Below are 144,179 nucleotides of genomic sequence, written 5' to 3'. Positions count from 1 at the left end.
TTATCTGTAAATCTGTATCTGTAATAATCTGTAGTAATCTGTAATCGTCTTTATTTAAAATCTGTTTTACTTTGACAGTTACTGTAGACTAGGTAAAATCATAGACTAAAAAGGTGTATCAGTTTAATAGTATTTTATTAAAACCCACAACCATTTATTCAATTAAATATATATATAAATTATAGTTGAATAAAATATGGGGAAAAGAAGAAGGACATATAACACAGCGCCATCTAGTCCCACGGTGAGCAGAGCTTGTGCTATGGGTACTAGACAACTGATATAAATACTTAGTTTTTTTTTTAAATATAATATTGCTTACATTGTTTCTAAATTATTTTACTACTGTATTATCTATGTCATAAAGTTCTATTTTCAATCCTTCCTCCAGAACCTTAGCAGTATGAAACCAGTCAAATTTATTCGCGGAATCAGATGCCCGTTACCATCAGCTTGCTCTAACTAAAACGAGGAGGCTGCGCTACTGCATCTGTGGTGTCACTGTCTTAGCTGTAGCTAGTAAGTATATAGTACTAGTATTAAACCTCTTTCAACCAACTTTAAGAACAGGATGTTTACATATTCATAATTTTTTATTTTATTTGGGATACAAACAGTTTCACAATGTATGTAGTATATATTTAAGTACATAGATATGAATTAATAATAGTAAAACCAATACAGATATCCATAGGTTAATACTTATGTTATGTTACTCCTATTATTATATACATTACTAGCTATTACGGCAAACGTTGTTTTGCCTTAAAATAAAATAAAAAATTAGGGGTGGACTAACATTTAGGGGGATGAAAAATAGATGTTGGCCGATTCTTAGACCTACTCAATACGCTCACAAAATTTCATTAGAATCGGTCAAGCCGTTTCGGAGGAGTATGGGAACGAAAACTGTGACACGAGAATTATATATAAGATATTATATTATATATAAGATATTATATTATATATAAGATTTATTACTGGTTTCTAACTAATATGTCTAATAGGGTTTTCTTAAATTTAAAGTATGACAAATCAAATATATCTATATCAGGAAATTTGGTGTAATAATATACCTAGAATACACCCAGATCGATACAAACAAGTATATTCATGAATACAAATATTTGCACTCTGCAAGGAATCGAACCAGCGACCACCGAAAGTAAAGCGGATTGCTAAACCACTAGACCGTAGTTTGCGAGTATGGATGGATGTTTGTTATTCTGTTACGCAAAAACTACAGAACGGATTTTGATGAAACTTTACTTTACTTTAGTAATATAGTTTATACATCAGAATAACATATAGGCTAGGCTATAAATTACAAGCGGGTGAAACTGCGGCCACAACTAGTATGAAGTAAATGAACAAATAATAAAAAAACTTGAATGTAGGAGTTATTTTATAAATACCGAAACATTATAACATAATTTGAGATATATCAATTATATAAATAGGTCTTAAAATATGTATAGGTAAAAAAAACATAATAAATAATTTTTTTTTTAACTTTTGTTAATTGTTTTAAGGAAAAGGAAAACATTTAGACTGTTACTGAGCTCTGTCATCAGAACAACTTAGTTCCTGTTGCTGTAATGAGTGTGTTTTTATATATTTTTAATTATATACATACTATCTGTGCCCGCGGTTTTACTCGCAAGAAATTTATAGCCTGTTATTCTGATGTATAAGTTATATTACTGTAAAGTTTCATCCAAATCGGTTCAGTAGTTTTTGCGTGAAAGAGTAACAAACGTCCATCCGTACTCCCAAATTTCCGCACTTATACATTAGTAAGATTTCACTTTTGTATTTCACTATATGTACACTGCGAATTGACCCCATACAAGAAAACACACAAGCGACGCCGAGGTATGACACTAGTACATTAATAAAGTATTAAATAGTTAAAGTGTTCATACTAAGTGACAAATTACTACTAAATTAGATAACTGTAGGTGTAAATTGGAGTCATGAATCAACAATACAATTGGATGCTGTCATGCAACATGTACATATCTGTATAAGTTTGTTACATTATATTGAACTTTTAGTAAGAACTAGCTGTACATCCGACTTCGTCCGCGTGGAATTTAACAAAAAGTTAATTAGAGAATTTTTCTAAAATAAAAGTAGCCTATGTTACTCCTTATTACATCAGCTACCTGCCAGTAAAAGTCTCGTCAAAATCGGTCCAACCATTTCAGAGATTAGCCGGAACGAACAGGCAGACAGATAAAAATTGTAAAGAATGTTATCTTGGTGTATGTACCGTATTTATATTCATATGCATGTAGTAAAAAACGGTTATTTCAATATTACACACAGACATCAAATTTTATTTATACGTATAGATAAGTACACGTACTACATACAAGATATCGCTGTGTTAAAAGTAGATGGCGATATTGTTTCGTTTTATTACTTAGTATATATGTATGACATTTTGATCCATCCCGCGTCCAATTCAAACGGGGATCGAAATTACAACGGCCTGAGCCGAGATTCGAACCCCTAGCGGTGCCCTCAGACTGCCGCTGCCGCTCTATAAGTCCTTCCTTTGCCAGGACGCTTTGCATGGAGTTCCATCTACACTCGTCTCGTATCGTCCAGTGAAGCTGGAAAGGCCAGCTGCGGCCAACAACATTAGTGTAGTCGGAAAAAAAATCCGATCAAAGTCCCGTCCGATTCAAACGGGGATCTATATTATAACGGCCTGAGCCGAGATTCGAACCCCTAGCGGTGCCCTCAGACTACCGCTGCCGCTCTATAAGTCCTTCCTTTGCCAGGTCGCTTTGCATGGAGTTCCATCTGCACTCGTCTCGTATCGTCCAGTGAAGCTGGAAAGGCCAGCTGCGGCCAACGGCATTAGTGTAGTCCGACAAAAAAATCCGATCAATCTCCCGTCCAATTCAAACGGGGATCGATATTACAGCGGCCTGAGCGAGATTCGAACCCCTAGCCGTGCCCTCAGACTGCCGTCGTATCCGGCAGGCGGGATATGCCCTTCACCGCTCTATAAGCGTGCGCGTGGTGATGACACTCCCAACCAAAGGAAGGAGTTCCCAACAAAAAGAAGGAGAATCCTTTGGTTGGTAGTACCATCAGCACGTGCCGCCTATCGTCCGGTGAAGCTGTAAAGGCCAGCTGCGGCCAACAGTGTTAGAGTAATCTAAAAAAAAGAATAAACACATTGTTACACCAGACCCAAATGTAATCACTTCTCTCCATCCTGAGGTGACCTGGAAGACATCTTTTTAGCGATAAGGCTGCCCATTGTTACCTCTTGGTCTTGTTTATTATTGTGTTTTTTTATCATTTTATACATAATTGTGGACGTGTGGTGTGACAAGAATGGATAAGATAAAGAATGAATACATTAGAGGAAGTATGAAAGTGGCGCCGGTGTCGGAGAGGTTGAAGAGTAATCGTCTATCATGGTATGGATATGTAATGCGTAGGAATGAGGATAATATTTTAAGGAAGGTGTTACATATGAATGTGGGTTATAAGGGCAGATGAAGGCCGAAAAGAGATGGATGGACTGTGTGAAAGATGATATGGTAAGGAAGGAAGTAAATAACGCGATGCACTTCGAACAGAGATGAATGGAAGAGAAAAACATATTACGCCGACCACAAATAAATGGGATAAGGAAGAAGCAGATGATGATGATGTGTATGTAATTGTATTTACTGTGAGAGGAACAATAAAGAGTTTCATTCATCGATCACCCGTCCAGTTCAAACGGGGATCAAAATTACAACGACCTGAGCCGAGGTTCAAACCCCTAGCTGATATGAGATCTGAGGGCACCCCTCAGAACTCATATCCGTTAAATGTTTGCATGCTGTGAGGAATCGAACCCGCAGCCATCAGAGGCGAGTCGGTGTGTTAAACCGCTAGACCACCGAGGACGTATTTGAGTGAAAAAAGTAATTAATTGAACAAACAAGATATAAATACGAATTAATCGTGTTCCCATCGATGTCGTCTATTCTCGTATCAAATCAATAAGTTTTCATTAAGAAAGCAAACAGATTTAATGATTGGATGGTGTAATGAAACAGGCTGTAATTTAATTAAAGTGTGTTACATAGATATAGGTACTTTATTCTGTGTAATAGCAATGACACAGAAAAAATAATAGAAATAGAAATAATCTTTATTCAAATAAACTCAAACCCTGGAACTTTACTTTATTTTTCTAAAATAAAAGTAGCCTAAGTTACTTCTTATTACATCAGCTACCTGCAAAAAACCCCGTCACAATCGGTCCAGCCATTACAGAGATTAGCCGGAAAAAACAGACAGACAGAGAAAAATTGTAAAAAATGTTATTATGGTGTATGTACCGTATTATATTCATATGCATGTAGTAAAGAACGGTTATTTCAATATTACAAACAGACACTCCAATTTTATTTATATGTATAGATAAATACACATTAACTGGGATTAGGTGTGCGACAATCGACATAGAAACCTCTACGCTCTTAATCTTTCTACAATCAGACAATATTGTCAGCGCTATGAATTTTAAGTTAGATTTTTTCTACAAAAACATTATTGTTAGACACGTTTATATCTTTTAAATTGCTGAAGACTTAGAATCCGTTGATTTTAACGCAATTTCTGCAATAGATAGAGTGATTCAAGAGGAAGATTTATATGTATATGTATAATAATACATGCGTCTTATAGTGTAGAACAAACCGAGGAATTTAAATAGTTGTAATACGTTCATGGGAAGTGAATGCTTTAGTTTTGTTAGGTGTATATGTATTACGGCCTCCTCACCGATTACGATTTTATAATAGTTTAGTTGTCCAATATAGATGGACAGTATTGTAAAAAATTAAGGAAAGATACAATTCTGCTGCAAACTTACATATTATTTATTATTTAACACATCAACTCACATATCATCTCAACACAAAAGAACCCCACCACAATTCATCATCATCATCATCGCAGCCCGGAAGACGTCCACTGCTGGACATAGCCCCCCCCCCCCAAAGATCTCCACGACGATCGGTCCTGCGCTGCTCGCCCACCACAATTAGTTTATTTAAAATAAAATTCAAAGATTTCTTTTCTAAAACATAAAACTGTACAATGCGATTTATATTGAATTGAACATTTGCATAAGAGGCTGTCTGGCGCCGACTACAATCATATTAAGCTTCTACCAACATTTTTATACTTCATTTCAAGTAAAGTAATGTATAATAATAAAAAAGAAAGATTTAATACAGTGTTTCGTGGTGCAGATATACTACCTTCATTTAAAAGTAAAATCTCATGAGTTCTAATTTTGCTGAAATTAAAAAACTATCTATTTAATTTAGCTTTTTCATAATTAATAAATATTCTGATAAATTTCGTAACAATATGATATTAGAATCTAATTCTATTATTGTAATGAAAGTTAATCTTTTAATATATAAAATTCTCGTGTCACAATGTTAGCTACCATTACCATACTCCTCTGAAACTTCTTGAACGTTTTTATCAATTTTTATATGTATATTCATTAAGTCTGAGAATCGGCTAGTATATATTTTTCGTACCCCTAAGTGATAAGGGTTGTCCACACCTAACATTTTCTATTTATTTTGGGACATAATTTTAATTTTATTTTTTTTAGGATTTAGTATTGAAAAATAAATCAACCCTGAATTTTTGCCCTTCTAGCATCGACCCGACTAGTTTTCAATAGCAATTTTAATTTATATGGCAAAACGACGTTTGATAGTGGCACTGCTATTGCTGAGGGCACAGCTTTAGATTTATAAAAGTTGTATCTCTTTGTAAGCTCTTCTCTAATGTTTATGATATATATATACATTCCTTACCACAACAAATAATATTTTGTTTTATCTCTCTCTTTTTATTTGTTTGTTCTTGTAAATCTCTGAAGCAGCTGTACCGATTTTAATAGGATTTTCACTCATAGGTAATGTTATATGGAGTAACTTACGCTACTCTTAGTTTAGTAATTTTAACTATACGCATAGTATAGACGTCCCGAAACAGCTAGTAATATCCAGAACACATCATAATAATGTAACTGTTTAAGACTAAAAATATTGCATTTTATAATAACTGGTTCAGTTATGGTATAATCTCGTTATCGCATTCACTACGAAGTTGTTCATTGTGATATTGTGCGTCGGACAAACATACAGAAAGATCGTTTATCAACTTATAGTGTAATATACGAAAATGTGTAAGTATATCTTTTTTATATTTCAGTACCTTTTTTATATAAGAGATAGGATGTCTGTTGTATACGATATATAAGTATACGTACATATGTATCTGTATATGCTTGAAATATTATAAATTTATATATAAAATAGTCTGTCTTGCATAGATATCATGTATAGAGTCGACTGTTTCGTCATCAGGGATTCCGTCAGATTATATATCATTTCAGTTAAACATTGAAATACAATTGCTATATTTACAATTTCTTCTTGCAGGGACACCAATATTCTTCCTATCCATATTAATAAACATAAACTGCCATATTATAAACAAGAGAGAAGCACTAGACGACGTAAGTCTAGAACCCCACACTGTGACGCTACAGAAGCAAGCAAACATTTTAGGTTATATACAAAACTTCAAGAACATCATGAGCGAATACGTGAATTCACAGTACAAACTAACAACGAACGAAATGGACAAAGTTGGTGTGATTCTCGAAGAATTTCTGCAAAAACTAGCAAATGATCTCAAAGATGTTATAGAAAAGGATGGTGATTGGGAAGCAAAGGAGATAGAAGATGGAATGGACGATGAGAAATTTGTTGAAATAAAGAATAAAATCATGGAAGAGTTTCAAGATATACAAGTGGACGCTGCAGATGAAATGGTTTATAGGCTACGGAAGAATTTATATGAGACCCGACAGAAGTTGGATGGAGTTATTAGAGATTCAGTTAGAGCTGTAGAAGAGTTTTCTTCTAGTGAATGAATTTTGAAGTTCATTTGTGTGAATTAAGGGAACGTATTCATGCTATATATGCCATTTTGTGTTAATAATGTTACCAAACGGTAATTTTAAAGTATATTAAATTGGTTTATATGTGTTGCTGCTAGTGCTTTAAGATTTTATCTCGACTCAATTCATGATCATTTGGTAGTATTTATACACAGAAATATCGACTTAAAAGTGTAAAGTTGTATAACATCAGCAGGTTCTTGCTCATTATTGTCTAAAATAGCATTTAGTATTATTGACAGATTAAAAAAAAATCTCATAAATGACTAACTCAATATGCTTACGTTTCCAAAAGATAACAGAAAGTACATTACTTGTATAAGAAAGAAATATGTACAAATAAAATTATAAATAAATATACCTAGATGAAATAGTTCAGAGTTCAGACTTAGAAATGGATAAATAAATTTCCAAACACTTAGTTTACTTAAAGCCGACTGCGTTGTGTGGAGTGTTTGGAGATGTATTCGCATATACATTCATTAAACTACAAAGAAAACCAATGTTTGTTCAGTGCGAGGAATCAAACCCACCACTATCTGAAGTGAAGCCGCTAGAAAACCACTAAACCACTGAGACTCTTGTATATTTTTTAAAGGGTAAATATTATATGGTGCACCCGTTTGTGCTAACGGTACACGCTGGCAGAGCACCAGTAGAGGATGTTAGGATATGTATGAAGTTAAGCCATATTATCTAATTCAGTTCCTTGACTAAAAAAAAAAACAAAATAGTCAAAACAATATAATTTAATGTATAACTTGATATAGAAATAATGATATAAATATTCGTGTGGCGAGTTTATTCAGAACGAAAAACGTTTTTGGTATGCGTATTTCATCGAGTATATGAGCATTGAGGTATAATAAATTATAATATATTAGAGAAGACAGTAGCTGCATCGTATATCCCATTCAGTTGCGGCACAAACACAACAATTTATTAATAACGTATAAAAGTGTAGTCACGAATTATTTTCATGAATAAATATGTGCTTAGAAGATGGTACCTTATATGTATATGTTAAAAAAGTAAAAGACTTCAAGAAATGCAAACAAATTTAATTATTTTAACATTTTTCATTTGTCTACAGCCAAGAAAACATGAGGATTCTGATTTTGATCTGTATATACATATATATATATATTTCTCTGTGTATCTGTAAGAATACATGTATTTTTTGTAAACTATAGCAATATAATGTGATATTCGAGACAGTCGTTTGTTTAGGTACCTTTATCTTAATTAATACTGCCACTAGAAATTTGTTTTGCAAACTGTTGGTCTGAAGGGTCAGATATTCCATTGAAATTACAGGGTATGACTGTTAAAGTATATAGGTATCATATTTTCTTTTGTATATTATATTTGTAATTCAATGTATTGATTTTATTGTTGCTATATCGGTCGCATTTATTATTTTGTGTTCTATGTTTAAATACATGAGTTTATTCTATATACACCATAAACTTATTTGCTATTTCATTTTTATTCATATTATGCTTATAAAAACAAATGTATGCAACGTCTTCTCTATTATGTTAACAGATATTACCTCAATGTTTGAAGGTAAAATTTCAGTTCGTATTAAATTTATATGATATCGGCACGTAAATTTTCTGGTACATCGTCTATGGTGTCGTAGCAAACGCAGAATTTGGCAACTGGACTAATAATTGGTAATGGAACTGGTCCGGGACTGGTCTGGACTTCTTCAACCACTGTTGAGCTGCTAGAACTGGCTGCTTGAGCTGAGAAAGAAAAATCGATCGATAAATATTATAATAATAATAATCCTGGAATTATTGAAATTATTATAATAATAATAATCCTGGACAATTCACACAGCGCCTTCGAGTTCCAAAAACTTCTGATATGGGTACTAGATAACTGATAGAAATAAATAAATATTTTTTTTGTAAATACATACAACAAACAAAATACTAAGACCAATAAAAACTATCATACTGATGAATATAAATGTTTGCACCGTGTAAGGAATCGAATTGGAAGTGAGGCAGTGTACTAAACACCTAAACCAGCGAGGTCGTCTTGAATTATAGCTGAACTGAACTTGAATCTATTTCAAGTTCAGTTCAGCTATAATTCAAGACGGAATTAAAAGTATCCTAACTTTTAATATAGTATATAATCTGATAGACTTTTTAGAAAAAAAAAACTGACTGAACTAGGTGACTAGCTTTTGTTTCTACTCGGTAAGGCTATATACTACTTACTTAAGTACATATACAACACTATTCTTTCCCAACAACATTATTCTTCCCCAACATGATGTGGTCTACTACCTATTCACACTTAAAAGACCCAATGTTGTAAGAGGCAGGAAAAATCTATTAGCTGCTCGCATAAGGAGTTCTACTACTTACATTCTATAAGCCACACGTCGGAACCTAAGTGGTCCCGAACAGTGCGGTTTCAGATAAGCTTCTTCCCGCGTACACTTAGATTGTGGAATGAATTTCCTGCCAAGGTTTTCCCACGAGACTTCAGCATAGGGTTTTTCAAGAAGGGTATATTAAGGTTTCTTAAGGATCGGCAACGCGCACGTGATACCCCTGGTGTTTCAGGCGTTCATAGGCTACGGTAACCATTTACCATCAGATGGGCCGTATGCTTGATTGCCACCATCGTAGTATAAAAAAAATACATATAATGTATTTAGAGGTACATCATCATACAAAGTTTTACATGGAGATCGCACTATTGGGGTCTTTAACTTAAGGTCCAAGTCACACAAAGGTGCACACCTACATGGGCAACTTTACGTAGAAATACAGACAAATTAATTTAAGTCGTATAGTGAATGAAAGAAATAAATATCATCAAACCTGAAGCAGATGAAGAGCTTGAAGCACTGTTGCTGGTGGCAATTGAAGAGGCTGAAGATTGAGCACTAGAAGCACTCTCACTAGATGTGATCACGGTAGGTTCTAAAATGTTAATAGAAACAATATAAATACATGAAGAACAATTGAACGCGGTAATAGTAAAAGAAAAGGAATGCATAAGTATGAAATCAATGCTAATTAATAGATGAAGAAATCATTCACCGGAACAGTTTAAGAATACGCTAATACGAATAAACAGAAATTAATAAACATTTAATCCCCAAGCTAAGCAGAGCTTGTGTTATGAGCACTAGGCAACAGCTATAAATCTTAAATACATTTTCTTTGTAAATACATACATTATATTTATAGAAACACTAAGCCCTATACAAACAATCATACTCATGAATACAAATATTTGTACCATGCGAGGAATCGAACTCGCGTCTAGCGCCAGTAAAGCGGTGTGCTAAACCGATAAACTACTAGTACAATTATACTATGTATAATTTACATAGAAAACAGTCAGATCAATACAGACAATCATACTAAATGCAACCGAAGAAAAAAATGTATTTATATTATGCCTTCTTTGATCCAGAGTCTCTACTATGATTGGAATGAAGACATACATGGAGTCGATTTCACTATAATTATTAGAATTAGTAGAAAAATAAAATATACCTGGTAAGTAGATTGGTGTAATTACTTCCACTGGTTGTATTACGGGTGCTGGTTGGATTACTATAGGTTCAATGGGTTCAACAGGCAATGTTACAATAGGTTCAGGTATAATTGGAGGAGGCGCAATAACAATTGTTTCAGAAATGGGTTGAATTGGCTCTGGTTGGATGACAACCGTCTCGACTGGAGCGGGAGCAGTTTCCACAGTAATAATTTCAGATGGACCTGCTTCTACCACTACTTCAGTTGAAGCTGCTGCAATTGGTGCAGGTAGTATTGGAATTGGATTAATAATTGCTGGTGGTATTTGATCAATTATTGGCACTGGAGCGGGTGCGATTGCGATTGCTTGAGCTACTGCTTCACTGGAAGCAGAGGCAATTACAGGTTCAGGTAGAATTGTAATCGGATTGATAATAGCTGGTTGTATTTCCTCAATCACTGGCACGGGAGCGGGTGCAACTGAAATTGCCTGAGCTACTGCTTCACTGGAAGCAGATGAAATTACAGGTTCAGGTAGAATAGTAATCGGATTGATTACAGCTGGTTGTATTTGCTCAATCACTGGCACTGGAGCGGGTGCAACTGAAATTGCCTGGGCTACTGCCTCACTTGAAGCTGTTGCAATTATTGGTTGGGGTACAATTGGAATTGGATTGATTATTCCAGATTCTATTTCCTCAATTACTGGTGCTGGTAATCTTTCTATCGTAATAGTTCTTCCTGGAGCTGATTCAATTACAATTTCCTGTGAACCAGCAGAAATCGGTATATGATTGACCACTGCAGGCTGTATTTCTTCAATTACAGCTGGTCTTATTTGTGGTCCAACAGGAACTGGTGCTGGTAGGACTGGTCCTGGCAGGATCGGTGTTGGCAAGGGCACGGGTTGGATTGGTAACGGCTGAATTGGCACTGGTTGGATTGGTGCTGGCTGGATTGGAATTGGCTGAACAGGTCCTATTGGTTGAATTGGCTGTTGTGGATACTGCCAAGGTGCACCGGGTAGTGGAGTCCATTGTCCAGGTAAGTGGCCTGGTTGCCATCCGGCTGGGGGTGCTGCGTTTGGCCATTGGTATCCTGGATGCCAGTAGTTCCACGGTCCTTGTGGAATTTGGGATCCTGGTTAAAGTAGAAAATATTTTTAGAAAATATCCTAAAGTTTTATTTGCATTTTTATTTTATGTAATTGGAAAGACAAAAAACTGACGGTTCGCCTGATGGTAAGCGGTAACAGTCGCCTATATTCATGAACAGTACTAAAAAGAATAACTTTTCGTATTTATAATGATGAATGACTTTAGGATTACCGCATCTTTTGTATTAGTCTAAGTTTTGGTGAAATTTATGCTCCTAACATTCTAATGGTCATCTTGATAGATCAGCGTATATTGTCAGAATCTATATCACCATTCCATTATCCCCCATCAGTCATCAGTTAATCAAGAGTATTGCAGACTAAGTGAAATTGAACGACAAACCTTGTACGGAGTTGCTTCCTTGGTTTTGGCTAATTTGTTGCTGTTGCCAACTATTTTGTACTGCGTTGCCATTTACTGTAAATTAAAATTATATTCTTACTTCATTTTAGATATATATAATCAATATTAATCAATTTACACCCATTCCGTTAAAAGACCTAGTTATTTAATTAATTGTCGCCAATTGATTGAATTGTCTGGATTTGTACCTTATTAGTCTGTAACTTTTGATTCCTGTAATATATCTAGTGCAATAAATAGTATACTAGCAATATATAAATTGACGACGAAAAAATTGACGACCTCGGTGGTTTAGCGGTCTAGTACACCGTTTTACGATCGATGGTCGCGGGTTCGATTCCTCGCTCGGCACAAACATTTGTATTCATGAGTATGATTGTCTGTATCGGTCTGGGTCTCTTCTATGTAAATACATATATATTGTATGTATTTACAAAAAAATCTATGTATATGTATCAGTTGTCTAGTACCTATAACACAAGCTTTAGCTAGCTTAACTTGGATTTAGATGGCGCTGTGTGATTTGTCCTGAGATTATTATTATTATATTATAAATAAATTAAAACAGCAATAATTAAGTAAACTTAATATTATACTTGTAAAGTACATATTTATGAATCTACCGTTAAATTAATATGGCCCAGTTGACAATTATGTTTAAGAATATATAGATGTTCATAAACACCACAACCAAACGAGAAGCACTGAATCACTGGCAAGTAATGCCAGGATTAACATATTCAATAGCCCTAATATCGGGCTACTCGAACAAATACTCCAATAGACTACTGCTATTGAGTAAAAACAACATATGCATGATGACTAGGGCCCTCACAGGACACTGCAAATTAAACAAGCATATGGCTAAACTAGGCCTATGCACGACAAGAATCTGCAGATTCTGCCAAACTGAAGAGGAAACGCCGCTCCACATCCTATGTGGTTGTAGCCCACTTATGCATAAACGAAATATCTCCTTTGGAAAGTTTACACTCTTTCCCGAGGAGAAAAAAACCATCGCTCCTAAGAATATCCTTCAATTCTTGTCTCTGACGGGTCTTGGTAGCGAACTTTGAAAAGGGGCGAGCACAATAGATCTATGTAGGTCGCAATGTTAAAGGTGCTACAAACACCTGACAATAGCCCAAAGAACCCAATAAAAAAAAACACCTTGTTGCTGTACGGCTCCCTGGTTCTGGCTACTTTGTTGCTGTTGCCAACTATTTTGTACACCGTTGCCATTTGCTGGAAAAGAAAATGATATTTTTAATTCTATGTATATTCTTTCATCTCTTATGTACCTTAATTGTTGTCTTTAAATTAAATGCAAATATTTTATTCCTACATATAGTAATAATAAAGTAATAAAAATGTATTATATAAATTAAATACAATTGGAGTGTCTGTTTGTAATATTGAAATAACCGTTTTTTACTACACGTATATATATACGGTACATATACTAAAATAACATTTTTTATAATTTTTGTCTGTCTGTCTGTCGGTCTGTTTGTTCCGGCTAATCTCTGAAATGGCTGGACCGATTTTGACATCACTTTTTTTTGGCAGATAGCTGATGTAATAAGGAGGAACTTAGGTTACTTTTATTTTAGAAAAATAAAGTTAAATTCCACGCGAACGAAGTCGCGGGAACAGCTAGTCTTATATTATTTCTACGAATCTACCTCTACGTTGTTTTTATGGGTCAGCCAGAAAAATTGGTAAAAATAGGTGTATGTTATTCATACGTGCCTTGTTGCTGTACAGCTCCCTGGTTCTGACTGCTTTGTTGCTGTTGCCAACTATTCTGTACTCCGTTGCCATTTGCTGAAAATTAAAATGATATTTTTATATCTATGTATCTAATTTCATCTCTATGTACTTTAATTATTATCTATTACTTAAATTAATGAAACATATGTTAAGGTTGCACCAGGCATCGTGTGCGAGGATGCACACATTGTCAGGATGGTCGATTGTTAGGGTTCACATCGATATTGTCGAAAAATCTGATACTTTATATTAAAAGAAGGTAGTTTCATTATTACTCGGTATCGTTAAACTAGTTGCATATAGCCCCCACTTATATCTTCTCTGTATAAAAGGGGTTTTTTGTAGGCCGCGGCATTCGGTCTTTGAGCGCAGAATGTGCTGGTTGTATTTTAATTGCTAAAGTGAATTGTGTTAGAGACATAGTTAAATTAATGTTATATAGTTGTTATTTTATTATAATACATACTTTTACTAGTACATAGAGTTGATATATCTAATACATATTCGTATATATTTTTATGAATCTACCGCTACGTGGATGTACTCAGTTGAGAAGAATGGGTAAGAATATGTCGATGTTATTCATACATACCTTGTTGTTGTACGGCTCCCTGGTTCTGGCTACTTTGTTGCTGTTGCCAACTATTTTGTACTCCGTTGCCATTTGCTGGAAATTAAAATTATGTTTTCATCAAATATTAAAAAACAAACAGAACTGTGAGTTGTTTAGGTTTTTTAAAATGTAGAACACAAAAAATACTTATTCTCTTATTATAATTTTTTGCGTTTAATTAATAGACGAAGAAATCATTCACGGGAACAGTTTTAGAAAGAGTTAATACTCTAATACGAATAAACAGAAATTAATATGCATTTAATCCCCAAGCTAAGCAGGCAGAGCTTGTGTTATGAGCACTAGGCAACAGCTATAAATACTCAAATACATTTTCTTTTTAAATACATACATTATATTTATAGAAAACACTAAGCCCGATACACTTATTACTATTTTTGCGTTTAAAGCACCATAACTTTATGAATTGCGATACTCCTAGAAACTGTACCACATCTCAGAAATAACAGAACATATGCATTTAGAAGTACTACTCGCTACATTTGTAAGATTGTGTAGTGCATATAAGAACCTATTTAAGTCTTTATAAATGTTTTTGAACTGATTATTCCTTTTTAATTTATTGGCAATATAAATACCCAAAAAAATGTAGTATTAATTTGAAGCATGTTATGACCTAAATAATTAATTATCACTATAGCAGTTTTATTCGAATTTCCATTAAATGTGATCATATTTGTTATTGTAAATTAATATTTAATGAAATAAACTTGATATAATAATATTGGTAAAACATAAATTATAGATCTAACTCGACTTTGTTTTAATATGGATCAGGTGAGAAGAATGAGTAAGAATGTTATTGTTGCTTAAAGGCCGACAACGCCCTTGCTATTCCCCTGGTGTTGCGGGTGCTCATGGGCGGCTGTAATCACTTGCCATCAGGTGAGCCGCAAGCTCGTTTGTCCCCTGTGCTTTAAAAAAAATGTTAGTTTCTATCTCCTACAATAATATGGATACAACTTTTTTTTATTATGAATATTAGACACATGCTCAAGATTTTTGTCCAAGTCACTGTTCATAGACCACCATCTTGCGCACACTTTCGAAGAACCCGAAGTGATAAGAGGTAATTTTGGTGATTTCATTTAATGAAACAAAAATTGCGAACATATCCAAATGCTCATATATGATGTGTTGAACTCAACAACAAACCAAATATATCAAGGTGTTCCGTTGTATAACCGTGTGAATGTTATTCATACATACCTTGTTGTTGTACGGCTCCCTGATTCTGGCTGCTCTGTTGTTGTTGCCAACTATTTTGTACCCCGTTGCCATTACCTAGAAATTAAAATGAAGTTTTCATTTATTCTTAATTAATTAACTAGTAGTAATCTCTTATATTATTTGTTCTCTATTCAATACATAGAAACAAATATAATTAAAATATTTAATTAAATTAAATTTACATAACCTATATTACTATAGTATATTTATATAACCATACGCTTTGGTATTATAGGTCAACTGAAAAGAACGTGCAAGATCAATGAAATATACATAATTTTTATTCAAATAAACTTAATATAAGAACTTTTGTCTGTTAATGTACGGTAGATTAAAAAATAGAAAATACATTAATATAAAAAATTTGACGTTCATAAGCGGCTAAAATGGCCTATGAATAAATAATTTTTGATTAGATTTGATTTGATTTGATTATAATATATGTAATATATTTGATTGTACCGTTCGTTATTCATACATACCTTGTTGTTGTACAATTCCTTGGTTCTGGCTGCTTTGTTGCTGTTGAACACTATTTTGTGCTCCATTGCCATTTGCTGGAAAAAAAAAATATGTTTTCATTTATTTTTAATAGACTCTATTAATCAATTAATTCATAGTAATCTAGTTACATTAATTGTTATTTATTGAATAAATTGAAACAAACATTAGTATAATATCTCTGATCAACGCGTCGGTTGACTGGTAGAGAATGCCATCAGGCATTAAGTCCGCCATGTATACATTTTTGTGTGCAAAAGAATAAATAAATAAATATAATATTTATCGGAATAAACTTGACATAATCATATTGCTATATTATATATATTTTTATGACCATACGTCATACCTACTTTGGTAACATGACTCAACTATATATAGTCAGGTAGATGAAATATAAATAATATTTATTCAAATAAACTTAATATAAGTACTTTTGAACATTTAATTGACTTTTTTGACTGTTAATGAACGTTAGAATAATAAATAGACGGTTGGAAAAAATATGAATACTAAAAAATTGTCGTTCATAAGCGGCTAAAATGCCCTACATGAATAAATAATTTTTGATTAGATTTGATTATAATATATGTAATATTTTTGATTGTATCGTTCATTATTCATACATACCTTGTTGTTGTACGATTCCCTGGTTCTGGCTGCTTTGTTGTTGTTGAACACTATTTTGTGCTCCGTTGCCATTTGCTGGAAAAAAAAATATGTTTTCATTTATTTTTAATAGATTCTATTAATTAATTAATTCATAGTAATCTATTTATATTAATTGTTGTTTATTGAATAAATTGAAACAAACATTAGTATAATATCTCTGATCAACGCGTCGGTTGACTGGTAGAGAATGCCATCAGGCATTAAGTCCGCCATGTATACATTTTTGTGTTCAAAAGAATAAATAAATAAATAAATATAATATTTATCGGAATAAACTTGACATAATCATATTGCTATATTATATATATTTTTATGACCATACATCATACCTACTTTGGTAACATGACTCAACTATATATAGTCAGGTAGATGAAATATAAATAATATTTATTCAAATAAACTTAATATAAGTACTTTTGAACATTTATTTGACTTTTTTGACTGTTAATGAACGTTAGAATAATAAATAGACGGTTGGAAAAAATATGAATACTAAAAAATTGTCGTTCATAAGCGGCTAAAATGCCCTACATGAATAAATAATTTTTGATTAGATTTGATTATAATATATGTAATATTTTTGATTGTATCGTTCATTATTCATACATACCTTGTTGTTGTACGACTCCTTGATTCTGGCTGCTTTGTTGCCGTTGAACACTATTTTGTACTCCGTTGCCATTTGCTGGAAATAAAATTGATATTTTTAATTCTATGTATTTTATTCCATGTACATATATTTTTATTTTAAATGTTTCATTTATCATATATCAAAACACAAAAAGCCTTTTCCCATAAATGGCATATTAGTTAATTAATTGTGGTTTATTTATATCAAGCATACGGCTTATCTGATGGTAAATGGTTACCGTAGCTTATGGACGCCTGGAACACCAGGGGTGTCATGTGCTCTATGCATGTGCCGACCGTAAAGACCCGATTCTTAATATATCCTTCTTAAAAAACTCCATGCCGTTATATCTAGAGAAAAGTGTTTTTTTTCTTTTTCCCACGCAAAATGCACTACAGATACACAATAATACACGTCCACAGCCGCAGTGGAATGACGAGGGCACTATAGCTGTATGAGATGTTAATACTGGTATAGTCTATTGATTAAACCTATACTACTATTAAAAAGCTGAAGAGTTTGTTTGAAAGCTGTCTGTTTGAACGCGCTAGTCTCAGCAACTATTGGTTCGAATTGAAAAATTCTTTTTGTGTTCCTTTATGTCCATTTGTCGAGGAAGGCTTTAGCTATATAACATTACGCTACGAACAATAAAAGCGGAGCTGCAATGAAAATTATTGTAAAAGGTAGGGAAATGAAACGTAGAGGAATTGCGCGGGTCAGTTCCTTAAAAATAAATGTTTTCATACATTACCTGGCTGAATGGAGTTGCTTCCTTGGTTCTGACTACTTTGTTGGTGTTGCCAGCTATTTTGTATTCCGAGTCCATTTGCTAGAAATTATAACATATATATATATATATTTTTCAATCAATATAGTTTGTTAATACAATATATTTATTCGATTATATTTTATTGTAACTTTATTTAATTATACAAATTTAATGGACATAACGTACAGGTATAAAGATTTTTGAAGAAACGGTGTTTTAATGTAAAATTTTTTTCCCATATATATTTCAGTTTTGTGGGTGTCATATAACAATAATACATACAGCGCCATCTAGTCCCAAGTTAAACAGTTATTGTGTTACTAGACAACTGATAGATATACATACATACCTTTTGTATTTGTAATTACATACATGTTATATGTATACTAGCTTTTACCCGCGGTTTCACTCGCGTTAAATTATCCCCTTAGGGGTGGAATTTATCAAAATCCTTTCTTAGCTGATGTCTACATCATAAAATCTACCTGCATGCCAAATTTAAGCCCAATCCGTCCAGTGGTTTGGGCTGTGTGTTGATAGATCACTATGTCAGTCAGTCACCTTTGGGTTATATATGTTTAGATAGATATTATCCAGACCGATACAAACAGTCATCTAGTCTCATGATATGCTTATCTTGGGATTAGATGACTGATGACTTACTGATCTTGTGTTACGGGTGCTAGACAACTGATATAAATACTTAGATACACTTTTATTTGTAAATATATACACAATGTACATAGTGTAGTAAGTAATGTTTGAATATACATAATATACATTCAGACCGATACAGACATTTATAAGTATGAATTCATAAGATTAATAATATATTTGACAATTTTGAAATTCTGCCCGTAAAACTTCAAGTAAAAATTTTGTTGCCATTGGTTGTTCCACTTCTCCGTCGAAGCGAAACTTCTACTCCGCAGCATCCCAGTTCTGGATTGAAAAGATCGATGTTATTTATTCATACCTTGAAGGGAGTTGGTTCCTTGACTCTGGCTGTTTTGTTGGTTTTGCCAGTTATTCTGAATTCCTTTGCCTGAATAGAAAATGAAAAATCAAAGCTGACTTAAAATTCACCTAAATATTTTGTATCGTTACAGTAGATCACATTATTAATATAATTTAATGGGTTGTTAAAATAATTTTAATCTCTAGAGGTCGAGCCCTTCGACCCTCTGATGCTCCATAATTGACCCGAGAATTAGTTTTTAAAACCCTTGAAAAACTACAATTTTCTACCGCCATCTTGGATTTTATTTTAACTCGAAATGCAGCCACCTTCGACCCTCTATGAACAACCGCTTTAACGTAATCAATCTGGATAGAAATTGGCAAAGTTACGCCGCCATCTTGTTCCGCCATCTTAGATGTATTTCCCCATCATTACGATCTTCCGTTATTCCTGGATAACAACTATGTCTATCATTGAGCGAGTCACTTTAAATTCAAGACGTAAATCACTTATATTATAGATAAGGTTAAATTCTGGTACTCTATTCTGCCAGATTTGAATTTAAAAATTAATCTGTATTATTGTAAACATGTTATATTAATTTGAAAAGAAAGCTGAGTTTATTGTCAGTTCTTCTCATCTCGAAATCATTCCGTCCTGACGGTAGATTTGACATATCATAAGAGTCTGTAATAGACATGAATAAAGATATTTTGAATTTGAATACCCTCTCTCGATGTTTCGACTACGAGGCTCTAACCGTGGTCATGAGCTGACTAGAGTACAAGCAAATCAATGTATGTAAATGATTAATTGTTCAACGAAACAATAAAGAAACAATATGAGATGGTAATACAGGTATGAGAATTGTTAGCGGTATGATCTATAATCATATGCTAGGGCTTTATTTATATGCCAGTTTAGGTTGTATATAAGTAGTTTATTAAAATAAAAATAAATTTCGAACACATATAGTTGTATAGAAACGGTATAAAAAAAATTTTTATTAGAAGTACAATAGTTGAAGAATGTTTGTAGAAGAAGTTGTTTTTGTAGATAGTTTTCCCGCGCAAACGCAACGTGCCACAGATTCACAAATATTGCACGGCGCGCAGCCGCAGTAGGATGGCGAGCGCGTCATGGCAGTATGTGAGATGTTAGTACTAAGCATGAGTATTAACAAGTATTAACACTTGTCTATTGATGAAATTAAAAATGTTATTCATACATTACCTGGCTGAATGGAGTTGCTTCCTTGGTTCTGACTACTTTGTTGGTGTTGCCAGCTATTTTGAATTCCGTCGCCTTTTGCTGGAAATTAATAATATGCGAATATCATAAGTGGTGAAGAAGTACTGCAAAGGTTTAAAGAAAAGGTACAGATCATAAATATTATTGAGAATAGGCGGGGGAAAATGTTAGGGCTCTTGATAGGATACGACGCGTTAATAATACAAGTAAAATATTTACTAGAAAACTATGTTCTGACGGTCGGTGGTGGGATTTTTAAAAGCAAAGAAAGTCCATTTAAATTATTTATTTAATTCTAATTTACAATTATGAATCATAATTGATTCGACTAAATTAACCTGTTCGCGCTCATGACTAAAACTAGAGTGACCGTCCACCTGTCTTCTCTTGTTCTCGTACTCTTGGATGCCGCTCATTTGAGTCAGCAACTGTTGGAAAGTATTGGGATATACTTTCCAAGAACAATCGCTGTATCCATGCCGATTGTGTAACTACAGGTAGGTAGTTATATGCACCTAGGGTATTTGTACCCGGAAAGTTTTTGAGTATGTGTGGATAGTTGTTTGTTACTGTTTCACGCAAAAGCAACTGAACTAATTTTGATGATATTACAGTAATATAGCTTATACATCAGAATAACGTGTAGGCTACAAATCGAAGCGAAGCTGTGGGGATCAGCTAGTGAATAATATTATAGAAAAAGACATATAGAAGGAAAGAGGGGAAGGGGAAGACCAAGACACAGCTATATCAGCAGATTAAGGAAAAAGTTGGAGTCGAATCCAATCAACAACTATAAAGACCTTCTGTCTTTTCTCCTCCACCCAAAGGTTGTCTGGAAGAGATTGGCATAAGCGATTAACCGTACCTTTTGTACCCATATTCTAAATATTGTTTCCTTTTGTATAAGTTTATGTTTTTTTTTTGTTATTATGGTGCAATAAAGAATAATAAATAAATAAATAAAGATTGTTAGAAAATCATTGAAAGTGGCAAAGTTCCACCGACAAGATCGCTTAAATTAAGAATGTATTCAGACCTCAAAACAGTTGATATGAATGTTACACCAAACTTACCATTTTGTATGGAGTTACTTCCTTGGTTCTGGGAACTCTGTTGATTTTGCCAATTGTTATCTACGTTTGCTACGAACAAAAAAGTAATATTTAATTATTCATTTTCCTACTAGGTCTCTTCCGTGACTTCGTATGCTTTTTTCAGTTAAAAGCACGGGCGTAGCCGGCCGTAGGCTAACTGAACTCACCGTCTTACACCGATTATTTTATTCATATAAAACGTTTACACCCAATATTATATATACTATAATATATATGTATATATACTAGCAGTTGTTGTGGCTACTTGCAATAAAATGACATTGTGACTATAAATTGAGATGTAAGCTATCCTATCTTTCAAGTTGGATCTTATTGCACACAATGTGCAAATCAAATTTGTAATCGGTTCAGTAGTTTAGGAGTCCATCGCGGACAGACAACGTGACACGTAATTTTTATATATAAAGATTATACGACTTTTATATATATTTTTTGTTATTATATCTGTATGACACATATGTTTTTGTGTCGACTGTCGAATATGAGCTTTCTTATGGATATTAGATAACTTAGTACTTAGATAAATTATTTTTTTAGGTTTGGTTAGGTACGTTACAGGTCAGAGAGCCGGGGTGAGTAAGCCCCCACCTATTCCCATGGTAGCTACCCCATGGTCAAAATATAGCATAATGTACACCCAACAATGCTCAACACTAAACTCTGAACTACCAAAGCGCCCTCTGATACTAAGTAAAAAGTATAAAATATTGGTGTTGATTTGTTCAACTAAATTAAACTTATTTCGATTTCTTATAAGTTATATGTATAATATTCTATCCGTGAAAACCTATAAGTGGCCGTTCTCATTTAATTATGTTTGTAAATAGCCTTGGTTTTCCGAAAATAAATAAATAAGAAACTAAAAAAAATATATAGTAAATATATAGTATCTATATTAAATGCTATTGACCGTAACAGAATGCCAGCAACCGGTGCCCCGCCAGGGTATACCCTCAGCTCGAGCATCACACCACCATTGCAGTCATCTCTTATATCGTCATCATAAACAGTACTATCTCTTAATACTATATTCTACCATTATGTTATGCCACTATTCATTAATAGCATACTATACTTACCACGCGGAGCAGCGTTAGCAGTTAGGATCTGAAATAAAAATTCTAAATTAAAATTTCGACAATTTGTATTTATTTGTATTGAAACGCAAGAACTGCCTCCCAGCTGATTAAGTGACGTAGAGATTGCCCTATTTTTTTTATAACCACCGATTTTAGACGATCCGTCACTTTTGCTTTGTACAGTGTTAAAAAGCGTACGCTTACTTTTATGTTTTACTTAACAGTAAGTACTTTAAGACTAGGAAGCTAATATCTTCCTAGTGTTAAAGTAAAAGATAAACATACAAGTAATTGTATATATATATATCAATTAACACTAATCACTTGTATATTTATCTGAATAGAATAGAATAGAAAATCATTTATTCAAATAAACTTAATTTAAGCACTTTTGAATAGTCATAACAATTTGTTTTTTATCTACCACTCGTTCGGAAAGCTGTCTCATCACAAGAAGAACGAGCAAGATCTTTTAAATTAACTCTATATTTATCTTTAATTTTAACTCTTCAGTTGTCTCATTAGAAAGACCTTTTTCGTATAGGTTCTTTTTAGCTATAGAGGTTTGGTTTGCAAACATTTGGTTCGTGTTTTTATTAATTTGTTTTCTAGAATAGAATAGAAAATCATTTATTTAAATAATAAGTATTATAAACTCTTTAGTATTAAAAAAATATATGATGTGTCTTTTGACGTAGATTGTCATCTATGAATTCAATAAACTTGTTACTACTAACTATAAATCGTTATTTTAATTTATAAAAATAAGTTTATTAAATATATATGTATAAGTTGTAATGTGTAAGCATTTTTATTGAGTGTATGGTTAAATTTTAGTGTAAATTAGTTAATAGTGATATTATTTACAATATTTGTGTTAGAAAAGGCAATACAATGGATTTCACGAGAAATGGTAAGTTTTCCATTTAAATACAGTCTTATGATTAATTTATATTTAATTAATTACGAAAACTGGAAACGAGAGTGATAAAAATGGTACGAAATATAACCTAGATTATTTAATTTGATATATATATATATATATTATAGATAAAAAAAATGTGATGACTATTCACATTTTTTTTATCTATAAAAGTGTTTAAATAATAATAATAAAGAAATTCATTATTACAATATTCTTATTGAATATTTACTCATCATCATTGCCTTGCCTTTATCCCATTATTTGTGGTCGGCGCAGTATGTCATTCTCTTCCACTGATCTCTATCGGTCGTCATATCTAAACATACTCTACTTTTATTCATATCATCTTTCACACAATCTATCCATCTTTTCTTAGGGCGTCCCCTCCCTTTATTGAATATTTACTATACAACTTAAAAGCTAAAACATACTGGTAACACTGAATGTGACTCTCAGCATTTATACTGTAGTATAACTAAGTGATACCACAGCGCTGATGTTAAGTGTGGCCACCACACACGAGACAGCGTACGTACAGATAACAAAATAACTTCCTGCCAAGGTTTTCCCACGAGACTACAGCATAGGGTTTTTCAAGAAGGGTATATTAAGGTTTCTTAAGGGTCGGCAACGCGCATGTGATACCCCTGTTGTTTCAGACGTTCATAGGCTACGGTAACCATTTACCATCAGATGGGCCGTATGCTTCATTGCCACCATCGTAGTATATAAAAAAAAGAAAATAAAACGTTACGTTAAGACCATTACAAATAGGTATGTAAATTAATGTAAAGATAAACTTTATTTGAATAAAGACTTATTCTATTCTGTTCTAGAATAATTGATTTCAATTTGATTTACTTACGCTAAACGCGCACAAACAAACGAATTTCACAAAACCGCCCATGATGAGATCTTGGACCCACTAGATCCGTGTAACACCGACTATAACCAACAAAATGGAAGCCCAATTTATATACTATATAAATGTTCGTTAAACAAATACATATGACAATAAATTAACTCGGTATCAATTGTATAAAAGCAGTCTTTACTCAAGTGGCGTGTTGAATTTTGAAGGTGTACCAAATTCGGTTTATAACACTACTGAGTAGGTAAGTAGGTATATTAGTAAATTGGGGAGGGGAGAGTTGTACAGTAATAATAATAATAAAACTAACAAAGTACACAGATCTAGCAATAGAATTTAAAAAACAATGGAAAGCACACACCATCCACATAGTACCCATAGTTTTGTCATCCACAGGAATTATACCAAAAAGTTATAACAAACACCTAGACACATTGCATATCCCCTCCTCTACAATAGACCTATTACAAAAAGCCGTCATACTAAACACATGCCGAATTGTAAGAAAATTTCTTTCTTCATCACATAACTCATCCATGCTTGGCTAAGGCCCGCGTGTTTGAATATATTACCCCCGTCAAAAGGGAGATATAATATATATATATATATATATATATATATATATATATAATAATAAAACTCTTTATTGTGTATACATAAAATAATAAGAAAATACAGTAAATAGTAAAATAATTACAAAAGGCGGTCTTATCGCTAAATGCAATCTCTTACTGACAATCTAGAAGAGAGGACTATGTACTGTACATAGAATAGGGTAGGTGGCACACATAAGACACTATTATACTACTAAATATACATACTTACATTAGGGATAAATACATAAACCTACATATTGTAAGAAATGAGAAAAAAATAAAAACATGTACTATGAAGAGAGATAATGAGATCTTAGTCTATATTTAAATGATGCATGTGTTTGAGCTGATCGAATGGAGAGTGGTAGAGAGTTCCAGAGGCGAATGGCTTGGACAGTGAAGGAGTTGGAATAATATGTGGAGGAGTGAGCAGGCATCGTCAAACATAGGCTTCTGGTACTACGCAAAGCAGAACCGGGAGATTTAGTATGTAATTGGAACTTTATTTTTTGATATTCAGGGGTGGAGTGGTAATTCAGTAACAGGTCATAGGAACTAGTGGCTGCGTAGAGACTGCAACCAAAGAGGTAAACTGTACATCAGTCTTATCTATTTCTATAAATGTTACCGGAAAACGTAAAAGGAGGTTGCATGTCTTTCCATAGCAGTAATCAATATACGACCTTATTTTTATTAAAAGCGGGGATTACAAGAAGAGAAAGAAATAAAATCAAAACCAGTTTTTATTTGTCATGTAATAAACTATTTGACTAACTTTAAACGAAATTTGATACACTGATAATCTAGAACCTAGAATATGATATTCAAAGTTTATAAAAATGTTGCCCTTATACATTATCATTATCATAATCTATACATTTAATTTAATTTAAACAAATTATATCATTTACATAACTTAATTATACAACTACAACCTAAAATTAAAAAGCTTAAAAAATATAATATAATAACTAAAATATATTATTAAAAGGGGTCCCTTTAGGCAAAGTTCCGAAGATACTGGCAGCGTTCCCTCTTTGAATAGCTAGACTAATTCTTTGTCCAAGGTAGCTGCCAACTCTTCTATACAAATAAAATTCGACTGTCTGTTTGTTATATTGAAATAACCGTTTTATACTACATGCATATATGAATAGAAATACGGTACATACACCAAAATAACATTTTTTACAATTTCTGTCTGTCTGTTTGTTCTGTTTTTTACAACTTTTGTGGCTGGACCAATTTTGACGGGACTTTTTTTGGCAGGTAGCTGATGTAATAAGGAGTAACTTAGGTTACTTTTAAATTAGAAAAAAAATATTATTTTAGAAAAATAAAGTTAATTTCCTCGCGGACCAAGTCGCGGGAACAGCTAGTGATAAATATAATATATTGTTTCGATCAGATTTAAATTCACGACCTGTCGGCGCAAGTTGCGATAATAACCACTAAGTCACGACGTTCTCTCAAAATAAAACTAAAATAAACTCTGTTTGTGTTCAATATATTATAAAAGATGTTTGTACCTTTTGTTTCATTATTCAAAACTACACACGTTAAAACGTACACTTGTGCATACATATTAATAATGAAATTCAATGTAACTTACAATGAATTATATTATTTATTTCATTATAATCTGAACAATATTTATTGTTACAAAAATAACGATGAATATCACTTTAAAGTCAGCGTCACGAATAATATACATATATTTAAGTATATCATCATCTGCTTCTTCCTTATCCCATTTATTTGTGGTCGGCGTAATGTTTTTCTCTTCCATTCATCCCTGTTCGCAGTCATCTCGTTATTTACTCCCTTTTATGATATATTACAAGGCATAAAAGACATATAGGCACACACAGTTCACTCATCATTTTTCATTGAACCACATTTATATATAACACTTTCTGTATAACATTATCTCTCTTTTATATACTACTTTCATACTTACATTATATCATCTTTTACATACATATTTCATACTTACATACTTTTCTGATGTTTTCAGATTCATATAAGCATATGTTTATTATATCACTCACCAGTTGTCTATACATATACCTACTTTAGATGTACGCTCTAGGGGGAATATGTTGTTATTGTTAATAATGGGGACTATCCCATTGCTAGTAATGAACCATGTCAGGTTGACCTCCACGCGGTTCCCCCTGGAAACCATCGTAATAAATTCTTGGTGAATTTGTCACGATGGGCTAACTGATCTCTCGTTTTATCATCCTCCACTGGTGTCCCGCAACGAAAACCGTTTGCGCAGAGGTGTACACCATTTCATTATCATCGTCCATAAAAAAAACGTACGCTCTTTCACGCATGAGTCGGGTGTCATACAGGATAGAGTAATATACTCTACATATAGTATATAGTAATATACTATACACATATGTGTATAGGCATTTATAGAAGAGAACGAGAAAGACCTTAGCGTCTTTTTGTAACAATTATTTATCATTGCATAATGGCGGACATCTAACTATGGAGTAATTACATAACTATAGAGTTATTGGTAATAATTTTTAAATGTCTTTGGAAAATAAAATCTCGAAATCGAATAATAAATAACATTTTAAAAGAACGATTAGAAGGGTTCGGAAACACTGCTTTTAACGAAAAACAACTTATAAAGTAACCTTATTAAACCGTTGTCAATAAGCTTACTTTACAAGTAGATGGTCACTCTATTCTCCCATATTTGAATTTAAAGATAATTGTAATCTCATTATAAACATGTACTGTTTCAAAAGAATACGAGCTGAGTTTCTTGTCAGTTCTTCTCATCTCAAAATCATTCCTAACTGACGGTAGGTTTGACATATCATAAGAGTCTGTAATAGATTTCAATTTGTATTTTGAATTCGAATCAGCCAATTTAAACATGTAATACTGGTAGAACTCACTGTACCATGGGAAATAAATATGCCTAAAGTCCATGCAATGAACACAAATAAATATTACAAACTAACAAACGAATTGATGAAAACAGCTATGTGGTTAATTTACGAGTACATGCGGTCGAAGTGGGAGCGAGAGGTGTACTAGCGAAATGTCTCTACAATATTCTAAAAGATCTTAGCTTGTTTAAAATTACATTTGGATCTATATTAGAACATGTACCTTAAAATTGCACTAGCCCTGACAAATCTAATAGGAGTCTCTTACCAGATTTGGTCTGGTCGTGAAGAGAAACACGAACGGTATAGATGAGTGTGGACGTCGGTAAAGCGACCCCTTAAACCTACACCCGGGTCACAAGTCCCGGGAACTGCTCAGAGTTGCCATCTCAGCACCGCATTTTCTACCGCATATATCACGGGGAATGTTCTGAGGAATTGTTCGGATTAATACCAGCTGCTGAGTATTACCACCGTACCACCCGCCAGAAACTGAAATACCATCCTGATCATCTGGATGAATGGCGGTCTTCCACAGTGCGGTTTTCTAGAAACTTTTTGCCTCGCACAACCACATTGTGGAATCACCTTCCAGCAATGGTATTTCCGAACCGATACGATATTGAAACCTTCAAGAAAAGAGCTTATTCCTTTTTAAAAGGCCGACAACGTACTTGCAATTCTCCTGGTGTTGCGGGTGCTCATGGGCGGCGGTAATCACTTACCATCAGGTGAGCCGCATGCTCGTTTGTCCCCTGTGTTATAAAAAAAAACCCACACGCTGAGAAGTTCGTATCTATTCATTTATCTAGGCGGAATAAGTAATAGCTATCAAAATAATTTAGTTTATTTACTACAATCAAATACTTTTGAAAATTGGAGTTATAATTTTGTAGAATGAGTCTTTAATTTTTTCCTTTCATTCCAATGACTCATGCGCCAGCGACCACTTTCTTTTCTGCTCTACTCAAAGGTTGTCTGGAAAAGATCTCTTAAGCCGCGTTTTGTACCTACATGCTCTATTCTATTATCTTTTGTATTTTGTTAAGGTGCGATAAAGGGTCATAAATATATATTTATTATTTTGTGTAGTTAGTAACTACTCGCCCCGGCTTCGCACAGGTGTACATGTACTATATATATAAACCTTTCTCTTGAATCACTCTATCTATTAAAAAACCCGCTTCAAAATCCGGTGCGTAGTTTTAAAGATTTAAGCATACATAGAGACAGATAGCGACAGCGACTTTGTTTTATACTATGTAATGATATATATACTCTATATATGTTATAATTGTATCGGTAGTCTAGCGGACCATCTCACAGAGCCTACTTTGTACATTATTTCAGTTTAGGTTTTTTCCGTACTACTATGGTAGCAGACAAGAATGAACATGAATGTGGATGGTTATAAGGGTAGAGGACGACCGAAAAAGAGATGGATGGACTGTGTGAAAGATGATATGGTGAGACAGGGAGTAAATAACGAGATGACTGCGAACAGAGATGAATGAAAATGATACGCTGACCACAAATGAATGGGATAAAGAAGATGATAAGGTGGCAGACAAGCATACGACACATCTGAAGGTATATGATGCGATTAGGTAGTGAAATCACAGAATAAGAGGCATGATTGTCCTCTGGAATGACATACGGGTTTCACATTATTATATGGTATCGATAGTGCTGCTGTTCTTGATATGGGCTTACCAGGTCATCAGTTTGTTTGCCATTCTCGTTACTAAGTGTTTTACTGGATGGCATGGAATGTAATATTGATTATATGATATAATATTGATGATATAAGATATAGTCGACATCACAGAAGACCGAAGAGCTGGCAGCTACCTTGGACAAAGAATTAGTTTAGCTATTCAAAGAGGGAACGCTGCCAGTATCTTCGGAACTTTGCCTAAAGGGACCCCTTTTAATAATATATTTTAGTTATTATATTATATTTATTAAGCTTTTTAATTTTAGGTTCTTAGTTGTACATATTGATGGTAATATTGTCAATATAATATTGCGATTTTGCGCCATTTTACCTATTTTTTCGTGTTCATTATAAATTACAATATAGAATGGAGTCTTAAAAACAAAAGGATTGCAGTGATCGCCTTGCACAAAGCCTTTGGTCTTATTGCAGACACTTTAAAAGCTTGGTACTGATACCAATTCTATGTTCTCGTATATCGTAAGTACTATCAACAGATACAACAACACTGTTTGTCGAAGACCAGAAAAGATCAGTACAGTCGCATGCTGTTAGAAATACAATGGCTGTTAATGATGTTAAAGCCAGAATTCGTTGAAAAGAAGTAGTGAGAAATGAAGATCCCCGATATTTAGGACATGCCCTAAATCAATCTTTACAATTAAAGAGAGAGAGGTAAATACCTTTATTTGCCATAAAATTATTCGTGTTAAGACCCGGTTAATAATTTAAATAATGTATATTAAACACAAAAGTATAAATTAAATAAAGAGAGTGGATCGATCAAAACGCCTTCTGTCGTAATACGCAGGTGAAAGGCACAGAAACACCCTCTTTTCCAATAAAAAATATTTCACGATTGAAGAACACTTACAAAAAGCACAGACTTTTCAGCAGGAATAGAATAGAATAGAATAGAAAATCATTTAAACTTAATTTAAGCACTTTTGAATAGTCAACATTTTTTTAAGAATAAGCAAGAAACTTGTGTGCTCTAAACAATCCTTGTAAGTTCACGCTTATTCGGAAATAAAAATTCAAATAAAAAAAAATGTCTCATCATACTATTTATAAGAATAAGCAAGATCTAATAAGGCTTGTGTGTTGCTATATGTTTAGTTAATTCATTAATTAAGGTTGACTGGGTGAGAATGCTATAGCATTAAGTCAACCTTTTGTACCAATTTTAGTGGTCAATAAAGCAAATAAATAAATTATAATAATAAAAATAAAATATTAATTCTCTCTGGATAATTAGGTCTATTATAAGGATACTATATATATAATAATAAAATAAAATGTTGCCAGTAATTATTATCATTTAATCATATTACATTGTAACAGAATTACGGAGTAAACAAATTCCAAAAGTTGGAATAAGAAAAGTAAATCATTGATGTATTAAATATTATCATATTAGAGAAGACATGACATTTGCCAACGCACCATTAATCAGTTGTGGTGACTTCGCCGCATTTCACTTTGTTATTCGTCAGTCGCTTAATAGTAGGTACATACTTTGTTGATATAAATGTATCTACATATAATATGCAATCATATGCTAATGCATATGCAGTATCTTAATACATACTGCACAAATACATATTTTAAAAAGATAACTGCACTACTGAGAAATAAAGACAAGTGCTCACACATGTACTTTTGTAATGACAAAAAGAAGCAACTGCTAAATTACACTGTATTATTTTATTCTTTGCTTGCTGTATTATTTCATACATTGCTTTTTGTTTAAAGTACCGTACATTGAATGTCATATGCGGTACTGTTATTCTGTGGCGTCTTCTCTATTAGTTTCTAACAAAATATCTCAATGTTCTTAATGAAAATTAATTATAAATGCATAACTAAATCAATTTTAGAAGCAGATTATTCTACGGAGATTTCACTAGGACTTGGTCATCAGGTTCATTCCCTTGTTAGTAGACGACTACTGGAGACGGTGCTGTAAATAAAAAAAAACTTTAAGAAAAAAATCTCGCGAAACTACAGCATAAGGTTTTTCGAGAAGGGTATATTAAGGTTTCTCAATGATCGACGAACGCATGTGACACCTCTGGTGTTCCACGCGTCCATAGACTACGATAACCGTATACCATCTTGTTTGTTCGTATGCTTGTTTCCGCCATCAGAATATAAAAATTGGACAAAATACTGTTTTTATTATGTAATTCTCAGGGCATGTAGGATTGCCCACCTGCTGGTAAATGTTAACGGTCACATATATAAACTGTAGAGTATCAGATCATCACGTTAATGGTGATTTCCCATTCGTAAGGAGTACGATGCCATGGCTCTGTACCCTATAATTTTTCTGGCCGGTGTTCAAATAAAAACTTACCTTCAACCAATACATCTAACAAAGCAAGCTGCTTGGCGGACGATAAACGTAGATGAGACTGAGGACCTATATACCCATGCAGGCGACTTTGTAAATAACCTACCTCGGTAATATAAGACTCGTTATAAGAATCTAATCTAATAAAATCTAAAACTCAGTCCTCTCTACTTGTATAAACTATTCTGTATATCTTTATATTGTCGATATATTCATTTGTTTAAATCTGTTAATTTCAGTTAGTTAACTGTTCACTTATATAGCCAAAAGTTTTAGCTCTTTCCTAGCTCTCATCATTAGAAGCTCTTGTCTTTGATGTCTCTAATTTTTCATACACTACATATCCTGTAGCACTACCTTCTCTTCCACTAAGGGATCTGTCATTAAGATATATGTAAGATATAATAAGATATATACCTGATACCCTACGTGGTCTGTAGACAGGGTAACTTGGTGAAACAATCGATCCTGCTCTATTTAGACCATTATTTATAATCACAATCTTTTCACTTGGTTGTCCAATCACTGCATCTACTCCTACAGACCTTTGAGATGCTCTGGACACTCCATCCAAGGGACTTAATCCAAGTGGTCTACTAATACCATAACCTTGGGATAGCGAGTTCCAAAATGGGCTAACTGGAGTTACGAGAGCATTACGTGGAGCAACTGATTCCCATGATTGTAATCTAGCTGGTCTTGGGCGGAGTGGTGACAGCCAAGGGTTCCTTGGAAGCCAGCTATTCCATGACCCAGCTCCTGTAGAGACAGAATAATATACCTTCAGGACTGATCCAGATGAGGCAGTCAGAGGTATTGTTAACTGAGCGTGATGAACTGGCTATCGGAAGTAAGGTGGTAGTCTATTTTTAGACCATCGAGACCATAAATAATACTTGCCTAACTTCCATAACCAATGAAAAGCTGAAGAGGGTCCCTATTGGTACAATACCGAGGTAAAGTTTCTACAAAATCGTCTGCGTGCGAAGAATCCTTTAACATATATTTATAGGTATGTACGTTCCGAGGGAAATGTCCTAAATTTCGTTAGGTATAAATATTGCAAGTTGGTTTTAAATAAGCCGAGCGAAATGTGGGAAATTGCGCTCGGTATATTTGAACCTAACGTTCTATGGGACGAGCCTACCGCCATTTTCGATCAATTTTAGTTTGATATCGGAGTTTGTTTTACGGGAGATTCAGACATTTGCTCACCCAAAATGTTAGCAGAACTGGTGGCTTCACTAATTGCAATGGATTCTGATACTGGGCGTTGGATGTTGACAATATCTGAAAGATAGATACATAGATAGATAAGAATTTTATTTGTATACTAGAGGAACGATCAGACATTAATATATATATTTTTTTTAATTGTCGATGCAAAAAAGGGTGTTATGAGTTTGAGGTGTCTGTCAGTGATAGCGTAGCTTCATAACGATTTTTTACTTATAAAGGACGTGAGTTGACGTAATCAAGTATTGTACCGTGAGAGGAATCGACCCGGGCGACTATCAGAAATAAAGCGTTGTATTATATACGGGAAAGTTTGAATATGGTTTGTTACTCTTGCAAAAACTATTGAACCGATTTTGATGTAACTTTATAGTAATATGTATAAGCACATCAGAATACATATAGGCTATAAATTTCAGGCATGTGAAACCACGACCGTAGCTAGTTTTATATCTTCATCGAACTATAAAAAAAATATTGTGACAGTTTCAACAGATTTGTTTGTTTTACTAGATATTGCCAATAATAGCGTTGTTTGGTCAAAGTTTTGAAAATAAACTTCATAATTTTATTACTATGTGTTCAGGCTCAGTTATACTATATATGGCCCAAATATTATTTTTATATAGCAACCCTGCAACGTAGGGTTTTCAGCGGGCCAGAGACAATATGACAATCGTTATAAGTTAATAATCGAAATCTATCAACGATTGAATACGCATTATCACGCATCAATTGTAAACCATTTTCAAATAAATTAAAAACTAGCCTAAAATCTCCGACTTTAATTACACCATCAAGAACACTATGTTAAAAAATAAATTTATGTACTATTCTCTCTCGTAGTACTTTAGGAATGTTAGTTAGTAAAGGAAATTTATTATAATTTAGTAATATTGTAATATACTACTACCTCTGTTGGCTGCAAATAAACAAATAAATGTCATTAAAAAATAATAATGTACAATTAATTTCATGATAAGATAATTTGTCAGACATCTGTCCGTTCTTCGGAATATTTATTATTATTTATATTAATTGAACTTTTATATCTGAAGGTAAAGTTATAACATACGAGTACGTTTAACGGTAGGGAAAATATTATATTATACAAAATTTACGTTCATAAGCGACTAAAATGTACTACATGAATAAATTATTTTTTAATTTGAATTTGTATATATAAAATCATAATCAATGTTAATATTGTCTCTAACAATAATTATTACATTAATAATTTAAATGAACTCACCAACAACAGACGCGGGCCTAATTGGTCCCAAAGTAGGCCGCTGAACGTCAATGTCTGGAGGTATATTCAGAAATTAGGCAACAACTCAACAATATAACGAAAATTAAGTTTATAAGTGGCTATTGTATTCTATATTGAATAAAACAAAGTATTCTATGTACATAAAGTTATCTACAAATATAAGTAAGTCGTTTATTTGCATTACAGACAAGATAGTAAACAATTATTAAATTGTATCATTATTGTATTATATATTGTATCATAATTAAATGGTAATTTAACATTATGTTATACAAACTGACTCGTCAACTTCGTCTGCAATACACTGGACATTTATTTCGCACAATTTACAAAATTTCATTTTAAATTATAGCTTATATGTTATATAATTTATGCACATGCTTATAGCACATGTGTCATTCTGATGTATAAGCTATATTACTGTAAAGTTTCATCAAAATCCGTTCTATAGTTTTTGCGTGAAGGAGTAACAAACTTTTATCTATCCATCCATACTCAAAAACTTTTGCGTTTATAATATTAGTAAGATTATCATAGATAGCCTTGGTTCCGAATAAATGTTTATTTTATTATCTACTAGATATATCCTGTGGTATTACTTGTGTGGATAACACATAAATAGTAAGTGTATAATAGTATCTGCTTCTTGAAAATTCATGATAATTAGAATGAAATTCTATAACGAACTCACCGACAACACTCGAGGGCCTAAGAGATCCCCATCCAGGCCGATTTTGAATGTCAATGTCTGGAAATGTATTCAAATATAAATAAACATCATTACGATAAATTAACTGACATATGTTACCAAAATAAATCATTATTAGGGACTATCTATAAATTACATCACTCGAAGTTAGAAAGGGGTCCACAAAGAGTGACATTGTATAACAAAGATTTGGAGAAGATGCAAACTTCGTGTAAAAATCTAGAACTCGCCGAACCATCCCCAGTATTATGTCACATATTAGTTCCAAAACCAGAAATTTTAACTATTAAAATGTGACCAAGTTATGAAAATTGATGTGACAAACTAATCTATTTTTAGCCTCTTATTAATTTATTATTTTTTTACTACTACATCAATGGAATTGAACCCTGGTATTTATTTAAAATTTCGTAATTATTGTTTACTGAACTTACCAACAACACTACTGGGTCTAAGAGGTCTCAATGCAGGTCGTTGAATGTCAATATCTAGAAATACATTTACAAATTAGGCGTCATCTGAACAAGTTAATAAGAATCAATTACATCTTGCTTTTGTAAACTATATATATTTATATATAATATATGTGTTTTTAGTAAGATAGCTGATTTTATGCTAATTACATATAATTACGATATTGAACTCACCAACAACACTTGATGGCCTAAGAGATCCGAATCCAGGACGGCTTTGAATGTCAATGTCTGGAAATGTATTTAGAAATTAATAATGATAATTTATCTCAAATTTTATTAAATAATAATAAAAAAACTTAACAAAGTTTTCACAAAACAAAAACAATACGAGATAGCTCTGATATAAAAAAAATATTTTTTTATTAAGTTTTTAAGCATAGATAGTATTTAATAAAGTACCTTGTCCACCTACGAATAAACAAATAATTGTTAATAATTTAATATCATTATGTACACATTTCAAGTATCGTTTGAATAACCATTGACTACATTTAAGTACAAGTATTCTTTTAAAAGCTCCTACTAATCATTATTATAATAATGAACTCACCAACAACACTCGATGGCCTAAGAGGTCCCAATCCAGGTCTGCTTTGAATGTCAATGTCTGAAAAGGATTTTTTAAATTAATAAACTTCTTTAATGTAAATTGTAACTTTTAGTATTCTAAGCTTCTGAAGTTCAATATTAAACTTACCAACTAAATTTGATGGCCTAAGAGGTCCCAATCCAGGTCTGCTTTGAATGTCAATGTCTGAAAATGTATTCTAAAATTAATCAACGGTTTACTTAATCTACACTATTTTTTGTATACTAATTGTTTTGTTAATGCATAGTATATTTGTGACCGATTCTGATTGGTAGTGTCTAGAAATGTTTTTTAAATCGTTCACCAGTTTTTTCAATCTACATTGTAAATATTTCACTAGTCTACTCTTTTGGAACTCAATAATAAACTTACCAACTAAACTTGATGGCCTAAGAGGTCCCAATCCAGGTCTGTTCTGAATGTCAATGTCTGAAAATATATATTAAAATTAATAAGCTGTTTGTACAACCAGATTTGTAGTTTTCAGTATTTTACGTTTTTGAAGCTCAATAATAAACTTACCAACTGAACTTGATGGCCTAAGAGATCCCCATCCAGGTCGATTTTGAATGTCAATGTCTGAAAATGTATTCTTGAATTAATCAACAGTTTACTAAATCTGCACTGTAACCGTTTTAGTATACTAATTATTTTGTTAATGCACAGTACATTTGTAACCGAATGTGATTGTCAGTATCTAGAAATCGTTTTGAAATTGATCAACGGTTTTTTTCTGTCTGTATACATTGTAAATGTTTTGTAATTTACATTTTTGGAACTCAATAATAAACTTACCAACTAAATTTGATGGCCTAAGAGGTCCCAATCCAGGTCGACTTTGAATGTCAATGTCTGAAAATGTATTCTAAAATTAATCAACGGGTTACTTAATCTACATCGTAATGTTTTAGTATACAAATTATTATTATTGTATTTTTTACATTGCACAGAATAAAATATTTTTCTTTCTTTCTTTCTTCTTCTTCTTTGTTAATGGAAAGTAATACATTAGTGTCCGATTATGATTATCAGTGTCAGAAATGTTTTTCAAATTAAACAGCGTTGCTTCTAATCTTAATTGTGAATATTTTACTTGTCTACTCATTTGGAACCCAATAAGAAACTTACCAACTGAACTCAATGGCCTAAGAGATCCCCATCCAGGTCGATTTTGAATGTCAATATCTGAAAGTGTATTCTAAAATTACTTAAAGTCTTACTTAATCTATACTGTAACTGTTTTAGTATACTAATTCTTTTGGTAATGCATAGTACATTTGCGACCGATTTTGATTGTCAGTGTCAGAAATCTTTTTGAGATTAAATTGCGTTGCTTTCAATCTTCATTGTGATTATTTTACTTGTCTACTCATTTGGAACCCAATAAGAAACTTACCAACTGAACTCAATGGCCTAAGAGATCCCCATCCAGGTCGATTTTGAATGTCAATATCTGAAAGTGTATTCTAAAATTACTTAAAGTCTTACTTAATCTATACTGTAACTGTTTTAGTATACTAATTCTTTTGGTAATGCATAGTACATTTGCGACCGATTTTGATTGTCAGTGTCAGAAATCTTTTTGAGATTAAATTGCGTTGCTTTCAATCTTCATTGTGAATATTTTACTTGTTTACTCATTTGGAACCCAATAAGAAACTTACCAACTGAACTCGATGGCCTAAGAGAACCCCATCCAGGTCGGTTTTGAATGTCAATATCTGAAAGTGTATTCTTAAATTAATCAGTGGCTTATCAATTATATAAGTAAGTATACTATGCTTCTGATGCTAAATATTGTTATAAATGAATCCTAAAAATTATAGAATAATGCCTCATCAATATGATAGCTTTTAAATTCTACTTTTTTTGGCATTTTATTTTGTTAATGCATTGTACATTGTGACTGAGTTTCATTGTCAATGTCTCGAAATGTATTTTAAAATAATAAGAAGTATTTTCTATTCACATTGTTACTGGTGTACTAGTCTACGTTCTGTAACTCAAAAATAGACTTACCAACTAAATTCGATGACCTAAGAGGTCCCAATCCAGGACGACTTTGAATGTCAATGTCTGAAAATGAATTTTGACATTAATTAGCTATTTGTTTAATCTGAACTTTTAGTATTCTATGCTTGAGGAGTATAATAGTAAACTTATCAACTGATTTTGATGGACTATATTACTGTAAGATTTCATCAAAATCAATTCTTTCGTTTTTGCGTAAAAGAGTAACAAACATCCATACATCTATACATCCATACTCACCAAATATCGCGTTTATAATATTAGTAAGAATATAAATCATTCGTATGAAGGGCTCAAATAAATTTAGATAGGATATTGATTTTTTTTAATTATGAATATCTATATAATTCCATAGACAACTCACCGACAGCACTTGAGGGCCTAAGAGATCCCCATCCAGGCCGATTTTGAATGTCAATATCTGAAAATATATAGAGAAATTAGATTACAGCATTAATAAGTATCAACTCCATAACTAGCTTTAATAAGTACAGGTACAGGTATAGTACAAAAACTAATTATATAGCTGGTAAATTTAGTACTCATCCGTCATCATTACATGGAAAATTTTTAAGCGGTTATTATTAATTATTATTTTGTTTTTCACCGAATATTAGCACTTTCTGAAAAGTTAATAATAATAATGAAAACCTATAGTGAACTCACCAACAACACTTGTGGGTCTAAGAGGTCTCAGTGCAGGTCGCTGAATTTCAATGTCTAGAAATATATTAAAAGAATACCCATTAGTACAATAAGTTCAAAAGTCTACAAATTATTGATTTAATATTCAGTCGAAAAAATATTTTACAATGTAATTAAATTTACGGGAATGTACTGAGCATCAGCATATACTATTGATATAATGTCATTAATAATAATACTATTTTTTTAAACAAGTTTGTTTTTTAACAAAGATAAACGTATGTATTTTTTAATTATAATTCTATAGTAATAGGTATAATACACTACCTGGTCTGCCTACAAATAAATAAATAAAACATTATTAATTTATTGTCAGTAAGTACATATTTCAACTATAATATAAAATGCCATAGAATATATGCAGATCATAGTAAACAGTTTTTTAGTAATCGTTAAGTTCAGTATATATATTTAAGCTCTTACCAATAACACTCGTTGGCCTAAGGGATCCCAATGCAGGTTGTTGTTCAATGCCAATGTCTGAAAATACATTAAACAAATAATCAACTTTGAACAATATATATTAAAACTGTATTCAGCTCCTTTAAAGTTGAAAATCGTAATAAATACAGAAATTTTTTGTCCAGAATCACTATTTCAAATTAGTCGGATATTTAAAATTTGATTAAAATGATAGAAATTACTATTCGTTGTTAGAATATTAGAAATCTCAGCAATAATTGAGTATTAAGTTTACTACTTAATCATACTCATAAACAAGATTAAGAGATTCGAGTCAAGCCCGCTGAGTCTTTAGAGAGAGTCGAGAACGACTGTCCTCTTAATATAATTTACTTAAAATAATTATAATTAGAAGACTTTTTAATTATAATTCTACAATTAAAAAGTAAATTATCTTCTCTGTACAATCAAGTAAATAACTACTATTAATTTGTTCAATCATCAGTTGTATTAAAATCTTGAAAAACAATTTTCCGAAAAATTCGTAGTAATTTATACATTCAAAACTACTCACCAACGACACTTGAGGGTCTAAGAGATCCCCATCCAGGCCTGTTCTGAATGTCAATGTCTGGAAATATATTTAAAAAATAGTTAATACCTTATTCAACTAATTTGAAATTGAAATTATTCTACGCATCGCATAAAGCTAAAATATTATTTTTATTAAAAAAAAACTCGAATTAAAGCTTAAGTATTACACTAATATTCATTATATCTTTACAGACCAATGTTTATACATTATAATAATATGTATCATGTGATTAAAATGTTGAAAGCAATTAGAAATATAGATTTATCGAGACTACTAATAAACTTACCGACTAAATTCGAGGGTCTAAGAGGTCCCAATCCAGGTTGCTGAATGCCAATATCTGAAAATATATTTAGCAAGTAAATAACAACTCGAAATGGAATAAAATGCCTACCATTACAATTCCATAATATTATAATAAAAATCGGTCAAGATCGCTTGGAAGGCGTTGGATGCGAGCAGCGCAGGACCGATCGTCATGGAAATCTATAGGGGAGGTCTTTGTTCAGAAGTGGACGTATTCTGGGCTGAGATGATGATAATAATGAATATTATATAATAGACAAATTTTCTCTTTGAAATTAATAAATAATTAAATTTTAATTACCAACTAAATTCGAGGGTCTAAGAGGTCCCAATCCAGGTTGCTGAATGCCAATATCTGAAAATATTTTTGCAAGTAAATAACAGATCACAATAAAATATAATGTCTATAATTACGATTCAATATGCAAAAATTTCTCTTTGAAATGAAATGAATAATTATTTTTTTATTAAGACACTTTGCTACTACTCTATAAAGGATAATTGAATACTGATATTACATATCTGGAAAAAAAAATACAAACATTAGTAGTGAACTCACCAACAACACTCGAGGGCCTGAGAGATCCCCATCCAGGTCGGTTTTGAATATCAATGTCTGAAAATGTATTCTTAAATTAATCAACAGTTTGATAAGAATACTATTATGTATGTCTGTACATTAATATGTATAATGATAATTCATCTGCCACGACTGTGAGATAGGCTCAAAAACTAATAAACTGATTTGTATAGGCATTTGCATCCACCAATCTGAACTGAATTCTGAGTTTTATAACGTTTAAGTTTTATGTAAATTAGTTAAAATATCCGTAACTCTAGTAACTCTATAATATTATAATATACTACCTTTTCTCTCTACAATAAAATAAATAACTACGATTAGTTTGTTAACATTCAGTTGTATAAAAGATTATTAAATATTTATACTATATTATAAAAATCTAATAATCATTAAGTTTTAATGAACTTACCAACACTAGAGGGCCTAAGAGATCCCCATCCAGGACGGTTTTGAATGTCAATATCTGAAAAAGTATTTTAAAATTAATCAATATTTATTGCAATTGGTTTAGTAATTTATATTTCTAGCGATGACTTTAACTACAAATATTTATTTAATTGTAGAGAGAAAAGGTAATATTTCTCTCTACAATTACATAAATAACTACTGTTAGTTTGTTAATATTCAATTGTGTAATAAGATAGTTTATACTATATAAAAAAATCTAATAATCATTAACTTTTAGTGAACTTACCAACACTAGAGGGCCTCAGAGATCCCCATCCAGGACGGTTTTGAATGTCAATGTCTGAAAAAATAATTTACAATTAATCAACACTTTAATAAATTTACGTTGTAATTGATTTAGTAAATTATATTTCTAACGACGAACTAGAACTACAAATATTCATGTAAAGAGAAAAGGAGGTATATCTCTCTACAATTACATAAATAACTAATGTTAATATGTTTATCTTCAGTTGTATAAAAGATAATTTATTCATTTGTATAATAGATAATTTATACTATATAAAAAATCTAATAATCATTAACTTTTAGTGAACTTACCAACACTTGAGGGCCTAAGAGATCCCCATCCAGGACGGTTTTGAATGTCAATGTCTGAAAAAGTATTTTAAAATTAATCAACACTTTAATAATCTACATTGCAATTGGTTTAGTAATTTCCATAAATTTGACACGTTTATGTGAAAGAGTTTTTGAGTTATGAGGGGGTCAAAAGTGGCCCTCAATAAAAAAACGTATAATATTACGCACGGTGCTGTTAGCCAGTTCTATTACTTGAACTTGGCTTGACACGCTTCCGCCTGTCTAGATTTCTAACGATGAATCATAACTTCAAATTAGTCTTATAGTTTTCTCGATAGTACAAATTTTCGTATACAGTCTATACTTATTAAATTTATGATTGAAAAGATGAAATCTGCTTCAAATACATATTTACAGAGTTCTATAATTAACTTACCAACTAAATTAGTTAACTTACCAACTAAATTAGCGGGCCTGATAGGTCCTAATCCAGGTCGCTGAATGTCAATATCTGGAAACATATTCAGAAATTAGTGAACAAATCAATATAGTGATGAAATAATTTCAATTGTAATAATATCTGTAATTCAATATTACCTTGTCTGCCTACAAATGAACAAATAACAATTATTAATTTAAATTTATTTCAATCTTAAATTATTGTACGAATTTATATTAATTATCAATACTTCAATAAAATACTATTATAATTTATTAAATCAAACAATGAACTCACCAATAACACTGCTGGGCCTAAGAGATCCTAATCCAGATCGTTGTTCAATATCAATATCTGGAAATTAAACAACAACAATTAACAACAGTTGTATGTATTCATTCATTCAACTCTTGTCAAGCTGAATTTATAAAACTAAGATCATAAAAAAACATCGCAGATAAGTAATAAATGGGAATTATGATTTCTAGTTATTCGGATATTTTAAATTAGAGACACAGATGTTATTATTGTGTATTAGTACACTTTGGAATATTCCTAACAACAATAGTTACAATAATGAACTCACCAACAAGACTCCTGGGCCTAAGAGATCCCCATCCAGGCCTGTTTTGAATGTCGATGTCTGAAAATTTATTTAGTAATTTATCAACAGTATAATCAATCTATATTAACTAAAATGTTTTCTAAGTCTATGAAGTTGACATAGCCCTAATATTTTAATTTATAAAAATTACTGATATTATAAATTTTCGATATTAATTCATGTGTAATAGAAATGTTGTACAGAACTCAGTAATAAACCTACCAATTACAAATTCTTAAATTTTGAACTTCAATAACTATATCTAAAAAGTAGGCAACAGTTTGCCAACAAAAAACACAAAAAGAGTGCAATTATGATTCAATTAGAATATAATATATTTTATACTTATTACTACTAAAATCATAATTTTCACATTATGATTATTAACGATTAAACAATTAAGAAAAAATGAGCTTTATATTAATAAATCCATAATGTTAAAGTCCATTATCTCCTAAATAATAGAAGTTTAAACACAGTAGAGAACTTACCAATGTTGCTTGAGGGCCTAAGAGATCCCCATCCAGGGCGATTTTGAATGTCAACATCTAGAAAGATATTGATAAATTATGAAACAAATTTAAAGTGTTTGTATTAGTTTTTTAGTATTTAGTTTTCTTGTAGTGTAGACTACTTAGTTTTTGGAAATCGATGCAGCTTTATAAATTGTTCTGGGTTGTGTATATGTATTTACTACATGATCATGACTTGGGTTAGATTTAAAACCTCATCGACTTGGGTTAGATTTAAAACCTCATCTGATTGAGTGCTAATATAGACCAGTTTAACACAACACTGGTTTCCCTCGAGGCTGCTGACCCCAAACTTTCTTTACTCGAAAGTACTTTTCTTAGTCATTAATGGGGTCAACGTATAATCGTATAAATTTCGATTGAATATTGGTAATTGAAATGGAATGAAAACTTAGTAATAAATTAACAAATTCAATAGTGAACTCACCAACAACACTCGAGGGCCTAAGAGGTCCCAGTCCAGGTCGACTTTGAATTTCAATGTCTGAAAATGTATTCATAAATTAATGAACATCTCTCCATCATGATAAATTACTGCCAATTTAATTAAATAGTAATAGAAAACAATAATAATAAGAATACAAAACGCTTACTGCTACTAAAACACACTGATATAAAAGAATATATTTCTATAAAGTATATAAGCATAGAAAGTTATTAAAAAAGTACCTTGTCCACCTACAAATAAACAAATAACTATTATTAATTTAAGTAGTATAACACATTTCAAGAATCTTATAAATTGCCATTGACTATATTTACAAGTACTTTCCTAAGAAATCCGACGTTAAGTAGTTAGTCCTATTAATGTAAGTACAATATTGAACTCACCAACAACACTCGACGGTCTAAGAGGTCCCAATCCAGGTCTGTTTTGAATGTCAATGTCTGAAAATGTATTTTAAAATTAATCAACTACTCATTCAATCTGAATTGTAACTTTTAGTATTCTAAGCTTCTGAAGCTCAATAATAAACTTACCAACTAAATTTGATGGCCTAAGAGGTCCCAATCCAGGTCTGCTTTGAATGTCAATGTCTGCAAAGAATTTTTTAAATTAATCAGCTTCTTCAATGTGATTTGTAACTTTAAGTATTCTTAAAGTGACATTTCATATTGAAAAAGAAAGTTGGTAAGCTTTAGTAAAGCTTAGAAGTTTCTGAAGTTAAAATTGAAATTGAAGTTCAAAAATACTATACTATAGAGAAAAGTAGTGAATTTTCTTACGAAATAAACTGTAGTTACTTTCTATATACTTCCACACACAACCATTACATCGATTTGTGAGATCCATTTTTAATCATACAATGGTTAGTATGATTAAAAATGGATGGATATGAAAAATGATCCACACAGCGATATCTACAAAATGTACTTAAGTGTTTATATCAGTTGTCTAGTACCCATAACACAAGCTCTGCTTAGCTTGGGTAGATGGTTAATTGCCCTGAGATATTATTAGGTATATCATTTCGACACTCTTACAAACGTTTTGGTGACGATGAAGGCTGGACTGACGTCTCAGGAGCTCATACATCTTATCTTAACCATTACATAGTATAAAACAAAGCCGCTGTCGCTGTCGCTGACTGTCCGTCCCTATGTATACTTAAATCTTTACAACTACGCAACGGATTTTGAAGAGGTTTTTTTATAGACAGAGTGATTCAAGAGAAAGGTTTATATGTATAAATTATGTACACCCGGACGAAGCCGGGGCGAGTATCTAGTAATATTATAAATGCGAAAGTTTTTACGTATTGATGTTTATTATGGTTTTAGGCAAAAACTACTGAACGGATTTTGATGAAACTTTACAGTAATATAGCTTATGCCTCAAAATAACACATAGGCTATATTTTATATTGACTTTTAACGCTGGTGGGACCTCGGGCACAGATAGAAAAATTATATTTTTTACGGGTTTGGAGGGCAATCTTCTTTTACTCCCGTTTTCATCCGGTTTAACTGTGAAGGTCAGCTGCCTTCAAAACTACTACGATAATTAAAACATAATAATTTTATGATATACGTACCAACAACACTTGTAGGTCTAAGAGGTCGGTTGTTGATTTCAATTGATTCCGACACAGGGCGTGGAGTCTCAATAATTTCTAGAAAAAAACACGGTTAAATCAAATGGTTATAAGAACTAGTAGTCCTATGGTCGAAATTCAACCTAATTAATTTATAAGTTTGTATAGTATTAAAGTTCTATTGTCAAAAAATTTTAAATTTTGTAAAAAACTTTTGTAGAAAAAATTTTAAATACATAGCACTGACAATATTATCTGATTACACTAATAATGAGTGCGTAGCGATTTCTATGTTGATTGTCGCATGCCTCTTACTTGTTACACTGTAATTATTTATATTAAAAAAAAAACATCTATTGAAAAGAGCAACACACAAGTTTCTTGCTCATTCTTCTTGTGATGAATCTGCATTCCGAATGAGTGGTAGAATCAAAATAAAGTGCTTGTAATGAGTTTATTTGAATAAAGATTATTTCTATTTCTAAAAACTATTTTACAATAAAAAAGAGCATATATGGTAGTATATGGAACGTTCTTTTTGGTCTTTCAAGCCAAGAGTGAAAAGGCATTATATATTAAGCTTGCATCTAACAGCTAGCAGATAACATAGTAGTCAAACGCGCTTTAAAGTCGTAATAAAATTAAAAAACTACGTCGATACATTAGATAATATGTATATATTTGCATATTGTAAACAAAACATATAAACGTTGTCTTTATAAAATAACAGATAATCTTATATATAAAATTCTCGTGTCACAGTTTTCGTTCCCATACTCCTCCGAAACGGCTTGACCGATTCTCATGAAATTTTGTGAGCGTATTGAGTAGGTCTGAGAATCGGCCAACTTCTATTTTTCATACCCCTAAATGTTAGGGGTAGTCCACCCCTAAATTTATTTTTATTTTTTAGACAAAATTTTTAGTTTCTATTTTTTTATGATACAACATACAAAAATACCCCTATTTTTTTATAGCGTTAATAATTTATATGGCAAAACAACGTTTTCTGGGACAGCTAGTTTAATATATAATAATAACCCAGAACGTCATGTAGTCCCAAATTAGAGAGCTTGTTTTATGAGTACTAGACAACTGATACAAAACTTAGAAACATTTTATTTTAAATACACACATACACAAATAACACCTAGACCGATTCAAACAATTATAATAATAATCTCAGGACAATTCACACAGAGCCATCTAGACCCAAGTTAAGCTAGCTAGAGCTTGTGTTATGGGTACTAGATAACTGATATATATACATAGATATTTTTTTTTTGTCAATACATACACATTATACATAGAAAACACCCAGACCGATACAAACAATTATACTCATGAATACAAATGTTTGTGCCGTGCGAGGAATCGAACCCGCGACCATCGGTCGTAAAGCGGTGTACTTGACCGCTAGACCACCGAGGTCGTCGTTGTCGTATGTATGTATGTATTTACGAAAAAAAAATATCTATGTACTTGTATCAGTTATCTAGTACCCGTAACACTAGCTTTACATAGCTTAACTTGGGACTAGATGGCGCTATGTGAATTGTCCTGAGATTATTATTATTATTAAAGATAGATGATATGGTAGGAAAGGAAGTAAATAACGCGATGACTGCGAACAGGGATGACTGGAAGCGAAAAACATATTACGCCGACCACAAATAAATGGAATAAGGAAGAAGTAAATGATGATATTATTATACGATGCGAGGAATAGAAGCCGTGATAATCGGAATTATAGCGGTGTGCTAAACCACTGAACCACAAAACTGATCAATATTCCAATACATATAAATACATACCAATAATATTGGTTGGTCTAATAGGTCTGTTGTTGACTTCGACGTCTTCCGAAATTGGTTGTGGAACATCAATAATTTCTGGAACAGAAATCAAATAATCTATCAACAGAACTCTAGATTTATGTATGTATGTATATTATTATATATATATTGACGACCTCGGTGGTCTAGCGTTCTAGCACACCGCTTTACGACCGGTGGTCGCGGGTTCGATTCCTCGCACAGCACAAATATATGTATTCATGAGTATGATTGTTTGTATTGGTCTGGGTCCTAACCATTTTTTTTTTGGTCCTGGGTCCTAACCTAACCTAACCATAACACAAGCTTTAACTAGCTTAAGTTGGGTCTAGATGGCGATGTGTGAATTATCCTGAGATTATTATATCTAAATATATATAACTCAAAGGTGACTGACATAGTGATCTATCAACGCGCAGCCCAAACAACTGGACGGATCGGACTGAAATTTGGCATGCAGGTAGATGTTATGACGTAGGCATCCGCTAAGAAAGGATTTTGATTAATTCTACCCCCAAGGAGATAAAATAGGGGATGAACATTTGTATGAAACTTTGTCAATTTTAAACCGATCGGGCTGAGACTTTGCATGCATAAAGCACTACTATAACGTAGGCATCCCCATAGAAAGGATTTCGATAAATTTCACCCCTAAATAAATTAACGCGAGCGAAGTCGCGGGCAAAAGCTAGTTCTTATTTATTTTTATTTTATTTAACTTTAATGCACACAATATAATATATAGTACAGTACATTTGGCTGACTTAACACCATGCGGCATTTTCTACCAGTCAACCATTGGTGGTGCAGAGAATAACTGTTGGCGATGCATAATTAGTTATTATATATATTTATATGTATGAAGGTATCCACAGAATACCAGCGTCGTGGCACTGGTACTGGTGATATGTAAGTTTGTACGTACCAATAATATTGGTTGGCCTCAAAGGCCTGTTGTTGATTTCAATATTTTCAGATACTGGTTGTTGTACCTCAATTAGTTCTGGAAATTAAAGTATTATTAAGTTTAAAAAGTTTTAATAACTAAATAACCATTTGTGTATGTCTATATATTTATATATTTATGTATGTCTATTGATACTTATAGTTAATATCATTAAAACATTATTTTAATATCTCCTCTCTTCGTACACGTATGTATGTTTATTCTATTTAATACACGATCCTATAACATTTTCTAGGTTTGCTGGAAGAAATCTCTTTTTAGAGATAAGCTCGCCCTTCTACATTACATTTATTCTGTATAATTTTTTTTATTATGTGTGTGTACAATAAAGAATAAATAAATTAATGAAACTATTATTAACTAGCTGTGCCCGCGACTTCGTCCGCGTGGAATAGTGACTATGGATAGCGTATTTAATCATTTAAAACTTTTACAAACTTTGTATGTTAGATTTATTTAGATTTAATCAACAGTCTAAGAATAAGTTTACATCTTCTAGCTTTAAAAATTCCATATAACCTTTTATCTCCTCTTTCAACCCCTTACGACCCTTTTCGTATTAAACAGTAGCCTATGTCTTTTCTGAGGATCTAGACTAACTGTGTACCAAATTTCATTTAAATTACTTCAGTAGTTATAGCGTAAAAGCGCGACAGACAGACAGACAGTTACATTTACATTTATAATATTAGTCAGTAATAAAGATTTATTATTATGTAGTCAACAGTTTAAAAATAAGTTTCAAGCTTCTAGCTTTAAAAATGACGATTCCATACAACTTTTCATAAACCCTTTCAACCCCTTTTCGCGTTAAATAATAGCTAATACCCTTTCTCAGGGTCGGGACGACCTGTGTAGCAAATTTCATATAAATCGCTTCAGTAGTTTTGCCGTGAAAGCGGGATAGACAAATAGACAGACAATTACTTTGGAATGTATAAAATTAGTAAGGATTATGTAACATACCAATAACATTGGTGGGTCTTATAGGCCTGTTGCTGATTTCAACCGTGTCCGCTCTAGGTCCCTGAATATCAACGATTTCTGAAAAAAAAAACCATTTTTTTTATTTAATTCAAACTACTAATAGTCCATATTATGTATTATATATATATATATATATAATATAATTATATTCTATATAATATATAATCTAATATTATATACATACAGTCTACTAATAACATATTATAAATTCAAATTCAAATTCAAAATATCTTTATTCATGTAGGTCTATTACAGACTCTTATGATATGTCAAATCTACCGTCAGGACGGAATGATTTTGAGATGAGAAGAGCTGATAAGAAACTCAGCTCGTAAATATCTTACAGACTAACATACATATGAATGATATTAAAATTAATCCACACATATAAATGAAATCGGGGTTTCTGTTTGTAATATTGAAATAATCGTCTTTTACTACATGCATATGAATATAAATACGGTACATACACCCAAAATAACTTTTTTGTGTCTGTCTGTTTGTTTCGGCTAATCTCTAAAATGGCGGGACCGATTTTGACGGGACTTTTATTGGCAAGTAGTTCATGTAATAAGGAGTAACTTAGGCTTTTGTGTTTTAGAAAGTTTCTTTAGAAAAATGAAATTTATTTCCACGCGGAAGAAGTCAATTGTCTATGTGGTCACGGCACTGATGACGACAATCTGCCTCGGTAGCGCCGATACACCATACTATTCGGCCGGTAGTCCTCCTTCATGAATTTTATAAGATTATTTTTAAATTTGGAAATTTCATCTTTATAACGTATAAAGTTGTGCTAGTTTTTATTCAGAGTTTCCTTTTGGTACATTTACTTTACTCTTTGGAGTACTTTACTGGTGTTGACCGCAGCTGGCCTTTACAACTTCACCGAACGATAGAGTGCAAGAGCATGATGAGACTCCAGATGGCACTCCAAACTCGCGGGTCAAGCCGTCGTAAATTTGATCCCTGTTTAAATTGGACGGGAGACATTGCGCTAGTGTTAAGTGTTATCGCATCTCCAAAAAGACCTCGAGAAAGTGGCGCCTTTTCAATAGGGAGAGGTCAACAGGTCAGGCGTTCCCGCGGGTCAAGCCGTCGTGAATTTGATCCCTGTTTAAATTGGACGGGAGACATTGCGCTAGTGTTAAGTGTTATCGCATCTCCAAAAAGACCTCGAGAAAGTGGCGCCTTTTCAATAGGGAGAGGTCAACAGGTCAGGCGTTCCCGCGGGTCAAGCCGTCGTAAATTCGATCCCTGTTTAAATTGGACGGGAGACATTGCGCTAGTGTTAAGTGTTATCGCATCTCCAAAAAGACCTCGAGAAAGTGGCGCCTTTTCAATAGGGAGAGGTCAACAGGTCAGGCGTTCCCGCGGGTCAAGCCGTCGTGAATTCGATCCCTGTTTAAATTGGACGGGAGACATTGCGCTAGTGTTAGGTGTTGTCGCATCTCCAAAAAGACTCCGAGAAAGTGACGCCTTTTCAATAGGGAGAGGTCAACAGGTCAGGCGTTCCCGCGGGTCAAGCCGTCGTGAATTCGATCCCTGTTTAAATTGGACGGGAGACATTGCGCTAGTGTTAGGTGTTGTCGCATCTCCAAAAAGACCCCGAGAAAGTGGCGCCTTTTCAATAGGGAGAGGTCAACAGGTCAGGCGTTTGATTTGATTTGAAAAAACTTGTAGACTTACCAATAACGTTCGTGGGTCTCAGAGGCCGGTTGCTGATTTCAATGTTTTCAGACACTGGAGCCTGAATGTCGATATCTGAAAGAATTGTATTGAGTTTAGGCTGGATTTACTATTTTATTAACTACTATACTACTAAACATACTATCTAAATAACAGAGCCTGCGACGTTAGGCTCATACAGCTGTTTTATTTGGAAAACCGAATGTTAAAAAACAAACACGAATTTTTATGTCCCCTTAGAATATTTTTTCTTAAGTATTCTTCATGTATATGAAGAATACTTAAACAACATTTTTATTATACATATAATACTATATATTTATATATCTGTATGTATATCTATAATATATAAAACTGCAATACGGTGACTTACTGATTGACATAGTTGTTCTCCCAGAAACGGCTTGACCGATTTTTATGAAATTTTATATGCATATTCAGTAGGTCTGAGATTCGGCTACTATTTTTCATACCTCTAAATAATAAGGGTTGTCCACCCCTAAATACTTTTTTTTTATTTTTCGACATAGTATTTATTATGATTTAGCTTTAAAAGACATACAACCCAAAATGTTTGCCCCTCTACCATCAACCCCTATTTTTTAATAGCCTATTATTTTATATGGCAAAACAACATTTACCGGGACAGCATATACTTCTAGATAGATTTACACAGCGCCATCTAGTCTCAAGCTAAGCAGTTTATATTATGGATACTAGACAACTGATATAAATACATAAATATTTTTTTTGTAAATACATAGAAAACATCCAGACCGTTACAATCATGTATTCTATTTTTTGTCTTTTGTATCGTACCACAATCGAACTCGAGACCATCGGAAGTAAGGCAAAATTGCTAGATCTCTGAGTTAATAACATCAAAGTCAATGGTACATACCAACAACATTCCTGGGTCTAAGAGGTCTTAAAAGGCTGCTGATTTCAATCGCTTGCGAGATACCTGGAAAGTAACAAAATACTAATTAATATTATTATCTATCATAGTAATATTATTAAATGTCATAGAAGTACGATTAGCTGTCATAGAAGTACTATTAGCTGTCATAGAAGTACTATTAGCTGTCATAGAAGTACTATTAGCTATTATAGTAACACTATTAACTATCATAGTAATACTATTAGTGTTGGAAACTGTTTTATAAATCTTTTTTATTATTTAGTTTTTTATAATATTATATTGTTTATATGTTGTTTTATAAGTCAATTATACAATATTTTACAACTATATCGGTGCCGTTCTCTTTGCTCGTCGTCTTGTTGTCCATCATTCACAATTAGCTTTCATAGTCAACTATTGAACTTAAAGGTTAACTCCTGCCTGACTGTATGTATGTGAACTATCACTTTACCTCCAACCATATTAAGTGCTTTCGATATAATAATGATTAAAATAAATAAATAAATTATTCTTACCGTTCGGAACCGCATTTGCAGTCAAGCTCAGGGCCTGAAGAAAAAACGTGGGTAAAAAAATAGTAATATATTTTTACATATTTTAATATGTATATACATTCATTATAGATATAGTGAGTTTTATTCAATATTCGTAAATCGTGTTTTAGTAAAAATATGATTTCTTTTACCAGAATAGAACCTTACATAGGTTTTGAATAAAAAACGTTGTACATATTTTTCTAAAATAATAAAATAAGCTATAGATATAACGTTCACCTTAAGTGCAATTAACAATATATATATATATTTTTTCTTTCAATCTTATGGTCGTCCTTTCTTGATGGTTTCAATATCGTATTGGAAATACCATTGCTGGAAGGCGATTCCACAATGTGGTTGTGCGTGGCAAAAATTTTCTAAAAAACTTACGTTGATATATACATATATATATATATTTATATGTATAAGGGTATCCGCAGAATACCAGCGTCGTGGCACCTCGTCATGGCATATGCCGTGTTATATATTTTACTAGCTACTCGCCCCGGCGTCGCACGGGTGTACATGTATTATACATATAAATTTTTCTCTTGAATCACTATCTATTAAAAATTTAAGCAGACATAGGGACGGAATGACAGGGACAGCGACTTTGTTTTATACTATAAAATAATGTAATTGTAATGATAATAATGACGTGTATCAGATAAACATATTTTATTTCTTTCTAATGTTATTTTAAGTTAAAAAATAGATTATTTACATGTTTATTAATCGTATTTTAAAAAACAAGAACAAATTTTAAAGAAATAAAACATGTAATAATTATATTTACGTTCATGTAACGTATTTAAAAGTAATAGATTATTTTTTAAATTAAAAAACATATAATAATACTTACACTGAGCGCCAGGAGAACTACAATAGATGCTGGACCACTCATCTTGAATCAGACCCTTGCAACCTGGTGGAGTGACTCTGAATATGCTCCTCTAACTCAGGAATCGAATTTTTATACTCGAAAATTTTTACTAAACAAATAATTAATGATTAATTATATCATCTGAATAAACTATTATATTCTTTGTTATATTGATCGCAGTGTATAGAACGGAACACCTTGATATATTTGCTTTGTTGTTGAGTTCAACACATCATATATGAGCATTTGGATATGTTCGCAATTTTTGTTTCATTAAATGAAATCACCAAAATTACCTGTTATCACTTCGGGTTTTTCGAAAGTGTGCACAAGATGGTGGTCTATGAACAGTGAGTTGGACAAAAATCTTGAGCGTGTGTCTAATATTCGTAATAAAAAAAAAAGTATCCATATTATTGTAGGAGATAGAAATTAACATTTTTTTATAGCACAGGGGAGAAATGAGCATGCGTCTCACCCGATGGTAAGTGACTGTCGCCGTCCGTGAGCACCCGCAACACCAGGGGAATTGCAAGTGCGTTGACGAACTTTTAAGAAGGAATAAGCTCTTTTTCTGAAGGTTTCAATGTCGTATCGGTTTGGAAATACTATTGCTGGAAGGTGATTCCATAATGTGGTTATGCGTGGCAAAAAGTTTCTAGAAATCTGCACTGTGAAAGACCGCCATTCACCCAGATGATTAGGATGGTATTTAAGGTTCTGGTGGGTGGTACGATGGTGTAACTAAATAAAAACTTAGACGAGGAATCTTAGCTATAAAAAAAACAGCTTCAATAAAATCTTAAAATTTTTAAAGTGACTCAATTCGTCATGATATTTATGTGTAACAATATACGAAGCAACAGATTACAAATAAAAGTTACCAAGATTGTAAAGTTTAAAAATCGACTAACGTAGAAAAAATTTTAATGTTTCACAAATAAAAAAGACACTCAAAAATTCTCTGATTCTTGGAAATAAGTTGAAAATATCAAAATTTACAAAATTTACAAAATAATAATAATGACAAATGACAGTTCACACATCGCCATCTTGTCGTAAGATAAGCAGAGCTTGTGTTATGAGTATGTCGCGTAGCAAGCAGCACCAAAACGCAATATAAAGGGAGCGTTCTGATTGGACCGGATGAAAGACGACTGTATGCAACTGAAATGAGAATGTTGAGGTGGATGTGTGGTGTGACAAGAATGGATAAGATAAAGAATGAATACATTAGAGGAAGTATGAAAGTGGCACCGGTGTCAGAGAGGTTGAAGAGTAATCGTCTATCATGGTATGGACATGTAATGCGTAGGAACGAGGATAATATTTTAAGAAAGATGTTACAAATGAATGTGGATGGTTATAAGGGCAGAGGAAGGCCAAAAAAGAGATGGATGGACTGTGTGAAGGATGATATGGTAAGAAAGGAAGTAAATAACGCGATGACTGCGAACAGGGATGAATGGAAACGAAAAACATATTACGCCGACCCCAAATAAATGGGATAAGGATGAAGCAGATGATGATGTTCTGATTGGACCGCACACCCATCCAATTTAAATACGCACCGTAACGTACAGACTTCAAATATCAACCGATCGATCTAACGTACAATTTGTTCACTCATCCTAATTTCTAATTTATAATAGTATTTACCAATTAAATTCAAAAGATCAAGCAAAATCTATCATTTATTCACCCCGTAATCTGCTGAAGCCATCAACACCTACCATCTATCATTCGAGCCGCATCATCACGTACCTATATATCTTTTGTTGAATCATAGAAAAGACTCAGACTCAGACAAACTGTCTTACTGATGAATAAATATGTTTGTACCGTGGAAGGAATCGAACCCTCAACCATCGGAAGTAAAGCTGTATACTCAACCCGTAATTGTGTCATGGGAACCAGTGATGAATAAATTCAAAGTTCGGTAGTATCGGTTAAGTGTACAGTGATCTTTCATTGAACAATCTAATGATAGCATACAATAATATACGCAAGAATACATATTCATACATAGCCACCATTTCACCTCCTGATGATGCTGGAGCAAGCCATCGTAATTGCTAAATGAACACTACAGCTAGGTTCTAAGATCTTTATTTTCTTTATAAAACTATACAACGACACGATACATTTGACGACCTCGGTGGTCTAGCGGTCAAGCACACCGCTTTACGGCCGATGGTCGCGGGTTCGATTCCTCGCACGGCACAAACATTTGTATTCATGAGTATGATTGTTTGTACCGGTCTGGGTGTTTTCTATGTATAATATGTATGTATTTACAAAAAAAAAATATCTATGAATATGTATCAGTTATCTAGTACCCATAACACAAGCTCTAGCTAGCTTAACTTGGGTCTAGATGGCGCTGTGTGAATTGTCCTGAGATTATTATTATTATTATACAAGTATTAACTTAAAATTCATAGCGCTGATAATATTATCTGATTGAACAGAGATTGAGGGCCTTGTTAATGTAAATCTACTTAAAACAACATTTATTTAAAAGAGCAACACACAAGTTTCTTGATCATTCTACTTGTGTGAGTCTGCATTCCGAATAAGTGGTAGAATAAAAAAAATTTGACTATTCAAAAGTGCTTGTATTAATTTTATTTGAATAAAAATTATTTTTATTTTTATTTCTATGGCCTCGGTGGTCTAGCGGCTTAGCACATCGCTTTATTTCTAATGGTCGCGGGTTTGATTCCTCACGCGGTGTAAACATTTGTTTACATGAGTATAGTTGTTTGTATCGGTGGTGTATTCTATATAATATGTATGTATTTACAAAAAACAAATATCTATGTCATAATTTCATATCTTTGAGATCTTTCATATCATATCAATCTGGAACTTTGCCTCAAGGGACCCCTTTTAATAATATATTTTAGTTATTATATTATATTTTTTAAGCTTTTTAATTTTAGGTTGTAATTGTATAGTTAAGTTATGTAAATGATATAATTAGGTAATAACTCAAGTAATTAATTTAATTACTAGGCGTAACATGTATTACCATATATAGAATAGAATAGAAAATCATTTATTCAAATAAACTTACATTGAAGCACTTTTGAATAGTCATTACATTTTTTAATCTGCCGCTCGTTCGGAAAGCTGTCTCATCACAAGAAGAACGAGCAAGAAACTTGTGTGTTGCTCTTTTAAATAATTTTATTATTACTTTACATTTTTAAGTTTAAGTGTGTGAATACAAACCAACAATTAGCACTAATTCAATTAAATACTCGAATAGAAAAAATATTGAATATATAACCAACTGGTTAAACAATTAATAAGAGGAAATCAATCATAGTGATTAGAGCAGACCAGTCCCTACAAGCAGCACCCGTTCACGAGTATGACGGATGAGCCAGCCATCACTGCGCTCGACCATATTTTAGGGAGCTCAATGACCCGGCCCACCACGCCGTCATATGATTGCTTTACGCTTCAACATATCTGATGACCGGCTCCCTGCCAGCACCGGCCCACGCAGTAGCAAAGGACCTCCCATTAATATTGTTTATTAAATGTATCTATTTAAATAAATTTCATATCAGTTGTCCAGTACCCATAACAAAAGCTCTGCTTACCGTGGCAATAGATGGCGCTGTTTTAATTGTACAGGGTTATTTCTTTATATATATCAGTTGTCTAGTACCCGTAACACAAGCTCTGCTTACCGTGGGACTAGATGGCGCTGTGGTAATTGTCCAGGGTTATTTATTTATTTATATCAGTTGTCTAGTACCCGTAACACAAGCTCTGCTTACCGTGGGACTAGATGGCGCTGTGTTAATTGTCCAGGGTTATTTATTTATTTATATCAGTTGTCTAGTACCCGTAACACAAGCTCTGCTTACCGTGGGACTAGATGGCGCTGTGGTAATTGTCCAGGGTTATTTATTTATTTATATCAGTTGTCTAGTACCCATAACACAAGCTCTGCTTACCGTGGGACTAGATGGCGCTGTGGTAATTGTCCAGGGTCATTTATTTATTTATATCAGTTGTCTAGTACCCATAACACAAGCTCTGCTTACCGTGGGACTAGATGGCGCTGTGGTAATTGTCCAGGGTTATTTATTTATTTATATCAGTTGTCTAGTACCCATAACACAAGCTCTGCTTACCGTGGGACTAGATGGCGCTGTGGTAATTGTCCAGGGTTATTTATTTATTTATATCAGTTGTCTAGTACCCATAACACAAGCTCTGCTTACCGTGGGACTAGATGGCGCTGTGGTAATTGTCCAGGGTTATTTATTTATTTATATCAGTTGTCTAGTACCCATAACACAAGCTCTGCTTACCGTGGGACTAGATGGCGCTGTGGTAATTGTCCAGGGTTATTTATTTATTTATATCAGTTGTCTAGTACCCATAACACAAGCTCTGCTTACCGTGGGACTAGATGGCGCTGTGGTAATTGTCCAGGGTTATTTATTTATTTATATCAGTTGTCTAGTACCCATAACACAAGCTCTGCTTACCGTGGGACTAGATGGCGCTGTGGTAATTGTCCAGGGTTATTTATTTATTTATATCAGTTGTCTAGTACCCATAACACAAGCTCTGCTTACCGTGGGACTAGATGGCGCTGTGGTAATTGTCCAGGGTTATTTATTTATTTATATCAGTTGTCTAGTACCCATAACACAAGCTCTGCTTACCGTGGGACTAGATGGCGCTGTGGTAATTGTCCAGGGTTATTTATTTATTTATATCAGTTGTCTAGTACCCGTAATAACGATAGTTGAAAAAACTGCTGGCACCTACCGACACTGATATTGTTGTACTCCAGTCGGCTCATGAACACGGCTGTTAGAAAATAATCGACAAATTAAGAACCAATAATAAAGAAATAATGTTGGGGCACCAGATACGACACGACTAACTAATTAATAACATTATCGAAGGAAAAATAGATGGAAAGAGAGGAAGGGGAAAACCAAGACACAACTATATCAAGCAAGTTAAAGAAAAAGTTGGAGAAGTGTCGTATCAACAGCTAAAAGGACTGGTCTTCTATCAGTCCTTTTAGCTGTTGATATGTGGAAGGAGGCGGGAGCTCCACCGACAAGAGCACAGCTCTTAAATTATGAATGAATGAATGAAAATAAACAATTATCATAATATTTCGAGGAATTAAAAGGTATAAATATACAAATAGTAATATATACTAATATTATAAAGCTGAAGAGTTTGTTTGTTTGAACGCGCTAATCTCAGGAACTATTGGCTCGCTAATATGCTTTAACGGGGCACGCTGTTGAACGGTTGCTGTTAACGGTAACAAGTTACCTAAAGAATCAAAGTTAAACTCAAAACTCTTTATTCCTATTTATTTTCGACCAAAAATCTTCGTTTACTCCAACATTGATTTTACATCATTATATGTATATGTACTTCGTTAAGACGAAAAACAATTACTATAATTAATATAAATACTTAAATATACTTTTATTATATTACACATATTATACAATTACACAATACACATAGAAAACACCCAAATCGATACAATCATACTTATGAATACAAATTTATACCGTGCGAGGAATCGAACCCGCGACCATCACAAATAAAGCTGTGCTAAACCGATACACTACCATGGCATTAAGATTGTTTTTATGATTATAATAATAATAAAAATATTAAAACTCTTTATTGTGCATAAAAGAAACAAATAATTACAAAAAAAGAAATACAAAAAAAGAAATTATGCCAACAAAGGGCGGCCTTGTCGCTTAAATCAATCTCTTACAGACAACCAGGGAGATAGAAGCATTATCTTTATGATTATAGAATTCACATGTTGGTTAAACAGTTATAAATTCGATGCGGGTTGCATATGTTTTTCTAGTAAAATAAATCACAATTACAATATGTATAAATAGATAGTGTATATGTTTACATCAACTATACACTCTTTACTGTATATATTTACATAGTTCAACACCCGAGTGTAAGTTAAGTATTAATATGTATATAAACGAAAGAAATGTTGCAATAATATTTTTGTATAAACAATAATTACGTATTATATATTTGATGAGTAACAGATAAACAAAACATATAAATTATTCATATATAAATAAAAATTGTTTGTTTATTTGTACGTAAAGGTAAATCGAGATAATTGAAGGCGAAGAAAAAAGGTAGCAAAAACTATTTGCATATTGCTAACAGTATCTGCATTATGACTAGGCCCTTCACAAGATGCTACAAATTGAATAAACATTTGGGAAAACAAGGCTTGTGCACAATAAAATACTGTATATTTTGCCAAACTGAAGAGGAAACGCCAGTATCGCCACATCCTATGTGGTTGTAGCCCAGTTATGCATAAATGAAATATCTCCTCTGGAAAGTTTACACTCTATCCTGAGGAGATAAAAACCATCGCTACTAAGAATATGCTTCAATTTTTGTCCCTAACGGCTCTAGTAATGAACTGAAAAGGGGCGAGCATAATAGAGCTATGTAGGTCGCAGTGCTACAGGTCCAAGAACCTGACAATAGTCCAAATCCCCCAATAAAAATAAAAATATGAAAATTTTCCGCTAATTCCAGAGCAACATTTTTTTTTTAAACCCTATTTTCGTTTATATATTTTAGTGTTGGTAATTTTGTTTATTTGCGATTAAATGCCTAAATCAGAAAATTTTTGGACCTTGATATTCACTGGTTGTTTAAAATTTTTGCTTTGTGTTGTGAAATCTCTTTAGTTTAACTTTTTATATTTAAAAAAGTAATGTATTATAAAATTTTCATAGTTCGTTCCTCAGATTACTGTAAAAAGTGACATTATATTTTTCCTTTCTGAATTTATTAAAATATTTTATTTCTTAATATATTAGAATATAATTAGTAGATCGAACAGACAGTGTCATTCATCTATAAATCCACTCATCCTATGTAGCTGTTGTCCGGGACCTATTACATCTTTATCCACAAGATTATGGATTTATCCGATCCATCACACTTTGGTTGTTACGCGAGGCCCCTGCAAAAAAAATGCCATGTTCCACTCCCCAAGATCGCCACTGCATATACTAGTATTATAAAAAGGTTTGTATGTTTGTTTCTTTGGGGTAATATCCGGTTCCAATAAACCGATTTAAAAAAATAAACTATCCCCCAACAGTTGCACACATTTGTTGCACCGTGAAGATTTTGACGCCAGGAGACCTCTGCGTTTTTGGGAGGAGCTTGATGGCTATTTTAGTCTCGGCTCTACACGCACAACGGCCCTGATGCGAGCGGAAGGATTGCGGAAAATTAAGTCCAACTTATATTACCTTACATTGCATGCTACTGCCACTCCGCAACACATTACAAAACTGCAAAACAAAGTCTATCTTACTAATATTATAAACGCGAAAGTTTGTGTGTATGGATGAAGAAAGAAAGAAAGAAAGAAAAATATTTTATTCAGTCTTCTTCTTCTTCGTTTCAACGGCAACTAAATACATATATTTAAATATATTTTCCCCAGAAAGAAAGAAAGAAAGAAAGAAAGAAAGAAAGAAAGAAAGAAAGAGAATGAAAGAAAGAAAGAGAAAGAATGAAAGAAAGAAAAAAAGAAAGAAAAATATTTTATTCAGTGCAATGGATGTTTGTTACTCTTTCGCGCAAATACCACTGCACGGATTTTGATGAAACATTACAGTAATATAGCTCATACATGAGAATAACACATCATACTAATATAATAAACGCGAAAGTTTGTGAGTATGGATGGACGTTTGTTACTCTTTCACACAAAAACAACTGAACGGATTTTGATGAAATTTCACAGTAATATAGCTTATACACAAGCAATAACACATAGGCTATAATTAAAAAAATATATTTTAGAAATTCGGCGAAATATAATGATAAATGTCAAGTGACGCAGACGAAGTTGCGTGGGTGAACTAGTCTAGTATAAAGCAATATTTGTTTTATATATAAATATGTGTATTTACTTTAATATCTAAATAGAACTCTTTCAATTGTCTATAATCACCCATTAAGGTATGTACACTTGAATAAAGTGATAAATAATAAAATTGTATAATGCATATATATTGAAATGAGTTATTATTTTCATTGTGTATTTCACAATTGCAATGTAAGATGTACGTAATAGTTTTTTTATAATAGCGCAGTACGCCAAAGGAGAGCATTGTTTAAATCTTTACATCGATTTAAACAAATAATTTACTAATATTATAAATGCTAAAGTAACTCTGTCTGTCTGTCTCGCTTCCGCCAAACCACTGACACGATTTCAATAAAATTTGGTACACAGATAGTCTAGACCCTGACAAAGGACATAGGTTACTCTTTAATGCAAAACAAAGGTTGCAAGGGATTGAAAGGTTATACGGAAGTATCGTCATTTTACGCGGACGAAGTCACGGGCGCAGCTAGTTATTAAATAAATATAAAACGAAGTCTCTTCCGCTGTCTGTTCGCTTAGATCTTTTAAACTACTCAAATTGTAATGCAGTTTTGAGCAATAGACAGAGTGATTAAAAAGAAAGGTTTATATGTATAATACATGCATATTATAGAGGATCTCGATTGATTCATTTCTATAATAAAACCTCTGGACAATTCACAAAGCGTCATCCAGTTCCAAGATTAGCCGAGCTTGTAAACCATAATACAGTACTACACAACTAATAATAAAAGCTTAATTATTTTTCTAAATACAGATACAAGCAATATACTTTATTGTACAGTTATCAGCGTAACACATTTCAGTGACTACAACGCCATCTAGTTTCTGAGAGAGATAACCACCAAATTATATTTATTTCATTAATATGATTCATACCTGTAAGCTCGATGTAACATACATATAAATAGTAAAGATTCCATCCAATTATAATTATGATATAAAATGTACGTTCTAGAAATTTGATATAATCATGTTTAGTTTTGAGTACAAGATATAAGTTCTGATTTGACTATATCGGTTCTACCTACTTACTGTCATAAATTAGAATCACGATATTGTGTGCTCTGTTTAGTTCGGTTTCAAGTCTCAAAGAAGTTTATAGGCTTCGTGTATCGTTGCTTCTGCCGCTCCGTAACATTTGCCACCTACTATATTTCTTCTTCTTTTAATTTTATTCTACCAAATGAGGTCGGTTATTTTGCCAACTTCGTTTCCAACAACCAACAACCAGTTTTAACAACAACCAAAAATTCTGAGCAATGTTTATTTCAAAGAGCAACACTCATTTTTCCTGTTTTACTGATTCTTCTTACGATGAGTCTGCGTTCCGAATTGGTGGTACAATAAAAAAAATATGACTATTCAAAAGTTCTTATATTAAGTTTATTTCAATAAAAATTATTTCTATTTTATTGCCTTGTCCTCATCCTATTAATTGTTATAATTGAGCTTACTCCCCTTTTAAAGATCTTTTACGCAATCCATCCGGGTTTATTCCGTCGTCATTTTCCATTTCTTTTCGCCCCAATTAGATCAGATCGTGCCTTAAAAACTCACTGTTACATGCCATTCTTCATGCAGAAATATATCGCAGAAAGCAAGTTACTTGGCGCTAGAAAAGATATATATTTTGCTCAATCAAAATAAAGGACATCCAATTTAAAAAAGCCCAAATGAGAAACTTTTTAAAATTGATTAAATAAAATATGCTCTTGACTCATCTTTATTGAATTTAATATCCCGTTATTATGTTTTTCAATTCTTATTTGTTAACTTTCAACCACGGAAGTATAGAAAATAGTAATCTGTCATCATGAATGATACGTCAATTTCATTTGACCCACCATCTTAAAAGGCCGGCAACTTAGCTGCAGTTCCCTCAAGGTTGCCGAAATATTTTCGAAAAGGTTTAGAGCCTATAAAATATAAAAATAACTCTTTTGTGACTTGCAACTGTTTTTAACATGCGGAAAAATATTTACAAATTTCTCCGGAAGAATATCATACTTCTCACACGTAAGACTTGTAGAATCTCACACATCCCCTCGCCTTTCCGGTAATTTGTGATATGTGTAAGACTCTTATTCTCTAAATATTACGAAATGTATTTACGAGCCGTCGATGCCGGTAACATTCGCCTGTCATGTTTAGATTATTAGGATAGGCCCTGAGTCGTTTGTCAAGACGACTTAACAAAGATTTGCAGATTTTGCCAAATGGATTAGGAAACACTACTACACATCCAAGTGGTTGTAGCCCACTCGCGCATAAGAAAGAGCACACTCTGTTATGAGAAGATAAAAACCATCGCTCATAAGAAGATTCTTTACTTTTTATCCTCGATTTGTCGCGAGTCTTGTGAGCGAACTTTTGACACACAATTGATCTATGCAGGTTGCAGAGCTACGCCTCTCTTTAACACCTTTAAGAAGGAAGCGTGTCAGATGCGCATATCTTCGGAGCCATTTGTTCCTACTCCATGCTTCCCTCAAGGCGAGCATCTTGGCCCCAGGGGAAAGAGGCAGATGAAATTTGTGTATACCCCCTGTCTCTAGCCGGGAACTTTTGCGGTAGTTTAGTGAAGCGGTAGCGTCATAGTCTCGGTCCATCTCCACCGAAGGTTACCAACCCTGCTAGTCTCACAATGGTACAGAATACACACATTAATTCTAATTCAATAGTGACTAAGCTTCCGTATAAACCATCTGAATAAATAAAATTTAACAAGGACCTAACTAATATTAAAGATGTTTAAGATAGTTTGTTTGTCACGCTTTCACGTCTCAACGACTTAGCCAATTATTATGAAATTTAGCATCAAACATAGTATTTGAAATAGGTTAATTATAGGCAAAATTACTATTGTCTTTATCTCATCATGAAGTTTAAACGAAATAGTTTTTTGTGGAACAAAGCCGTATACAGCTATTCATTGGTTTATTCGAAAATAGATTTTTTACGGTTATTTTTTGGGTTTTGTGTTTAAAAATAATAATCACCGATATTTCAGTTACAATAAACAATGTTAACGTCGGTATAATGAGAACAATATTTCATTGTATTTGTCCACATGGAATTATTGAATTTTATTATTAATATGTGTGTACAAGTGTACAATTTTAACTGTGTAGTTTTGAACAATTGTACAAAACGCAACAAACACCTCATAATGTGTTTACTTAATGCAAATAAAATTAATTTATTTTTATAATAAATTTAAAAATTTTCCAATTAAGCTATTTGATTTGTAGAAGATGATATACATGTTCCATATAATATTATATGGAAGATGATACACATGTTCCATATAATTGTAACGCATATTATGTATGCAGATCTATTTTATAAGATTGATGTAAAAATACTAAATGACAGATCACTGTCTAAAATTATTAACCAGCTACTCGCCCCGACTTCGCCCGGGTGTACGTGTATTATACATAAAAACCTTCCTCTTGAATCATTCCTATCTATTAAAAAGAACCGGTTCAAAATCCGTTGCACAGTTTTAAAGATTTAAGCATACATCGGGATGAACAGACAGCGACAGCGACTTTGTTTTATACTATGTAGTGCTGATAATAATACTATAACTATATTATTATACTCCGTAAAGTCTGTGATAACTCCACGAGGCTTCTGCGTTTCTCAGAGGAGCTTGGCGGTGTACTTTAGTAGTCTTGGCTCCACACGAAAACAGCCCAGATGAGAGGCAAAATGCGGGGAATAGTCTCCATAATACAATACAATAATATTAGGTATATATATATATATATATTATATATATATATATATATACATATTAAATGCTATATTTTATAATACTACTATAAAACTGTACTTCATAATTACTAAATTCCTATTCGTTCCTATTTCATTAAGCTCCCTATACGATTGGGCGTAGTAATGGCCGGCTCGCTCGCAAACGGGTGCTGCTTGTAGGGAGTGATAAGTATGACTGTTTTAATTTGTTACTTAAGTAACTATTATATTTGTTTACTTATGTCAATATTAAATATGTAATATTGAACAGCGTTTATATAGAAAAGGAACACGGAAGTTTCTTATACGTTATTATTATCATGAATCTGCATTATGAGTAAGCTGTAGAAACAATAAAATATTAAATTTATTTGAACAAATTAAACCATTTATCACCCTTCAACCTTTAAACATAGCATACAAATCAAATTATGTATATATCTATATATACATAAACTTATTTGTATGCTTTTATTTGCGTTAAAGGGCACAATGCAATATTATATCTATACTAGGTGTCCCGGCAAATGTTGTTTTGCCTTAAAATAAAAATAAAAATAGGGGTGGACTGCCCCTAACATTTAGGGGGATGAAAATAGATGTTGGCCGATTCTCAGACCTACTCAATACGCTCACAAAATTTAATGAGAATCGGTCAAGCCGTTTCGGAGGAGTATGGAAACGAAAACTGTGACACGAGAATTTTATATATAAGATAAAAAAGTAAATGTACAATTACATTGGTCAGTTAACAAATTATATTATATGTAAGTACAAAAAACGTGTATGTAACGTAGTGTGTGCATCGCCCATACGCAAAAAAGGCAGCACCTCAGTATATAGTTTGCTCGAGCAGCAAACCACAGATATTTTAATATCTAAATTTTCACTCTCTAAATAAATAAATAAATTCTAATATCTAAATTCGCAATCTCACTGGATGTTAAGTGATGATGTGGTCTAATAGTGGCTATTCACTCTTGACTTGATAAACTCAATGTTGTAAGAAGCAGGAAACACTGACACTGGGACAGAGTTCCACTCTTTAAGTATTACCCAGACACAGAGAACGCATGAAGATGAAGTATAAACAACTTTGTTCAAATTCGTACCGGAAATATAACATTCAGCATTTTATACATAATTTCTTGGATATTTCTTTTTTTACGGACTACTCTAATGCTGGTGTCCGCAGCTGGCATTTATAGCTTCACCGGACGATAGAGGGCGTGTGCAGATGGCATCTGCGGAAAGACTTATGGAGCGGTTGAAAGCCATCTCCCGCCTGACGGATACGACTTTAGTCTGAAGGCCCCGCTAGGGGTTCGAACCTCGGCTCAGGCCGTCGTAATTTCGATCCCCGTTTGAATTGGACGGGGGATTATCGAAGGGGAGGAGATACACATACCGCGTACACTTAGATTGTGGAATGAACTGCCTGCCGAGGTTTTCTCGAGAGACTACAGCATGGGGTTTTTCAAGAAGGGTATATTAAGGTTTCTTAAGGGTCGGCAACGTGTATGTGACACCCCTGGTGTTTCAGGCGTCCATAGGCTACGGTAACCGTTTACCATCAGATGGGCCGTATGCTTGTTTGCCACCTAAGTGGTAAAAAAAAAATATTGGATACATTTACTACTGTTCTATGAATTTAAGCTTTTATACAGATTTTTTTTTCTATAAAAACTTAAATATTTTTATTCTATATTTAATTAATTTCAAACTAAGAATAGTTTAAAACAATTTTCAATGATACCTAAACAAGTTCTTTAACAAAAGGTTTTGACCCTCGAACATAATTTATTGCTATAATATATGTAGATCATATATATACACGTGTAAGTTCTATTTTTACCTAATCACTTCTCGATATGTATACATATATACACGAAAAATATGTTTGTACCTACAAAAAAACGAGAAATATTTTCCTACGCCTGCGCTAACGGTTTACGCTGGTGGGTACAAACAGAGGATGATAAGATGAACATGAGGTCAGGTCAGTTAGTCAGATAGTCCAAACTCGCCCGTAATTTATTACGATGGTTTTCAGGGGAAACCGTATGGAGGTCAACCTGATATGGTACATTGCTAACAATGGGGTTGTTAGTTCAAATTACTAACAAACCTCTTTACCCTAAATAAGAGGTCTTGATTATAATGGAATAGTGCACCCGCCTGCGCCAAAGGTTTACGCTTCCGGAGCACCAGTGGGAGGTGATAAGATGAACATGAGGTCAGGTCAGTTAGCACATCGTGGCAAAATCACCACTAATTTGTCAGGATAGTTTCCAGGGGAAAGGGTAGAATGTAAGGGGTATTGTCGATTATTTATCAAGGTATATATTTGTTCAAAGTCGCTGAATGTTGAAACCTTCAAGAAAAGGGCTTATATCTTCTTTTTAAGGACCCAGAGCTGGAGATCCGGCAACGCACCTTATGTTAATCTTATGGGGTTAGTTCTCAGCATGGGGTTTCTCAAGAGCATATTAGGGTTTCTTAAGGGTCGGCAGTGCGCACGTGACACTCCTGGTGTTTCAGGCGTCCATAGGCTACAGTAACTGTTTGTCATCAGATGGGACTTGGATACAGTTAATGCCAGTTATTTGAAAAGAATACGAGCTGAATTTCCTGTCAGTTCTTCTCATTTCGAAAGCATTCCAAACTGATGGTAGATATGACAAATCATACGAGTCTGTAATATGTAGATAAAACATAAAAATCACTATAGTATAAAATTCTTGTAGAGTCAGTTATGCTGTCACACAGACAGAGGTACCAAGTCCATATTAGTTTTTTTTTATTAAGGTATTTAGGCTATTACTCTGTCCTTTAGACCTATAGCACTGCGACCTACAGAGATCTATTGTGCTCGCCCTTTTTTAGAATTCGCTACTTAGATGCGTCAGTGACAAGAATTGAAGGATATTCTTAGGAGCGATGGTTTTAATATCCTCAGGATAGACTGTATAGGTTCCAAAGGAGATATTTCGTTTATGCATAAGTGAGCTACAACCATAGGATGTGTAGTGGCAATTCCTCTTCCATTTGGAAAAATCTGCAAATCGTTGTTTAGGCCTAAGTTTGCCATTTAATTTGCTGTGACCACTGCGGGCCCTAGTCATGATGCATATTGTTTTTTAGGACAAGCCTAAGTTTTCCAAGTGTATATTTAATATGCAGTGACTACTGCATGTCCTAGTCGTGATGCATATATTCTTTTTACACAATTGCATCAGTCAATTGGAGTATTACGAACCCGTTATTAGAGATTTTGAAGATACTACTCCTGGCATTTTCAGTATTACAAGTACACTACTGCGTTTCCTATTCCATTTTTAATAACTTGACTCTGAAAATCAGAATCGAACCCGCTTAAGTCCAAGACGAAACATTAAACCTCATGAACTGTACAAAACAGCATGTCGACCATACAAAATTCTTTGTCATCAATGAAACAATGACTCTGGTTTGTTCAGTTGAAATGATAGTCATTTATCATTTATATTAAAATGTTTGTATAATAATAGTACATAGTATAAAAATTCGGTTACAAACTTTGAGTGTACAGTTGGTTTTTACTTTGGACTTGAACGGGCCCATTGGGATCCAGGGATACAACATGTATAACGCTGTAATCATCCATTTGTTCGCTCTTAGCGTAAGTTAATACTATTTTTTTTCTAATAATCATAATCTCAGGACAATTCACACAGCGCCATCTACACCCAAGTTAAGCTAGCTAAAGCTTGTGTTACGGGTACTAGATACATACATAGATATTTATTTTTCGTAAATACATACATATTATACATAGAAAATACCCCGGTCGATACAAACAATCATACTCATGAATACAAATGTTTGTGCCGGGCGAGGAATCGAACCCGCGATCTTCGGAAATAAAGCGGTGTGCTAAACCGCCAGACCAACGAGGCCGTCAGACTATTAATATATCCATTTATAATATAATAGAATAGAATACTTAATAAAAACATTCGACTCTTACTTGGATTTTGACAAGGATGTCTACGTGCACTGCCTCTCAAGCAGTTTATTTATAAAGAGTAAGTAAAGAAGAAAAATATATATTTTTTCGGACTACTCTAATGCTGTTGGCCGCAGCTGACCTTTACAGCTTCACCGGACGTTAGGGGGCGAGTGCAGATGGCACTCCAAACCCGCGGAAGGACTTATGGAGCGGCTGAAGGCCAACTCCTACCTGACGGACACGACTTTAGTCTGAAAGCACCACTAGGGGTTCGAACCTCGGCTCAGGCCGTCGTAATATCGATCCCCGTTTGAATTGGACGGGGGATCGATCGGAGGGGGTAAGAAAAAAGAAATTCAGTTGAATTTCTTAATCTTCTTCTCAATTAAATCTATACTGAATTGTATAGTGTACCAAAATAATTTTTTTTTCAATTTTTGTCTGCCTGTTTTTTCGGGCTAATCTCTGAAATGGCTGAACCGATTTTGACGGGAATTTTCTTGGCAGGTAGCTGATGTAATAAGGCGTAACTTGGGCAACTTTTATTTTAGAAAAATAAAGAAATTCCTCGCTGACTAAGTCGCATAAACAGCTAGTACTAAATATTAAAATAGTTGTTTACAATTATAAGACAAACAAACTTACGGTAATGTGATGGTAAGAGACGACGAACACTCCGGATATGGCTACATACATAGTAAACCGAATGGTAAACTCTCAAATCTTTTCATTCCCGAGGACTAAGGCATCATTACACCTTACCTTACAATTTCACTGCCATCTCTTACCATTCAAACATAAAAACAATTAAGAATTAATCGGAATTGCAAACCAGCTGACTAAACCATTTATGCTAAATTTTTTTTATACTACAATGGTGCAAACAAGCATACGGCCAATCTGATGGCAAATGGTTACCGTAGCCTATGGACGCCTGAAACACCAGGGGTGTCATGTAAACGTTGCCGACCCTTAAGAAATCTTAATATACTTTCTTGAAAAACCCCATGAAAGTCTCTCGAGAAAACCTCGGCTGGGAGTTCATTCCACAATGTAAATGTACGCGGGAGGAAGCTCCTCTGAAACCGCACTGTCCGAGACCACGTCGCCTATATACACGAATAGCATCACAGATATCACGTCATGATGTAACATCTGTAATACTACGCCAGGGTTGTCATTTTACAGGAGTAAGGCATCATGTCTGCGCACCCTAGAATTTCACTGCTATGCCCTCTATCTCTCTTATCCTTCTAACAGATAGAATTTCCCTGCCATATCCTCTCTCTCTCTCATCTTTTTAACATATTCTGCATATCAAGCTGAGTGCTTCAAATTCTCTGGTTGAAGATTATCTACTGTCATAATTACTGATTCCGACCTTTCTTAACTCCTCCCTCAGACAGCAGTGGAGTCAAGAGTGGAATCATGATAAATTCGTTTTGTAAAATTGCATAAAGTGTCTTTACAGACTTTAATGTTAAATTCTTTTTTCTTCTAGGTCCTCGCTGCTGGAACAACTGGTGCAGGTAATAAAAAAAACTACATTAAAGCAACTCCCCTCCCCCCCTTCTGAGTTGAACTCTAATATACTTGTCAAAACGTGGGTAGATATATAATTTTCATTTTATGTTAATCTTAGACACCTATACAAAAAAAACATAGTAAATAAACTAGCTTTAAAAAAATCAATTGAGTTTCTTGCCAGTTCTTTTCAATTGACTCTGTAATATCAGTTCCCCTCCCGTCCAGTGTCAGATCAATAGATCTGAAACTGGACGGGAGGGGAACAAATATAAAATTATAATACAATAAATTTGTGGACGGCTCGTTTTAGGAAAAGAAAATACTAATAGAAAAGCTGAATAGAAAAAATATGTTTATTGCAAAAATTTCTAAATATCTAACTGACAAAAAAACCACAATCTCTCTTTTTAAAATATTGACATAAAAAAGAATTGTACATAAAACCTCAACAAAATTACTTTTGAATTTAAATTTGAATGGAATGCATATTTTTATGTAAAGTTACAAATTTGTTCCTGTAAGTCACAGATGAAAACTTTAAAATAACGGTTATTATATTATTCCCAGTGAACCAGTTACAAAATAGTTGGCAGAATCAACGCAGTTCCCAGTTACAAGTCAGCAACAGCCACCAGCAAGGTATTTTTTAAACATATTTACCTACTAACTAGCTAGCCTATGTGTCAATCTGATGTTTAAGCTATATTACTGTAAAGTTTTATCAAAATCCATCCAGTAGTTTTTGCGTGAAAGAGCAACAAACATCCGTCCATCCATACACACTTACAAACTTCCGCGTTTATCTTATTAATATTATAAATGTGACAGTTTGTTAGTATGTTTAGATGTATGTTACTCTTCTGATTTTGATGAAACTTTACAGTAATATAGCTTATACATCAGACTAACAAATAGGCTAAAAATGTCAAGCGGACGAAGCTGTGGGTATAGCTAGTAATATTATAGTAAGATATCTTATTTTTAGGTACCTAATTGGATTAGCAAACAAACTGAAGGATCAGCTTGTTTGCCAATCATGATGGTAAACGGTAATAGTATATACATCTACAGCACCATATACATTTTAATGAGAGTTCCAGTTAATTGTTGCATTTCACAATAAATTATTTTTTGTATATGTGATCTTAAGATATGTTTCTGTAATCATGTTTTCTAAATTACTTTTCCTGAAGTTAACTTTTTAAAAAGTTACGTTTTTTACTCAGGGATTTGGGCTATTGTTAAGTGCTTTAGACTTGCGACCTATATAGATCTATTGTCCTCACCCTTTTTCAAAATTTGCTACGTAGACTCGTCAGGGACAAGAATTGAAGGATATTCTTATTAGCGATGACCTTAGGCGCAAGTCAAGTTCGCGTGATTGATGGTATTTTTTTTTCTAGCATGGAACAATAACTTGGCCAACAAAAGTTGGCAGAACCAACACAACTTCCAACTTCAAGCGAGTAACAGCAATCAGCAATGTAAGTAAAGATTACACTACACATATAACATCAACTTACACATATTTCATGCTACAAGCAACACAATAATTATAGACTTTAAATAATAGACGTGACATAAAAATCATACACTTACATGTCCACCGCTACCGTCAAGGAAGAGGACTACTGGCTGTAGGTGGTGGTGTATCGGCGCTACCGTGGCAGATTACCGTCGACAGTGCCGTGAGCACACAGACAATTTATATTTATTTTTTCTATTAATAGTAATATCATTCACATGTATGTTAGTCTGTAAGGTATTTATAATATGGGCCATTAGTAGCCTGAATGAAATAAATAAATAAAATATCGCTAAATGTAGATTTTGTTCTGTTAATAATAATTCTCATTTCAATTTCTTATTTAATCTGTTACTAAAAATAAATGTTATATTCTCACTTGCAGCGTGGAACAACAATTTACAAAACAAAAATTGGCAGAACCAGAGGAACTCCCAGCTCCAAATCAGTAATAGCAACCAACAAGGTATATATAGCAATATTAAATATTTTTTATATATCTGTACATATTATAAAACAAAGTCCCACATTACTTTCAAGATATTGTCAAAAACTACTGATTGTATGTTCACGATATTCTAAAAACTATGAATCTAATAATATAAAAAACCCAAGCGAGGAGTTGCTGTTAACGAAAATTCTCATGTCTACTTTTTATATAATGTACTTATATTTGAGAATAAAAGTCATCTTCTTACTTCGTCTTCCTCTCAATTTTAGCGTGGAACAATAATGCACAAAACAGAAATTGGCAGAACCAAAACAATTTCCAGCTACAAGCCAGTAACAGCAACCAACAAGGTACGTACATTACAATTATAAATACTATTACCCACCAGTTCGTCTGCTTTTTTTATCTTTTAGATAGTTAATGTTCGTCTTCGGAACTATCTTCTTATCAAATTTCCTTAGATATATAAGCTCAGTACAGATGTTTATAGTTAACAATAGATGGACTTACTTCCATATTTAAAATATTTGTATTGATGGATCACTATTATTATATAATTCTACTCGCGATTTCACCTGCATACCCACAATTTACCAAGATAATAAGTACCTTATTTACCGTCTATATTCCTTTATATTCTCCATTAAAAACATCCATTAAAAAGAGCAACACACAAGTTTCTTGCTTATTCTTCTTGTGATGAATCTGCATTCGGAATGAGTGGTAGAATCAAAATATGATTATTCAAAAGTGCTTGTAATGAGTTTATTTGAATAAAGATTATTTTTATTTTCTTTCATTAAATATTCAAAATTTTCTAGTGTAATATTAACTTGTAACATCGTAAATTAAGCTCTATGAACAAAGTGGTCAATGAAAATTCTCATTTCACATCTTATATGAACTAACATTAAAAAAACTCTATTCTCATTTCTTTTTGTTCACTTATTTGTGTGATTATGTTTTATAAGATAAAGCGTGGAACAATAATCTACAGAACAGAAGTTGGCAGAACCAACGTAACTCCCAGTTACAAGTCAGTAACAGCAACCAGCAAGGTATGTGAGAATATTCATTAAATAATATATTTATTAATTCACATTTTACTACACATTCAGCTAAAGCATCATCGTAATTCTTCCAACCATTTTAACGTAAATTTTAACACACAAACAGTTAAACATACAAGTCAAGATTTTACTTAGACTTTATTTTATATAGATGGCAAACAAGCATAAGGCCGATCTGATGGTAAACGGTTACCGTAGTCTGTGGACGCCTGAAACACTAGGGATGTCACGTGCGCGTTGCCGGCCTAATATTTATTCATTTAAAATTAAAGAGCTACTCTGTTGTCAGTTCTATGATCTTCCGTCACTCTCTTTATATGTTGATACGACACTATTCCAACATTATTCTTAATCTGCTTGATATATCTTTTGATCTCGTCTTGCTTCTTTTTTCCCTTAAATGATAATGTTCATAAATTCATCGCACAGCATCATGTGTCCTAATCATCATCATCTGCTTCTTCCTTATCCCATTTATTTTGGGTCGGCGTAATATGTTTTTCTCTTTGTGTGTGTGTGTGTGTGTGTGTGTCAATCAAGTGTCCTAATATAATTAAAAAAATAATTATGTATAAATCTGTAGATATCATAAAGAAAAATCGCTGTCTTTGTCTGTCGTTTCCTTTGCATATTTCTTTTAGACTACCCAACGAATTTTTATACAACTCTCACTGTGTTCGAGAATTTTTTACGGATAACAACGATTCCACGATTTTCATCAAGAAATTATAAGAGTATAAAACATTATATCTTTGTCCTGAATAATGGTAACGTGTGAGTGATATTATAGTATTGATATTGTGGTGTAGTTCATGTATATAGGTTGCCATCTCCCATTAGGTGGGATCTTAGATTTTTTGCTATTCCTGTTCCTGTACAAATAGTTTTTTCTTTTCTAGCATGGAACAATAACGCAATAAATCGTAACTGGCAAAACCAACGTAGCGCTCAGTTCCAAGCAAGCAACAGCAACCAACAAGGTAACATTATTATTATAATGTTATAGTGGTTAAAACATTTTATTTTAATCAACTAGTATATGGTAAACGCACTGAAACTATTATAATTAATTGGTAAATTCACAATTGGCAAAGATTAGTTTCGTTATTCGCATAATAATTTAATAGCAAGCAATAATTTCGGAATTTGAGATTTTTATTATTTTAGATAAGCGTTATCTTAATAGATAGAGTGATTCAAGAGGAAAGTTTATATGTATAAAACATATACACCAGAACGAAGCAGGGGCGTGTAGCTAGTACACAATACGATTAAATCAGTCGTAGTGATTAGAGCAAGTCGAAACGTATGAACCTATTAAAAATGTAATTTATTGAAGTATAGTAAACCAATAAATTAAATATAAATGTATGTGCACTATTAAGTATATGTATGTGTATGTATATATGTATTAATGTGTGTATATGTTTATATTTATGTATATTTGAGTCATATATATTTATTTTTGTTTATTACGTGCGCCACCTACCCTGTTCTTATTTTTATTTCTCTATCCACCTAAAGGTAGTCTGGAAGAGATTGCTTAGCGATAAGACCGCCTTTTGTATCAGTGTATATTTTCCATTTTAATTGTTTTTTTGTTTTTGTTCTGTAATTGGTGGAATAAAGAGTATAAATAAAAAAATAAATAAATGAAATAAATTATTTCTAGTGTGGAACAACAGACTGCGAAATAGAAATTGGCAGAATCAATACAATTCCCAGGTTCAAGCCAATGCTATCAACCAGCAAGGTGAGTGGTTCGTTAAATAATGTATTTTTTTATTTACTGCATTGTGATGTGGCGTTCGTTATTTTTTAATTCTAATATTATATACTAGCTGTGTCCGCGATTTCATCCGTGAAATTTATAGCATATATATGTCATTCTGATGTATAAGTTATGTTATTGAAAAGATTCATCAAAATCCGTTTAGTAGTTTTTGCGTGAAAGAGTAATATACATACTCACGCACTTTTGCGTTTATAATATTATTAAGATTAAGATAGTTATACCATATAAATAAAAATTAAAAAAATTGTAATGTGTTGAATTGAAATTTTCTCTTTTTATTTTATTTTCTCTGTTTATTTCATTTAATTTTTATATAGTTTTTTATGAAACCAATCTAAAAAATCATAATTAGTCTGATATGTAAAACTCACTGATCAGTAATAGTAAATAATTATTTGGTAATTCTTTTGTGGACTCCCGCGATACAGGTTCGCCTAGTGCGGGGTCCAATGTATAATAAATTTTGTAATATTTGTACGTTTAAAAAAAAAATAAAAAAAAATGATTTTAATAAATAAATATGTATGAATGAATGGAAAACTCTTTATTGTTCCTCTCACAGAAAGAAATTAACAATTACATAAATTAATATGTACACCAAATATAAGAAAAAAAAACAACAATTACTATATAGAGGTAACAATGGGCGGCCTCATCGGTAAATAGCGATTTCTTCCAGCTTCCTTCTTATAGCGATTGTATGTTAGTCTACAACGTATTTATAATATTAAATAAATAATATTAATATAAAATTATCGAAACTAATTCATGTATTATAATTTTAGCCGTGAACAATGCTGTGCGTAATGTCAATTGGCAAAATATACAGAATCAAAACCAAGCCAGCATCATCAACAATCAAGGTAAGTTAGATGTCAAGGTAACTTTTAACCACTCACAACTATGTTAGGGAATTACGTTCCAGCAATGGTATTTCCGAACCGATACGATATTGAAGCCTTCAAGAAAAGAGTAAGGGCCGGCAATGTACTTGCAATTACCCTGGTGTTGCGGTTGCCCATGACCGGTAATCACTTACCATCAGGTGAACCGCAAGCTCATTTGCCTCCTATAATAATATGGTATAAAAAAGTAACAGTTTTTAAATTCACTGGCTGTGTCATTTAACAATCCATATTAATATTATAAATTTAAAAATGTGTCCGTCTGCCTGTATGTACGGCTGAAAGAATTATAAAATTGGTGTAAGCACTGACTATATTACGAAAACTAGACTGTATTTCTAAAACAAACGAAGTTGCGGGTAATAATAATTGATAGTAAATAACAGTATATAGATTGCAATAGATACAAGGCTTTAAAGACATTATCAAATTGAAATGCATTTTTATGTATTTTTAATGGTAAAGAAGCTAAATTAAGCAGTAACGGTCGCTAATATATCTATACATGAATATTCAGATAATAAAAAAATCATACTATCAGAGGTAGAAGCAGGTCATCTACCACTTGGTGAAACAATATTAAGGAGCAGACGGACCAAGACAACCTTACTACTCTGACAATACACAACAGAGTTGTCTGGCGCAGATGTACAGGGAGACCCGATCCCAGATAAACTGGGAACATGAGTAGGACAGAGAGAAACACAAAATCTAAATAAATATTTTATTTCATGTAATTAATTAGAGTGACAAACAATCTTAACCCACCTAATGATAAGAGTATATAATGGTGGTCCATATGAGCTGCGGTATGGATAACACGTTATCATTTATCGCTCGTGATACCACTCATGCGCTCCCATTACAAATAATTAGGATCTCATGCCTTTTGTACTGTAATTCAACTGCCTAATATCATCATAAATCAGAGACAACTTATAAAGCAGGTTGCTTGGCGTCTCAAATAGGTGAGATTGTAACACCCAAGTAACATTTTACAAATTCTACCTCAGTAGAAATAGTTTGTTATTTTGATAGTAATTAAATACATAATGTTTTATAGCAAACCTACAAAACATCGAATTGCTGAACGCACAACGGGCCCAAAACCAAGCGAATATTATCAACCGACCAGGTATGTTATTTCTTTATCTTTATGATCAAACTAGCTGATTCTAGTAGGCTATGTAACATTAAAGTTCAATTCATGTTATAATACAATCAGAAAATTTACGACGGCGTGAATCGAGGTTCTGTAGTTATATCCGTCAACAGGGGCGGGTCGGGAATTTGTGGGGCACTGGGCTAAATCTACTTAGGGGCCTAATCATATTATTCAATTAAAAAAATACACCGACCAAAAACAAGGGACCAGAAATTCTTCGTTATTTTCGATAGATGCACACTGGTATGGGTTGATTGATCTCAGGGTTGCCAACTTTATGATATAATGTTAAAAATATTCTAAATATTTTTTTATATTTTAAATATCGTTTCAATGGAGACTGAGGGCCCTTTATATCCTCGGAGCCCCGGGCTGCAGCCCAAAAAGCCCTTAGGTAGATCCGCCCCTGTTCGTCAAGCAGGAATTGGCCTTCAGATGCTCCATAAGTCCTGCCTCAAGTTTAGAATGCCTACTGTTCTGTCCATATTGTTCGATGAATCTTCAAAAGTCAGCTGCAGCCAACGCCATTAGAATAGTTCGAAAAAAAATTATTAAAACCGTACTTTAGAAATAGAAAAGAAAATAAGGAATATTTTGATACGAATAAAGATTTTATCTATCTATCTATTGTTTTTTTACAGAAATTGTCAATGTTAACCGACCCGTATTGGAAACTGTTGGAATTAATCGACCTGTCCCAGTATTGAACCCTATCAGACCCGCCAATGTTGTTGGTAAGTGCACCAAAGATATACTGTACAAACTACGGCTACCTCATTCTCACACTATTACAGCCGCCAAGCTTGCTTTACAAGTTGTGTTTCAGTTGTTTGGCATGAGATATTAGCTCTTTAGAATGTCAACGCGTGAGTTGTATAGCAATTTTGTGCTACCCTCCTTAGTCCCCTGTGTCACCTTTCTCGAGGGGACTTCTTTGTCCAGGGGACATCTTTGTCCAAGGGACATCTTTGTCCAGGGGACATCTTTGTCCAAGGGACATCTTTGTCCAGGGGACATCTTTGTCCAAGGGACATCTTTGTCCAAGGGACATCTTTGTCCAAGGGACATCTTTGTCCAGGAGACTTCTTTATCCAGGGGACAACTTTATCGCCTGGATTGATAACGCATAAGTGGTGTCATGCATTATTAATCCAGGGGACAAAAATATCATGCCTCTACTTGGATCTACACCCATGTTTCGTAATCAGGTCACCGAATAGTCAACACTAGGCTTTTAAGTTGTATCTGAGATCTAATAGTTACCTGATGATGCTTGTTTTAAAGACAAAACACGTGTCGCAATATGTAGTAGATTCAATAACGCTCGGAATTTGATCACCAATAGAGATCGTAACGGTTCCAGTAACAGTGGTTAAGTTTGTACACTGAATATTTGTGGTCTCACACAATGTAATGGTAGCGAAATTAAACAAAATAATATCCGGAATAGACCTAAAAATAATTAATTTGCCTTGTCCTAATCTAATTCTTGAATATCTATTTTTACAGATGTTGTTAACCGACCTGCAGTCGAAGCAATTGAAATTAACAGGCCAGTTAGACCAACCAACGTTGTAGGTGAGTACACCATTGAATTTGTAGCATCATTGGATATCATTGTATCACTGTAGCGTGATATATGAAGAGGTGAAGATACTTCATTAGTTTTCTATACTATTTAGATAGTGAGTATATAATAGGTGTAGTAATTGTACTAAATTAGTAAGTTTATTAGGTAGTTTTTTTTTTCGGACTACTCTATACTGTTGGTCGCAGTTGTCCTTTACAGCTTTATCGGACGATAGGGGGCGAGTGCAAATGGCAGTCCAAACCAAAGGAAGGACTTATGGAGCGACTGAAAGTCAACACCAGCCTAACGATTACGACTTTAGTCTGAGGGACTGCTAGGAGTTCGAAGCTCGGTTCAGGCCGTCGTAATTTCGATCCCCAGTTTATTTGGACGAGGTATCGACCGGAGGGGTTATTCAATAGTGTGCTACAGGACTGATTAGTAACGCAAAGACTTCGCGCGAAGTCGTAATGTGGGCTGACTTTACACTGAACTTAAATCTAAGGTATGAGGAGAAATAAACAAAATGGAAGGGTGCCGAGTGTTGATATCATTTTCTATAATTTGATTACTTATTTTGTGTGTGAGTTTTTTTTTATATTGATAGTACGGTTAAATAATTTCGTGATTTTACAGACATCGTGGAAACTAATCGGCCTGTTAGACCTACTGCTAACGTCGTTGGTGAGTACAACCTTTATTTATCTACTAGCTGTGCCGGCAAACGTTAGGGTATGAAACATAGATAGTAACTGATTCTCTGACCTACTGAATATATATATAAAATTTCATAAGAAATCTGTCAAACCGTTTTGGAGGAGTATGGTAACTAACATTGTGAACGAGAATTTTATACATATTATAAAATTAAACAGAAATACAAAAGGCGGCCAATTGGCAGCAGCTGAATAGATAGGCTTTTGCATTTTGAAGTCGGTTAAAAATAAGACATATGTGTATTTGTTTTCAGATATTATTAACAACCGGCCGTCAGTGGAAGCTATTGAAATTAATAGACCAATTAGACCCACCAATGTTGTTGGTGAGTATACTATTGAATTTTATGAAGTTCACTCCAGATTAGACATCCCTCACACTTTAAACATTGTACATGGTTATACTTTACCAACTCCGTCTCTTATTACATTCTTGACCTGTGGCGGCGTGGTGGGCTGGGTCATTGGGCTCCCTAAAATATAGTTCAGCGCAGTGATGGTTGCCTTATACATAATACTTGTGAACGAGAGCTGCTTGTAGGGACTGGACTGCTCTAATCACTACGACTGATTTAATCTTATTGTGTATTTAATATTTTACCCCAATATATTATAACTTAAAAGTGTAAAGTTACAATGATTATTTAAAACAAAAATACGCAAGTTTCTAGTTCATTTTTCTTGTATTGAGGCAACTATCCGAATTAGCGGTAGAATAAAACAAGAGGAAAAGGAAGGTAGAAGAAAATATAACAATAAACTACTTTTATAAAGAGATGATGCAAAAAGAAGTTTTAAATCCGAAAAGAAGTTTTAAAAGCGCTGACTGCGTTCATAAAAAACTTGAGTACTTCTGTTATGCAAACTGTATTTGAAGGGTAAAGTATGACAGTGAAATTACAGGGTTAGGTTGACATTGTATTTCACCGAGATGATAACGAAACCACGGGCAACTGTGGCCATTCATATTTCGATTGTAGTCTTGTAGATTAATTGTACCAATTATTTTACAGATATTATCGAGACTAATCGACCATCAGTGGAAGCAATTGAAATTAACAGGCCTGTTAGACCCACTAATATTGTTGGTAAGTGTACCGTTGAACTTGATGAAGTTAATACTGCAGAAGATAAAAATCTTATCGGGGCTACGCTATTGATTACTGAAGGAGTAGACTTAAATAGAAATAGATATAAACTTTTAATTTCACAAAATTGTTTTAATTTGCTAACTATTTTTCTAGTTTAACAAAATTTTCATATTGATATTGACAACAGAATATCTATTTATGTAACTGCACCACATAACTGTAATATTTTTTGCATAATTTGGTTTAGTTAGTATTTCAAAGTATCCCTCAAGGTTCGATTATAGGTCCATTCCTCAATTAGTCTACATATTTCTTGTTAGATTGGTATGTAATGTATAAAAATCGTTTGTAATATTATTCCAACTTAGTCCATTTTCAAATAGTATCTGAGTTGATTACAATGTGTATATATTATTAACTAGCTATTGATTTTTTTTAGATATAGACATTAATCGGCCCGCATCGGAAATTGAAATCAGTGAAACAGTTGGACCGACAAATATTGGTAAGCACAACTAGTTTGATTTTATTGTTTTAGAACTACTTTATAAAATAAAAAAAATATCATTATAACATACATGTTATAAAATACGATTTGATTGATAAATTATATGTACCTATTCGGATTTTTCCAGACATTGATATCCAGCAGCCGGCATCAGAAACAATTGAAATTAGTGAAACTCTTAGGCCGAATATTTTGCCAGGTGGTAAGTGTCTTTAAACTTAATAAATCAAACCTTGATTACACATTACCTTAAACACTTACAACTTAGACAGCAAATCTATGAAAATAACGTCTGTCTTTTGAAACAAACGAATTGTGATTACTATAGAATTACTTGTATATTAACAGAGCAGAAAAAAAAATGAAGAGGTCTAAATGTTTTAACATTTGCACTGTTCGCATTTTCAGGTACTTATTTACGTCAGTACTTTGCACTTTCTTTTTGCTCGGCTCCTACATATTGTAACGTGATGTTACACAATATAGTCTAACATCCTCAAGTATTTTACTGCAAAATACAAGAAAATAAAGTTTAATTCGGTACTTTTAGAGATTAGTAAAGAAACCCTTCAGATTCTGTATTTACTAATATACGTGATTAATCATAAGTATTAAACTTAAAATAACTATCAATTTCTAGCAAGACCATGGAACAGATGGCGCCCTAGGCCTTCGTGGCCACTTCGACCAAGGCCAATAGAACCAATACGCCCAGCTGGTGTCGGATGGCCTTTAGGATCAACAGTTATTGATGAAAGAGTACCATCATTACTACAGCCAGTTCCAGAAGTTGAAACCATAGAAACAATAGTTGAACCAGCTGAAAATGTAGTCATTGTGAATAACGAGATAGGACGACCAGGTCCAATCGTATCTCCTACATGGCCAGTACCAGGTTAGCTACTCCTTTATTTGAATAAGTAATATTAGTCGATTTGTCAATGGTTTCTAGTGTCGTAGGGTCGAATTTTGTTCCATGAAATTCTACTGGTTTGATTTTAAATACATCTATAGAAAGCCAAGAGAAAAAATTATCAATTACACGAATTTTTTTAGTCTCATAGGCTCTTTATGGTTACGTCTCTTTGCTCACTATAACTTGTAATTTGAAAATGTTATATATTTATTTATATTAAAGTATCATTACTTACATAGCTAACATTACTATTAATTTTGCTTCTTCAATTATTTAAAGCGTTTCACAGGGTACATATCTTGGTCTCTACAATTTATTTTTATGAACGAATGATTATATATCTTATTATATCGTAAACAATAGAATATGGGAGAACATATATGTATTTACAGGTATTGATGTAATCACTTCGGAGACGATTGTAAATGATAACCCTTATCCATCTACGGAAGAAATAGTTGTAGGTAAGGATTTTTCTACATTAGTCGATGAAACAATTTCGATAAATGTAGTAGAAAAATTTGAAAATCACATACAACTGAATGGGTAAAATAACGATGTTGGTGATAAATATACATTGGCATACAATTATTTAATATTAATTGATGCAAACGTACGAGTATGTCTGACTCTGCTGATTTGAAAGTTTAAACGAATAATTTATAATAATTATATATTTAGGCTTAATTTTTTGCATATCTCCATAACTCTGAAGGTTCTTCTCTTGTAGATACCTCGGTGCCAGTGAACGTTCTTCCTATCCCAGGAGTGCCATCTGTTATTCCACCAGGTATAAATTATTTTATACTAATAACTAGTATTCATTCTGTATTATGTATGATCCGGGATATATAGTTTTTTTGTCTGGGTACCTCAGTCTCACCCATTTTAGCCTGCAAGCAGCTTGTTTAGAAGTGTATTGTGGTTGTAGGTAGAGATTAGGCAGTAAAATTATTTATATTAGTCCTCTGGAATGGCAACGCCTGACTAATGCTATGGACGGTATTTTATGACATGATGTCACATGATAACGTGATGTCCGTAGTTCATGTATATAGGCGATGGTTACCGATTACCACAAGGCAAACCGTCAGCTTGTTTGCGATTTGCCTTCAAATTGCATAAAAGAAATAAATTATAACTCACGATAAACTTTTAGAGTATTTCTAAAATAGGTAATTTTGAAGTAGATTTCAAAAATTTTGCCTTATATTCATTTGTTTAGCATATGCTTTGTCATAATGACGATAATTGTAGAGTATTAATGTAATTCATACAATTTGCAGCTTATGAAGTAATTACTGCCGAGACAGTCGTAAATGGAAGACCTATTATCAGTTCTGAAGAAATTATCATAGGTAAGTAATATGGTAGAAATAGATATATCTTTATTCAAATCAACTTAATTTAAGCACTTTTGAATAGTCATATTTCTTTTGAATTCGCAACTCAGACTCATCACAAGACGAATGACCAAGAAAATTGCGAGTCACTATAAAAAAATGTTGTTTTAATACGCATTAAGAAGAATTAGGCATGCGACAATCAATAGTTTTCTTTGTTTTGCAGATAGGCCTAGCCAGATCAACCCATGGCAGAGGTAATATATTATTTCTAATATTTATATTATTAATAAGTCATTCCGAGATCGTAATGTTGCGATACCCACAACATAGACACTGTTTAAGGAGACTTCTTTTAGAGGTAATAAACACATAATGCGCTGCAGTAAAGAGAAAGTCCAAAATATCTTAAAATTATATTGTTATATTGAATGTGTTAGTCTTAGGTAACACAAAATACATATTAGATTTAATTTTCACAGACCACAACCAAATTTGGGAGCTATAACTGCTGCGGAGAGCAGCATTGAACACATTGGTATGTTGAATATTGTAATAGACCTACAACTAAACTTAGTTTTTATATACATACTTGCGGACCCGGCAAAAGAAGGAAAGATCCAGGAATAGAAGCACCACCTATCAGATTCAAATGTGTTTTTAAACTATCCAGGAACTAATTAAAATCAAATGAAAAAATCAAATCGACAGAATGTCATCCAAATCGGTCCAACCGTTTAGGAGGAATACAAATAGAAATAGTCCTTATTCAAATAACCTTAATGTAAGCACTTTTGAATAGTTATATTTTTTATTGTACCACTCATTAGGAACGCAGACTCATCACAAGAAGCAAAATATTTGCGTGTTATTGTGTCATATTGTAGGAGTTAGGTAATAAACACACGTCCAGACGGATTATATATATTAGGATAAGACCAACCCTGAAGTATAACAAGCTGAAAGTTATTGTAATCTTCAGTATTAAGCTATACATAGTATAAATGAAGCCGCTTCTGCTGTAACGAACAGTGCTTGATCTTTTGAACTAAGCGCCAGATTTTAATGCTAGTTTTTGTAATAGATAGAGTAATTCAAGAGGTTTATATATGTCGATAGTTCAAGCCGTTTCGGAGGGTTATCATTACAAAGAGTGGAAATCTGATCTCTAAGATCGCTCGGCGGTTCGCTCCGCTCAATAAAGTTTTCAAATCGATCTAAAAGTCTCAGATTCTATTCAATGTAAACAAACAAATATACAATTTTTACCTCTCTATAGTATATTTATTTATTATTGTCGATTGTTTTTCAGTATACTCTGCATTCAAAGAACTGTTGGAGTTGTGGAATCAATGGGTTCAAGGCAATAGACAACCAAACTGGCCAGTGTTACCAGGTAAATAATCCTACTAATTTTGTGAGAACAGATGGATGTTTGTCTTTATTATAAAAATTACTTAGAAATCCATTACCATCCATAAATTTCATGACACATTTTATTCATTTTTGGTATGTGAATCAGGTAGTGTTCGACTAAAGTCTAGAGGTAGATCTAATTGATTTGCTACTTTAGTCTATATTGGCCGCCTGATAGTTTGTCACTATATTTGCCAATATGTGGTAATGTATGTGTGTTAAGCCTTTGTTGGTGTTTTATCGGGTGCGGATTCGATTCCTGCCACGTTTGTATTCATGAGTATTAACGTTTGCACTGGTCTGAGTGTTCTATGTATATTATGTTTACAATTGCAAAATGTTTTTAAGTATTTCATTAAGTTGTTCAGTACCTATATCAAACTGCTTAGCTTGGGACTTTTTGGCACTTATTTGTATTATTTCTTCTGCAGGAACTTCTTCAAGTGCCTCATCTAGCGCATCTTCGGTGTCAAGTTGGAACGGCAGACCCGGTAACGGCAACATCTGCATTTGCTACGACGAATCCAGAAACATTCCTTGGAATGTAAGAAGAGAAATTGGCGCGTAAATTCAAATCAAAGATGTCATCCCGGTCAAGAATTTTCTAGAAACATAACTTCATATGTTCTCTCTCTATCTTTCATCGAGTTATAATTTGAGGTCAACATCATTATGTTTCATTACTCCATTACAAACTAACCTGATTATTGTTCATTTTTTAACATTGTTGAATTAAATACTTTTTACTGTCATAAATCTATTTCTCTCGTTTTTACTTTTCTCCTTACAATAAACAATGACATCAAATGTGGTGTGTATGAGAGAGAACGTCTCGGTGACAGAGTCGACCTTTGCGAGGCATTGCATCTCTGTGTGGTATATTTTCTACCCCTTATACCATGGAGAATATTCTGAGGAATTGCTCGAATTATTACCAGTTAGTGAATTTCACCATTTCATTATCTACCAGAATCTAAAATACCATTCTGATCAATTGGATGAATAACGGTTCCCATGCTTTTTTGTTTTCAAATTTACGCCGTAATAATTTTATCAATGTAAATTTTGATTAATTATCGGCGTTTTCTCGAACTATTCTAATGCTGATGGCTGTAGTAGACCTTTGCAATTCGCCAAATGTAATTCGGCAAGTTCATTTGTCTGTGTGTATACCTCTGTCCCACCTATGTCACACTACATATTACGACACATATTTCGCCTCTAAACATGCATAACATCAGTCACCATATAATCATGTGACACCTGTAATAGCACAGAGCATCCGTAGAGGATTATAAGATGAGCTTGAGGTCTGGTCAGCCCATCGGCGAATTCACATGGAATTAACTGAGATGGTTTCCAAAGAGAACCGCGTGGAATTCGATCTAATAGGGTAACATATTGGGCATACTAACAAACCCTTTCCCTTTAAAGAAATAGACTTTTTAGCGGCTAAGATGGGGCCGCTATTATTTATGTTGTGTAATGTGTTCTATGTATTCTGGCAGCAGCAGGAAAGGAGGAGATAAAATGATGAGTCCAGGTTATGGCTATGTACATATTTATAATATAAAAGTATTTACAATTAGTGTATGTAGAAGAAGGCGATTCGGTCTCGAATTTGACAAGCTTGTTATTCTTCTTGCCCCATCGTAACTAGGCAACGGTGTTGCCGCACGATGATAGTAGATTCGCCACAACTTCAACAAAAAAATACCTAATTCGAGAATATAATTCCTCCCCCTACTGTCACAAGTATTTTAATGTATAGGGCCCATAGAATATCCTTTAAATCGCGTCCTGGCGTTAAGGGGAGAGGATGAGAAAGTATAAATTTATGTTATAAAAAATGAGAAAGGTATTAAATTTCTTAATGTCATGTTTCAAAATCTAATACATAAGTAGTATAAAATACCTAAGTACTTAAACATAAAATTAAAATTTCATGTATATATAGTATTTAGAACTGTGTGAAAATATTTCCATAATCTATACCAACATATCTAAGAGTATTATCACTTCTAACACTTCTGGCTTTTCGAGGGTAGTATAGCACAAGATGGCGGCTCGACATCGGCTGGGAAAAATAGGCATTATACAAGCAGCCCGCGAACTGAACGGACGTGTCGTGCACATGTTTCTAATAAAAGGAAAGATTTTAATGTTTGCTTGGATTAAATAGCCTCCGAAACTACTAGACTGATCTGGACGAGACTTTCACTCGTAGATAGCCAATGTTATAGATAATAACTGAGGTGTCTTCCATTTTAGATATTTAATTTATTTTAATATAAAAAAGTCATATTACGGACAAAGTTGAGGTTACAATCAGTTAAAATAAAATTTGTCCAGTAATGTAGTGTAAAACTGTTATTGTATAATTCTTAGTGTATTTTAATTATCAGGTATGTATATGACTAAAATAGTTAATGATGATGATTATGATGTTAACCGATATTAATGTATAGGATGCCAACTATAACCTAATCATATATCGTCGATTAAATAGAAAAATGAAATTTTTCAAAATTAGAAGCTAGAATTGCCTCGTTTCCTTTATATAAGTCAATTAAATTAACCACCCCGTCTTTATCATTATCAAAATACTTTTAAAATGATATATAATACTTCTATGTAAATTTAGAACTTAAAAGGAAAAATAATTTTAATAAATTAAAAATAAACTTGAATGTTTGTCTTGTAAAAAAATTACATTTTGAATACTGCCATTTTTCTATTTAACCGACCATAATTCAATAATAATCATTGAAAAAAAAAATTGCCGTCTCGAAACTCAAAAAAAAAAACATTCGAACGACGACCTCGTAGGTCTCTCCGTTTAGCCCACAGCTTTACTTCCAATGTTCGCTGGTTCGATTCCTCGCACAGTACTAACATTAGTATGATTGTTTGTATTAGTGTGGATGTTGTATTGGTGTATTTATGGAAAAATTCGAAGTATCTGTCAGCTGTCCTTCTGTATCCATAATACAAAAGCTGCTTAGCTTGGGACTAGATGTAGCTGTATGATTTATCTAGGTATATTATATTAATTCTTCGTATATTACGTCAAACAGATACAGGGTTATCCGCACCCTCTCAGGACGGTTAGGTAGTTTGGGGGCTCGGGGCGAGCCTCTTTACTTGGCATCGACTCCCAGGGACAACAATCCCAACAGTCGCGGTTAGCAGCCTTGAAGGACAGGAATTCATAAACTTAATATTCTTTTTTATATAAGATAACCTAACTTAAGAATTGGTGCCAATATATGAGAACGGTTTCTTTCTATTAAATTAGTTTTTAATTTGGAACTAAATAGCGCGGTGTGACGTCTCCTAAGTTATTGTGTCTCTGGAATAGTCAATTGTCATCCCCACGTTCAACCTTATACTATATATAAACAAATAAATTTCATAACCTCACTCCACCAGCACTGTTCCACCACCGTACAGCAAGACAGAGAGCGGTTCCCCCATACATTGTTCACATCCCTGCTGCTCGTACCAACCGATTTGCATCATCTTTCCTTATGCGATCACCTAAGCAGTGGAACTCACTGCCAGTGTCAGTTTTTCCTAGCTCTTACAACATTGGGTCTTTCAAGTCAGAAGTGAAAAAGTGCTATTTGAGCATGTGTGGAACAGCTTAGACTGCATCATCACTTAACATTAGGTGATGCGGTCAAACGCGCTCAAATTTAGTAATAAAAAAACCTAAACTATTAGTTATCTTTTTCTTTTTTTTTCTCGAATGGCAACACTCGCGATAACTGTCTTTGTCAGCTGGCCGAAATAATAAATTACTTTTATATAATTTATTAGTATAATGTTATATTGTGTTTATTATAATTAGTTAGCTTATAAAAAGCATCGATTGTTGTTTGTGTGCAATTTTATGCAGTATTTGTTCGCAAAAATCGACGCAAATTTTTACGTACCGGTCACCTGTCAAAGTTTGTGATAATCAAATATTTACATTAATTTGAGCATTTTTATCGTGAGATTCACTTCAATTAATCTACGTTTACTATATCAGTAAACTTTAGATTTACTTGATAAATTGATTTCGTTATATAGTCAATAGTGAATTTTAGTTGTTGTGTCGAGGAAAAAAGAATACCCACTAACTCCATTATTGTAAGTACTTATTAATACTAAATTTAATAAAAATTTGATTGAGTAAGGAAATAGCACAAGTTCTAAATTCCATTAGCTTTATTTATATCTATAAATTTATCATATCGAAATAATAATGTCCTGAAGAGCCTGTGATCTTGAGGATAAACTTAAGGTGTCACTTCTAGAATTAAAAAAAGTGCAAGACTTGAATAAAGAATTATTACAGGAACGAGATGATAGTGAAATAGAAATGAAATCAGTGCTTGACAAGTATGTGACCCTGAAGAAGGAACTGATGACCATTAATGGAATGGAATGTGAGGACCTACGTGTTGACAGGAATAGACTGCAAGAAATTGTGGATAAATCTGACAGTTGCAGGGACACATATGAGTCAGTTTTACAGCGTATCACTCACCTTGAGAGACACCTTAAGGAGGCCCAAGCGGAAAGTGAATCTATGGTAGAACGCCAGCGGGTGAGTAGCTATAATAACACCTTACCTATTTTCATAGCATTATGTCATACGGTATTTTATTATGGGGCAAAGCAGCTGATATAAATACAGTATTTATTTTGCAAAAGAAAGCCATCCGCTCCATTTACGGTATGGGTTCCAGAGAGTCTTTGCGTGAATGTTTTAAAGAATCAAATATCCTCACCGTTGCTTCTCAATACATCTACGAAAATATTATATATGTCAGGAAAAACATTAACATTTTTAAAGAAGTAGGTGATTACACTAATAAAATCTTACGTAATGTCATCAAACTAGTTTTACCTAAGTCCCTTTTGACGAAAGTTAGTAATTCGTTTTATGGAAATTGCGTAAGGTTTTACAACAAACTTCCAGAGTCTGTACTCAATTAATCAATTAAACTCTAATTGAGTATTAGCAAAAAAAAATTCAAATGTGTCATAAATTATTTTCTTTGTAAAAAATCTTATTATAAAATTGAAGAATTTATAAATGGTAATAATGTTTTTGTAGAAAATATCTAACTTAAAATTCATAGCGCTGACAATGTTATCTGATTGAACAGAGATTAAATGCGTAGCGGTTTCTATGTTGATTGTCGCATGCCTAATCCTTATTGTTAATTAAATATAAGTAAATCAATATTTATTTAAAAGAGCAACACACAAGTTTCTTGCTTATTCTTCTTGTGATGAATCTGCATTCCGAATAAGCGGTAGAATAAAAAAACTTGACTATTCAAAAGTGCTTATATTTAAAGTTTATTTGAATAAAAATTATTTCTATTTCTATTAATCCAGTCCAATTCAAATATAAAAGAAAAAAATTTTTTTAATGAAAACTTATACACAGGGACGAGTTTCTGGTGAAAAAAACTTTATATTTTTGCCCTTTATACTGCTAAACTATCCATACAATTAAATATATACAGTAGTAATATTTGACATGCAGGCACTACGATTCAGCTGATCAACCAGAACTGTCTTAGAGGAGAAGCAGATTGTTGGTATTGTGGACTGTTGGCCCTATTGCTAGCAATGTCCCAAGTCATATTGACCTCCATGCTATTCCCCTGAAAACCATCAATATAAATTTTTAGTGAATTTACCACGATTGGCTAACTGACTTCGTGTTCAGTTTATCACCTTCCACTTGTACCCCTTCAGCGTAAACAGTTAGCGCAAACGGCTCAATTCCATTTTCATCCATTTAAAAAACCAAAACTGTCTCATGAAATCATCAACGCGAGCAACGTCGCGAGAAGTATTTTTATTCAAGTTTGAATCATACACACAATTATACAACAGTTTTATTAATAATTAATATTTTATTGGTTTACAACATGTGGAGTACAGATCTTATATACAATCTTTCTTATTGGTTTAATCTATTAAATTAGGTTTGTTTGTCTATATATTTGTGCGTTATCAAATAAACATATATTTATTATGCATTCCACAACAAAGAAAAGATAGATTTTTTTAATAGCATACGATACAAACGAGCTTGTAACACCAAGAGAATTGCAAGTGCATTGCCAGCCTTTTAAGAAGGAATGAATTCTTTTCTTGAAGGTTTCAATATCGTATCTGAAATTCCTTGGTTAGAAGGTGATTTAATAAAAATAGCATGGATTATACTAATAGATACAACAAAGAAGATAATATATAAGCATGTTTCAAATGTTACAAGGAAAGCGTAATTAGTCAGGTAGCGGATTAAAGATCAAGATATTTGCGAACATTCAATGGAATCTGAGCTACGTTTTGGTAGCAGATGCAAATTTTGCCTCTTGGTTTAGATGAAGCGGGAATGAGTCCAGAATTGCTGACTGCACTACTACTAGATGATCCACTGATTGATGATGATGATGATGCACTGGACGCTGTAGATAAAAAAAGTATTGTAAATTTTATATTACTTGAATGATGAGCCATATGGCAATAGCATGAACATGCACGGGATTTTAATTTAATTTTAGACACAGACACCTATATAAATATACATTGAAAATAAACTGGCTTTTAAAAATTAGTAATTCAATTGAGTTTCCAGCCAGTTCTTTTCAATTGGATCTATATACCGAACTAGACGGTAGGGAAAAAATAAAATTATATTGTAAAAATTTGACGTTCATAAGCGGCTAAAATATCCTACATGAATAAATGATTTTTGAATTTGAATTTGAATTATACTGAGGAAAGATTTTTTACTAATAAAGAACTTTTAGAAGGCTTTTAGAGTCTTTATTAAGAACTTTTATTGTCTCACCGATTGCAGTTTGGTATGAAGAGTGAGTTAGTGAAATTACTGGTTAATCAATAAAATCTTAACTCTCTAGTACATATATCAACGCATGTGTGATATAATTCTGGCTTCACGTGATAACGTGATGTTGTTCATATAAATAGACAGTTACCATTTACCATCAGTTGGATCGTCAGCTTGTTTTTTATTGTGGTTCCATTACATTTTCTTTTGTTTGTATTAAAAATGAAAATTTAATTTATTCAATAAGCACATACAAATGCTAAATACATGCATAATAAAAATTTACTTGACTGATTAAAAAACATATTGTACCTCTAGAATCATACGTTATAAGGGAATTACATTAGTTATAAATATTCTAAAGTGACATTATAAAGAGGAAAACTTAGTTTTATAAAATAATCTTGTGATTGATGAGATGATGAGAAAGTGTAACGTCCTAGATATATGTATAGATACAAAAATCATTGTGTGTCAATTTATATTTTATTTAATTCGTAGGTTTGCCTGTATATGAAGTAGACATTTAACTATACCTCTGACTACATGGTTTGAGAATAGTATTTAGTATTAGTTTTAATTTAAAATAACTTACTTTCAGATTGCACGATATTTGCATTGTTCTGTGCGTTACTTGCAGAAGCTGCGTTGCTCTGAGCGTTACTTGCAGCAGCTGAATTGCTCTGTGCATTACTTGCAGCAGCTGCGTTACTCTGTGCGTTACTTACAGCAGCTGAGTTGCTCTGAGCGTTACTTGCAGAAGCTGCATTGCTCTGAGCGTTACTTGCAGCAGCTGCGTTACTCTGTGCGTTACTTACAGCAGCTGAGTTGCTCTGAGCGTTACTTGCAGAAGCTGCATTGCTCTGAGCGTTACTTGCAGCAGCTGCGTTACTCTGTGCGTTACTTACAGCAGCTGAGTTGCTCTGAGCGTTACTTGCAGAAGCTGCATTGCTCTGAGCGTTACTTGCAGCAGCTGCGTTACTTTGTGCGTTACTTACAGCAGCTGAGTTGCTCTGAGCGTTACTTACGGCAGCTGCGTTACTCTGAGCGTTACTTGCAGCAGCTGTGTTACTCTGTGCGTTATTTACAGCAGCTGAGTTGCTCTGAGCGTTACTTGCAGAAGCTGCATTGCTCTGAGCGTTACTTACAGCAGCTGCGTTGCTCTGTGCGTTACTTGCAGCAGCTGAATTGCTCTGTGCATTACTTGCAGAAGCTGCGTTGCTCTGTGCGTTACTTACAGAAGCTGCGTTGCTCTGAGCATTACTTGCAGCAGCTGAATTGCTCTGTGCATTACTTGCAGTAACTGCGTTACTCTGTGCATTACTTGCAGCAGCTGCGTTACTCTGAGCGTTACTTGCAGCAGCTGCGTTGCTCTGTGCGTTACTTACAGAAGCTGCGTTGCTCTGAGCATTACTTGCAGCAGCTGAATTGCTCTGTGCATTACTTGCAGAAGCTGCGTTGCTCTGAGCATTACTTGCAGCAGCTGAATTGCTCTGTGCATTACTTACAGAAGCTGCGTTGCTCTGAGCATTACTTGCAGCAGCTGAATTGCTCTGTGCATTACTTGCAGAAGCTGCGTTGCTCTGTGCGTTACTTGCAGCAACTGAATTGCTCTGAGCGTTACTTGCAGCAGCTGCGTTGCTCTGAACGCTACTTGCAGAAGCGGCGTTGCTTGTTGAAGCTGTATTACTCTGTGCACTACTTGCAGATACGGCATTGCTTTGAGCGCTACTTGCAGAAACTGCACTGCTAATGTAAAATAAATTATATTAATTCATACCTTAAAAATAATTATTCTCTTAATTATAATAGATACTTACATAAATATCATCAATAAATATGTATATTGTAAACAACGTCCGTATGGAAAGATAAAACTAATTAAATTCTGTGAAAATGTAACTCATAAAGAATTATAAATGTGAATTATTAAGTTTAAAAGCATGTAGCTTAACAAAATTCATATTTAGCATCATATGCAATGTTTAACAACTGAACAAAAAGAAATAATAAACGCGGAGTGAATATAGAAGTTTGAGCGTGGATCGCAACAGATACAGAGACACCAAATAGTCTAAAATTTTAAAAAAATCTGTAAACAATTACCTCTGTGTAGAACTACTAGAACTGGCTGGACTAGGGCCTCCTGCAATATGAAAATATAGCTGAATATACCGAAATTGGCTGTACAATTTGTATTTGTCTATGTCAATACCTGGCACAATACAAATTAATTACAGAGCTAATATATGAATTATAATAATAAAGAAAATTCAGCATTACAATAATACTTGCTATAGTACTTAAAACCCAAAAACATACTGGTATCTGAATGTGGCTCCCACTCAGCATTTATACTGCAACACCTTTGAGTTATATACATTTAGATATAACTAAGTTATATCACCGCGCTGATTTTCAATGGGGCCACCAAACACGAGACAGCGTACGTACAGATAACAAAAATTAAAAAGAAATTTACGATTAGGAGCATTTTATAAATTTTATAAAGACCTCTGTCAGACACCTATTTCTGACGATAATAGATTGCTTTGTAAACTATTTTCGGATGTGTCAGTGAAATTATAAGAAATGAACACGTTATTTTGACTCGCAACGCGTAGGTGATAGTTAAACAAAACTCGTTTTAACTTGTATACATTGAAATCAAACTTCATAGTAATGTAAATTATAATCAGTAATAACTATATAAAAAAAATGTTCTAAACTCTTTATTTTATTCAAAATAAGAATAATTTACCTTCAGATGGGAGCAGGATTCCTTTTCCTTGAATCCATAATATGAATAATTCCCACAATTCTTGAAAACCGGATTCTAAAATAATATATATATATATTATGTTCAAATAAGTAAATTAAATCTTCACAAATCACAATTTCAAGCCCAAACTAAATTAAACAATTGACAAACATAGTTATATATACTTTTCTTTTAATACGAATATACATAGAAAAGTAACTAAACTAACAAAAACGGTTATATATATAAATATTTGTGTTATAACTATACCATGACTAAATAAGATTGTTAAGTGTCAGTAGAAGCCACAATAATCAAAGGTTAAGTCATGTGCTGAACCATTAGGCTCTTCAAATTGATATTAATTGTTATTAAGTAAAAAATATTTTGTATCGATTGCTTACTGTTGTAGCAGTAATTGCTCGTTTATCATTAACTAACAGATTAACAAAGTCCACAACTTACTAAAAAGTTATGAAATTCATAAAATAATAACAGAACAAGAAATATTTCAATCCATACCTGAATTTTCAGTATCAGTTTGAGATTCAGATGTTGAACTTGATGTGCTTTGAGAGTTGGTTGAGGATTGCGAAACAGAACTGCTTGATTGAGAACTGCTAGCACTGCTTGTTTGCGAACTGGCTATTTGTTGTGCGCTATTTGCAGACGCTGCGTTGCTTTGGGCGTTACTTGCAGAAACAGCGTTGCTTTGTGCGTTACTTGCAGAAGCAGCGTTGCTCTGAGCGCTACTTGCAGAAACAGCATTGGCCTGTGCGTTGCTTACAGAAGCAACATTACTTCCACTGTTGTTAACCACAGTGGAACTAAGCGGAACAGAAATAAAATATTGTCATTCCCATACATAATGAGTACTTTATAAAATATTACTTATTGTAAATTATTACCTTTGTGAAACACTGTTGGAACTACTTTCAGCCGAGTTAGCTGTAAGAAAAACAAAAGAAAATTCACTACACATTTATAATAAAACCCTGATACTGTGGTTATGCTATGAATTATGCTATATAATGTATATATCTTTTCATTACTTTTACAGTAATAAAAAGATACAAAGCGCGACATTGCTAACGTTACTTAGAAACGACTGATGCGATGCACACGCTGTAAATATAAAAACGTCCTAATTTGCCTATACACAAGAAATTGAATGTATATTCGACAAGCCGTGGCGCACTCTTTCATTGATTTAGGAAGATACATTATTTTAGAGTGATATAACATGTTGATATATATATACAAAACTCAAAAACTTATGAGTACCCGGCAGAAAGGAGAACTGACAATTTATTGTTATAAAGAAACTTATAGCGACCCTTTAAAACGCGTACTTACATATTGGTATTACTTTTGTTGTGGGAACCGGCTGACCATTTACAATTCTATCAAACGTAATGACTTCGAAACCTGTGAAAGATTTAGTATCAAGTTCGAAAGATTGTAATTCATTTATTCAGCATGCTGCGGGATGTAGTAATACGACGTTGTCGGTTACAACGTAATTAGCTTTGACCTCATTATTACTTAACATCTATTGAGATACTAGTCAAACTTGCTCAAATTTTGAATTAAAAAAATACATTTATTGTTTAAAAATAGTATAGGGACGATTGCGAACAATATTTTCTATATATATAAGCCAAAAATTGGCTTCCAGCGACTAAATACCAAATTCAAGAAGGCAGCGCCCCAGAAAACGTTATTATGTGATATGTTGTTACCTGGTCCAGGTGCTGGTGGCTCAGGAACGACAGGAATTACAGGGGCAAGTGGTGCTGATACCACCGACGGTAATCCTAAAATATTAGGATCTCTTGAAAATTACAATACTACTTTATAATGCCAAACATAAATTAGTGACTTGATTATGCTAAATTAGTCAGTCTGTTTGGTTTGTGTTTAAGTACTCGTGTTATATATTTATATATACCTTCCTTCCATCCCTATCCTATCCACATATATATAATTTTATTCCGTTTAAAATACTTACCGGTTTATTAACATTTTGTCTAGTTTTCATGTTATTTATTATATTTACCACCTATGGTATGGTTACTAGTTACGGTTATTGTTCAACCTACAAATTGAAGGTTAGTATTTTTGCTCTCTGCATATATAATATAACTGTGAAAATTCAAAATCATTACCTGATATAGGAACTGGCGCCACAATCGGTGGAACAATTGGTGGTGGATTAATCGGTACAATGGGAATTGCTTGTACTGGAGCAGGTTGAATAATAACATTATTACTTGGTGCTACAGTAATCTGAGTTGATACGGATTCTGGGGCTGATTCAACCACTATTATTTCACTGGATGCTGGTGCGTCCACTGGTGCAGCTGGTATAGCCGGTAATGCAACAATATCTGGAGATGCTACTAATGGAATGGCTTGTACTGGAATAGAAGGTAAAGGCACAGCTTGTACTGGACCTTCATTCACCACTACTGTTTCGCTCGAGGTTGGCTCGACTACTATTACTTCACTAGATGCTGTAGCGATTGATTCTACAGGTGCAGCTGGTATTGGAACAGCTTGCACTGGAATAGCAGGTAACGGAGCAGGTTGTACAGGTACTTCTTCTATATCTACTACAGTTGGGGCAGGAGCTGCTTGGACTGATTGTGGTTCAATCACTATTGTTTCACTGGAAGATGTTGAGATTGATTCTACAGGTATTATTGGTACTGAGTTAGTTTGTAACGGAATAATTGGCACCGGAGCAGGAATAGGTTGTATTGGAGCTTCTTCAATTATTACTGTATCACCTGACAGTATGGGAATTGTTGGTGCTATTTCCGCTGGTACCGGAACGGGTTGAATTCCTGCACGTTCTATTTCTTCAATATTAATTATGTTTGTATTCAATTGTGGAATAGGGCGTAATGGTTGTATGGGTATTGTAGGCTGAATTATTATAGGTGAAGCAGGTTGAATTGGTTCATTAACTAAAGGTGCCTGTACAACGTTGGGCAATTCAACTGGTCTCAATGGCAATATAATGGGGCCTTGTTGCAATCCAGCTGGTTGTATCGATTCAATCGGCCATGATTGTCCTAGTAATGGTCTTGGTATAACTGGACCAGGTACAATTGGTCCTGGTACTAATGGGCCGGGTAGAATTGGTCCTGGGACACCTGGTCCTGGTACAATAGGGCCTGGTCCTGGTACAATAGGGCCTGGTCCTGATACAATTGGTCCTGGTCCTGGTACAATAGGGCCTGGTCCTGGTACAATAGGGCCTGGTCCTGGTACAATTGGTCCTGGTCCTGGTACAATAGGTCTTGGGATACCTGGTCCTGGTAGAATCGGTCCTGGGACACCTGGTCCTGGTAGAATCGGTCCTGGTACAATAGGTCTTGGGATACCTGGTCCTGGTAGAATCGGTCCTGGGACACCTGGTCCTGGTAGAATCGGTCCAGGTACAAATGAACCTGGTAAAATTGGCCCTGGTACAACTGGTCCTGATGCAATAGGACCTGGTCCTGGTAGAATAGGTCTTGGGATACCTGGTCCTGGTAGAATAGGTCCTGGGATACCTGGTCCTGGTAGAATTGGTCCTGTTTGTACAAATAACGTAATATTTTAATATGTTACGTGAAACTAATTCAGATAGGTTGTATATATTATACTTTTACATAATAAAGCTGCCGTATTATATAGATATAATACATTTTCCAATATTAATGATTTTATTGTAGAAGCACAGAATAAATTAAATAGTACGTATACGCACATATGAATAATGTGTAGAATGAGAATAATAATGAACGAAAATATTATGACTAACATGAATTTAAAAATATTTAGTATTCCATAGATTTATTAGTTTCTTGAAGTCATATAACGCTGTGATAGACATAAACATAGAGGATGACGCAGCTGGTGTCGAGTCACAACGCGAGTTTCAAAGCGTTTGTGGCCCAGATCCCCAACATACTGACCACCTTCATGATGGAGGACTGGCCGAAAGGGGTGGTGTATCAGCGCTACGTTGGCAGATTGCCGTCGTCAATGCCGTAACCACAGAGACGATTTATATTATTATTACATATATATGTTAGTGCTACTATATATAATATAATTACTATAAGATATATATATGTACAACTAAACTAAAGTAACTAAAACAAACGTAATCTCGTTCGATTGTACATATAATATGGGCTATTAGTAGCCTGATATAAATAAATAAATGATAGATGAAGGTCAAAGAAAGTTACACCATCGAGATTCCGTTTTTTCGCTTAAATGCAATACAATTTATTTTTTATGCATATTTTTGTTATTTTGTATAACGTTTGTAACGTTAGTCTGGCTTTGGGAGATTTGTTGATTTTGCACATTATTGATATCTGTAATAAATTTAATTTAATATACTTTACACGTATTTTTATTGATCCAACCACAGATAATGCGATTTCTATATTAATGTTATGCTAACGTACTTTGTTGATTGACGTTGCTTGCTTGGCTCTGTGAATTCTGTTGTTGCTGCAAACTACTACTCTGCACTTGGTTGCTTGCTGCTAAAAATTATTTTCACACTTTTAGTCTCAAACTTATACAATTTTAATTTATGTACTTATACAAGTGTCAATCAATACTGATTGACACAGAGATGACTAATTGAAATGTAAATTATATATATGCATAATTACTTTGTTGATTGACGTTGCTTGCTTGACTTTGAGTGCTCTGTTGTTGCTGCGAACTGCTACTCTGCACTTGGTTGCTTGCTGCTGCAAATTACAGATATATTTTAACGTGGAATTAAATTTAATATGCTTCATAGCTTGCCACTAATGACCAAAAGATATTATTTCAATTCATGTTATTCTCAAGAACCTTGTTGATTGACGTTGCTTGACTGGCTTTGAGTGCTCTGTTGTTGCTGCGAGCTGCTACTCTGCACTTGGTTGCTTGCTGCTGCAAATTACAGATATATTTTAACGTGGAATTAAATTTAATATACTTCATAGCTTGCCACTAATGACCAAAAGATATTTATTATATACTCTATCAATTCATGTTATTCTAAACTACCTTGTTGATTGACGTTGCTTGATTGGCTTTGAGTGCTCTGTTGTTGCTGCGAACTGCTACTCTGCACTTGGTTGCTTGCTGCTGCAAATTACAGATATATATTTATTTTCAAACTTGGATTTCAATTTAATTTGCTTCATTGTCTGCCTCTAATGACCAAAAGGTATTATGTAATATTTGAATTAATGATATTCACACGTACTTTGTTGATTTACATTGCTTGACTGGCTTTGAGTACTCTGTTGTTGCTGCGAACTGCTACTCTGCACTTGGTTGCTTGCTGCTGAATATTATAAACACACTTTTAAGCATAAAATTTAATTTCTTAATTCGTTTCCTATTACAACACGAGTTTACCACAGATAAAGTATCAGTTACATGAATTGTTTATTTATTTACTAAAGAGAAACCAAGGCTGACTATACACATATTAAATCAATATAAAAACATACTAAGCCGCTGATAGGCTTTCACAAATAACAACAGATTAATTCTGATAAATTTGACATCACTACATAAAGAGAATAACAGGTTATAAAATTAATAGAAATTACAAAATTAGGATAAGAGTTGTGCTTGTTATTAATTAGTTTTGTGCTGTATATTTTCTTTGTTGTACTGTTCAAATGCAGTATACTGAGGTAGACTTTATAAAAATTCATGAGCCTGGGTAGCTCAGCCTCACCTACTTCAGCCGCCACGAATAATGCAATGTTTTGGTTGTTGAATGGGATAAAGAAGTGAAATTACAGGATAAGAGGCGTGACATCTTAGTCTTCCAGAAATGCAACGTGGTTTCACTGGAGTCACATGATAACAGATCCATGTATACAAGCGGTTTGCTATTACAATAGCTTATAATCATATCTATGTTATTAATAATACTATTACGTACTTTGTTTATTGATGTTGCTTGCTTGACTTTGAGAGCTTTGTTGTTGCTGCAAACTGCTACTCTGCAACTCGTTGTTTGCTAAACATAAATGGAGAAGTAAATTTATGTGTCTTTATTTTCTTTATCATTATTTATGTTTCTTTCATCTTGTATTTTCTCCTCTACCTAAAGGTTCTCTGTAAGAGATCACTTAAGCGATAAGACCGCCTATTGTACCTATATACTCTAAATAATCTATTTTCTTTTATATTTTTTAAGGTGCAATAAAGTAAATAAAATAAATAAACTTATACCTTTTTGTTCATGTATATAAGCGACTATATGTATATATATATTAAAAACTATATATTACTAACGACTTCTACTACATTTTTAATATAAAAATATGAATATATGCATGTCGTGTGATACAGTCTATCAGCCTATCTTACATTAAAATGACTTCAGTCGTTTAGGCGTGAAAATATAGGAAACAAACAAACAGACAGACTTAAGCATTTATAATACTAGTATGAATGTAAATACACGCTTACCATATGGAGCTGCGTTAGCAGATAAGATCTGTAAAAAAAAACGCTTTGTAATATATTACAATTAATAAAACTTTAACTAACGTATATCGAAATTACGACGGCCAGAGTAGAGGTTTGAACCCTAGTAGCGCTGAGACAAAACTTGTATCAGTCAGGTAAGAGTTGGTCATCTAGGCCAAAGGCCACTTCAAAGTACTATTTGGTGCACCCTCAGTAGTCATCCCTATTTTTGCATAAGCACTTTTAAATAGTCGTTTTTTTATTCTACCACTCATTCGGACGGCAGACTCATCGCAAGAAAATGAGAAACGCTTGAGAATTACTCTTTTAAATAACTTTTGTTCATACATTTTGAATCATTTTGTGTAAATACAAACTACTAAATAGCAAAATTGATATGAATAAATAAATAGTTACTGGAGTAACAAACTAAATCGGTCATAGTTATCATAAGAGACCACCTCCTACAAACAATCTGTTCACGAGTACAATGGGTGAGCCAGCCATCACTGCGCCAGACCTCACCCATATGGTTAATATTTAGGAAGGGAAGTTTTCTGCACTGGTGTTTCATTTGATATATAATTATTAAGTACTAGCTGTGCCCGCGGTTTCACCCCCATGACCAACCGTCGCATAGGCATAGCACATGTTATTCTGATGAAGCTATATTATTGCAAAGTTTCATCAAAATTCGTTCGGAAGTTTTTGCGTGAAAGGTTATAATATATATATATATGGATGGTTAGACGTCTAACCATCCATATACACAAACTTTCGCGTTTGTAATATTACTAGCTGTGCCCACGGTTACACCCGTGAAAATGATAGTATATGCGTTATTCTGATGTGTAAGGTATGTCATTGTAAAGTTTCATTAAAATCCGTTCAGTAATTTTTACGTGAAAGAATAACAAACATCCATACTTACAAAGTTTCGAGTTTATAATATTAATAAGATTAATAATGTATTAATAAATATTATACTTTGATTAATTCTTGTAGATTAACCTAAAACAATCTGACGTCAATTAACCCTAAACAGAAAAGACTTACGCAAAATACAAAGAACCAGTAGACCGATGCGTGACCACGCATCATGTGATCTGGGATCCAAAAGACCCGTGTGACACAGATGAAAACAAAACCAACTATACTTCCTTACAAGCTAACGAATTTTTATAGCCCACATTCGCTTCATCGTGTTCGATGATAAATCATTTGCAGCGCATCTGAATAAATAACTGGCTTAAATTTGTATGACTGCTACCAAGTTTGAATGCCTATTGTCGCTATTCATATTTACCTTATTCAGTTCTAAGTAGTTATAATTTCTTAGTAATCTTTTAGTATTTTTCTTTATGTAAATGCTAGATTAACTTCGCCATACAGCTATCGTATTACGCGCTCGTCATTCTACTGCGGCTGTGGACGTGCAATATTGCATCTGTGGCACATTACGTTTGCGCGGCAAAATAAAAACTACAAAATGACGTCTTTTTCAGATATACTAATTTTCTTGTATTCCTAATTCTTAATTAAGACTTAATTTTATGATGTAATTACTTACTTACTTTTATTATAATTTTATATATATAATTCTCGTGTTACAATGTACCATACTCTCCCGAAACGGCTTGAAGGATTTTTATTAAATTTTATATGCATATTCAAAAAGTCTGAGAATCGACTACATCTATTGTTCATACCCCTAACTGACAAGAGTTGTCATACAAATAACATAAATACACATACAACCCTAAATTTTTACCTTTCTGTCACCAACCCCTACTTTTTAAATATCGATTTAAATTTATACAACAACACAACGTTTGCGGACTCAATTAGTACACTTTCTATATATACTATAAAGCTGAATATATGTAAATACCGACCTTACCTACAGACCTACAGATACCTAGCAACAGATATATCGAAAAGTGCGGTATGCAGAATCTGCACGTGCCAAAGAATGAACGGCCGCAGATTCAATTTATATATAGTAGTTGAACAGTTTTCATTGAAATATTGTTAATTTCATATTAAACCTGTAAAACGCTGATAATATTCTTATGGCACCTGTTATTGGCACCACGGTTTCACCTGTATAAAATTTATAGCCTATTCTGATAAGCTCTATTATTTTAATGTTTTACTAATTCATTGAATAATAATAATAATAATAAAAATTATCCATCCTCATCATTCATAATTTATACTATCATTGTTTGGTGATTTTTACCCGCAATGATCAGTCTATTACCCCATCAAAGGGAGATATATAATATATATATAGCATGGATGAGTTATGTGATGAAGATAGAAATTTTCTGACTATTCGGCATGTGTTTAGTATGACGGCTTTTTGTAATAGTTCTATTGTAGAGGAGGGGATATGCAACGTGTCTAGGTGTTTGTTCAGACTTTTTGGTATAATTACTGTGGATGGCAAAACTATGGGTACTATGTGGATGGTGTGTGCTTTCCATTGTTTTTTTAATTCTGTGTACTTTGTTAGTTTTTCATTTATTTTTTTATTTATTATTATTATTTTATATATATATATATATATATATATAATAAGATTATAATACGAATATAATAATAATAATATTAAGATGCAGAAAGCGTTGCTCTTAGATTCTGCCCGCATTGTACGCCGGTTTCTCTCCCTGGGGCCCTGAACCCCGGCCGACTGTGCTTCTGCCGGCGGTATTTGCCATCTCCTCTCCTTAAGAGGGGAGATGAGAATTTTTGGATAGTAATTAATAATAATAATAATCTTAAGACAATTCACACAGCGCCATCTAGACCCAAGTTAAGCTATCTAAAGCTTGTGTTATGGGTACTAGACAACTGATACAAATACACAGATATTTTTTTTCGTAAATACACACATATTATACATAGAAAACACCCAGACCGATATAAACAATCATACTTATGAATGCAATGTTTGTGCCGTGCGAGGAATCGAACCCGCGACCATCGGACGTAAAGCGGTGTGCTAGACCGCTAGACCACCGAGGTCGTCAATGAATGGAATTAGATAGTACAACTACAGAATAAAACCACAGAATGCATCTAAAATTATTAGAAGAGTAACAAGCATCCATCCATCGGTCCACACTCACAAACTTTCGCGTTTATAATATTAGTAAGATAAACATCGACCGGTGTCACACCTATTTTATTTATAACAATGTCTGTAGTACTTTATTATAAAACTAGCTTTTGCCCGCGGCTTCGCTCGCGTCATGCAAAGTCTCAGCCCGATCGGTTTAAAATTGACAAAGTTTCATACAAACTTTCATCGCCTATTTTATCCCCTTGGGGGTAGAATTAATCAAAATCCTTTCTTAGCGGATGCCAACGTCATAACATCTACTTGCATGCCAAATTTCAGCACGATCCGTCCAGTGGTTTAGGCTGTGCGTTGATAGATCACTATGCCAGTCACCTTTGACTTATATATATATATATAGATTTAAGTTTACAATCACTCAATTTTTGTTCGTGCTGAACAGGACTACCGTCATCATCATCATCATCATCTGCTTCTTCCTTATACCATTCATTTGTGGTCGCTGTAATATGTTTTCCTCTTCCATTCTTATCTGTTCGCAGTCATCTCGTTATTCACTCCCTTTCTTACCATGTCATCTTTCACACAGTCCATCCATCTCTTTTTCGGCCTTCCTCTGCTCTTATAACCAACCACATTCATATGTAACACCTTCCTTAAAATATTCCTTATTTTACTATTACTTTTCTAACTGAAATTTTATAATCGCTAAAATAAAATTCGAATCATATTGAAACAAAGCATTATTTGCGTTTAATATACATACTTACGTCATGATATTGTTCCATTCGATTCATTGTTTAAAATCACACATTTTATTTCACACCTATATAATCATAGCTATAATAGAATTATTTAATTTAGTATACATACATGGTAACAATTAATTTTATTACACGCGCTTTAATACTATATGTATTGTGTATGAATATAGTAATGAATTATTTATGAATCAGCACAAAAACAATTTCTTTCATATACCTACATTATGTACAAAAACATGTTCTTTTGTATATAATATAATAATAAATGATATGACGAAATTACAGTCTAGACAATTTATTGTCTCTGATACTATAATTGCATCTTTATGAAAATATTCTCTTTAGTCTTTGAAATCACAAATTGTGTTTGTTGAAACGAAATATATATCTAGACATAAAGATAAAATTGTGAATGTCTGTTTGTAATATTGAAATAACCGTTTTTTACTACATGCATATGAATATAAATACGGTACATACACCAATATAACATTTTTTTAAATTTTTGTCTGTCTGTCCGTTTGTCTGTTTATTCCGGCTAATCTCTAAAATGGCTGAACCGATTTTGACGCAACTTTTTTTGGTAAGTAGCTGATGTAATAAGGAGTAACTTAGGGTAATTTTATTTTAGAATAATAAAGTTAAATTCCACGCGGACGAAATCGCGGTCGACACCTAGTGTATAAATAAAAGCTTGAGAGATTAATTCAATAAAGATTTTGAAAACTCGATTAAACGGACAAATTATTGTTATAAGACATTCCGATAATAATTGATATTAAATCTATTAAAAATAAATCTGAAAGAAAGAAAAATATATTTATTTGTCGCATACAAAACAATCATACAACATATTACAAAAATTATAACTAATTATTTTCTAAATACAGTAGCGACCAAATTGGTTTCCACTCAGCCTTGTGTATGAGCTGTAACGCCCATACGCGGGGGGAAAGGAGATTGTTAGTAATGTGGGCTGTTGACCCTATTGCTAGCAATGTTCCATGTCAGGTTGACCTCCACGCGGTTCCCCCTAGAAACCATTGTGATAAATTCTTGGTGAATTTGTCACGATGGGCTAACTTACCTGACATCATGCTCATGTTATCATCCTCCACTGGTGTCCCGCCAGCGTAAACCGTTAGCGCAGGCGGGAGCACCATTCCATTATCATCCATAAAAAAAAACGTCCATACGCTGATTTTCAGTGGAACCTTGTAGAAATTAATTTAAAATTTTAAACTAATTTAAAATCTCATTTTAAAGCTACATTCAAGGGTTCATTTTCTTCGCAATCATAATTAATATTTCTGATTCTCCTTGTTTATCTCTTTTTATCGGACTACTCTAATGCCGCAGTTGGCCTTTACACCTTCACCGGACGATACGATAATTGATACGACGTAAGTCTGAGGGCACCGCTAGGGGTTCGAACCTCAGCTCAGGGCGTCGTAATTTCGATCCCCGTTTGAATTGGACGGGGATCGATCGGAGAGGTGCTTATCCCTTTCTATTACGCTCCATTTATCATCTCCTTTGCCTCAGATATGGGTGACCTGATCTAAATTGTGTTATTTTTAGTAATATATAGTATAGTATATACAAATATACTATCCCTAAACGGGATATATATGTATATTTATATATCGTATGTGAGTATGTATGTCAAATAATATGTATTATTAATAAATTGTTTGTAAACTATAATCCGCTGGTTACTAATTTCTTAGTTCGCTTTATGGTTGGCAGATAGAGAACTAGAGAACGCCCTTAGGTGTAATATTCTACAAAAAAATATTAGCATTTGCAGAATCCTAATATTTTTATAAATGTGCTAAATTTCATACTCCTCCGTCAGCGCATATTTATAAAAAGATACAAAGTTTCTGCTACGTTACGTATTAATATATATAACCAAAGGGAACTATACTTTATCTTCTACATATATATATATATATATATAATATAGTTCCCTTTGGTTGACCAGTAGCAGTTTCAGGCAACATTCAGGCTAAAACTCTTTGAGTTTTTTGTCTGATTCATTAGGTTTACATAAACGTACGTAAATAAATCATCCTATATTAATAACAAACATATTTTCGGTCATTTGGAGGACAAGGCTAAAATAGACTCATAAAAGGTGTGCTCAATACAGTGAGACGGTATTTCACGATGGGCCATCGCTTGCAATTGTAGACACAGATCCGACCGCATATGGAATACTGTTCTGATCTCTGGGCGGGAGCACCACAATACCAGCTACTTTCATTTAACCGCATTCAACCGCATTCAGAACCGAGACAAATTTGCTTTGCGAGAATCATTGGTATCATGGAGGAATTATTATGTTCTGAGGAATTATTAGGATTAATACCAATTTATGAACTTATTGATCAGGATGAATGGCGGCCCTCCGCCGTGCTCTTTTCACATTCCAGCAATGGTATTTCCGACCGTACGATATTGAAATTTTCAAGAAAAGAACTTTTATTCCATCTTAAAAGGCCTGCAAGAGACGTTCACATCTTTTTGTAGCAAATTTTTTCATATCCACACGGTCAAGATTTTTTTTTATTTTCTTATAATTGTGACAGTTTGTCCTATATCCTAGCTTTCGGTTTATCGACGCTTTTAGGACACCTGTATACCATATTTTTGAAATTACATGTCTGGGTAATTTCCAAGACACAGTGAAGAGTATTTCCGGTTTAAAGGATATACTGAAATTACCCTTAAATAAATTAAAAACATCTGTTAAATCATATTTACTGAGCAAAGCCTATTACTATACTTACTACTATAATCACTAAACAATTACTTGAATGACGAGCGTGCAAGGCTTTTCATTTAATAATAGACATAGACACCTATATATGTAAGTTAACGTTGTAAATAAACTGTTTTTAAATATATATATATATATATATATATATATATATTATTATTAGTAGCTGAGTTCAACTTCCATGCGTCATATTACTTCTAAACTGTAAGATTGAACGAATGATTTTATTTCTATTTTAAATAGTAGTATCTCTCTCTTCTATTTTTAATAGTTCTATTTTAAGTACAGCAGAATGTTTAAGAAATGTTGTAGATTGTTTCACACCACGCTACAACATTAGTACTACAGATAGACTGTAAAAAGTCCTATGCGTAAGTGCCTTAGTCCTGAGGGGATAAAAACCATCACTCCTAAGAATATCCTTAAATTTTTGTCCCTCACGGGTCTAACTTTGAAAAAGGGCGAGCTCAATAAATCTATGGAGGTCACAGTGCACAGTGCACAGTGGTCTTAGCACATGACAATAGCCAAAAACCCAATAAAAAATGTACGTATGTGAAAAAAAATGTGATGACTATTCAAATGTGCTTCAATATAAGTTTATTTTATAAATGAATTTCTATTATATTCTATTCTATTGAGTATTGGGAATAATACATTATTATTATTATTTATTTGTATATATGTCTTTTATATCCATCCTATCTTTTTCATAGTTGGTTTTTTATATAGTTACGCTTATAAAATAATACACACCCCTTCATTGCACATAAAGTTTATTAAAATAAAACACAATTTTCATTAGAAATACAAGAATATTTTGTGATTTCACTTAGAAAATGTATTGTCATTGGACTCTAAATATTTAAAACCACTCCATCGCATATTGGCCGCCTTGTCGTATTTATTGTTGCCACTAATTAAACAGAGCATCAAATTATAGAAACTAAATCAAATATAACAGTAATGTGTATTAAGAAAACAATAACTAACAAAAATATTGGATCGATGATAGTCGTTAAACGTTGACCTGTCTGCGAACGTTCCATGGAATGCTAGCAATCGTATCGTAGCATATGCATATCTTGCCAATTCCTCTACCGACAGATGTAGTGGCACTGGCTGAACTGCTGGCTGAAGCACTACTACTGGATGCTGCAGCGCTGGATGATGCGCCACCAGATGCTGTCACTGTAAATGGAAGAGTATATTGACGTGCCATATCTTATTTGTGTGATTAAGTAATTTCATTTTGCCATAATTGACAGCTCCGTTTAGGTTTAGCACAACACTTTACTTGCGATGGTTGCAAGTTCGATCCCTTGGTATTCATAAGTATGATAGTTTGTATCAGTCTGGGTGTCTTCTATGTATGTTTTGTATGTATTTACAAAAAAATATCTGCATAAGTATTTACATCAGTTGTCTAGTAACCATAACCAAAGCTGCTTACCTTGGAACTAGATGGAGTTGTGTGAATTATCCAGTGTAATAATATTATTAAAAAATATATAATTTAAATGTATTAGCAAACGGCGGTTGTCATAATTTTAATTACTACTTAATTATGTATTAATTAAATTTTAGTTACTCGAGTTACCTGAATTACAACTCAAGTTAACTCGAGTCATGTTTATTTCGAGTTATCATCTATATTCACTCTATTTATTATTTTGGTATTTTGGTAGTCAAGTCTTCTACCTCATTTGAAAATAGTATAAGAGATTAACATTTTCCGAATCAATTGTAGATTTGACTCATGTACTCTGTAATAGACCTACACGAATTTTATCCGATTTGAGGTCAAATATACGTATAATAAATTAAAATTTGTAAGAAAATTAAGAATTCAAAACAATAGTAAAAATGTAAAATGTAATTGCCTAGGATAATTATCCTCTAATTAGATGAATAAACAATTTAACGATATCAAAGAATAATCTCAAATAAATTAATGAATCTCTAAATTTCCGACGAGAGTAAGAGAACTTGATAGTAAATTGACAAATAGAAAATATACAAATTCATACTTATCTTCATTCTGTTTCTTACCTATATTAACTGGAGCACTTGATGAACTCTGGCTATTACTTGAAGAAACCGCTACACTTTGGGCATTGCTTGCAGCAGCTGCATTACTCTGTGCGTTACTTGCAGAAGCTGCATTGCTCTGTGCATTACTTGCCGAAGCTGCATTACTCTGTGCGTTACTTGCAGCAACTGCATTGCTCTGCGCGTTACTTGCTGAAGCTGCGTTGCTTTGTGCATTACTTGCTGAAGCTGCGTTGCTCTGTGCGTTACTTGCAGCAGCTGCGTTGCTCTGCGCATTACTTGCTGAAGCTGCGTTGCTTTGTGCATTACTTGCTGAAGCTGCGTTGCTCTGTGCGTTACTTGCAGCAGCTGCGTTGCTCTGCGCGTTACTTGCTGAAGCTGCGTTGCTTTGTGCATTACTTGCTGAAGCTGTGTTGCTCTGTGCGTTACTTGCAGCAGCTGCGTTGCTCTGTGCGTTACTTGCAGCAGCTGCATTGCTCTGTGCGTTACTTGCAGAAGCTGCGTTGCTCTGGGCGTTACTTGCAGAAGCTGCGTTGCTCTGGGCGTTACTTGCAGAAGCAGCGTTGCTCTGGGCGTTACTTGCAGAAGCTGCGTTGCTCTGGGCGTTACTTGCAGCAGCTGCATTGCTCTGTGCGTTACTTGCAGAAGCTGCGTTGCTCTGCGCGTTACTTGCAGCAGCTGCGTTGCTCTGCGCATTACTTACAGAAGCTGCGTTGTTCTGTGCGTTACTTGCAGATACTGCGTTGCTCTGTGCACCACTTGCGGAACCTGCGCTGCTTTGTGCATTACTTGCAGCATTGCTTTGAGCGCTTGAACTTTGTGAGGAACTTGAACTGTTATATGAAAAATCAGAATATGCATTATCTATTTGGCGATGGTCTAGCAGTTTACTATTCACATTACTTCTGAATGTCGCGGGTTCGATCCTCGCACTCTACAAACATTCGTGAGTATGATTTTTTAAATCAGTCTGGGAATTTTCTATGTATATAATATATATATTACTATAATATCTATGGATTTATATCAGCTGTCTAGTACCCATAACACAAGCTCTGCTGAATTAAAGTGTTAAGAATATCATGAATGTATGGATCTTTATAGTTATTAATAAGTTTTCGACTCGTATTTATGTCTATAACACTTCATGGAATGAAATACGAGTATATGTATTTATGCATAAAATAATTGTTCAATAATATGCTACTATTATTCATGACTTATTATGTGCAATTTAAAAATGGTTTAATGAATAAGTTAAGTAGATAAAGTAACTTAGAATGAAATTTAATATTTTGATCAATTTGATTTTATACACAAGTTGAGGGAAAATGTGTATGAGATAAAATTAGTACCTTTGCGCAGAACTACTGGAACTTGCTTGGCTCGCTATTAAAAAAATAAGTAATTATACATTTTTAAATCAAATTTCAATCCTTACTAATATTACAAATGCGAAAGTAACTATCACACTTACATGCTAAAACTACCGAACCTATTTAAATAAAATTTGGTACACTGATAATAGTCTAGATCCTGAGAAAGGACATAGGATAGTGACATCATTTTCAGCTATCAGGCATTTGGTTTGTAACTTATTATAATGTATAACATATCCTTCCTAATAGTATAAATACGAAAGTAACTCTGTCTGCCTGTCTGTCTCGCTTTCACGCCAAAACTAGTGAACCGATTTAAATGATATTTGGTACACACCTAGTCTACACCCTGAGCATGGACATTTTAATGCGAAAAAAGGGTTGTAAGGGGTTGAAAGAGAAGATAAAAGGTTGTATGGAATTACCGTAATTTTTAAAGGTAGAAGCTTGAAACTTATTTTTTATGGTGTTAATGAAATATAAATAAATATGACATTCAAAGTTTATAATATTTTACCCTTAAGAGGGTAAAATAAAATAAATAATTAATCAAAAATGTACTATAGTTATTGACTAATTATTTTACTATAATAATATATATAAAATTGTAGATTCAATTTTTACTCTTGATCACTTACGAACTCTTTCGATACATATTTATTATAATCAATAAGTCATTGAAACTATATAAGATTGGATCCAAAGAAACGTTTATCATGGCCACGGTGGTTTGTCTATTTAGCACACCGCGTTACTTTCGATGATCGCGGGTTCGATTCCTCGCACGGTACAAGCATTTGTATTCATGAGTATGGTTGGTCTGAGTATGTAATATTTTAATGAGATCTGGGTGTTTTCTATGTATTTACAATTATATGTATGTATTTACAAACTAATTGTATATAGGTTCTTTTATTAATTGTCTAATACTAATATACTCTATACTCTAGTTAGCATAGGTCTAGCTCTGTGTGAATTGTTCTTAGATATTAGTATTATAACGGATACATATATTTCTTACCTGTTCTCAGAGTACCAACTATACTTATGAATGAGTATGGTTGGTCTGAGTATATAATATTTTATCTGAGATCTGAATATTTATATGTATTATATGTATGTATTTACAAAATAAATGTATGTAGGTTGTTTTATTAGTTGTCTAGTACCCTTAATACTCTGTTTAGTTCTAGATGGCTCTGTGTGAATTGTTCTTAGATATTAGTATTCTAACGAATATATATATTTCTTACCGGCTCTTTCCCTGTTCCACAACTTCCACAATTGCCATAATTCTTCCCAAGTAGCGTGAGCTAGAATTAATATAAATCATTTAACACTATCCAATTGTTATCTACTTAACTTCTGTTGTAATAAATTTAATAATATCTCTGTTTTTCTAATTACTTCAAAATAAGCTAACTTACTAAGTTTATAAATAAAATTGACACAATTCTACAAAATTCATAATATAACTGATAAAATAAATTTTATAATTAAAACTAAGTTAATAAGCAAAATTCAACTTGAGAGATCGTTCGTATTTTCTTTGAAATTAAGCAAATTAAATGAGACTATTGATATCTAAAGTAACATACTTAAATTGTCTCTCTCTGATTGAGAAACAGAGCTTGATGAACTCTGGGAACTGCTTGACGAAGAACTGCCTGATTGAGAACCACCAGCTCCACTAGAACTTTGAGAAGCACTCTGGCTAGCTGAAGCAGAATTGCTTGCAGCTCCTCCATTATTAGCTGCGCTAGAACTTTGTGCAGCGCTTGAACTCTGGCTATCTGAAGCAGAATTACTTGCAGCTCCTCCATTATTACCTGCGCTAGAACTTTGAGCACCGCTTGAACTCTGGCTGGCGGTATTGCTTCCTGAACTTCCATTATTAGCTGCGCTAGAACTTTGAGCACCGCTTGAACTCTGGCTACCGGAATTGCTTGCTGAACTTCCGTTATTAGCTGCGCTAGAACTTTGAGCACCGCTTGAACTCTGGCTGGCGGCATTACTTCCTGAACTTCCGTTATTAGCTGCGCTGGAACTTTGAGCACCGCTTGAACTCTGGCTAGCGGCATTGCTTCCTGAACTTCCGTTATTGGCTGCGCTAGAACTTTGAGCACCGCTTGAACTCTGGCTAGCGGCATTGCTTCCTGAACTTCCATTATTAGCTGCGCTAGAACTTTGAGCACCGCTTGAACTCTGGCTAGCGGCATTGCTTCCTGAACTTCCATTATTAGCTGCGCTAGAACTTTGAGCACCGCTTGAACTCTGGCTGGCGGCATTGCTTCCTGAACTTCCATTATTAGCTGCGCTAGAACTTTGAGCACCGCTTGAACTCTGGCTGGCGGCATTGCTTCCTGAACTTCCATTATTAGCTGCGCTAGAACTTTGAGCACCGCTTGAACTCTGGCTAGCGGCATTGCTTCCTGAACTTCCATTATTAGCTGCGCTAGAACTTTGAGCACCGCTTGAACTCTGGCTAGCGGCATTGCTTCCTGAACTTCCATTATTAGCTGCGCTAGAACTTTGAGCACCGCTTGAACTCTGGCTAGCGGCATTGCTTCCTGAACTTCCATTATTAGCTGCGCTAGAACTTTGAGCACCGCTTGAACTCTGGCTAGCGGCATTGCTTCCTGAACTTCCATTATTAGCTGCGCTAGAACTTTGAGCACCGCTTGAACTCTGGCTAGCGGCATTGCTTCCTGAACTTCCATTATAAGCTGCGCTAGAACTTTGAGCACCGCTTGAACTCTGGCTGGCGGCATTGCTTCCTGAACTTCCATTATTAGCTGCGCTAGAACTTTGAGCACCGCTTGAACTCTGGCTAGCGGCATTGCTTCCTGAACTTCCATTATTAGCTGCGCTAGAACTTTGAGCACCGCTTGAACTCTGGCTGGCGGCATTGCTTCCTGAACTTCCATTATTAGTTATTGGCAGCGCTGCGGCTAGAGAATTGCTTGCAGCAGCTGCGCTAGAACTTTGAGCACCGCTTGAACTCTGGCTGGCAGCATTGCTTCCTGAACTTCCATTATTAGCTGCGCTGGAACTTTGGGCAGCGCTTGAGCTCTGGCTAGCAGAATTGCTTGCAGCTCCTCCATTATTCGCTGCGCTAGAACTTTGAGCACCGCTTGAACTCTGGCTGGCAGCATTGCTTCCTGAACTTCCATTATTAGCTGCGCTGGAACTTTGTGCAGCACTTGAACTCTGGCTAGCGGAATTGCTTGCTGAGCTTCCGTTATTAGCTGCGCTAGAACTTTGAGCACCGCTTGAACTTTGGCTGGCGGCATTGCTTCCTGAACTTCCATTATTTGCTACACTAGAACTCTGAGAACTGCTAGAACTCTGTGAAGAGCTGGAACTTTGAGAGGAGCTTGAACTCTGGCTAGACGAAGAAGAATCGCTATTTTCTTGAGAACTGCTACTGCTACTACTGTAAAACGAAAATTATTATTATCATAAAATAGAGATAAAATTTGATCAATACCCCAAATATATACACTCTAGTGTGTCAACCAACGCGAACTTGGTTTAAGTCCTTATGGACCAAAACTAGTGCCACATTAGGGACTTTTTTACGATTTTATGATTTTACTGTTAGTTGATGATTCGGTATATCTATATAATTTTCGGTTGTTTGGTAATGATCAAATACAAATTCACCTAAGCGAAGTCTAAAAAATAAATAAATTGTTCACTAATTACCTAGACGAAGAACTGCTGGAGCTACTAGACTCAGAAGAGCTTTCTGTAACAAAAAAACCAAATGTTGTATTTCTTTCTCAGAGGACTTCAATAAAAGAGTATTCAACCCTCAGAACTTTTTAGGTAAGCCTATTTTGGAGATTCTCTTTTTATTTAAATTCTGGTGTTTCTCATTGTTCCATATAAATTTGATCAAGGTCTGACTAGTAGTTTATTAGTTATTCTTAATCATTTTTTCAAAGCTATATTTTAGTAGGATTACCTCCAGATCCTGATGATGAATGGTGCTCGCTCCTGCTGCTTTTGTGCGTGCTTTTGTTGCCATTTGCATCTGTCTGTTCATCGTATGTCTGCTCGCTATAACCATTAGGATCAGTTGTTTTTTTATCCCAACTGACATTGTTGGCTGTAAAAAACACATTTTAGTAAACATTACTCTGGCACGCTCTTCCTTTTTAATTCGAATCAAACGGTTGAAATTACGATGGCCTGAGCCCTGATTCCCTACAATTGATTCCCATCCAACTCAAATGGGATCGAGATTACGACGGCCAAAGCCAAAATTCGAACTCCTAGCAGTGTCCTCAGACTAAAATCGAATCCGTCAGGCGAGAGTTAGCCTCCATCCGCTCCATAAGCCGTTCATTTAGTTTGGAGTGCCATCCGCACTCGCCCCCTATCGTCCGGTGAAGATGTAAAGACCAACTGCGACCAACAGCATTAGAATAATTCGAAACAAGCTAATAATTTGGATGTCTGTAGTACTGTTCCTGTATATAGGCGATGGTTACCATTTACCATCATTTAGGCCGTCACCTTGTTACCATTCAAAGGACATAAAAAAAATAAAATTAGTAACATAATACAGTAAGATATTTACCCTTTGGAGCAGCGTGTGCACTCAAGATCTGTAAAAAACAAATCGTATGAACTCCTTATAGCTTCTTGAATTAAAAAAAAATAGAAAAGTAAAATTTGAGGTTATAAATAATATTCAGCTGAAACTGTATCGTAAATTTCTTTTATGCCGAGTTGTTTTTTTTTTATACCACGATGGTGGCATTCAAGCATACGGCCTGAATGAATGAAATGAATGAACGCCTGAAACACCAGGGGTATCACTTGCGCGTTGCCGACCCTTAAGAAACCTTAATATACCCTTCTGGAAAAACCCCATGCTGTAGTCTCGTGGGAAAACCTCGGCAGGAAGTTCATTCCACAATCTAAGTGTACGCGGGAGGAAACTCCTCTGAAACCGCACTGTTCGGGACCACTTAGGGTGTGGGGATGAATTCCCTGTCGATGGCGAGCGGTGCGATGGTAAAAGGTGGCTGTCGGCATCATGTCGAACAATTCCTCAGAACACAGTCCGTTGTATAATCGGTAGAACACACAAAGCGAGGCGAAGTCTCGCCTCAAGCTAAGTGGCTCGATACCGCCAGAGAGATTGGGATCATCGACAATTCTCATAGCACGTCTCTGAACCGAGTCAAAAGGACCAAGCTGGTATCCAGGTGCTCCCGCCCAAAGATGAGAGCAGTACTCCATGTGCAGCCGAACCTGTGACTTATATAAGAGAAGTCTCTAGTCCGCAGTGAAGTACCGCCTCGCTCTATTGAGCACACCGAGCTTCTTGGACGCCAGCTTTACCTTTTCTTCCAGGTGACTGCGGAACTCAACAGTACTAGAGATGTCGACACCGAGAATCCCAATACTCTTAGAGATGGTAACGGACGTGTTCTGGAATTGAGGAGCCACAGCAAAAGGGGTTTTCTTAGCGGTGAACGCGCAGGCTTGTGTCTAGTGACGTAGGATTGAATTAAACTAACTAACTCGCCCCCAATCGGAGACTCTGGTAAGAGTACTCTCGATTTCAGACACAAGCTGTTCGCGTTTTCCTCCACAACGGAAAGAGGGATATTAGCACGGCCCGTGTAATATGCGTCCCCGGTACTGTCATCCGCATAGCAATGAAGGTTAACTGTGGTTAACAGATCATTGATATGCAGCAAAAACAGTGTTGGGGAGAGAACAGAGCCTTGCGGGACGCCAGCGTTAATGTCCATGCTATCGGAGCAATTACCGTATACCACGGTTTTGATGCATCTGCCAGACAAAAAACTAGCGACCCATTTGCATAATCCCTCTGGTATACCGTACGAGGGCAATTTCGATAGAAGACCTTGATGCCAAACCCGATCGAATGCCTTCGCTATGTCCAAGCCGACTGCCAACGCCTCACCTTTACTCTCTATGGCAAGAGCCCAGTGGTGTGTGAGATACGCTAAAAGATCACCAGTTGAGCGATTATGGCGAGAACCATATTGATGATCGCTCAATAGATCGTGATCCTCTAGGTATCCAAGGAGCTGTGTATTAATTACACGCTCCATCACCTTGGAGAGTAGAGATGCGATAGCGATAGGCCTGTAGTTCGATGGGTTTGATCTGTCGCACTTTTTTGGCACAGGGTGCACAAGGGTGGTCTTCCATGATTGCGGAAATTGCCCAGAGGAGTATGAAAACGCGAAGAAGCGCGTGAGTACGGGACACAACTTAGGAGCACACTTCTTTAACGCCAATGCCGGTATATTGTGATACTTTGATTTTTATTAACTTCTATATTTAGTTTTCGTATATGCTGCATTCGTGTCCTAAATCATTTGTTTACTTATTCTTTTTATATTTAAAACATTGTTTCTACATTTAAAAAAAATTAAAAGCTAAAATTTAAAACCAACTCATTGGGAAAAATTATACAAAATAGTTGACAGGAAGAAATCCCTCTTTGGGATAAGTCCGCCATTGTGCGCTTTTATTCTATGAGTCAATTGTTCCCTTTTATACATAATTTAACATATTGTACAATAAAGTATTATAAACAAATAAATCTGTTAAGTTACGCATAGGGAACCCGCAGAGACGGGCCCGTCGGAGTCGCGGTGGACTATGATTTGGATCACGCCACTTCATTCAGCGTTGGATGAGGAAAATCTTGGAACTTTTAGTAAGTGGGAGCCTCACATTACCCGCTTGCCCCCTTCCGGGGTTCCGGGGGATAGTCCTCCATGAAGGATTTTCCCAAAGTTAAAAAAAGGTAAATGCTAGAAGAACTTTATAGAACTACTACTGTTCGGCTACCAAATCGACAGTAGTCTAGTCTCGGTTTGGTCGCCGAACAGTCAACACTAGGCTTCCAAGCTATAACTGAACTCCATTCAATGCCTGATGACGCCTCGTTCAGAGGAGAAACACGCGTCGCAATATGGATGTAGGCTCAGTAACGGTCGGAATTTGATTGCCATTAAAGAAGGTCGTAATGGTAGTCAAGTTTCCACACTGAATATTTGTGGTCTCACACATGTTAACTGTAGCGGAATTAAACAAAATAAAATTAAGTAGTGAAATTGACTTCCGCAAAATAATACCTAATTCGATTAAATATAAACATAAAATACTGAATTTAAAAAACTGCTTGAATGGAAGAATATACATAAATATATTTAAATATGACGGCTAATAGCGATCAAAGGCAAAAATGGCTGAAGGCAAGGAAATTAACTATTATTTTAATATATTTAATATTTGAGGGTAGGGGGAAGGGGATTGTTAGTAATGTGGACTAATAACCCTATTGTTTTATAAATTCTCGTCGAATTTATCACGATGTGCTAACTGACCTGACGTCATTCTCATCTTAACATCCTTCACTGGTGTCCCGCCAGCGTAAACCGTTAACGCAGGTAGATGCACCATTTCATTATCTTATGGATGCATAAGAAAAAAAGTGAAGTTATATTTCAGGGTTGCCAATGTTAAAAAAAAACTTACGCTGAGCGCACAAACTGAAGCGAACACGTATAACCAACGCATCTTGGCTTCTTCTGTCTTCTGCGCTGTCCACTGAAGTCAGCCCGACTATGCCATTCCTTACAGCTTGCAATTTTTATACTCAAAACTTCTGTGCTTGTATTGTTATACAAAGCTATAAATTAGTTTTATTTGATCTGTACAAACAATTCGAGACAATACTTCTATAAGTAATGAATCGATGAATATTGTAAATTATTATAGACATGTGTGCGATGTGTAAATTATTGTATAGGTACTAACTTATACAGTCGGATATGTTCAGGTTTTTTGGATCAAAATGACACCTTCAAAACTATTATAATTTACGTTATAACTGAATTACGGGAGGTGTTTGGGAGGGTAGTGCCCAATCTAATATACGATATGTTTTATATTTATTATTGTATTTAACAGAGGAAAGTACGAGCGGGCAACCGCGAGTTTGTTTCATTTTTTGTGTTAAATTATTCATAGCATTCTTCAATATTTCATGCTCTTTTAAAAAAAAATATTTGATATTATTTTCCGTAGACACAATTTCAAATTTACAATTCATTGCAAACTGAGAAATTAGTATATAAGTATGTATTTTTATTGTTTTATGTATGGATATCTTTATCCTTCCATCCTTTATTTCATCCCTTTCATTCTATTTGTTAAAAGATCTGATTTACATCAAATTTTATTAAGATCCGTATATTTATCCGAATATAGACAGTTTCAAAACAGTTAGTGATAAAAGCTTACGTAACAATAACAAACTATTTTACCTAAATGTCGTTGGGCTAAAGTTAGTAATTCGTTTTATGGCAATTGCGTAAGGTTTTTATAACAATTTTACAACAAAATACCAGAGTCTGTTATAAATCTGCCAGAAAAAAGATTTAAATGTCAAATAAAATACTTCCTTTGCAAAAAAGCTTACCATAAAATTGAAGAATTCGTTAACGACAATAATGTTTTTATAGAAAAATTTTAAAGCCATAGCACTTACAATATTATCTGATTACACTAATAATGAGTGCGTAGCGATTTCTATGTTAATTATCGCATGCCTCTTACTTGTTATAATTACAGTAATTATTTATATAAAAACATCTATTAAAAAGAGCAATACACAAATTTCTTGCTTATTCTTCTTGTGATGAATCTGCATTCCGAATAAGTGGTAGAATCAAAATATGACTATTCAAAAGTGCTTGTAATGAGTTTATTTGAATAAAGATTATTTCTATTTCTATTTATTTAGTTGCAAAAAACAAACCAACGGACAGACGCAACTATACATTTATAATATTAGTATGGATACATAAAAACATTCAGTTAATGATTTTCTTTACTGAGCACAGACAAAGGAACAACTTTTATGAACATATCATAAATATACGAGTATATTTATAAATATCACTTTCAATGCTTATAATAATAATAATTATCTCAGGACAATTCACACAGCGCCATCTAGACCCAAGTTAAGCTAGCTAAAGCTTGTGTTGTGGGCACTAGATAACTGATACAAATACATAGCTCATTTTTTTCGTAAATACATACATAATATACATAGAAAACATCTAGACCGATACAAACAATCATACTCATGAATACAAATGTTTGTGGCGAGGAATCGAACCCGCGACCATCGGACGTAAAGCGGTGTGCTAGACCGCTAGACCACCGAGGTCGAATCCAAGAAATATATAAATATATTTTATAAATCATAATTTAAGTAATAATGTTATAAATTTAAACCTATATTGAATTAACGAAATTTTTAGACCCCATTTTCGTCTTATTTCATTCGCAATATCGAGCAGTTTCGAGCAGTGCGGTGAAAACAAAATATTTTTAGACTATAATATTTTTTGACAATTAAACAATAAACACCATACTTCCCGCTTTTCTTTAATAGAAATTCTTTGGTGTATGGATGGTAGAACTTTTTATTGTAATTGTAGTTTTAGTAGATTTTAATAGTAGTTAGACTGCGTATAGTATATATACTTCTTCATATCTCCCCCTTTCTCCTATTTTTCTCTCGTTATAATAATATTACCTCTTTTTAATACTTTACATTATATTTTCATTATTTTAGTTTATCTACTTATATATAAAATTCTCGTGTCACAATATTAATTACCACTCCTCTAAAGCGCCTTCAATGATTTTTATGAAAATGATATGCATATTCAGTAGTTCTGAGAATCGGCTACTATCTATTTTTCATACTCCTAAATGATAAGGGATGTTCACCTCTAACCTTTATTTTATTTTTGGGGTATTTTTTTTTATAAAGTGACATTAAAAATACATCCAACCTTAAATTTTCACCCTTCTACCACCAACCCCTATTTTTTAATAGCGATTCTAATTTACATGGCAAAACAACGTCAAATATAATTATGACTAATTAACTTAATTGTACAACTAAGAACCTAAAATTAAAAAGCTTAAAAAATATAATATAATAACTAAAATATATTATTAAAAGGGGTCCCTTTAGGCAAAGTTCCGAAGATACTGGCAGCGTTCCTCTTTGAATAGCTAAACTAATTCTTTGTCCAAGGTAGCTGCCAGCTCTTCGGTCTTCTGTGAATTCGACTAACCTTTTCGTTATTTCTTTGAAAAGTCTCATAGGACCCCACGGACCAAGGATCTCGACACCAAATGGGACAAAACCCTGTATTTACATGCTTTGGCTTTTTCAGTCGCTTCACATGCCGCACCAGCTCTGTTGTTGGTTCCATGTAAATGGGATGTGGCCAGCGTGTCTGAACAGGTTGTATCCCATATATTTTGATGTATATAAAAACTCTAAACGAAGACTATTTGTCTTTACAAAAGTTGTTTGTGTACTGTACTCCAGTCTCTATCAACTTATTTTGTAGACTGTATTTAGATTAAGGCAGTTAAATTACAAAGGCTACGGTAACCATTTACCATCAGATGTGCCGTAAGTTTAATGACCACTCCTGTTACATTAAAAGAATTTGTGACTTTTCTTCCCATATATTCTATGGATAACGTACCAGGAGTGCATAAGTACAAATTGAATAAACACATGGTGAAATCTGCAGATTTTGCCAAGCAGAAAAGGCAAGCCATTACATATTTTATGTGGTTGTCGCCCATTCATAAACGAAAAACATAGTATACACTCTATCCTAAAAAGATAAAAACCATCGCTCCTAAGAATATCCTTCAATTCTTGTCACTGACGTGTCTAGGAAGGCGAAATTTGAAAAAGGGCGATTACAATAGATCTATGCAGATCGCTGTGCAGGTTAGCTTAGCAGCTGATAATTCAATTGAGTTTCTTGCCAGTTCTTCTCAATTGGATCTATATACTGAACTGGACTGTAGGGAAAAAAATAAAATATAAAATAAATTACGTTCATAAGCTGCTAAAATGTCCTGTATAAATTATTTTTTAATTTTTTTGTATTTGATAATAGTCCAAAAAAACACCCAATAAAAAAACAGAAATGGTAAAATAGTTGGTATGTATTCAATGGATAAAGTACCAGGAGTCCATAAGTGTGTAGGAGGCGTCCACGCTATAACTTGTCCATATTACGTTATTTTTTTCGGATTACTCTAATGCTGTTGGCCGCAGCTGGCCTTTACAGCTTCATCGGACGATAGGGGGCGAGTACAGATGGCACTCAAAACCTGCGGTAGGACTTATGGAGTGGCTGAAGGCCAGCTCCCGCCTGACGGATACGACATTAGTCTGAGGGCATCGCTAGGGGTTCGAACCGTCTTTGGCCGTCGTAATTTCGATCCCCGTTTGAATTGGACGGAAAATTGATCGCAGGGGTACGTAATTCAGTACAACATTGTGTTGTACCTACAGAAATAATTCGATTTTGATCCAGTTACCTAAAAATACAGTTCCCATTGCATAATTAAATAATTATACATGCATATGAAGCGAAATATAATGAATTACTTATCAAATACTACAATTATTTATAATTCAAACACGTAAGTAAAATAACAAATAATTCTTTTACACGTTATTGTTATTAAGTAGTTTCAAATAATAGGTTTTATACGCAATTAATGAAACCATCTGTTTATACATATTAATATTTCGTATTTATTTAAGAACAATATTATCTGGATTACCGCGTCAGTCGGAATGGATTTACGAGTTTGTTTACGAGGTACCTACGAGTAGTCTGTTATTGACAAAGTCATATGACGCCTTTGGATGTGTTTTATCTGTATACCTTTCGTTAGAAAATGTTTGTTCAATGAAATATAGTATAGAATTTGTTTTGGTTATCTGTGACGTGTGAATTAGAAGTGTAGTCATTTTTTTTTATGTACTTATACGTTTATTCTAGCCTACCAAGATATTTATGTAAATTTAGAAGTACCTGTGATTTTGTAGCTTTTTATTTGTGAACCGATTGTAATAAAACAAACAAAGAAAATATGTGAAGTTTATAATGTACTGAATGTGAAAGCAGTACACCGATTTTAGTTGTTAGACAAACAGAGCAATATTATGTATAACTTATACAGCTCTGTTTGTCTAACTACTATATAATACGAACTATAACTATATATTATGAACGCCAAACTTTGTGAATATGGATGGATATTTGTAACTCTTTCACGCAAAAACTACCGAACGGGTTTTAATGAAACTTTGCAGTAATATAGGTTATATATCAGACTACGTAGGTTGCAAACAAACATATAGCCCATCTGATGATAAACGGTTACCGTAGCCTATAGACGCTTGAAACACTAAGGATGTCACGTGCGTGTAGCTGACCCTTCAGAAAACTTAATATGACCTTTCTGAAAAATTCCATGCTGTAGTCTCTCGAGAAAACCTCGGCAGGTAGTTCATTCCACAATCTAAGTGTAAGCGGGAGGAAGCTCCTCTGAAACCGGACTGTCCGAGACCACATAGGTTCCAGCGTGTGGGGATTCCATATCGTTAGCGAGAGGTGCCATGTCAAAAGTTGTACAATTGTAGACAACCTATTAGATACAAATATTCTTACTAATCATGTAGTCATTTAATATTTAAGTTCAATAAAGAATACTGAAATAATTTTAGTTTGAGGTAAGTTTTATCTATGGAAATTTTATGCAGTCCTCTGCGTACCTCTGTCTCACCTACTTCGGAGGCCAAATAGCTTAGTTTTTGAAGTATTTATTTTTATAACTTATATATATTTATTATACTAAAACTAACCTACTACAATTACATGTCTCTGTTTAAAATGATGCAAAGACAAATCAATGAAATGGCTGATAAATAAGTGTTTTTACTCAGTGAAAGATTATTTTACATGCAAAATAGATGACATTATATATTTTTTATTAATAACTATAAATATTAACATTACTTCTTCTTCATCTTCTTTTCTTCTATGGCAATCGGTCGTTATTTTTACGACCATTTATGACAGCGTCATGTATCACAGGCAAATGTACTGGAGACAAAAAGTATATCCAAAAGACCAAGTAATTTTAGTCTTTCTGATGGAGAAACTAGAAAGGACAACACAAATTTGGTTAGTAGTTAATAGAGTACATATATAATATATAGGTGAATATATTTTGTAAGTAGGCTGTAATCCATATTTGCATTTTCATGTTATTACTTTTAATGAAATTTACAATTATCCATAAAACATTAGGATTAGAACATATTAGAATTTCAAAGGAATTTTTTAAAATATACGCTAAGTTGACTGGCAGGGGAATTTTTTTCTTTAATAAGCTGTGGATACACTAAATTGGATCGGTTTAGTGGGCAAGAGAAGAAAATATGGTTTAAAACTCCCTCCTCATGTCCACATTCACAAAGGGAGTTATCTCTGATTCTAAGTTTATGTAAAAATACTGGTGAGCAACATTGCCCTATGCGCAACCTACATAATACAGAAACAATTAAATATTAACATTAATTAATTAATATAGATATTTAAATGTATTTGTGGGTATTCGTAATGTAATGACATAATGTTATATTAAATTGAATAAGATTTAATTTGAATATTTGCATACCTCTAATAAGGGGCGATGCATGCCTTACATACATACTTTTATTAGTTAGTAACATCCGAAACTACCATGTAGCAAGCAAATAAATAAATAATTATTATAAACTAGCTGTGGTTTGGTGTGGCTGGTTTCACCGTCATGACATTTATAGCCTATGTTAATCTGATGTATAAGTTATATTACCATGAAGAAGTAAAAAACATCTATCCGTACATACTCACAAACCTTTGTGTTTATCATTATCATTACACAGTATAAAACAAAGTCGCTGTCGCTGTCTGTCCGTCCCTATGTATGATTCTGAAGCGGTTTTATTAATAGAGTTATTCAAGAGTAAGGTTTATATATATTTATATACATGTACACCCGTGCGAAGCCGGGGCGAGAAGCTAGTATAATTACTACTAATTACTACTTGGCGTTTATATAATTATAAACGCCAAATTATACTCATATTTATACCCGTCGGTGGTCTAGCAGTTTAGCACACTGGCTTACGATGGTCGCGGGTTCGATTCCTTTGCACGGTACAAACATTTGTATACGTATATTTGTTTGCATCATGCTTGCAGTAGCTAGTAATATTAATAAGATAGTTTGAAGGCCTCAGTGGTCTAACGGTTTAGCACACCACTTTACTTTCGATGTTCGCAGGTTTGAATCCTCGCACCCTGCAAATATTTGTATTCATGAGTATATTTTAGACAGGTTGTTGTCTGTAATGTCATTTACAAGAAAAATGTATTTAAGTATTTGTATCTAGTACCGATAACAAAAGTTCTGGTTTAACTTGGGACTAGATGGCGCTGTGTGTATTATCAAAGGTTATAAAATGTTAGTAATATGTGTATGACTAATAAACCCATTGCTGGCAATGTACCTCCACGTGGTTCCCCCAGGAAACAATCATGACAAATTGAATTTGTCAAGGTGTTAACTGACCTGACCTCATACTCATCTCATCATCCTCCACTGGTTCCCAGTCAGCGTAAGCTGTTAACGCAGGCGGGTGCACCATTCCATTATCATCCATAAAAAAAACAACTATGCAAACTTCCGCGTTTATAATTTTAATAAGATTAGAGTTAGATTAAACCTGAAAACTAGTGCCGCACAGGAGCATCCTTTCGCCATGCTGAACCGGGCCCTTTTGCTGTCTTTAATTAAGTATCCTAAATTGATTTATTTCGTGTAATATAACTGGCAGCAATAAATTATTCTTATTTTTATTCTTTTTCTAAACATGACAGAATTACACTGTATGAAACGTTAGGAAAGGCATGAAGGAACCTCTCGACGTCATGTGGTGACTATATATTATCACTTTATGTGGACAGGTATGTTGAAATCAAAAAGGAGTATGGAATAAAATGTATTACAGAATAACGGTGCAAAATCTTAAAGGAGAAGAATGGACCTTCTTTTTTTGGCTTGGAGAATGGTGACCCGCCCTCCGGAGCTGGCAAGCGGGTACTGTGACACTCCTACTCACTAAAAAACCCCAAGATGTCCCTCACCCAACGCTATATGCCAGAGTCGCGGGATCGAAATCAGTCCACCGCGACTCAGACGGCGGTGGCCCAATCTTTAGCGGACTCCATCTCCATCCCTAATGGAACCCACTTCTTCCCCCGTCTTCCCAGGGGAAAACGCGCAATTTTTCCGGCCTAGTGCGGTGGGGTAGGACTGCCCTCGAGGTTGTCACCCCGGCAATCTAGGGACGGCTTTACTCCAACCTAACCTCTAATTTTAGGGCTAACTCAGGTATGGATGATGATGGGATTACTGACCGTAATTGTGTCAGAGGCACTCCCAAATATTACGCTTGGATATTCGTAATTTACTTGGGGTAATAGTGGTATGTATTAGAAACGCCTCTGCTGTTCGTAATGCTGTTCATATAGGCGACGGTTACCACTTACCATCAGGTGGCCCGTCAACTAGCTCTTCCAATTACATAAAAAAGGTACTGTAGAAATCAATAAAAAAAGAAAATAATATATCATTTTATTAGTGCATTAAAATTTTGATTATTGGAGTTAGGTTTTGTGTTTCTTAAAGCAGAACGAAACTATACTCTCCATTTAGCTCCTGTACATATACAAATAAGGGATTGACTTTTTTTCCACTCTTCTCTAGAACCTTTAAAAGTTTTGTTCCATTTTCTTGTAGATTTAATATCATGAATTGTGGTGGTCTTTTCTCTTGCAGATTACCGTTAATGACGTCATTATACACGAGATTACTTCCTTCAGATCTTGTATCATTATTTACTGATGATTCTTTTGTTTTGGTAAGCTCTGGTATAATTACATTGGCGAATTGGTCTTTTTTATTAAGTACATACACCAATAAAGGATTGACTTTCTTTCCACTCTTCTCTAGGGACTGTAGAAGATTTCTTCCGTTTTCTTGAAGATTCAATATATGTAATTGTGGTAGTCGGCTTTTATTTTCATTTTCATCTTGACAAATATTTGGAGGTTGATTAACATTTTCGTCAGAAGAATTAACAGTACTAACTTCTTTGTTTGGCGTAGCATCTTGTTTTACATCATCTTTACTACTAGTTTCTTCTAGTAACTTTATAGAATCATTACGTGAGTCACTTGTTTCTGGATTATCAGCTATAACTACCTGGTCTATGTGTTCCTTTTGCACTTTTCCAGATTGATTATCGGTATCGTTATTAATAGTAGTGGTTTCTTCCTTTTCAATTTCATTGTTTGATGTACTGTCATCCTTAATACCTTTATCTAATGGTTTTTCAGAATCTTGATGTGACTCGTTTGTTTCTAAATCATTACGTAAAATTTCTTTGTCTGTCTGTTCTTTTTGCTTTTTGACATTTACAGTATCATTTTTATTTTCTTTATCAAAATTTGTACTAGCTGATTCCTGATCAGTGCCAGAGGAAATAGTAGTATTGCTTTTCTCAATTTTGGTTTGATGATTATCATCCTTGTCATTGGTATTATCATTGTCATTACCTTCTTCTGGTAATTTTTCCGACTCATGACCAAATTCTTTCGATGTATCATTACTTTGAATATTGCCTGGTATAACAATTACTCTATTAATTTGTTGCTTTTGTTCTTCCACATATACCAATAAGGGGTCAACCTTTCTCCTCCGTTTTTCTAATACTTCTAAAAGATTTCTTCCGTTCTCTTCGAGATTTAATATTAATACCTGTGGTACTCTATTGACGTGATGATAATCATTAACGTCAGTGGAATCAATTAGTTTTTCAATATTTGAATTACTGTTTTCAATCTCTTGATTAATTTCTTTAGAAGAATCAATAGTTTGAGTTACTTCGTTATTGTTTTGGTTTGTTAAGATATTTTCTTTTTCATTGCTATTATTATCTACATTGTTTGTTTTCTCTTCTTCTATTGCTTCTTTAGAATCATTATTTATATTATTAGAATGATGAGTTTCAGAATGATCAGTTTCAGAATTCTCCTGTACTATTTCTCTATCTATCTCCTCTATGTTTGTATGTGAATCGTATACCTCGGGACAGTTATTGACAGATACTTGTAACTGAATGTCCTTTTCTTCACTTTCATCTTCTGAATGTGATTCAATTTCAAATTTGACGAGCCGTATGTCTAAATCTTCATGTTCCAGCATAATATCGTTTACGAAATCAGTTAGTTTATCAATTATTCTGTTGATTTCTTCTTCTTTTTCTGGACTCATAGGGATACAATGCTCAACACGTTTAAAGTCAGCATCTGTAAAAGAAATAGAAATATATATATATGTATATATATATAAATATCCCCTTGGGCACTTTGTGGCTCAGACGTGCCGTATAGGTAGTTTTTTGTTGATCCTTTTTCACTTGTTGATCCGGAGGCCTTTTGTTGATCTAATGCCAGATGACCATATATAAATGTTGATCCGTTTTGAGCCACAACTGTCACGACGAGTAATAATAATAATTAAGCGATTTATACACGATTTTATACAAATCCACCTTTTTGGCATACGAGCAGTTCTTGATCCAATTCAAACGGGCCAATCAGGGTGCAGCATTTGCCAAGGGCTTCCTCATTGGCACGTTTGGGCTACTACATTATGGCTACAGTAACTTAATAATGTCTAGCTAGTATTTCAAAAATAATAGTCTACCTAATCTAAATATTTATAGAAATCAGTCTGGAGTAACGTGACTCCAGATCAAACCTCAATACTTGTTATTTTTTGGATGGGAATCTTTTCTTTTGTAACAACGTTACTGAGCGAATAAAGAGAAGACGCAACGGCGGATCCAGGGGGGAGCGTCATGGAGGTCATGGGAGTCATGGGGGCGTCATGATTCTCCCCCCCCTTAGCCCAGAACTTAGGTAGACCACTAATTGAACTAAAAAATAATGAAACAGCAAATTTTTTTGCACGATCGGAGTGTTGGTGCAGTAGTATTAATTATAATTAAACATTGTTACTTAAAACATAACAGTTAAAGTACTATAACACTAAAAGCAAAATAGGTATTTTCAAAATACTTTTTCAAAATAAATTACCCTTTGAGTTTTTGTTCAAACCTCAGATATTATATTTATTTTAGGTATATCAATCAATACATAGTATAGCATAGTACAGTCTGTCTGTCTGTCTGTTTGTTCCGGCTAATCTCTGAAATGGCTGGACCGATTTTGACGGGACTTTTTTTGGCAAGTAGCTGATGTAATAAGGAGTAACTTACACTACTGTTATTTTAGAAAAATAAAATAAAATTTCACGCGGACGAAGTCGCTGGGGCCAGCTAGTCTATAGATATACCGAGATTTAATGTTTAAGTTGCTATTATGTTATTGACAAAATTTTACTGTAATGTTACTATTACGTTATCCTACACAATTTGTATTATTTTGGATGAATAAATAAATAAATAAATAAATAATAATCTATACATCTATACATTTAATAAAAATTGGAGTGTCTGTTTGTAATATTGAAAAAAACCGTTTTTTACTACATGCATATGAATATATATAAGGTACATATACCAAAATAACTATTTTTATAATTTTAGTCTGTCTGTCTGTCTGTCTGTTTGTTCCGGCTAATCTCTGAAATGGCTGGACCGATTTTGACGGTACTTTTTTTTGGCAGGTAGCTGATTTATAAGGAGTAACTTAGGTTACTTTTATTTTAGAAAAATAAAGTTAAATTCCACGCGGACGAAGTCGCGGGAACACCTTGTTTTTAATAAAAACATCTTTTTTATGGTACTTGAGAATGTTGAAGCCTGTTGTTTGTAATATTGAAATAACCGTTTTTTACTACTTGCATATGAATATAAATACGGTACATACACCAAAATAACATATTTTACAATTTTTGTCTGTCTGTCTGTTTGTTCCGGCTAATCTCTGAAATGGCTGGACCGATTTTGACGGGACTTTTTTTGGCAGGTAGCTGATGTAATAAGGAGTAACTTAGGCTACTTTTATTTTAGAAAAATAAAGTTAAAAACCACGTGGACGAAGTCGCGGGAACAGCTAGTGTATAATATATTAGAGATACCTACGTGTTTTTTTATTGATGACTAGCTGTACACGGGATTTCGTCCGTGTTGAATTTAACTTTATTTTTCTAAAATATAAGAAGTTAAATTCCACGCGGACGAAGTCGCGTGTACAGCTAGTTGTCGGTAGTCTAGCGATTTATCTAGCACACCGCTTTGATTCCTGCTTGGTGGTCGAGGGTTCGATTCCTCGGACGCTGCAAACATTTGTATTCATGAGTATGATTGTTTGTAACGGTCTGGGTGTTTTCTATGTATAGATAATATATATGTATTTACGAAAAAAAACTTTGTATTTATATCAGTTGTCTAGTACCCATAACATAATCTTCAGCTAGCTTAACTTGGGTCTAGATGAAGCTGTGTGAATTGTCCTGAGATTACTATTATTACTATAATAAATCTTTTCAAATCAGCCGATGTTTATTTTTGCCATAATACGTGCTGTTACCATGTGATAATATTACGTACGTACTTATTACTGTTTTAAATGTGATGCGTTCATTATTTATATTTCCTTTGAATTAAAGACAAATGTAAGTATATATATATATATATATATATATACTTACATTTGCACACTTAGTTGATCCAGCCACTATCCGTAGATATTGCTGATTCCACTGTCTCTCTCTTTCTACCACTATAACGGTAGCGTGGCGGAACGGCAACATGTTGCCGTTCCGCGTTCTACCACTATCTTTGTATTCTAATATGCGATGTTGCCGTTCCGACCGAGACCATGCGTTGTTGCCAAATGTATTCGTCGATAGTAGTAGATACCTATACTCGATATATATTTTTTCAACAATTTCCTGCAATAGTGAATCCGTATCGGCATTTTTTTTAAATGCACAAAGATTTTTTGGCTCTGAATATATTTAAAAATCATTTACTTGTGTGTTGATGAATTTATATACTAGTACATGAAGTACCTAATACTTGTTTTGATTTGAATAGGTAGCGATATTATGAATTTATTATACGTAATCTAAAGATTTTGACGAAATAAAAGTAATTAGTTATCTGTTAACCTTGACTTCATGCTGGCACCAGTATTATCAGATGATGAACATACTCTTCGAAAACTTACAGCAGAAATATCGTGTTTGGACTCATTAGATAGGTCTCGATGAATAGAGTTTAAAAAACTTAAAATAAATGGTACATTAGAAATAATGTATAAAAACCCCTTACGTAAAATTCAACCACTTTAAACTTAATAATAATAATAATTAGGAAAAGAGAAAAGCTATACATGCACTGAAAGTAATTGATGCCTTCCACACAATATTTTCAGTATTAAACAACTCTGTTTGTTCAGTAAAAGTGTAAATACACTGGTAACCTTTAATCATATTTTATATGCAAACATTACATATACAAACACTAAAGTTTTATTTCAGAATAGCCAGTAGTTTTCAAGAAATAAGTCTTTGAAATTGTACGTGTAACTTATATATATACCTACTAGTTTTTTCACCATAACAAACAACACCAATATGGCCTAGTTAGTAGTTTACCTGTGTACCAATTAATAATAATAGTAATCTCAGGACAATTCATACAGCTTCATCTAGACCCAAGTTAAGCTAGCTGAAGATTATGTTATGGGTACTGATATAAATACAAAGATTTTTTTCGTAAATACATATATATTATCTATACATAGAAAACACCCAGACCGTTACAAACAATTTAATAATAAGTTAATAGTTTAATAAGTACGTACGTAATATTATCACATGGTAACAGCACGTATTATGGCAAAAATAAACATCGGCTGATTTGAAAAGATTTATTATAGTAATAATAGTAATCTCAGGACAATTCACACAGCTTCATCTAGACCCAAGTTAAGCTAGCTGAAGATTATGTTATGGGTACTAGACAACTGATATAAATACAAAGTTTTTTTTCGTAAATACATATATATTATCTATACATAGAAAACACCCAGACCGTTACAAACAATCATACTCATGAATACAAATGTTTGCAGCGTGCGAGGAATCGAACCCTCGACCACCAAGCAGGAATCAAAGCAGTGTGCTAGCTAAATCGCTAGACTACCGACAACTAGCTGTACACCCGACTTCGTCCGCGTGGAATTTAACTTCTTATATTTTAGAAAAATAAAGTTAAATTCAACACGGACGAAATCCCGTGTACAGCTAGTCATCAATAAAAAAACACGTAGGTATCTCTAATATATTATACACTAGCTGTTCCCGCGACTTCGTCCACGTGGTTTTTAACTTTATTTTTCTAAAATAAAAGTAGCCTAAGTTACTCCTTATTACATCAGCTACCTGCCAAAAAAAGTCCCGTCAAAATCGGTCCAGCCATTTCAGAGATTAGCCGGAACAAACAGACAGACAGACAAAAATTGTAAAATATTTTATTTTGGTGTATGTACCGTATTTATATTCATATGCATGTAGTAAAAAACGGTTTTTTCTATATTACAAACAGACACTCCAATTTTTATTAAATGTATAGATGTATAGATTATTATTTATTTATTTATTTATTCATCCAAAATAATACAAATTGTGTAGGATAACGTAATAGTAACATTACAGTAAAATTTTGTCAACAACATAATAGCAACTTAAACATTAAATCTCGGTATATCTATAGACTAACTGGCCCCAGCGACTTCGTCCGCGTGAAATTTTATTTTATTTTTCTAAAATAACAGTAGCGTAAGTTACTCCTTATTACATCAGCTACTTGCCAAAAAAAGTCCCGTCAAAATCGGTCCAGCTATTTCAGAGATTAGCCGGAACAAACAGACAGACAGACAGACAAAACTTGTAAAATATGTTATTTTGGTGTATGTACCGTATTTATATTCATATGCAAGTAGTAAAAAACGGTTATTTCAATATTACAAACAGACACTCCAATTTTATTTACATGTATAGATGTATAGATTAAAAAAAAGTAACAGTCATAAGGCTAGTCGTATGCCTAATATATATAATAATGTAATAAATTCATTTAAACAGAAATTGCGGGAACATTATTTAAATTTGTAACTTTTTTACTGTCCTTCTCCTTTTTTCACATCTTTCTGTTATATCCATATAGTTCTCTCTATATTTTCTGATTTTCTTACTTTCAATTTGAGACTGTACTTATAATTTGATTATCGGATCATTATGTATTTACTTATATATAATATTTATACATTTATGGGTTATATTTAGATATATATTTATGTATGTATATTGTTATTTTTTTATAGAAATGTATATTTTGCTTATCTTTATTATCTTTATAAATCTTTTTTTGACATTTCTTATTTATATTAGTGCACCGCCAATAATCTTTCGCTGCACCACTCATGGTTGCCTGGTAAATAACGCGGCAAAATATTAAGTCCGCCACATGTACAAATTTTTTTGTGCATTAAAGTTAAAGAAATAAAAAAATACAATACTGTTTAATGAAAATGCGTGTTGTCTAGTGCTTTGAGATGTATCAAAATAAGGTCAACAAAAAAGTCCGTGATGGTATATGTCTATCTCTTAAGGATAACCAACAATAACCATTTTTTATCTTTTACATTTTACGGGATTTTTTTTTATCGTATGTTTCCCTTAAAATCATGTAAACTATGTTATTATGTCATAATCTAAAGAAATAATAATATTTTATAGTGACATATCCACTATAAAATACCAAAAAGTAGCAATGTAATTCGTTACGCGCGAATCAGGTGTTATAAGGTCAAAGGTCGGTGCACCCCGCGTATTTGATAAATAGTGCTTCTCTGGATGTCTTTAAGAGAAAATGGCAGTATGTACGTGTATATGTACAAGTCCTTAAGTGTTAAGTTTTTCAAATGTACATACAGTAAAGAATAAATATTTTTAAGTACAGTACTTACGTACATTAATATAATACCTACTTTTTACTTGTATCTATTGTTATCAAAATTAAATTATAAGTTCTTAACTTGACCACGACTATGTGACCCTCTCTTGGCGCCAAAACGAGTGAAAAAATGAACAGCATACGACGACGACGCAGTACCTATAGAGTGGAGCAACTGCTTATTCAGTTTTATTCAACTATTTAGTCCCTCCACCGTTACAATGAATGGAGGCGGATATTACAATGTACGTAGCATTGCGAATATAAAATATCTAGATTAGGTATAATAAATTCATAATTCATAGGCCGTTACGGTATCAGAGCCAAAGTCTTCTTTCTTTGTTTATGTACTGTTAGATGCGACAGCGACTTTGTTTTTATATTACTATGTAATGATTGATATACCTAAAATAAATAAAATATCTGAGGTTTGGACAAAAATTCAAAAGGTACTTAATTTTTAAAAAGTATTTTGAAAATACCTATTTTGCATTTAGTATTTGAAATACAAAACACAAAACTATTTTTGTTTTTAGAGTGACATTTCTATGAATTCACTGTCGATAGCGAGCGGTGCGATGGAAAAAGATAACCGTTTATAAAAATATAATAAATAACCCTGGACAATTAACACAGACTGATACTGAACTGATATAAATAGATATTTTTATTTTGTAAATACATATATAATATACATATAAAACACCCAGACCGATGAAAACAATCGATGACCGATGAGTACAAATGTTTGCATCGTGCGAGAAATCGAACCCGCGGCCATCGGATGTAAAGCGGTGTGACCACCGAGGCAGTCGAAATATATAAATAATCTTATGAATTTAATTTATTCTAATTTGTTTATGTGCGCGGGGTGCGGTGTACGGTGCTCCCCCTGCCTCCACCGTTGCTGGAGCTTGCATGTATGGAGCATTGCGAATATAAAATATCTAGATTAGTAAATTCATAATTGATAGACCGTTACGGTATCTATATATATTCGGATTAAAATAAGTATCGCAGTAAGGACCAGTATATAAAGTGATCAACACAATTAACTGATTTTTGAAATATATATACAGAGCCAAAAAGTCTTTGTGTATTCAAAAAATATCTAATTTGTTTGTGTGCGCGGGGTGCGGTGTACGGTGCAGGGGGGACCCTGCCTCCACCGTTGCTGGAGCTTGCATGTATGGAGCATTGCGAATATAAAATATCTACATTAGTAAATTAATAAAGTCATAATTGATAGACCGTTACGGTATCTATATATATTCGGATGAAAGTAAGTATCGCAGTAAGGACGAGTATATAAAGTGATCAACATAATTAATTGATTTTTGGAATATATTCAGAGCCAAAAAGTCTTTGTGTATACCAAAAATTTAGCCGTTCGGAGCCATTCAGTCACGAATTATTAGTAAAAAAAGTGTCGAGTATATCGTACTATCGACGAATATATATGGCCGCATCGCAAAATAGAATGCGACGTTGCCATACCGCCTGAGATATACGCGATAGGAGTCAAGTTATTCAGTGCAAAAGGTGGAATCGGCAAGTGTTTAGGTTGTGGCGTGATCAACAAAGTGCCCAAAGAGGTGTTTATATATATATATATATATATATATATATATATATATATATATAATTGCATATCGCAAACTAGTGACAATCCTAGCTTCGCTTGAGTGGAATTATTATAAGGCAACCCTAACACTGACAGCGATAATGTGTACTGACTGATGTATTTTTAACAGACTATTTTTTTTAAATAGGTAAAGTATTTATTCAGATTATTCATTACAAACAAATATTGAATCTGTTTACTTTATATAATCAGGATATCAGCATGAATCTTGGTGGTCTAGGTTTAGCATACCGCCTTACTTCCGGTGACGCGTGTTCGATTCCTCGCACGGTACAAACATTTGTATTTTTGAGTATGATTGTTTGTACTGGTCTGGGTGCTTTCTATGTATATTATGTATATATTTTGAAAATATGTTTAAGTATTTATATCAGTTGTCTGGTACCCATTACAAAAACCGCTAGTTCTAGATGAGCTGCACGAATGAAGATATTTTTTAATTTATATTATAATCTGTGTAAAATCATAGTAGCAAGTCAAAAATATTTTAAATCTTTACCTACTATGTGTACTCTACAGATACACAATACCTTTGTGGATCAACAATAATAGTGTTGTAAATTTGTTGAAATAAATAAAATAAGTAAATATTTACCGGATTCACTTTGCGCCAAGATGCTGTGAAATATCTGAAACAATTATATAATTATAAGATTACCAGCTGTGCCCACGGTATCACCCGGATTAAATTTAAAGCCTACATGTTATTCTGAGATATGGTATAATCTATATTGCTGTAAAGTTTCATCAAAATCCGTTTAGTAATTTTTGCGTGAAAGAGTAACAAACATCCAACGTAAGTTTATTTATAAAATAATATAGTTTAGGGGGGTCCGGCGGGGGGTTGGTACCATACTGTATGTCTGGCAATGAGCAGCGCAAGTTATAATAGAAAAAACTAAGTAGATACTGCTAATTAGCAGTCCAAATTATAATACTGTTACAAGTAATATGTGAAAGAACTGAGTTTCATAAATTAACGAATTTGATATGAAATTGTATACATCGTTGTTACCCAATACACGCTTTCAATGAGTCTGGTAGGATGATAGAACCAACCAAACTGTCTGGCAATTTAGGAAACACAGTTTAATAGTTCTCTGAATAATATATATAAATTTCAGCTTTATTAAAATAACGTAAGTTTATTCATAAAATTAGGGGGATCCGGCGGGGGGTTGGAACCATACTATATGTCTGGCAATGAGCAGCGCAAGTTATAAAAGAAGAAAGAAAGAAGATACTGCTACGAAGAATATATGAAAAAATTGAGTTTCTCAAAAAAACGAATTTGATATGAAAATTTTTACAAATCACAACTGTCAAAGAACCACGATCCAGGTTTCATGTTTGGGGATCGTTCTTACTTATATTGGCGGCACACATACAAGAACTTTCACATTTACTAATAACACGTATGTCTGGCCGTCGTGGGCTCTTGGGCTATTAATAAGATTAAAAGTTATGACTAATCTCGATGAATATTTTATTCGTAATCCTTATTTTGGGAAGGAATTGACTCCTGTTATACAGCTCTCGCTAGTTTGGTAGTCTGAACTGCATCAAACTGTACACTGGTGAAGGTTTAAATGAATAAATAAAATATACAAATTTCAGACACTTTATTCTTTCTAAAATACATAATTTAAGGAATACTTACTATATATATATATAATAGGTCGGATTAAAAAGATTAACAAATATAATACAATAACTAAAATATATTATTAAAAGGGGTCCCTTTAGGCAAAGTTCCGGAGATACTGGCAGCGTTTCCTCTTTGAATAGCTAGACTAATTCTTTGTCCAAGGTAGCTGCCAGCTCTTCGGATAATAATCGCAATAAACAAAATCTATTTTGTATATTTCAAAATGCAACAAAGTGCAATTCAGCTACTTACGTAGAATCCCATGGACAATACCACTAGAAACCTCATTTTAAACAAAATTTAACGGTCTCTATGATCACCAACACCCATATACAACACACAACTGAACAACCGAACTCTATTGTAGTTTAATTACGTGGAAATTTTTTAACAGTTGTACAAATATTTGTTTGTACCGGACTAAATACAAATCTATGGTTTATCTATAAAGCGGTATGCGCACTCCGGGTCATGTCTCACAGTTTTATATATGTTAGATAGATAATTCATTTGCTGGAACATTGATTTCTTTATTTTCGGTCGTTTAGCGGTTTAGCACGCTCCTTTACTTCTGATTGTCGCAGGTTCTATTCCTCGCACGGTACAAATATTTGTATTCATGAATATGATTGTTTGTATCGGTCTGGCGTTTTCTATGTATATTAAGTATGTATTTACAAAAAAACATATAACTCAGTATTTATATCAGTTGTCTAGTACCCATATCACAGGATCTGCTTACCATGGGACTGTCTTAATTGTCCAGAGTTATTTATTACTTATTTATTAATCATCCTGACGATTTCCGCAGGCGAGTGTGCCATTCCATCTTCGAAGAAATGGGGCTGTAATGGATGGAAAGAACCGCTCGAAAGCATTATGTGAGAGAATCGTTTTTTACTGTTCTAATGCTGTTGGCCGCAGCTGGCCTTTACAGTTTCATCGGACGAGAAGATTGGCGGGCTGTTGGGACTCAAGCACGCGGAAGGACTTATGGAGTAGCTGAAGACGAACTCTTACGTGGCAGGTATGATTTTAGGCTGAGGACACCGATAGAGGTTTAAACCTCGACTCAGACCGTCGAAATTTTGACCCCCCTTTAAATGCGACATAGAGTCGATCGGAGAGATGTGAGGAAATCGTGTGAATAGCGCTTAATAAGTAGCATCCTAGACAAAGAAAATTTCCGTTATTCATATCGCTGGTATACAGTTACTTAGATTCGTTTGTATGTTATTTCAGGCCAAACAAAATTGGTCAATTTTATTATCATAAATATATAAAAACTAGCTATTGCCCGCGTTAATTTATACCCTTAGGGGTGGAGTTGATCAAAATCCTTTCTTAGAAGATGCCTACGTCATAGTAGCTTTATGCATGCAAAGTCTCAGCCCGATCGGTTTATAATTGACAAAGTTTCATACAAACTCTCGTACCCTATTTTATCCCCTTGGTGGAAATAATCAAAATCCTTTCTTAGCGGATGCCTACGTCATAACATCTACCTGCATGCCAAATTACAGCCCAATCCGTCCAGTGGTTCGGGCTGTGCGTTGATAGATTACTATGTCAGTCACCTTTGAGTTATATATGTGTATTTAGATATTATAGACGGAAATATATTTTCACGTATCCTTTATTATAATATAATATCATATTGTAGTATGTTTATTTATTAGTTCTTTAACTGCAGAAAGCTATTGCATCTATAGTTATCGTCTATTTAAATTAAATCGATGCAAAAGGGGTAAAATAAAATGGTATATTTTTCTTATGTCACAAACTAATAATCAAATGAACAGTTCTTTATTTTTTTATTTTTTTAGAATTAATATTATATTTATTACTAGTATTTACATAACCTAATTGTACAACTAAGAACCTAAAATTAAAAAGCTTAAAAAAAATATATAATATGATGACTAAAATATATTATTAAAAGGGGTCCCTTTAGGCAACGTTCCAAAGATACTGGCAGCGTTCCCTCTTTGAATAGCTAGACTAATTCTTTGTCCAAGGTAGCTGCCAGCTCTTCGGTCTTCTGTGATGTATGTATGTATGTATGTATATAATCAAATTATATACATATTTTTTTAAAGTAAAATAAAGTAGTTTTTAAGTGGCCAGTTATAAACCATGAAGTCCACAACAGATATTTAAAATTAATTTGTAACCTTAAGGTAAATTTGTAGAACCTGTAAAATAATAAAAAATTAACAACAGTGATCCAAGCATACTGTTTGAATTACTTTATTCGATATAATTAAATTAATCTTTTTATTATCGTGCACATCTTCAAAAAGCCGTCCTCCCGCTGGAAAGGTAACGAAGGGCTTTGTGGAATATTTACCCACAAAGAAACCACATGGTGTATCCATCACGTCGACTAATATGACTTCATGAATCTGGCAGTTTCCCTCAGTAAAATAACAGAAATTTTATTAAAGTTATTAAAGTTGTTGTATATAAACTGTTTTATATGACAATTAAATTTATAACTATCTTACTTAAGTTTAAACAGCCCCCAAAAGATAATCGAAACGCCTGTAAACATTTAATAGCAATGTTTTCATTACGCTTTTGCTTGCTTAGAGGAAAAGTGATAGCGTATAATTTCATGCAATCAGATTCAAGTAATAATAATAATCGTCATCTTTATATCTCAAATAATGAACTATTTCTGTTTATACTAAAATTAAAACGTATTAATGGAGCCAAAACTGTCTACAACTCAGAGGAGGCAGTGAATGCATCCTCCGAATTATGTATTGCCTTTAACGGTAATTTATTACAATATACTTAAAATCAACGACAACAATAAGTTTTGAACTTAAATGCAAGTTCAAAACTGTTCTCTACTGACAACGTAATTTAATATTAACAATAAAAGTAAAAATTACTCAGGATGATCATACATGAGTTTACTATTACCGTAACATGAAAATAGTGTTTTAGTTGAAACTCAAATTTGAATTTAGAATCATAACGTCATCATACAGACAAAGCCGTAAAAACCTGTCAGTGAGTAATATTTTCCTCAAAGGCACAAGTGTTTTCGCAAACAGCCTTATACTCAGGTCATACATTAAGCATGAGGCCAAGACAAGGAATAGAAAATGCTTAAGATTACGTTCATATTTTCCCTAAAACCTGTTATTATAGTTGTCACACAATTTTGAACTTTAAAACGTAAGTCGGAAAATTAATTCTACAATACAAACAATTGTAGACATAACCTCGACCTGTTTTTAAGTGAAAATTATGAGAAATAACGTCCATGTTCACATATTTATGAAAAGGTGTTTGTCTGAAATGAAATTTATTTTGTTTCATAAAATGAATAGACGTCAATCGTGTGACAACTATTACATGTTTGTACAGCGTTAGTTCTTCATATATAAATATAAAATCTTGAATAAAATAGAAATAATCTTTATCAAAACTGCCACTTTGTCCATTTTGTATATAATTAAGTTTTCTACTCTATTTAAAAGTGCAATAAAGAATATATAAAAAAGAACACTTTTGAATAGTCATATTTTTTAGTTCTACAACTCATTCGGAACGCTGACTCGTCACAAGAAGAATGAGGAAGAAACTTGCGTGGTGCTCTAATTAAATACACATTAACAGAGAAGAATGAGAAGGCATCTGACAATCGACATAAAAACCGCTACGCAATTCGATTTTTTTTCGGACTACTCTAATGCTTTTGGACGCAGCTGGCCTTTACAGCTTCGCCGTACGATATTGAGCGTCTGCACATGGCACTCCAAACCAAAAGAAGGACTTATACAGCTGATGAATCCCAATCGGATACAAGTTTAGTCTGAAGACATCGCTATGGGTTCGAACCACGGCTCAGGGTGTTGTAATTTCGATGATCGTTAGAATTGGACGGGCTCAATCGGATGTATCAGGTGTTTCATTGTAGGTAAAAGATGTTTTTTTACATTTTATATAAAATTATTATTTATTTATTAAATTATTAGAGCCGTGGTTCGAACCCCAAGCGGTGTCTTCAGACTAAACTTGTATCCGTCAGGCGGGAGTTGGCATTCAGCAGCTGTATAAGTCCTTTTGGTTTGGAGTGCCATGTGCAGTCGCTCAATATCGTACGGCGCGGCGCCACATACCTATGTGGCGAATTAATTATTATCGCGCGGCAACACCGTTGCCTAGTTACGACAGAAGAATGAAATGACAGGCCTGTCATTCGAGACCGAATCACCTTCTTGTATATATAACTTTTGTAAATACTTCGTTAATATCAATATGTAAATAATCACGACTGGTTTCTCTTCACCTCCATCTTCCGGGTGCTGCTTCTACATGATCACAAGATACAATAAACATAAATAATAGCGGCCCCATCATCATCATCAGCCCACTGCAGTCCACTGCTGGACATAGGCCTCTCCAAAGGCACGCCACTGGGCACGGTCTTCAGCCTTCTCATCCAGTTACTACCCGCAACCCTACGTATGTCATCGCTCCACCTAGATGCGGGGCGTCCTACACTACGTTTGCCAATTCGCGATCTCCACTCTAGAACACGTCTACTCCAGCGAGCATCGGTTCTGCGACAGATATGACCAGCCCACTGCCACTTCAACTTGCAAATACAAAGAGCTATGTCGGTGACCTTAGTTCTCTGGCGAATTACTTCGTTTCGGATTTGATCCCTCAGAGATACTTCAAGCATAGCTCTCTCCGTAGCTCGTTCAGCGACTTTGAGATTTTTTTTATTATAATGGAATGGTGCACCCGCCAGCGCTAACGGTTTACGCTGGCGGGGACCAGTGGAGGATGATAAGATGAGCATGAGGTCAGGTCAGTTAGCACATCGTGACAAATTCATCAGTAATTTATCACGATGGTTTCCAGGAGGAACCGCGTGGCGGTCAACCTGACATGGTACATTGCTAGCAATCAGATCACACATATGTAGCTACGATTTGTTTATTTACATATGGGAGCCACATCAGTATACATTTTTTTTCTCAAACTCAAAGTCGCTAGGGGGGAAAGGGGATTGTTACCCTTTCCCCCCTAGCGACTTTGGGTTGGTCGACCAGTCGTATCGTCAGTGTCCAGCGGCCCCATCGTAGCCGCTAAATATAGGTACTTAGTGCCGGATTAAGCCAGCGCGGGATAGTTAACAAATTCTTCCAAGAAACTATTGAGCAATCCTAATATGTTGATATGATAAGGATATTACGTATTTTCTAATAATAAATTTACATACAATGCAAATGTTATCAGAGTATAATATACATTGATGACTACGTGACTAACAATCTTTATCATAATTATTATCTGATAATTATATCCTTCCGTATGACATTGTTGAAGCGAAACGTCTTGACGGGTTATTATCCAGGGATGGTAGGGAGCTCCGTAACGGTAACCGAAACTGTCGGATATCCGATATAAAAAAATACTCATAACCGTAACCGAATCCGAAATAAAAGTTTCGGATATACTATTGAGGCACGTTATGTAACCATATTATTAGCTATTTGTATTTTCCTTTTGAAATTCCTTAAAAAATAATATCCGTAACCGATATTATCCGAAACTAGCGTATAATCCGAAATAATTTCATATCCGCATCCGTATCCGTATCCGGTATAATAATATCCGAAATTTCATATCCATAACATCCATCCCTGGTGGATGTTATGGATATGAAATTTCGGATACGATCTTATTTTTTAGTCATGAAAAAGCGTTATCTTCGTGTGAAGGGCTGGCGGCAGAGGAGAGAGGACATAGCCTATCAGCCTAAGAGCGGAGAGTCCGGTATCTATATATAAATTGGAATAATATATTGGAATTACCCTTAAATAAATTCAAAACATCTATTAAATCATATTTACTGAGCAAAAGCCTATTACTCACTAAACGAGTACTTGAATGACGAGCGTGCATGGCAATAGTTGTTTATGCACAGGATTTTCAATTAATATTAGACATAGATACCTATATAAATATACATTGTAAATAAACTGGCTTTTAAAAAAAAGTTTTTTACCAGTCCTGGCTTTTAAAAAAAATTTAGTTTCTTAACAGTTCTTCTCAATTGGATCTATATACCAAACTGGCCGGTAGGGAAAAAATTAAAATTACAATTTAAAAAATTTGATGTTCATAAGCGACTAAAATGTCCTACATGAATAAATGATTTTTGAATTTGAATTTGAGACCTCGTTAATGTTAGAATATTGATTCTGGCTATTTTTTTTTCTTATTGTTTGATAATGGAATGGTGCACCGCTTGAGCTCAATGTGGTTAATTCACCATGAATTTATCATATTTACTGAACTGAGTTTCAAGCGGTTCTTTTCAATTTAATCTATAGACTAAACCGAATTTTAGGGGAGAAATATTGTTATAAAAACTTCGTTAAACGGCTAAAATAAAAGATATTTGATGTGATTAATTGATCAACGAAAGACAATGAAGCCACAGAGCGTCCGGCGTCTACTAGATGGCGCTGTTTATAAAAATCATACTTAGGAAATACTTTCTTTGCCTAAAATTACGTTTTTATATAGAACTCACCT

The 144,179-nt window shown here is 33.8% G+C and overlaps 4 protein-coding genes and 5 long non-coding RNA genes across 10 annotated transcripts; 6 read left to right on the top strand and 3 right to left on the bottom strand.

Moving 5' to 3' along the window:
* The first annotated feature begins 6,125 nt into the window (after positions 1-6,125).
* LOC131843014 (uncharacterized) lies at positions 6,126-7,225 on the top strand. The gene is made up of 2 exons (XM_059191605.1): positions 6,126-6,235; positions 6,492-7,225. Exons 1-2 carry the CDS (start codon positions 6,232-6,234, stop codon positions 6,986-6,988), a joined length of 501 nt encoding a protein of 166 aa, XP_059047588.1. The 5' UTR covers positions 6,126-6,231; the 3' UTR covers positions 6,989-7,225.
* Positions 7,226-23,541: 16,316 nt separating this feature from the next.
* LOC131843006 (uncharacterized) lies at positions 23,542-71,275 on the top strand. Its single transcript, XR_009357514.1, has 3 exons — positions 23,542-23,585; positions 70,611-70,638; positions 71,204-71,275. It is a non-coding gene; the product is annotated as an uncharacterized LOC131843006 (long non-coding RNA).
* On the bottom strand, positions 32,481-35,966 carry LOC131843005 (uncharacterized). The gene is made up of 6 exons (XR_009357513.1): positions 35,921-35,966; positions 35,708-35,761; positions 35,256-35,312; positions 34,544-34,597; positions 33,271-33,345; positions 32,481-32,814 (listed from the first exon to the last, which is right to left on the bottom strand). It is a non-coding gene; the product is annotated as an uncharacterized LOC131843005 (long non-coding RNA).
* Positions 71,276-71,675: 400 nt separating the features above from the next.
* LOC131843034 (bifunctional endo-1,4-beta-xylanase XylA-like) lies at positions 71,676-79,178 on the top strand. Its single transcript, XM_059191623.1, has 11 exons — positions 71,676-71,685; positions 72,040-72,120; positions 72,547-72,627; positions 72,882-72,962; positions 73,590-73,670; positions 74,582-74,662; positions 75,355-75,435; positions 76,263-76,340; positions 77,446-77,517; positions 78,189-78,281; positions 79,057-79,178. The coding sequence occupies exons 1-11, from the start codon at positions 71,676-71,678 to the stop codon at positions 79,176-79,178; spliced, it is 861 nt and encodes a 286-aa protein (XP_059047606.1).
* Positions 79,179-79,751: 573 nt separating this feature from the next.
* LOC131843003 (uncharacterized) lies at positions 79,752-81,432 on the top strand. Its single transcript, XR_009357511.1, has 4 exons — positions 79,752-79,801; positions 80,088-80,159; positions 80,847-80,921; positions 81,364-81,432. It is a non-coding gene; the product is annotated as an uncharacterized LOC131843003 (long non-coding RNA).
* A 126-nt stretch (positions 81,433-81,558) lies between these two features.
* Positions 81,559-83,709, top strand: LOC131843002 (uncharacterized). Of its 2 annotated transcripts, XR_009357509.1 has the most exons (5): positions 81,559-81,634; positions 82,073-82,327; positions 82,741-82,812; positions 83,079-83,138; positions 83,635-83,709. It is a non-coding gene; the product is annotated as an uncharacterized LOC131843002 (long non-coding RNA). The 2 variants fall into 2 exon arrangements; XR_009357510.1 differs by lacking the exon at positions 82,741-82,812.
* A 206-nt stretch (positions 83,710-83,915) lies between these two features.
* LOC131843004 (uncharacterized) lies at positions 83,916-85,864 on the top strand. The gene is made up of 4 exons (XR_009357512.1): positions 83,916-83,948; positions 84,174-84,229; positions 85,004-85,087; positions 85,539-85,864. It is a non-coding gene; the product is annotated as an uncharacterized LOC131843004 (long non-coding RNA).
* Positions 85,865-92,556: 6,692 nt separating this feature from the next.
* Positions 92,557-118,880, bottom strand: LOC131843033 (uncharacterized). Its single transcript, XM_059191622.1, has 21 exons — positions 118,839-118,880; positions 116,962-117,607; positions 115,270-115,413; positions 115,008-115,050; positions 112,898-114,735; positions 112,553-112,612; positions 111,276-111,309; positions 109,921-110,753; positions 100,702-100,779; positions 100,009-100,086; positions 99,807-99,887; positions 99,609-99,689; positions 99,422-99,502; positions 99,209-99,289; positions 96,905-98,320; positions 96,479-96,553; positions 95,645-95,684; positions 95,259-95,542; positions 94,737-94,811; positions 94,082-94,121; positions 92,557-93,721 (listed from the first exon to the last, which is right to left on the bottom strand). Exons 1-21 carry the CDS (start codon positions 118,878-118,880, stop codon positions 92,557-92,559), a joined length of 7,215 nt encoding a protein of 2,404 aa, XP_059047605.1.
* Positions 118,881-126,944: 8,064 nt separating this feature from the next.
* LOC131843031 (uncharacterized protein MAL13P1.304-like) lies at positions 126,945-137,897 on the bottom strand. The gene is made up of 4 exons (XM_059191621.1): positions 137,862-137,897; positions 136,557-136,590; positions 128,265-128,632; positions 126,945-128,216 (listed from the first exon to the last, which is right to left on the bottom strand). Exons 1-4 carry the CDS (start codon positions 137,895-137,897, stop codon positions 126,945-126,947), a joined length of 1,710 nt encoding a protein of 569 aa, XP_059047604.1.
* Positions 137,898-144,179: the final 6,282 nt, after the last annotated feature.

The sequence above is a fragment of the Achroia grisella genome, unplaced genomic scaffold, assembly GCF_030625045.1.
Source record: "Achroia grisella isolate CSIRO2021 unplaced genomic scaffold, CSIRO_AGI_Agris_v1 utg2716, whole genome shotgun sequence".
NCBI lineage: Eukaryota > Metazoa > Arthropoda > Insecta > Lepidoptera > Pyralidae > Achroia > Achroia grisella.
Note: the sequence above shows the minus strand (reverse complement) of the source record. Positions and strands in the feature narration are given on the sequence as shown.

Excerpts from the sequence above, each read along its gene's own strand:
- LOC131843033 (XM_059191622.1), bottom strand. The coding sequence starts at position 118,880 with ATGCGTTGGTTATACGTGTTCGCTTCAGTTTGTGCGCTCAGC. Across the intron at positions 100,087-100,701 it reads AAGCAACATCAATAAACAAA|CAAGCAACCAAGTGCAGAGT; the intron begins GTACGTAATAGT and ends AATATTCAGCAG. Across the intron at positions 99,690-99,806 it reads AAGCAACGTCAATCAACAAG|CAGCAAGCAACCAAGTGCAG; the intron begins GTAGTTTAGAAT and ends TGTAATTTGCAG.
- LOC131843031 (XM_059191621.1), bottom strand. The coding sequence starts at position 137,897 with ATGAGGTTTCTAGTGGTATTGTCCATGGGATTCTAC. Across the intron at positions 136,591-137,861 it reads TATTGTCCATGGGATTCTAC|ATATTTCACAGCATCTTGGC; the intron begins GTAAGTAGCTGA and ends TAATTGTTTCAG. Across the intron at positions 128,217-128,264 it reads AAGAAGAGAAAACAAACAAT|AATAACGAAGTAACTCAAAC; the intron begins GTAGATAATAAT and ends ACAAACCAAAAC.
- LOC131843034 (XM_059191623.1), top strand. Across the intron at positions 73,671-74,581 it reads CAGTAACAGCAACCAGCAAG|CATGGAACAATAACGCAATA; the intron begins GTATGTGAGAAT and ends TTTCTTTTCTAG. Across the intron at positions 74,663-75,354 it reads AAGCAACAGCAACCAACAAG|TGTGGAACAACAGACTGCGA; the intron begins GTAACATTATTA and ends AATTATTTCTAG.